The 117,981-nt window shown below is 40.5% G+C and overlaps 5 protein-coding genes across 5 annotated transcripts; 2 read left to right on the top strand and 3 right to left on the bottom strand.

Annotated features, from left to right (window-relative positions):
- Window positions 1-3,268: 3,268 nt before the first annotated feature.
- snrpa1 (small nuclear ribonucleoprotein polypeptide A') lies at window positions 3,269-8,776 on the bottom strand. Its single transcript, XM_032560031.1, has 9 exons — window positions 8,395-8,776; window positions 7,889-8,036; window positions 7,353-7,431; window positions 6,044-6,090; window positions 5,841-5,943; window positions 5,685-5,764; window positions 5,439-5,511; window positions 4,113-4,206; window positions 3,269-3,521 (listed from the first exon to the last, which is right to left on the bottom strand). Exons 1-9 carry the CDS (start codon window positions 8,474-8,476, stop codon window positions 3,373-3,375), a joined length of 855 nt encoding a protein of 284 aa, XP_032415922.1. The 5' UTR covers window positions 8,477-8,776; the 3' UTR covers window positions 3,269-3,372.
- Window positions 8,777-10,043: 1,267 nt separating this feature from the next.
- Window positions 10,044-14,160, top strand: selenos (selenoprotein S). Its single transcript, XM_032560032.1, has 6 exons — window positions 10,044-10,384; window positions 10,581-10,712; window positions 11,583-11,689; window positions 11,760-11,846; window positions 12,000-12,072; window positions 12,892-14,160. Exons 1-6 carry the CDS (start codon window positions 10,288-10,290, stop codon window positions 12,966-12,968), a joined length of 573 nt encoding a protein of 190 aa, XP_032415923.1. The 5' UTR covers window positions 10,044-10,287; the 3' UTR covers window positions 12,969-14,160.
- A 458-nt stretch (window positions 14,161-14,618) lies between these two features.
- chsy1 (chondroitin sulfate synthase 1) lies at window positions 14,619-46,815 on the top strand. The gene is made up of 3 exons (XM_032560030.1): window positions 14,619-16,086; window positions 20,745-21,240; window positions 44,243-46,815. Exons 1-3 carry the CDS (start codon window positions 15,776-15,778, stop codon window positions 45,833-45,835), a joined length of 2,400 nt encoding a protein of 799 aa, XP_032415921.1. The 5' UTR covers window positions 14,619-15,775; the 3' UTR covers window positions 45,836-46,815.
- Window positions 46,816-53,764: 6,949 nt separating this feature from the next.
- On the bottom strand, window positions 53,765-106,237 carry lrrk1 (leucine-rich repeat kinase 1). Its single transcript, XM_032560282.1, has 38 exons — window positions 106,043-106,237; window positions 102,602-102,728; window positions 97,826-98,013; window positions 94,740-94,911; window positions 92,330-92,509; window positions 91,441-91,577; window positions 89,607-89,833; window positions 89,211-89,338; window positions 87,860-88,023; window positions 86,625-86,762; window positions 85,142-85,254; window positions 82,967-83,037; window positions 82,081-82,210; window positions 81,126-81,238; window positions 80,487-80,701; window positions 80,225-80,389; window positions 79,378-79,550; window positions 78,391-78,520; window positions 77,852-78,011; window positions 77,518-77,696; window positions 77,338-77,435; window positions 75,793-75,964; window positions 75,553-75,719; window positions 74,177-74,316; window positions 73,233-73,491; window positions 71,717-71,886; window positions 70,010-70,207; window positions 69,786-69,925; window positions 69,571-69,708; window positions 68,545-68,739; window positions 66,482-66,633; window positions 64,027-64,144; window positions 63,821-63,937; window positions 60,974-61,171; window positions 60,659-60,873; window positions 59,049-59,474; window positions 58,378-58,479; window positions 53,765-56,409 (listed from the first exon to the last, which is right to left on the bottom strand). Exons 2-38 carry the CDS (start codon window positions 102,669-102,671, stop codon window positions 56,229-56,231), a joined length of 6,039 nt encoding a protein of 2,012 aa, XP_032416173.1. The 5' UTR covers window positions 102,672-102,728; window positions 106,043-106,237; the 3' UTR covers window positions 53,765-56,228.
- A 613-nt stretch (window positions 106,238-106,850) lies between these two features.
- Window positions 106,851-117,775, bottom strand: aldh1a3 (aldehyde dehydrogenase 1 family, member A3). Its single transcript, XM_032560284.1, has 13 exons — window positions 117,635-117,775; window positions 117,459-117,563; window positions 116,589-116,729; window positions 115,895-116,024; window positions 115,012-115,073; window positions 113,561-113,689; window positions 112,140-112,253; window positions 110,968-111,070; window positions 110,158-110,342; window positions 109,663-109,827; window positions 109,199-109,356; window positions 107,353-107,427; window positions 106,851-107,265 (listed from the first exon to the last, which is right to left on the bottom strand). Exons 1-13 carry the CDS (start codon window positions 117,731-117,733, stop codon window positions 107,196-107,198), a joined length of 1,536 nt encoding a protein of 511 aa, XP_032416175.1. The 5' UTR covers window positions 117,734-117,775; the 3' UTR covers window positions 106,851-107,195.
- Between the last annotated feature and the right edge of the window lie 206 nt (window positions 117,776-117,981).

Below are 117,981 nucleotides of genomic sequence, written 5' to 3'. Positions count from 1 at the left end.
CAGTTAAATTTTCAAAAACACGGGGAATGAAACAAAATCAAAGATACTGCACAGCTTCTGTCTTTTAGGTCTATGATCTGACATAAATTTGTTTTCCTCATGAGTGCGTAGAAATTAAGGAATAAATAGGATGCACAATATTTCAGCAGTAATATCAATATTGTCCATGTTGTCTGTGGTGGACTGCTGACGTGGACATGGTGTACCTTTCCTTCTGCTTATGTCATTAATCCATGTTCAACCATTGTGAGGGAACAACGATTACTTCTGTTTTGAACCTTTTCCTTGATTCAGAAACTATGTTGGGATGCAAGCTTTCATCAGTGTTTGCACTGTTCCATTGCTTGTTCTCTCTGATGGTCCTCTCTGGGTACTCTGGCTTCCAGTCCAGAGATATACCTGCAGAGTATGAGTGTGTGTCTGCATGGCTGACCTTCTGTGTTGTCCTAACCCCAACCCCTAACCTCTAACCTTTAACCTCTCCAGGGTGAACACTGACTCTTACCCGATGACCTCTGGAACCCTGCAGGTATAACCAGGTACAGATAATAGTTTTAAGTTATTTGCTAGAATTTCCCAGATATTGTATCGTGGTCTACACTTGTCATGTTGGAAACTGAACTCAACTTGGCCTATGGGAGCCTGCGTCAGTGAGTGACTCAGCTCCCTCAGTGCAGGATATCCATCCTGTGGCGCACATTTAATCACCTAGCCTTGTTAACCTGTAGGGATTACATGTATCAATATGTGATATTTGACTTATATTGTTTCTAACATTTTGACTTCTCTCTTTTAATGCATGGTGGAGTTGGACTTAGCCCTAGAAGTTCTCATTTAAGAGTAATTATTTTTTGAATATGCTTTCTAGCTGATTTTACAAAGTACATTAGGTGCATTCAATGTGTCTGCGGCTGTTTCGATCCATTAGAAAGGTTCTGTACTCCTATCTGCATCATCAGTCTTGAATATATCATATCATGCGTTAAGCTGTCAGGTCACATCCTTTTCTCTCCTTTGGGGTTTCATATAAATGATATAAATAAAGCATCAACTTTAATGTTTTACAGCTGTACCTCATAACTTACTGTCTCCACACAGCAGAGTAATTCTTCTGCTGAGGGAAAAGCTCCAACATTAACTAACCTTTGAGACGAGCAGTTCGGAGATGGCTTTGGACTGTTTTAGAGCCTCTAATTCTCCTCATTTCAATAAATATTAATAATATAGACACTTTATTAAGGACTTTTTCTCTTTCTATTTCTTTCTGAGAGACGTAGATCACAAAACATTTCCTAACATATCAGATTGGATTAAATCTGAATTGTAAACATCCTTGTTTAACAGGGATTTCATGGATCCCTTTTCTCTCCACCCTTTAGTGATTATGAAAGATCTGACTTGGGGATGTTTGCTGTGTGGTACCGCCTTGCCCAAAGGTACTGTGTTCTGTTCAGCGCCATGTTGTGTTTGGTTTCTTAGCAGTGCCCTGCTGTTTCTTTGAGAGCTTTATCTCTAAAGTCTTGGGCAAATACTGAGGGTTAGGAGATCAACTGAGAGCAGGATGTGGCTGGAGCCACTGAGTAAAGACGCAGCGGGTGTCCAGGGGAAATGTTTGACTGATGGGATTCAGCTTGATGTCAAGAACCTCCTCAAACCAAGCTGAGAGAATCGGACACAGAAACAGATTCCTGCACAAAAGTCTCATACTTTGGACGGTTGGCATTTGAACAACATTCCCTTTACTAAAAGAAACTTATTGGAGACACTTTGACAGTTTGCTTATGATTTTAATGTGATCTCACATTCTGGAAACAACATAAAATTCTGACAACCATTCTGTTCCACTGCTTGCGATTTTCAAATATCCAGAAAAAGGAGTTTTGATCAGATGGAGATTTAAAGAGGAACAGCAAAAGCAAAAGAGGTGGATTAGCAGAGTTGCAAACAAATGACTGTATCATCAGGACATGTTACTGTGGATGGTACAAGGGATTGAACTAGACTCTTTTGTTGTCTGTCATTTTGACCGGTCATGATAATAATGACATATTCAATTGTGTAATTTTTGTTCAAACAAGCTTTGTGGACCAAAGTGAAACTTTTTGGCTGAAAACACTTTACATCTCACTGATCATACTGAACATCCCCACTATCATGGTGGTGGCAGCATGGTGCTGCAGGGATGCTTTCCTTCAGCAGTGATGGAAGACTAGAAGAAGCACAAGATGAGATGATGAAGGCTCACCCTCCAGGAGGACCACAGCCCTGTACATTCAGCCTCAGGATGGGTTAGATCAGAGAAGATGGTCCAGTCAAAGTCCAGATGTAAATCCAGTTGAGCATCTCTAGTAGGACTTGAAGATTTCTGTTTTCAGATGCTTTTCGTCTAACCCGATTGAGTTTCAGTCATTTTGATCTAAAGAGTGCGTAAAGCTGGTAAACAAATAACTCAAAATACTTGGAGTACAAACACGTGGTTCTGAAGTACTGAGGAATAGAAATGGGTGCTAAACCATTCTGAAGCCAGAAGGTGGCGTCTATCAGAGCCTCACATTCAGGGAACAGCCTAGCAGCATCAGAGGAAATGGAAGCTACAGAAACTCAAGCATTGGTCGACAGCTAACCAGTGAATCTCATTCCTGTCTTCCACTGCTCATAGTGGAGGGTTTGTATCCGGTTTTTATGTTTCTGCTCTTTATAAAACAACTACATGTTCTGTCCTGTGAATTGTTTAGTGAGGTGTTTTGTTTTGTGTTTACTTGTCTTATTACATTGTTCTAATTCCTGCATATTTACACTGCCAAAAATTGACAAAGTTGATTAATGTGAACTATCCCAGTCAAATAAATTAAATGCAAAGAAATATACAAATAAATAAGCACAAACTTCAGTACTTTACTCCTGATTCAGAATGATGCCACTTCATACTGATCAATCGTGTACAAATCAAGCACAGCTTGTGGTGGTAAAGTGAAAAAGTTCATAGGGTTTGATTACTTTCACACTCTATTTTAGAAAAAAAAGAATAAACAAAATATATAAAAACCAAGCCCTATGATCTATTCCTCCACTGTCTGAACCAACTAGAGCTCTGCCTGGTAGCCAAACCACTAAACTGCTCTGCTTCAGCTTCTGAACCCTCCTGTCAGGAGGCTGGACCTCAACTACTTGAAAGGTTCTGATGTTGCAGAAATGTGACAGAATGCAGCAAAGGTTGCAGAAAAAAAACAAAGTGAGATTTTATTTGACAAAAGAATGTGATCACAGAGAGTACAAGAAATCTCTTTAATGAGTCAATATACAAAATGAAAACAGCACACTGCAGTGCGACACCAGAAATCTGAGAAAGAAAAAAAAATAAATCTAGCAGGTTCAGGAGCCGTTTTCATGCGGCTCATCCTCCATGTCTTCATCCTCTGCTTGGTCCCCGTTGTTTATGCCGTCTCCATAACCTTCCTCCATATGCGCCTCTGCACCATTATAGTCTTCCTCTTCTTCTTCCTCCTCCATCCCACTGGGATCTGGTTCAACAAATGAAGAGAAATGAGTTTCTGTCTCATCATCACTAACAGACTTTATGTCAAACTGCTGTGATGTTGAGACCTCATTGGGTTCATTGTGATGGAGAAATGTGAAACTTCAGGTCTTTAGTCCAGTGACAACAGAATGCAGCTCCACATTCTGTCATTGATGGGTTGTGTAAACAGCTGAGTTCTTTATATTATATCATATTTGGAATAATTTGGCAGTAAATGGAAACCTTAATGTAAAAAAACCAGAAAAAAACCTTTCCTAGCAGGTTTACTCATCAGACCGTTAACTCCTTCTAAGACTTCAGAAGTGTGTTAAGCAACAAAACCTCATTTTGAAAAGAAAAAATAATTCCATGTTGTTTGAGGGAAAGAGTCCTGGAGACCAAAGCTACTAAACCAGGACAGACTTGGTTTGTTGTCTTTGGAAGCAGATTATTTGCTCAAATTGACCTTTCAGTCACTGGTTTGGTGGTTCTGAAACAGTGCAGGGAACAATCCTGCCTCTCCAGAACCTCCACACATCCTCCTGACCCGGCCTTTCAGTAGAAGCACACAGGACAGCAGCAGGTTGGAACCCACCTTGTCTGAGATCTCGTCCTGGGATCTGTCCGGCCTGCAGCATGCCTTTCAACCTCTCCACCTCTGCCAGCGACGTAGCGTTGGAGATGGCATTCTGAAACACACATTTACACAACCTCAGCACCATCCAACTGACAGTTCCTGGCAGAGTCAGTATTGCAGTATTTGCAAGTGGATCCAGGGCGATGATCAGCATGTTTTGGTTTGGCTCTTGGAATGCAGAGTAGGTTTAATTCAAATCATGTTAAAGTCTTCATAGCAGATGAAGATCCGGAATGTAGTCTGGGCTTTTACTACTAAGTGGTTTGTTAACAGATTTTAAAACTCTATTCTGTGAGCAATACGCAGAAAGTGTGAAGACCTCAAAACTGGACTGAAATGCTGATCCTTCTGTGCTGCAATTATTGAGTCTGCTAAAACCAAAAGTATGAACTCATTTTTCAGAGTCCTGTTGGAACACGAGTCATCTAATTTTGGAAATATTTTTTAGGTGGTCATGCATCTAATTTCTGTCTTTTTCTGTCAAAGCTTTTTAAACCAACAGACAGAAGGAGGGGGCTGGTTTTTGGTCGATGCTTGTTTGGTTCAAAGACTAAGGCTTCAGATGAATCTTTTTTTAGCTGAAGAACATTTTGACACATTAAATTGTTTTAATCTGTTCACTTTATTTAGTGAGTATTTACACCAGACTTTAAAGTGCTGGTGAAAGTCTAAAGTACAATTGTGTGTCATCACCATACTTATGATACTCTGTCTTATTGTTGCACAGAATTTCAATGAAGCTTGTACGTGTTGAAGAGGAGAGGATGAGGATGGATCCTTGGGAAACTCCACAGATAATTTCATTCACGTTGGAAGGTAGCTGAGCACTATGCCAGAAATACCAACCCAATTTTCTAATGAGGACATTAAACTGTCATATCAATTGTGTCTGATGCTGCACTGGGATCAGATAAAACTACTGTTGAAATGTCATTACAATCTGGGCTGGAGTCGATGCAGATTATTAACAACACATTGAAAGGAAGCCAAAGCACAACCTGTGTTCGTCTCAAATGAATCAGAATCTCATGCTGGCTGTACAGTTGCAGTATATTTTTTAAAAAGTGAACACAAACTATGACCCTGATTACAGATATGTCTGCAGTGCTCCAAATGGAGCCTACTATAGCTAGATAATGACCCACAGTCTGTCAGTCTAGATAGTCATTACTGATAGATAATGTAGTCCTTATCAGTCCTTTTATAAAAGGACGAAGGGGAAAAGTGAGAAAAACATTATCTTTGTGTGACTGGAAGGGGTCAGATCCCACTTGACAAACTGACCTTGATGGCCTCCACATCAGCTTGAGACGGCCCCGTCCTTCTCTTCTCTGGCTGAACAACCCCAGGAGTAAACCTGGAAGGGACACGGCTCATTTAGACAACTTTCTCCTCATCTGTGAGACTGGAACGAAATCAACTGCTGTCCTCTTCACTACATGTATTTAAATTGTATAATGGTAGTTCAGGTTTGCTGAAAGGAAGCAGTTCATCAGGGATCCTGAGACGTTGGTGTTGAAGCAGACTCACGTTTTTGTTCGCCTGCCCATGTCCTTGGCGAGCTGAACGCCTCGTTTGCCTCGGAACATTTTCTCTGCCTCCTGTCGTTCCTGGAACAACACAGTCAGAGGAACATGTTCATCTTTATTAACATACAAGCTATATTGTGGGTTTGCCAGACCTTACCTTGAGCTTCACTTTCTGAAAATCGAGCACACGGATCTGTGGGATTTTGTTGATGACGTAAAGCCTGTAGTGCTTCTTGTTTGTCACAGGATTCTTCAACAAGCTGCAAGCAGAGAGGACAGTGCTGCATGTCTGGAGGTGATGACCAAGAGGGGTCCAACACTCAGCCCCATTAGAGCTGAACATGTGTGTGAGAGCTTTACCTGAGGAGGGTTAACGTCTTCACCGAGGCCAGCGGATCCAAGTCTCCCTGAGACGAAAGGAGAGCAGAAAGAGATCTGAGTTCTGATAGAGATGAATATGGACAAGTTTTAACTTTACCTAAATTAGGCCCCAAATTGCCCAGATGTGTGAGCAGCATCAGATCAGTCTTTTAACAGGCTGTACTTCTAAACAGTAAGGAGAAGGGTAAAGGCCGCTCTGGCTTCAATCTCATACAGCTACCTGACCAGCTCTGAGTCCAAGCAGCTTTTCTTAATAGCTGCCTGAATGTGGCCTTTGAAGGCAGGATGGAAACAAAATAAGCATCGACTTTTTAACTTGACGCTTCCATAATGATGGAAGAAAAGAAACCAGAACAATCCGACAACGACAATGTATTGATGAGCTCAAACTGTGATGTTCCTGAATGATCTTTCAGGAACGTTACAACTCAGGAGATCAGACCTGAAGGTTCAGTAACTGATTAGAACTGGAGGGCTCGGTTTAAATCAGTCCTGGACCACTGAGCAGCAGTTCAGTTCTGAAAATAACAAAGGCTTGAAATATTTCACTTTGTATGTTATGATTATGTATAATATGAGTTTCATTTTCTGGAATGACGGATCGGAAAATACTGTATTTTTTCAGGATGTTTTAATTTCCTGAGTACAGAATCCAAAGTGATCCTTGGATCCAAGGATCTGTGGGTCTGTCCTCTGCTCCCTCCCAGCTGAACTCCCTACGCTGCAAATGACCCAAACAGCAATGACCTTTGATCCTCCAATTTAGCCTGATAAGCTGCTGATCTACTGAGGTCTCATCTGTCTGTTCTGATGCACCAGCAAACCGGCCTTGATATCCTTTCCTAATTTTGGGAGATCGGTGATCGGCTGACACTTACATGTGAAGCTGATCTTATCCACTGATTTTATCTTTCTCAGCAAAGTTCTAAAAATCAGCCACTGTCCTCTATTGTTCTGCTGTGAGAGGTTTGACTGACAGCCAGGCCCTCCAGGTCATGTCTGCAATGTTTGCAATTAACAATAGTGATCCCACTGTTGCTAACTCAGAAACCTTATTGTTGTATTTAGAAACATTTCAGACAAAGAAGAAAAAAAAAACAGTCAGTATCGGCTAGAAATGGAACCAGCAGGTTAGGCCTTTAAAGATCATAATCTGTGATCGGCTAGAAACTGCAGCCCTAGTTCTGGTCATAATACTCATTCAACAGTCTCTCGTGTTTGCTCTGATTTTATACCCTTCATGTATTCCCAACAGCAGGAACTGGGGCTCCATGGTAACGTTACTCACCAGCTCCTGGATGTTGTTGTTGGTGAGCACCAGCTCTCTGAGATCTGGCAGGGACTGCTCCAGGTTCTCCCCGATCCGACTGGAGGAACAGCAGCAACATGAGAGACAACAGCCACATTAACACCTCACATGATGGAGGCCTGTCACAATAGCAACTTACACTGGACAGCAAGTTGTCTCACTAATTATTATGATGACAATAATGTTTTTTGAGACTATTTTTCAAGTAATTCATAGATGATGACATAATAATGCACCCTGTCAAAAAACAGGAAACTTTAACTTTGTAAAGAACATTTATCACTGGAACTGGAAGACGTTTTAAATATCCAGAATTAAAACACAACAATAAATAAAACCCTTCTAGTCATATGAGATTTAAACTGTTTTTTTTTGGTCGGGATTTTCATTGCGTTTTGGCTGGAAACGCTGACCACAGCCTCGGATCACTGGCACCACCTGTCGGGTCTAACACTGACCAGGCAGGATCCAGTTTCTTCCAATCAGCATCTGTTCACTTCGATCTGACATCTTACCAGATTCTGTTGTTGTTCATCAGCAACGTTTTAAGTCTTTTGAGCAAAGGGAAGCCGTCCAGTTTCCTCACTTCATTATCAGAGAAATCAATGGTATCAAACTGGTCCAGAGTCGCTCCCAGGTTCTCCAGAACCGGGATCTTATAACCTTTAGGGTAAAATACAGGAAAGGTTCAAGTTAAGTATTTGAATAGTTTCTATGCAAACACGCCGGGTCCTCAGCTGCTTTTTCAATTAGCATTCAGAGCCGTTTTGGAAACTCCAGAAAGTCTCCAGCTTGTAGTTTGACTCTAACTTCCTACCATGCTAGCAGTTAGCAGCCTAGCTTCTCCGGGTCAGCCAGCAGAATTAAAAAGGAAACAAGTGAAGCAGCTGTTCTAAACGCCTTACAAAGCCTGGTACTGCAGTCCGCAGACACAGCTACTTCCTACCCTGGTGTTCTCCGACTGAATGAAGTCAAAAGCAACGAGGCCTGATGCCGCCGTGAGGGAGGCGCTCAGACTTACCTCGTAGGTCCAACTCTCGGTCTCTCACCGGGTTGGTGTACTGAGCAGCCTGCTCTATGAGCTCCGCAGATAACTTCACCATGTCGACAACAGAACCAGGATTTAGGCGGAACGAGTTTTCTTCACCAAACTAATCAAAACGTGTCACACACTGCCGCCAGAACAAAGATTTCTTCTTCGTGTTTTTATTGTCTTCTTCGGAGGTAAGTAAGTGGAGGTTGGCAAACAGTCCTAAAGCACTATTACCGCCACCTACTGGTCTGAGGTGTGTCTTTATTCAGGGGCGGAGCTAGAGGGGGTCCGTGGAGCTCTGCTTAAGTGTCTGTCTGCCTGGGCTTATATTCACGGGGCTCGGCCGGGCTCAGCTCAAAGAGGAAACATGGGTCCCCTTCACATGTTTCCCATGTAGGAGGGGCCGAAAGTGTCGGGTGCCAAAGTCAGAAGCTCTGTCATCTGGGAGGGAGTCAAAGTAGAGCTGCTGCTCCTCCACATTAGTAGCAGGTGTCAGCTGAAGTGACTGGCATTTTGTTAGGATGGAGAGAAGAAAAACATAAACAGCATTCATACATCAACAGAAATGTGCAGCTGAGTGAGTTATTAAAAATGTACAGAATTTGCATTTTGCATGTGTACATAAAAAACAACTGACTATTTAGAAGAAATTAAAAAAGGTAAATAACATCTGTACTCTGAAGATCTAGAGAACAGAGCAGATAGTGAAAAATCACAGAAGCTCTGCTCCAGAGGTTCCTTCTTTTGAAAGAAAATCTGACTATAGATTATATCCAACCTTTCTCTCACATAAAACATTTTAAAGCATATGTATTAATTGTACATATGAGTCATATTCTATGAATAATAGAGTTAAAGACTGATTTAGCCTCCATCTTACTGAAATATATACTTGGAGTGTTTGCTTGGCCTGACAGCATCAGCTGGAGTTATCATGTAAAACAAATTATACTATACAACTATAAGCAAACTTGACAAGAACTGAACCTGTTAAAATCTATTCCTGCACGCTAGAGTTTGCACTACTGCCATCTTGTGGAGCAACTCAACACCTACACTGTCCAATCAGTCAGATTGTTTTGAGCAGGCAGGTTCTATGAAGCCAGAACACGGGAAACCTTCCACTTCCATTTTGTAATTTCAGCTCAACAGCATTTGTTCCTTCTGACAAAATAGGATTAAAAATTGTCCACTTTGATTTTGAAAATCATATTTCTTTGCTAAATTGAAACTGGTTTGTGGTACAATTTGAAGAGTTTGATAAACTTATAAAGACGAATAAAGAAAATCTACCAGAACTGGGTTTCATTGTATCTGATTCTTAGAACATTACAGAAACTAGCTATTTTTGTTATAGTATGAATTATATCAGGGGGATCTGTGAAGTTGCTAGTGGATATAATAAATATTGATTAAATCAAGATATATTTGTGTTTGTATCAAAAATACAAGTGTGAATCTTGTTCTGTGCATTTGTAACTATTGCTTTGTGCACAAACAAAGTATCCTGTGCAGGTGTGAATCGTTATGTGTATTTATAAATCGTGTCCAGTGCATTTGTGAATAATGAGACTGTTTTAGCTCCATACCAAGCAGTCAAGCGTCATCATTGAGCCTCCGCGCCAGGAGGCGGCGCCGGTACAGAAGTAACTCTCCAAATGAAGAAGAGATTGCTGCGAAGATAAACACGTCATCGTGAATGTCCTGGATTAAGAGTATCTAGTTTTTGGTTTTGTGTCAGTTAGTTGGGATTCCGCTAAAATGGAGCTGATATAAGGAAGTTTGCGCCGCAGCAGCAGGAAGCTTAAAACAGACTCGCTGTGTGATTTGTGCCTTTAAGAACACGGTGTGTGTGTGTGTGTGTGTGTACCGGTGGGTAAAATGGATGATGATGTGGAAATATTAGACGTCGACGATGACAACTCTCCCCGCCAGGTTCCTCTGAAGAACCAGGACCTGAGTCAGCTGAGCTTCACAGGTAACTAGCAACAACACTTCCGGTCTCGACTTCATGACGTGTAAAGTATGAAAGCGGCTAAGAAGGGCTGTTTAACAGTGTTGAGTCTTTCTACTTGAAACACACGTCAGGAAATCAGACACTAATAAGTTGAGTGGATTGTTGTTGGGAAACACACGGCATAGTTGAAGCACTTCCTCCCTGTCCCCCCCGGCAGTAGGGGAGTTCCTGTCCCTGTACGGGTGGTACCTGCTGGCTGCCACCGTCACAGTGCTGCTGCTCATCCAGCATCTGAGGAAGAGGAGGACCGGCCAGAGCCGTCAGGACTCAGTCCCACACAACCTGCAAGGTCAGCATCAGCACCGTAACAAGGTTCAAGTGGAGCCACTTTTCTAACAGCATTTCTTCTTCCAATTTCTTAGAATTTAACAACAAAAAATAATAATAACGGAGCCATTCTGGCTGTACGTCACGGTGATCAACCTCAGTAATAATTACTATGTAATTATGTCACTAATTGCTATGTTTTTGTTTGCTAATATTTAACACTTTGGATGGGAGTAGTTTATCAACAAATAAGTTATTTTCCCATGGATAAATAAAGTACATTCTAATTCTTAACATTTTCACAATAAAACCGCATTTTATATTAATATTGCGAAGAACTCCAACAGATATTAGCTCATTTAGCATGTATCCATGCTCTGGATGCCAAATATTAGGTGATATTTTGGTTCCATGCAGCATAAATGTTGAGGGAGGACCAGCATGTTATTGTCAGATGCTGTCCTGATTTCATTTTCTTCCTGTAGCTGATGTAATTGGACCTGTAGAACGGCAGCATGTAGGAACAATTCTGTATAGTTGCTTTGGTTTTAATGCACAAAGACAGAAACTATGTCTGTAAGCAGCTGTTGTACAAGATATTCCTCCCTTAGCTGTTTTGCTCTTTATGGAATTATGAAAGTATAAAAAGCTAATGTTAGCTGCTACTCCTTTGAATTTCACTCAAGGTTACTTCAATTTCTCTCTACTAAAAATACTTTTTAAAGCTAAATTTGGCCAACTTTCAGCCAACTGGCCATCAGTGCACAGCAACAGGTGGAGGGGCTGGGGGAAGTACAACATTGCTGTGACTCCAGCTCTTTATCTGGCTTGTCAGTGAAAAATATGAAGTGAATTTGTCGCAAACATGATTTTCCTTTTTTTATTCCTGAAGATGTATCTCTAGTAACAAAGAGACAGGAGGCCATGGAGGCAGCTCGGCAGAGGATGCAGGCGGAGCTGGACGCCAAAGCTGCTGCCTTTAAGGAGAAGCAGAGAGAGGTGTAGTGGGGGCTGCATGGTGGGCCACCTGAACCGGGGTAGACTTTTACTCACAGTTTTTTATCAACAGCAAGAAGAAGAGAAGAGAAGACAGAAGATCGAGGAATGGGAGAGCATGAAGCAGGGGAAGAGCTCCAAAGGACACAAGCTATCTGAGGTGAGCTGACCTTGTCTCCTCAGGACAGAATATTAGGCTAACGATTGAGGTCAGGAACCCTGCTCTCTGCTGTGAGAGAACAAGTGAGCAGTAAATGATAGAACCAGCTGCATTCATGTCGCTGTGGTTTCACTGTGTGTCTGATTCCTGCAGAACACAGAGGAGGCGAGTGCAGCAGCAGCTGGGGTCAAACCAAAGACGGATAAGAAGCCGCTGCGCTCCAACGGTAAGAACCTCACCGCCTGCAGGATTCACCATCAGGCTGTGTGTGCTGCAACAACAGCACAGCATGGATTATTAGGTTTAGAATATGTAAGCAAATGATGTTCAAACTGCCAAGGATTGCATTGCTACAGTATTTTGTGTTTGTGTGTGTATTTGTGTGTGTGAGCCAGTTTCTTCCCAAGCAGGAAGGAAAATGATCCATGGTAATAAAATTAATTAACAAATCATAGTTTAAAAGTGTGCCCCCTTTACTCAAATACCCTCAAAACAAGTTAGCTCAATTAAATGCAGTCAGAAGGCAGCTAATAGTAAACCATTAAATTTAATCTCAGTATGAATCCAGATGTTCTGGTTCTCTGACCTCAGAGGTTCCTTAGAGAACAGCCATCACCATGGAGACCAAGGAGCCCAGCAGCAGGTCAGGGAGGAGGTTCTGGTTCGGTTTAAAGCTGGGTTAGGTTCTACAGAAACATCCTAACAATAACAATAACAATCTTTATTGTCATTATAGAACCATGCAATAATGACAATAAAGATTGTTATTGTTAACAACAATAACAATAAGCTTTAACGTCTCCCAGAGCTCAGACATATTGAGACGTGACGGTCCATCTGAACCCGGTCCAGAATCCACGCCTGAACCTGATTGAGTAGCTAGACTTTGGTGCTGAGTCTCTAGAAGCACTAAGTGTGTAGAGACAGAAGCTGCAGCTGAAGTGCAGTGAACGTTGGTTCTACTTGATAGATAAAAATACACATTTCACTCTTCTGTATCTGTAAAATAAACTCAGAATAATTTTTTTTTGTCTCTGTGTTTCAGACTACAATCCCCTGATGGGACAAGGAGGCTCCTGCACCTGGAGGCCAGGGAGGAGGGGGCCCTCAGCGGGTGGATGAGGTTAAAGGGTGGAGGTGCTCTGACCGCCTCCAGACTAACCTGCACCCTGAGTGCTGGGACCAAGCTGGCAATGAAACAGAGCTCCTGCTTTCAGATCACTGCTTAAACATCAGTACTGGAGAAGTTGGTACACCCATTTAGAAAATCACACTAGAGACTGTTGAGAAACATAACCATCAACATGATTTCACTGCACGATCAAAAATCTAACGAAAATACAAATAATATTTTTGTCTTGCAGTAAAAATGTTCCAATTATCACAATTCCTTCTTCCTTTGGGTCCAAATTTTTAACATAGTACATAAGCTTTACAGCTGCAGTATATAACTTTTATAAAAAATATGTATTTACAAATTTGCTAAAACTATCTTAGTGTTGTGTAGTTTGTGACAGATTGTGTAAAGCTTGATCTCCTTCATCTCCTCCCTGAGCTATTATTACCATCTGAAGAAATGCATCACTCCAAACTAAAGACAACCAAGGAGGGTCTCAGTGCTGTCAGTCATCCTTCATGTACTTGCTGCTAAATGTGCTTTTGGCGGAGAAACAACTTAACTGTTACAGGAAAACCCTTTATCTGCCGTCATCTGTGACCATGCTAACTAGCATGAGCATTTACAACATGCTATGCTAGCTGCAGCATAACAGAAAGCAAGGAGGGGAAAAGGAGGGTGGGTAGTTCCACACAAAATTGTGATTGACAGCACGAATATTGTTCCTGGCTCTGATTGGTTGTTTCTAGTTTGCACTGGGAGATCAGAATAGCTCCTTTTTTCATCTGTCTCATATCATACTGTCATGAAATGGTGACAGTTTCAACAAATATTAAAACATTTTTTTTGTAAAAGTTACATACTGCAGCTTTAATTATTTCAGAAGGAACATTATAAAAGTGCATTTTAATGGGTGTACTAGACTTTTCCTTTCCTCAGTAGCTCTTTTGCTAAGATGACAGCAGATCATGGACTCAGCTCTTGGTGTCATTGGAAGCTTGACATGAAGCCGTTCCTTGAAATGGTCTCTAACCAGAAGGTCTGGCTGATCTGTCCCAGTCAGGGTGCTTTTTCATGGTTGTTGTGTATTTCTGGAAGATTTGAGAAAAAATCATAGCAGCAGTTGTATCTAGTAGATATTATTTACATTCTGTCTGACTGTGTGATTCTAAACAAATTAAAGTGTAAGAAATCTTTGTCCAACTCCATTGATTGAAGACAGTTGCTGGGAGAGCTGGGTTTGACCAGCAGGTAAACTGTTCATCTTTATTTGAACTAACATGGGGAATTGTATTTATTTTGAACTCTGATGTTAAGTTGTATATTTTTATTCCTTTCCTTCTTTAGAATGGCCCAGTCAAAGTCATGTATAAAAGAATGCACCACTTTCCCCCTGCATGTTGGCAGTGACAAATTTGGTAAAATACAGCACCCCCCCCCCCCCCCCCCCCCCCCCCCCAAAGAAATCAGATGCTTTTGAACTTTTTATTACAAAGAACTTTATTGACTAAAGGGGTTTAGTTTATGTAGAACAAAAACACTTTGTCTTTTTTTGCCCCAAACTTCTTTTGTGTCACATCAGCACAGATGAAACTCTTAAACAAAAAATTACCCATTATTTTAACCAGAAGACCGATTATGATGAAATGGGCAAATGTGCTTGAAGTGTTTGTCTGTTTCATATTATGAATATAAAATATGGTTAAAATTTAATATTGAGGTTTGGAGCTGTGGCCCCAATTTGAACCACATTTAAAACTTGTGGTGAGTTTTTAAGAAGCAGAAGGAAAATCAGAAGGAGGAATGGGTCACAGTCAGGATTTGATGTAAATGTTAGTTTCCACAAAGACCGGTAGAAGTTAAGAACTTCTCAAACAAAGTTAAATAATGAAAAACATCTGAAATATTTACATTTTTATTCCGTGTTATCATTGAGACATGGACTATTATCTAAAAATACAGAAGACGCGAAACAAGATTGTTTCAGTTCCCTCAATGCAAAACCAAAGCGTGATTCACAAATTTAGCCGCTAGGTGGCGCACGAGATAAGCTATGCTACTCTTTATTCTTTTTAGTTTTATGTCCCGACTTAAACGACGACGTAAAAATAAAAATAGATACATAAATTTTAACCTACCAATCACATCTTAATAAAAGGGTTGGAACTAAATATTAAAGCGGTAGTTTTCGGTCTTAGTTGGAACCCGCAGCACATTAACCACAGATTTAAGCAATCCTGTGGGGTTCTGCTCACATTTTAATAATCATCGACACAGTTAAAACCCCACATTAGATGTACTGCACATAACTCCGGTGGTTAAGAAGGGATTTCCGGTAAAACGTGGTACGCTGCGTCGGAACATTTCTACGGAAACGCACTTGGGTCAAACCAGTGTTAAATCCTTCGCGATCAGCGATCTGGATTGTCAGACATTCCAGCTACCGTGCGGGGGACAAACCAGACAGGATCCGCTGCTCTGAGCTGCAATGCAAGCCGCTACCTGCGTCGCTCGGCGGTGATTCCCCTGCGGTGGACGGTGGAGGGCTGCTGGCTGGTCGGGGCGGGCAGCGGCGGGGCTCGGAGCTTCAGGTAGCGGCTTCGAGGAGTCTGCTGCGATGCTACGTGGGCATCTGGAAGAAAAGCGCTTTTCTGCTCCTAGACTGTGTGTGTGAGCCACTGGAACCCCACCGAGCCGCTTTTAGCTGCCGTCTTTTACTGCCTGGGTTTTATTTCCTAGACATTTTTCTTCGAGAACCGCTGTTTTCGAACCAGACAGCATTTTCCGACGAGCTGGTTAAGTTTTTGGGGGAATGGCAGGTCGAAGCCGAAGAGCATGGTTTAGTGTTCTGCTGGGACTGGTGGTCGGCTTCACGCTGGCTTCCAGGCTCATCTTACCCAAGGCGACCGAGCTGAAAAGAGCCGGGCAGAAGCGCAAAGTCAATACCGCCGCCTGCGGGCTCCACGCGGGGCTCAGGAACGAACACGGAGGAGTCCTGTGGGCACCGCAGGCGGACGGCTCCCCCACGACCGTGAAGCCGGATTCCAGCTCCAAGAGTTTCCTATTCGTGGGTGTGATGACGGCTCAGAAGTACCTGAACAGCCGGGCCGTGGCAGCACACAGGTACGGAGAGGGCTGATGAGCCAGCACTCTGGCTGGCTGACAGGCTTAAACAGAGGATGAAAATGGTTCACATGCTGGTCATTCTTATTCTTAAGCTTACATGGAATATTTAAACTTTTTCCAAACAGGAGCGACCCTAGGTTGTAGGGACCCCAAACCATTAGACTTAGTGGACCCCCTCTGGTTAAACACACCACTTAAAGCACCATCATATTTGCTGCATTTTAGTTATTTATTTTGGTCATTTGTTATAAAAAAGAATAAATCCAAGCATTGAAATCAAACTCAAAAGTTGTTAAACCTGCAATTTCTCACCAGAATCTAAACACTTACAGAATAAAGAATATCAAAATTATTATTATTTTCTTTTTCACAATTTGTAGAGCAGTGGTCTCACACTAAAATCCTTCAGGGTCGGTGTCTGGAGTTCTGTGTGCTTCAGCACACCTGGCTCCAATATCAGCTCATTAGCAGAGCTCTGTAGCTCCTGACATCGTGCTGGTGAGGCAGTTTTACCATTTAATTCCAGTGTGTTGAACAAGAGACAGTCTAAAAGTTGTATTCTGGCTCTCTGGGAAAGCAGTTTGAGATCACTCAACTGGTGGAGTCTCCATCTCTAGCGAGGTTCATGACTGCTGAGGCACTGACTCCTCCTGTCTGGAGTTGGACGTTCAAATGTGTAATCTAAAATAGATGCTTATATATTTTGATTTTAACCAAATTAAATAAGAACTCTGAATTATGCTTTAATCAATTCTCAATATGGAACATTTTCTGTTGTTTAATTGGTCATCCAAGAAGCTACTAATCCTGAAGCCTTCCAGCTGATTTCATGAGTTGTTACTGGAACACAATGCTCTGTTTTTTTAATCATTTTTATTCCTCTTTTTACGTAAAGTAAATTAGATGGGATTGTTTTGTATCTGTTAACTCAAACTCCTGATTCTGTAGAACATACTGAACTACAGGCATTTGACACAATGTGCAGAAGGAACTTATATTTCTGATGATTTCATGTCATTGCAACATAAACTCAACAGCATTTTTGCTGTTGCATAATTTGCATATGGTTTCTTGTGCAATTTCAAGTCAGTTATCAATGGCTGATTGGCAGTTAGTGTTACTGGGTTGTACTAGAATAAAGCAGCTGATAAACTCCACAGCATCACTGTAGAAAAGAATGTGAAGGACTTGATGATCTCAGCTGACAGAATTCTCTGCAACATCCTCAAAAGCAAGTGGTGCTTTTTATTTGCTAAAAACTAGTTTTATTGTCGAGATGAAATATTTAGCTTTTTGAAACAGAGGTGCACAGATGGCTGAACAGAGGAGGGGATGATTAAATAAAATGGGTAATAATAAAATGGATCCACCATTTGCTGGCTTGCAGAACATTTCAAATCATTCATGGGTTATTAATAATGTTTGGTTGTTAAAGGTCCACTGTTATGCTTCCTTGAACAAGCTGGAATAGATCAGTGGACTGTACAAAACATGTTCATTACATCTAATACACAGAATTATTCTCAGATATTGAGAATGCGCTGGTTTAGCACTACCTCACGATTATGCAAATGAGCTGCTGCTGGCCACGCCCTCCCAACTCAGCGTTTAGGGGTCTCAAACTCCAGTCCTTGAGGGCCACAAACCTACAGTTTTTAGATGTGCCACAGGTACAAAGCACTGGAATGAAATGACTTAATTACCTCCTCCTTGTGTAGATCAGTTGTCCCAGCCTTGCTAATGACCTAATTATTCTATTCAGATGTGGTGCAGCAGAGGCACATCTAAAAGTTGCAGGACTGTGGCCCTCGAGGACTGGAGTTTGAGACCCCATCGCCTCAGGCCCAAAAGCTCAAAAATTCAGCACAAAAAACTTTGTTTTTCCCACAATACATATACTGTAGCGAGGTTAGAGGACAAGCACTTCTCTCAACATTTGAAAAACAATGTTAGCTTATGCTAACTGACAAATAATGTTCATGCTGAACAACAATACAAAACACACAACACTTCAATATGTACTTCCATCACCAAGTCTTTTGGTAAATCCTGTCATGTTCTGTTGGTAGTTTTGATAAGACTCCTGCTAGGTAACAAATTGTGACACAACAGTTTAGAGGTTTTTGAAACTGGCTGTTTTGCAAACAACAGCAGGACATTTACTTATTCCTGTCTATGGGGTGTTTATTTAATTTTTATTTTTTTCTGCTCTTGGAGTGTTTCTAGAAGCAGGAGATACCAAAATGGAAGTACAGATACATGCAAAAAGTGATTTTTTTGCATAATAGTGGCCCTTTAAGACCTTAACTGTTTTTCCAATGTCTTCTTGCACAAAGCATTAAGGCCCAGAACACATCGACTCACTCTCTCTACCAGCTCACATGCCGGGCTCCATTTAAACTCGAATGTTGGAATTTTTAAGATCTGAGTTGGAAATTCTTCCTAAAAATGGGATGATATTTATAGGAAGGCTGGGAGTTGACAAGACAGCAACAATGAGCTTAGAACCAGGTCTGTAACTAAATGATATTAAATTATTCTGTTGATTTATCTGGTGATCAATCAATAAATCAGATTTTAAAAAATTGGCACATTCTGCAGATTTCATTTAACCACTTAAGACTTTTCAATATACTGTTATAAATACATTAAAATATGCAAATAGACAAATTTAGACCCTTTTTTAAATAGAGCAAACCTTTTTTTTCCTAACAAGCAGCAACAGCATTCCTTTAGTGAACATCTGATCATTTGTAGGGAGCATCTTCAGCTAAAAACATTCTTCTAACTTCAAATCAGGCCTTGCTGCTGGACTGAACATCAGTATAGTGTGGCTGATCTGCTGAGTGTTTTTTGGATTAACAGATTAATAATTGGATAGCAAAATGTGCTTTTTTTAGCAGAATGTGAACCAAGTGAAGCTGAAACTCCAACTTGAGGTGTTCTGTTCTGGGTGAAACATATTTTTCAACTTAAATACAAAAAGTATATTTTGTACAGTTTTGGATTAATTACTGCTGTTCTTTTAGCTAATGCCCCTTTATTGAGTCTGTGTGCACCAGTTGATGATTAATCGATTTACTAAATACTAAATTAGTTGATGATTTTTTTCAATAACTGACTTATCGAGATAAATTGTTTCAGCCCTACTCAGGTCCAGAGATGAAGCTTTTACTTGAACTTCTAATGGTTTGTAGTGTGTGTAATGAAACATACGCCACTGTACATCTGTTATGACCATGTTTATTGTTTGTTACGTGTATTTATTAGAAGTGAACTGAATTCCCAGTCATTGTTCAGTTTGCATATTTAATGCAGTGAGGTTGTTGGAGGACCATGGAAGCCCTCATTGGTAAAATGTGAATGAGGATGAGTCATCTTTGTTGGTCTCCTTTGTGTTGCTGGTGGGAGTGTGGTCTCTGCCATTCAGATGGAGGTGAGTTTTCTTTGCTGCAGAGTCACCAGAACTAGACTGATCTACTGTTGTGGACAAACCAGAGTTGTAGAAAGTGATGAGTGTGAGCTACAGTTTGTCTCACAGGAACAAAAGCAGTTCCTGATTCCAGCTTCTGAAGTCTATCTGATATGTGAATGCCTGCAGCACCTGGCTGCTTGATAAAGAATTAATAGGCTAATTAAAGTTTGATAAAAAGGAGGCCAGTCGGTCACCACATCTCAACTGAATGAGAACTGAATGAACCTGCTGGTGAAATGTGGATAGCATGAGCCTGTAGATGAACTCTTTCTCTCCTGAAGAGGCAAGACTTTAGAATAGGGGTCTCCAGCTCTGGCCTTCAGAGGCTCGTCCTGCTAATTTTTGCCCACCCTTTGAAAAACCTCGGTTTAGGCCATTCTAACTGAAACAGGAGGAGTTTGGAGTGATTGAACTTCAGATGGTGAGAAAAAAGGAGGTTGTGTTTTTTCATGGAAGTTATTATCTTTGGACATACAGAGGGACGATCCAGAGTCATCGCAGAGTAGAGTTCAACTAGTTTCCACAGTTGAAACTAGTTTAAACTAGCTTGTAGTTGAAACTAGAGATCAGGCCTGAAATCTGACCTGAACATTTAGAGCCACATAAATATTGTTACAAAATCGGCCTTCTATCACCTGAAGAACATTTCTAGGATTAAAGGACTAATGTCCCAGCAAGCTCTAGAGAAACTCATCCATGTATTTATCTTTAGTCACATTGATTACTGAAACAATGTCTTCATATGTCTGTCTAAAAAAACACTAAAACCAGAAAGATGGAAAACATCACCCAGTTCTACAAGTCCTTCACTGAGAGAATAGATTTTAAAATACGGTTAGTTTATAAATCACAGAACGGTTTAGCACCACAATACAATAAAGATCTGCTGTTGTATCAACCTTCCAGACCTTCCTGGTCTGGTCTTTTATGATGAAGACTTTATGATGTTTTTATGACGTAAAGGAATTTAAATTGCCTTGTTGCTGAAATGTGCGATGCAACTGAACTTGAAGGTTCTAGGTAACCATTGACGTTTACGTATAACCTTCATTTGTTATGTGTAAACTTCTAGTTTCAGCTGTAGACTCTGTCACCCCCACATGAAGCCAAACATCTTAATGTTAGCTCTTGCTCTCTGAGCTCTGTCTCACTTTGTGTTTGTGTTTGTCATTGTTTCCAGAACTTGGGCCCAGACCATCCCAGGTAGGGTGGAGTTCTTCTCCAGCGAGGGCTCTGACACTTCTATCCCCATCCCGATTGTGGCTTTGAGGAATGTGGACGATTCCTACCCACCTCAGAAGAAGTCCTTTATGATGCTAAAGTACATGCACGACCACTACCTGGACAAGTACGAGTGGTTCATGAGGGCCGACGACGACGTGTACATCAAGAGCGAGCGGCTGGAGAGCTTTCTGCGAAGCCTCAACAGCAGTGAGGCCATCTTCCTGGGCCAGACTGGGATGGGAGCCCGGGATGAGCTCGGAAAGCTGGCTCTAGAACCTGGAGAGAACTTCTGCATGGGAGGTCCGGGTGTCATCATGAGCCGTGAGGTTTTGAGGAGGATGGTGCCACACATCCGGGAATGCTTGCAGGAGATGTACACCACCCATGAGGATGTGGAGGTGGGCCGGTGTGTGAGGAGGTTCGCCAAAGTCCAGTGTGTTTGGTCCTATGAGGTAGGAATACTTTTACGTAACGTAAAAGTAAGACGTAACGTAAGACGTAACCTGGCTTCTCTTTGTCTGAAATTAAAATTGAATTGATCTCAAACATTTAGGAGTGATGATGGAAAAAGTGAAGGAGGTGAATACTTCTTCCTAGGGCTGTAACTCTGTCCTGAAGGATCTGGAGGTTTTGTATCTCGGATGTTGGACCTTTTAACTCAACTGCTCATCCCTCACTGTTCACTCTCTCCATCCTTATCTTCTAAGCTAATATTTACAGTTGTTCATTTCCAGTGAAGTAGTTTAGTTTGTAAAAAGTATTAATGGCCCGACACATGAGCTAATGACTGGGGAACAGAGCTGCAGTGTGTGAGTGATGACTGCTCTCCAGGAAAAACTCAGTTTCTGCCACGCTGCAGCGCCACTGCTTAGCCCCCGCTGCTTTCACGTCATTAACAGTATTTACCATTTTGTTTCCATGGAGATAATGCTGACATTACAACACAGGGTCTTGGAGCTCTGCCATAAGTACTCAGTTGAGGCTCAGCACACGTCATCTGCCTGACGTCAGAGATTGTTGTGGAAACTTGACTCCCTACTGAACATCACCAGAGCATCCAGAGAGGAAGTTCACACCAGAGGCTGGGAACGCTCTGCTGGGAACCAATCAAAACCTTTCACTCACACTTCTGGGCTAAAGCTGCAGGAAGCATCTTTTATACATAATATGTTTTTAAAATTTTTATTTTATTTTATTTTTTTTACATATTTGTTAAAATATGTAAAAAATACATATTTTTGCTCTCATTTCATAAAACAAATAATTTGTGATAAAAATCCAGTTCCTCTGCCTTCTCCCAGTTCTCCTATTGCAGTCTGCAGAAATACACCGCTCGCTCAGAAACAACTAATCAGAGGCAGGAGGTGGGGCTTAGCGCTCCTCACGTCCTCCACCTTTCTCTCTGATAAGCTGCAGCTGTTTTACAACAGCACAGGCAGGCTAGTTAGCATAGCCACCGACATGGCGGACACACTGATGAGCGATGCCTCGACACGCTCTTATCTCTGGGTTCATCCTGCTGATTCCATCCCTTGCTCTCCTCGCCTCTGTCTCCGTGGGAGACCAAAGTCTCAGCTTTCATTTCTCATGTTGATGATGAATTTTCTCATGAACTGAGTCTAGAAATCCTGACTAACTTTTTCTCCTTGGTTAAGCACCCAGGCACTTTGTAAATAATTACTGTCGTGTATCAGAGGAGTGGGCTGCAGATGAGACTGTTAGCTCTAGTTACCTCAAAAGAGAAATGAAATGTCACAATCCATATCATACATGTATATTCAAAAACTTCTGAATGGTGATGCTGTGGGGACGAGGTTCCAGTACCAGTCAGTGTAGCAGTGAATCTGAAGAGAGCTCTGACTGAAGCCTATGCTGAAAAGTGTAGCTGTAGAGAGAGACTTTGCTGGCAGGAAGAGAGGAGCTCCTCTCATCTCTGTGGTTTTCACATGCTTGTCTAAGTGAGATTTTCTTAGGTTTGTTGTTACAAATATAATGAAGGGAAGATGCAGTTTAATTTCTATAGGTTTTTAGCATACACTACTAGGGCTGCAGCTAACGATCATTTTAGTAAACAATTATTCTGAAGATTAATTGGGTAAAAAAATGTAGCAGTTTCTGCAGATTCTTTATTATAGAGTGTTAGAAATACATTTAAAAATGCAAATAAACATTTACTTCCTAGAAGTCACTAACAGCATTTCTTTAGTGAACTCTTGATCATTTGTAGCAAAGCGTCTGCAGCTGAACAATCCTTCTAACACCAACATGAAAAGCTCAGGCCTTTCTGTTGGACTGAACATCAGTACAAAGCAGGGATGATCTGGTGACTACCTTGGTATTCCATTTAATAATGGAATAAATAGCAATAGGTTCTCAGTAAAACTTTCTTTTATGGAATCTGAACCAGATGATGCTAAAAAAGCCATTTGAATTCTGGGTAGAACATATTTACAGACATTGAAGATTCTTTTCATGTTAAATGCAAGATGTAAATATTTTTGTACAGTTTTGGCTTAATTGCCTCCATGTGTTGATCTTTCAGCAAATTACCTTTTTTGAGTTAGCATACTGTAGTTGGCGATTAATCTATTAATAAATTAGTTGACAATTATTTCAACAATCAATCACAATTAATCAAATTAATTGACTAGAAGTTCCATGCTCGTTTTTTGTATGTGAATTATATCCTCACTCTGCTCTGCCTTCAGCACGTCATTTAGATGGTATCTATGATCAAATATCAGGATATTAGTTATTAAAGGTCTAAATTATTGAGATAGAAGGTTTTAGAGTTTAGCATCATTTCCTCCCACTGGTGTGGGAGGATCAGGGTTAGACCGACGTCTCTCTCCACATTCCTGCTGGGAGAGCTCATTTCTATCAGGAAATCTCCAGCTATGAAGCTTATTGTCTGGGAATCAGTGACTGAAGCGTCCGCAGCAGATCATCAGCACACCCTCCTCATCGTCTCCAGTGTTCATGTGTGGAAATGACTTCAGGGATTTCAGCAGGCGGTGCAGGAACCGTTTCCACCCAAGATGTTGAAGGCCGGTGTTTGTTTGCTCCCCTAAAATCCCAACTGGTGACAGTTTCTGCGATTGTCGGAGAACAGCTGTGCTAGTTCTCTGCGGCTGGGAAAACATGCTGCCATGGCCGCTGAATCCACCCCAGACTTTCCAGGAAGGCCAAAGCCTGAAGGTTGAGCAGCAGTGGAGGTTGTAGAGGCCTTTCAGAGAGCTCAGTATGTGGTCAGCCTCGGCTATTTTCAGACATCCTGTGGCAACCACGTCCAAAACCCGTGTCCTGTCACTTTACGGCTGTGAAACGGCTCGCCAATGAATGTTTCTGCTCACAGTTCAAAAATAAACAAAGTGGAGGCGAGAGTGGTGAATTAGTGGGAATTATAGCTCTGCAGCATGAAGAACAGACAGCTTGTGTCTCTGCTAGCAGGTCACTTGGATACAGAATGTGCAGAATGCTCATTTTTTCCTCCTTCTTGACTTGAACTGGAAAAGGAAATGGTGGTTTGTCTCCTGACTCTGTCTGGGATGATTCAGCAGAGAGACCTGAGGGCTTGGAGCAGCAACTGATACATGCACATCTCAATACTTTGGGATATCACTGAAAAAGTACCCATGTAGATGGCATCTACGATCAAATATCAGAATATGAGTTATTAAAGGTCTGAATTATTGAGATAGAAGGTTTTAGAATTTAGCATCATTTCCTCCCACCGGTGTGGGAAGATCAGGGTTAGATACAAACTTCATAAGTACACTTATGAAGTTTGTATACTAAACAGATCCAGGACACAGGGCTGTATATGTCAAGATTTTATTTCTGTTCATGTAGGGTGCCTTCACACCAGTCCTATATAGTCCGCTTTAATCAAACCGTCTAGAAAATCCGGTTTGGGGAGGAGTGAATGTGAGTCAAACTATGATGCCGATCATAAAAGCTAACTCACGTTCACCTACAAACTCCAGCCTGGGTTTGGTTGAAGTGAACTCTGGTTTGGTTCAAATGCAGTGTGAATGAAAGAAGACCAGACACCGCTCTAAAAGCAGAAATCAGACTTGAGTGCAGGGCATTCTGGGTAAATATAACCAAAAAGAAACACACAAGTGTAATGATAGCAGGAGAAATGGATCATGGTCTTTTACCAAAGATAAAAGCGAAATTCTACAACCGCTACGATCTGACGTCACTCCATATGGTTTTGTGAAGAAAGTTGTGTTCAGTGTCTTCTTCAGAGGTTGTTTCTTTCAGTGGTTCTTGGTGCAGCGCCACCACAGGCAAAAGGGGGAACAGGTTGCTCAAAAGGTTTGATTGATTTGACTCAGTGCAATGTGAAAGAGAACCACAGCAGCTGGAAAATACTTTTACCCCAATCAAACCAAGTTTACCGAACTGTCAGGTGTTAAAACACCTTTAGATATAAATAGGATTTATAACAAGAAATGTTTTTTCCTACAAAATGTGGGCTTACTGATGAGCTTTTCCATCTACTGTAGAGTATCTGAACTTGGTCTGGGATCCTTTGACAAAGCTTCTCTTTTAAAATGCTTGGATACACCAGTCTATAACCAGAACCATCTTGTTGTATCAGTGACCTTTGTTGCTCATCCTCCTTGTTGAGGGTGTCCGTGATTGTTCACTGGAGAACTGTTGACCATCACAGTCAGCTGGCTTCCCCGTCAGTGGTATAGATCATAAATGAGTCAAACTTTATTCTATTACCTATCATTTTTATTGGCTCTCTATGATCATGGCACACATGACATTAACAGTGCTTTAATGTGGTCTCCACACTCTTTGCAGTTTAATATCCAGAGGGGTGGAGGGTAAGGGGGGGTTAACAATAGCCTTTTATTTTAAGGATCACTGAAAGAGTGCCAGCTCCAATCTGCAGCTCTAACTCGGTTAATGGGAATCACAAGGCTGCATTGCTGAGTCAACATCCTAATCCTGAAGTCTCCTCAGTGGCGTGCAGAGTAGCTGGAGCAGCCAGAGCAGCCGGGCCTTTCAGAGCTCTCTAAGCTTTCCTGCGCCTGGCAACCGCTCTCTGCTTCATTTGCATTCTCTTTTAGGTCCTCTGATTCTGAGCAGTCCACCACTGAGAAACTGCTTTTTGGATAATTCTGTTGAATGGTCTATTTTATTAGAAGTGTGATTCTGAATACTGGTTTGAAACGGACCAGTGTGCTGTGTGCTGCTCCGTGTGGAACCTGCCACAAACCAGACTGCTTCAGAGCAGCTGTTTAACTCAGCTGGCTGGGGCGACACGGAGTGTTTCTGGATTCTTTTTACAGCTAAAAACGCTTTGACTTCACCATTTGATTTGCTGGAGGGTAACCACAGGTATAGCAGTGACTGGAAGTGTCGTTGGTTTCAGTTGATGTGCAATAAAGGGTCAGAGGAATGACTCGGTGTTCAGCAGACCGGACGGGGCCTCCTGGACCTGCTGCTAGCTTACATTTAGTAATAGTGGTAGGAAATGTGTTAGCAGCTATGTAGTGTAAGGAGACAGAAAGAGAACATTTGATGAACCATAACTTTTCAGGGTCTAACATGAAGAATTACGGTACCTGAGCCCAGTCTTTAGAAACCCGTCTGACCAAAGGATTACTCCTGCTAACCTGTCTCTGACGTCAGCAGTCAGGGTTTGTGCTGCTCAGGGGTGTCTGTGTGAGGCAGCAGCAGAAATAGGATGACTTGCATGTCAAACTTCTACTGCCTCCAGTCTGCCTCCATGTTTGTTTGAATCTAGAAACAAACATGTGGGCGACCCAGAGTGTACCATGTGGAGTCATGCTGAGCCTGTGTGTTTTCCCTGTCATTAACTCCCAGTAGGCCTGTTACAGTGGCAAATTTTACTGAGCAATAAATTATCCCAGAAGTTATTGCAATAAATTACAATATTTTCAGCTAATATAATGGTAATAGTATAATAATGTAAGAACACAATCTCAAAGATCAAGAAACTTTAAATTCTAACCAACATTTAACACTAGAACTGGGAGACTTTTTAAATATCCAAAATAAATAAAACAGAAACAACAAATAAAATGAAAAATTAATCTCTGGGAACAATTATCCTGAAATAAAAAAAGGCTAGATGAGACCAAAGCACCAGACTGAAGACTTTTATCATCTGGTTTTGGTAGAAAGAGAGAGAGAAAAAGAGAAAAAGAATAAATAATGGAAATTATTAAAATTATTTAATTTATCATGTGATTTATTGAGTTAATGCTTATTGTGACAGCTCTAACTCCAGACATGTTCCACTGCCGGTGCTCATCTAGGGGTGGACAGTAAAAAACTAATTTGTATTGTGATAAATCAATATCAGTAGAGAATGAAATGTTGATCATTTCACTGAACTTCGATCCAGAAACACACAGCATTCTGGGTCTGGATTGAATTGAGCCGTTTTCATAAAATTATTATTTATATATTGTATATGATTAAACTGAACTGAATCTTCTTGCCAAAGGTGTATAATGTGTTTCTATTCAGTAATGTAGTCATACCAGACTGTTTGTCCATGATTTGTATGTGGGATAAGAAAAGTAGTGAGGTCCTCAGGCAGCGCCATTCACTGTGCACTATAATGATGCTCATCACAATCAGTCACAGCACCGATGCTAAGCCTTCACTATCCAATTAAAGGAGATTAGTTTCTAAGAGTCTTACAATGACCATACAGGTTGTCACCATGTGTTTCCTCTTTATAGATGAAGCCCTGAGGAGCCGCCATTGATTTATTTGAACACTTCTTATGTCTGCTAAATAATTTGTTCATTCTGGTGGATTGAAACTCTGATATGGTGCAAAATTCAGTGGTTCAGTCCAGTTGAACATCTTAACCCAACTACTTTTATGTAAGACTACATGTTCTCATGTTGGAGGAATCCTCAGGCATTTGTTTCCCATCACATCTACAGCTGCTCTTATAAGGGAAATATCTAGTACACCTAACAGCCGTCCTATTCAGGTGTACTTTATTGATCCTAAAGGAAAATTAAATGTCATAACTCACATCATCCAAATATGTTCAGAGTCATTGTGGATGGTGATGATGTAGTCAGGAAGGATCTCATGTCTAATGACTGTCATGCCATGATCATTATCTTGGCAGCAGAGATGATGTTCCACAATATTATGTCCTGGATATAATATTGTTGTTGGCGGCTCGGCTAATCCATGTCTTTTGCTTTTGCTGCTGCTCTGTAAATCTCTGTCTGATTGTATGGTTAGAAAGCGGGAGAGAGAGTCTGGGAAATGATCCTTGATCGTTACGATAAATGGAAGAGGGTACAGGCTTTTCTGTATCCACAAAGCCCCCATTTGACCTCCTGGGATTTGGGGTCATAGTTCAGGTAAGATTTGAGCTGCCCCCGGTGGTAAAAACAATACCTTGTTGCCATGGTTATGTATCATAACAACTGGCCGAAAGTAAAAGAGTAACAGCAAAAGGTCCTAACAGCAATGATTCAAGCAAGAAATTCTGAATAAAAGTTTAGAAAAAAGAACCAATCAGAACCAACAAAACAGAGCCACTTCAACATGCTGTCACCAGGAGGGGCGCTGTTCTAAAATCATCATCATCATCATCCAGTGCCCTTATGATCTGGGATATGATGATCAGCAGAATCGGATGCAGTCAGTCACTTGCTGACGTTGCAACTCAACAACTTTACTTGTATTTAAAGCTCTGAATACATTAGGACATCCAGTCTGTATAAGAAACTAGACAGAGCTCTGCTTTATGCCTGTTTGGTTCTACAGCTACAGCTTCATGTTCTGAAAGCTCACATAGCCAATGATCTCAGTGGATTCACTTGTATGATGTGACTCTGGTGCATAATGGGGGGTTGGTGGTCGATTTGCTGTGGACACTTGACCTTTAAGAGGTTTGAGGCTGATATCCAACCACACTCACCAGGACCTTCCACACTAAACACATTGGTATTATTAGTGGCATGAAATGCAAAGAATGTTGTTACGGTTGTTTCATTACACACGTGTTGTAAATGTGGTTTACATCTAGAAAGTGAAGTGTAAAGGTTTCATACCATCAGAATCTCATAGCTGCCCTTGGCTAATAGAGATTACATAACTAGTTTCCTCACTTTGTGGGGCTTAATAACTGCACACAAAATCTAAGCCATTTATTTTTTCATGGACAGAATTTCATATGCTGTAATGTTGGGTTGAGGTTCCTGGAAGTAGACTAAAATAAAACCTACTTGGCTCCAATCTTCCATAAAATGGAATCTATTTCAGCTGAAGGGCCTGAAGCTCTTACATTTAAGAGACATGGATTCATCTGAGTGAGGGACTGTACATTATTCATATGCAGATGGAATAACATCTTCATACATTTAAACCTTTTCTCATTGTCATTCTGTTCTGGTAGTCAATTTTTGAAATCCCAATATAAAGACCTACTTCTCAGTCCAGCTCATTAGTCAGAAGGTGTGGAGCAGCACTTTGAACAGCTTTCATTCCTCTGAACTGAGGATTTATTGAGTTCAACATACAGAGTCCAGTAATCCAACCAAGATGCAGTTAAAACATGAGTTACTTTATAAAAGGCCTTTGGTGAAACAATCTGCTAAAAAAACTTACGTGACGTTCACAAATGATCCCATTATTTTGAATGGCTCTTTACCTTGAACAATATAGTCTGTTGGTGAGAACTGTTTGTTTTTTTACAACTTTGCTTGCTAATAATGCACTGCAACAGACATTTTTATTAAATTTAAAAATATATTTAATTTGTGAATAAATGTAATACAAGAAAGGAGTGGAGGTAAAGTCACACAGAGTACATGCTCATTGCTCATAGTTTGTTTTCATCACGTGTCATGTGTGCAGCACAGTGTGTGACCTGGCTGCGACGCCGATGCAGGCCTCATGCAGCAGGAGAAAGGAGAAGTCATGGTGTGGTTAATGTTTAGAGTTAAGTGTTGTTTAGTCCGTTGTATTAATTGTTATATTTAATGGTGCAGAAGAGGATTTTCCTGGTCAGTTACAAATGTTTTCATTTTTATCAAGAATCTGCACCGCCCTGTGTAGGTATTATTTCTAGGTAAAGGAAGTCTGTGTTGCAAAAGCCTGTCCAGTTGCTCTGTCACCATGACTGTTGGTAGAAAAAAACTCAACTGTCAGAAGCCCTAAACATGAAGCTGAGTCTTCTAAAAATGTGTCCCTGAATTTATGCACAGGCTTTAATTTTGTAGGACAATAAAAAGTAGCTCTTAAGTTGTTTTAAGCAGGTAGAGTTGATTAATAAGAATTGATAGGAAAACTGATTCACTCCACTGGGCTTAAAAAGCATTAAACAGTAGACTGGGGCAGTTGGTAACAAGGAAATGTTGGCTTAAGTAAGAAATTGATTTGAATGATTTTTATCCACTGGGACACAATAAAACATTCATATGCATTGGAGCTTCCTCTTGGTGCTAAAGTAAAGGGGTGTTTCAAGGTTCTAAATCTAAAATACCTTGAAGTATAAGATTGTATTGTTTACAGCATCTTTAAAATCCAGTTGGAATGGTGCATCATTTACACTCATGGTGGCAGCATCTTAGTGTGGCTCTGTTGTGTTGCTTCTGATTTCTAATTTTTGTAGACTTTTGAGCACAAAGAGAAAGTTCCAGTCAACTCTTCCACCCATCATGATGATCAAGGATCATAGCTTCTACTCCAACATCTCTCTGCTCGGTCTTTTTACTATACAGACAGAGGTTTATAGGACTCTAAATCTCTTGGTTGCTCTGCTAACCCAGAGAGACATTTGGTGTCACCCAGGACACCAACAGTGTGTCCTCAGGGATATCGTCTCTGCTGCCCAGAAATTGATAAGTTAGCATGTCATGACTATCATAAGACTGTCATACAGGAAGACACTTCAGTCACAAGATTTATTACAAGACCGACTGCCAGTAGAAACCCTTCCTGCCCACAGCATCACCGTCCACAATAACTCTTTGAAGATGATTTGAATTAAAACATTTATTTATTTTATATTATTATTGTGACCTAAATATCTTGAATCATCTTGTCTCATGACCTGAATATGTGTTGCTGCCCACTCTGTGCTTTTCTCTGTGATAAACACACCAAGGAATGCAGAACGGGGAAACATGATTTTCTCTGGATCAGCCTCCTGACAAACAGTTCCTCTGTTTCCTCTTCCACACCTGAAGCTCCCTGCTTAGAAGGAAAGCAAGGACCTTCTGATGGTTCATGTGGAGCTTGCTCTGAAACAGTTGCTCAAATGGCTAAATAAAATTAAAGCTTGAGATTTTGTTGATGGCCACCTACTGACATTCTTCTACACAAAATCAGCTGTGAGAAAAATGCAAAACATACAAAGCCTTTCATATTATCAATTTATAAAGAATACTGTTTTTTATCATTTACATCTGAATATTGTTCTGAAGCTAAAGGTATAATATTCTTTATGTCTCACAAAAACTGCAGCAAATATTACAATTAGTTGGGGTTAATTTTTGATTCTTTCAGTGTTTTCATCTTTAAGGGACAATTATGAGGGGCTTCACAGCTGTCTTTGGGTTTTCTGTATAAATGCCCATTTATACAGAAAATGGGCATTTATATATTGTATATTAGAGTTGAGTGACAGAAGCATAATGATCCTGTATGTCCAGAAACACTCCTTGGTCTTTGTGTGTCCTCACTTCTTAAATATGAGCGAGAAGCTGAACGCGCAGGATGAACAGGATAAAGAAGGAATCCTTTGTGTGTGGTAGAGGGTTCTGAGTGTGGATTTGGGTTGTAGAAAGCAGCCTTTGTTAGAGAGCCTTAGCAGGTTCCACCGTCGTGTTGGGCTCATGTTGCTGAGCAGAGGCTAGAGGAGATATAGCAGTCACTAAGGTTTACTTTATACTTGCTGGTGATCACTGAATCACAAAAATGCAGACACCAAGTAAATTGTTTACAGTGTGAGATCTCTTCCTGTGAAGTCATCAGCCATAAGCTGAACTTCAAAAACATTCTGTACTCTGGAAAAAGTCAACGAGTCAACCTCTGTGGAGGAAACGTGTCAATAACACTGAGGCAACTGTAGCACTTCCTCCTTCTCACGATCCAATCTGATTGGCTCAGGGGGAATTAGCCTGCAAGGCCAGGTCAGAACTGGAGACTCACCCTTCATATTGGCACAGAGTGGTATGCAAAATATATATAAAATATATTGGATATTCTCAATATCAAATCTATCGATCTATCGATCGACAGTAGATAGCCACTGGTGGGCCGATCACAGTAGGGTCGATAGATAGATAGATAGATAGATAGATAGATAGATAGATAGATAGATAGTCCCTTAGGAAGATGACACTCCTAGTCTGTGTTACAGTCGCAGCAAATACTGGACAACCATTACACACAATCCACATCCCTGATTGGTATGAAACATGTGAGTGAACCAGAACCAGAACCAAATATGGAGAAGCAGCATTCAGTTTCTATACACAACAAATCTGGGGCAAACTTCCAGAAAACTGCAAAACTACTGAAACACTGAGTTCCTTTAAATCAAGACTAAAACCCAGCTGTTTAGAGTTGCTTTTGATTCCGTGTAACTGATCAACATATTTGATGTATATTGGTGATTTTAACAATGGCACTTGGTTTAAAGCCCCTGGATGGAAATTGTACATTGCGGTTCACAGAGGAGGCTTTCTGCTGAAAAGTGTGGCCTTAGCTCTGGAACCGTCTCATAAATGCAAAACTGAGGATGCAGGGAGGGAGAACCCCGGTGGGCAGTGGCGTGATGTGTACTGAGGTGGGAGGGATGCTCCATCCTATGAAAGGTGTGGGTGAATACAAACGTCCGGCAACCACATGACTGGGTCTTGACTGTTCAGCTTCCGATAAAGTATGTTGGAGCTCTGAGACTTTGCTGTTTGCTAGCATGGAGCCTGCTGTAGGATCCGTAGTGGCAGTAGAAAGAGTTTTGATTACCCTGAACATTAGAAGCACCTGCTGAGATTTAGGACCATGCAGGACTTGACTTGCTGCACCAGGATGGGTTGGGTTTATGTCGGGAAGCTTGTTCTAGCATTTCCTACAGATTCTGTCTAGAATTCTGTCTAGAATCTGTCCAGCCTGCAGGCCGTGGGGGGCCTTATTGCTGTCTTTGTGCTGTTACTTAGCAAGTTTCACAGAGTGGCAGAGCACATTGTCCTGGTGAGAGAGACGACGGCTGTTGGAGAGAGTGGTTGCCATAGTGAGATGTGCTTTGTCTGCAGCAATGTTTAGGTGGGTGGTACATGTCGAGGTATTGTAGGATTCATGGCTTCCCAACAGAATTGGGCTCTTAACAAGGGAATCACTGTTTTTCACTTCAGATTGTGCAAACACTAACAAATCAAACTATATGTTGTCATTAGTAGGGTTATTAATGCTAATAATGATACTCAATAATAAATAGTTGCCAATAGTTGCCTGATTATTTCAGCTGAACTGTTGTCTGTTTGAGGTTCCTCCACTGTAACTTCATCAGACCTTACAGGAAATAGCCATGTTGCCAGTTGCTGGGAATTACACTGAAATATTTGGTGGTTTTTAAGTGTATTCATACTTATATGAACATAGATTTGCATCAGTAACTAATTGAAAACATATAGGCTTCCATCCAATCAGGAAAGGTTAAAGTTTTTTCAGTCAGCCTTTCTTGCTTTTAATGTTAAACCTTGACCTCCATTAACTCTCAGCTCGTTGTTCCCCATCCACCTCCTTATTACATATAAAACTTTGTTGACCCACTACGGCTCCCTCACCAGGACAAACTTTGTTTAATGGGTGGTTGAGTATTAGCTGCTGCTTTCTGAAGGTTCTGGGATGCAGTTTTGGAGAACTGTTGGCTCACTGAGGTTTAAATCAATTAACCCGTAATTTTTTTCTGTTGGTTCGTGTTCTCTTTACTGAGAGAAAACTCCAAGCGAAACCAAAACCTCTCACTACACACCGTGTGACAATGTTCAGTCTGTTTATTGGTCAGATATGTCCAGGGCAGGAGTACCAACTTCTGGGTTCTAAAGAAGTAGAAAACATAGTTTAATCAAATCATTAGTGGGATTCTGGGGCCTATTTCAAGCAAAAGAACAGAATACCAAAAGAATTTGAGAATATGTTTTGAAAGTTTCTCTACTCTACCGCATCCCATAAAGCAACACAAACTTTTCTATAAGAAGAACTGTGGAGTGTTAGTGAGAGCATTTGGAGGTGGTCTCTGTAGACTTTGGTCTCAGCTTGGTGTGATTTCTGTGTTCATATCTACACCATCCAGTAGAATCTGTTTTCTGCATTGTGTGTAAACTGTTGAAGTTCTGCTTGGTAAATAAAAGGCAGGGAAGGTTTATTTGTGTAGCACAACAAGTCAATTCAAGTACTTTACATACACCACATTAAAGGTTATGCAAATCCTTTGTTGACCTCAGGACAGTTTGTTTCTGAACAGGCTCCTCCAGCTCCGTCTTACCTTTGAAACATTAGATTTGAGTAATCGGCCAGTCAGTCCCTCCAGGAGGTGATGATGTTTTTTGTGATAATTGCAGCTTTTTCAGAGCGATGTGGTCAAAGTCGCAAATTCTTTACATCTTTTTTGTTGTTGTTGCTGCCATAGCATGATCTTACAAAAAAGTTGGAATTGCTGCACAGAACTTTCCCAATATAGACAGGATTTTAACATCGTTAGTATTTAAAATCCAAATAACATTTTAGTACCTTGTTGAAATGGCAGCCTCAATGCAAATGGAATCATGTCCAGAGAAGTTGTCAAAGTGCAAAAGAAGAATTCCATATTGGTCATTCAAGTTAACGTGAACTGTTTACACTGGGGGGAAAAAAGACAAATGGAAGAGTGTAGTGTCACAAGCTTTTATCTTTCATAAAACACAAAGTTAAATAAGAAGGAGCTTGTGACTGGTCAAAGTTCAGTGTTGAACGAATGAAATATATAAAGCATTCAGGTGATTAGTCAGATTTGCAGAACAGTTGCGATGATTGGTGAAAATTGTAAGTCTATGCAAAATTTGCGAATTATGAGTGAATTTGCATGAATAGTTGTGATTGCAGCATTGCAACTTCCTGGAAGGATTCATTTGTGTGCAAACAAGGATACTTTATAAAATCAAGAAGACTGCAGACGACCCTGAGCTTCTGCTTCCTCACATTGATACAACAGTGGCTTCAGTTAGTGGCTGCTTCAGATCTGCTGTAACTCAGACTGCTACTGGAGGTCCTTTCTGCTCACAGCCATCATCATCCACAACAACTCTTTGAAGAACTTTGGATGATATGAGTTACAACAACGTTCAAATTCCCTTTGGATCAATAAAGTATTCTTGAATTCAATTGTTAGCCAGTGATCACATCCTGACTGTCTGAATGTGGTTTTCCATCACTAAGGTTGTTTGGTCCTGCTGGGTTTATTCTGGGCACAAACCATAACACAAAGTTTATAGACTGATGGAGAACAGAAGGAGTGTTGTTCACCCAGCAGTTCCAGCTGCATTAGACAGAGGGAAGCAGCTGATGTTCTCTGCGGTACCATGTGGGTTTGTGTGTGTGTTGGTATTAGACTCTCTTTCTGGACGGCGCTGTCAAGATAGTACAAAGCTGTGTAAATCCAGTTAGCACCCTCCGCCTCTCCCCCCACTCCAGCCTAGTTGAACTTCAGGACACCTGCTGCCCGTCACTAGGCCCTGACGTAAAGCTCCGCCCAGGGTTCCTTTAAAGCCCATCAGAACCAGAAGACTCAGTAGATGGCTTTGGTTCTGGAGGAAGACTTCCAGAACTTTGCTGGATGGGACCTTCAACTGGCATCATCTATCCCCTCCCCCAGTTTAGATGCTATCTGCTGTCCATCAACACCGTCCCCCCTCCACCTAAACCAGCCATGACAGGAACAGTTTGATCAGATGAAGATGTTTGCAGAAGCAGCTGTGCTCCAGCTCTCCACCAAACAAGACGATGAGATCTTTCATCTTTTTGGGGTTAGAAGATATTTCTTTCCAATCGGTGGCTGTCACATGGCTGCTGGAAGGAGGCTGCAGATAATTCCCCAGGCCAGCTGCAGGTCACATCTGGAGCAGTAGCTTTAACCCCAGCACACAGCTGGAGCTGTGCTAACCTGGGGCCTGGGTGGATGTGAGGTCGGTGGGATCAAACGGGGACAGGGTTGTAATTAGAGTCCCACACCCAACATGTCCTCTGGCAGGCTGCTGCTGCTGCTGCTGCTTTAGGCGTGGAACTGATTACTACATGCACCAGCTCTGAGGTTCAGCATTCAGTTTGCGTGCTGCACCAACAAAAAGCTGATAGCTGCAGAAATGATTTGAGATTTAATAAATCAGAGGCACAAAACTTGTCAATGCCTCTTAGGCTTGTCGTGATAATACATTTTGCTAGATGATCAATTGTCCCAGAAATTATTGCAATAATATTGTCATTTTGAGACCATTTTCAGCTAACTTAATAATAATAATGCCATATTAATGTAAGTACACTATCTCAAAGATAAAAAAGCATTACCTTCTAAAGACCATTTAACAGAGACCAGAAAACAATTTAAATGTCCAAAATGTATAAACAAAACAACATTAATTAAAATGGATTATGAAGTCTCTGAAACCAAAATTGCGTTTAATAAAATATTCATCATTCAGCTTAGAAAGGTAAGACAGGAGTTAATAATAATAATGAAACAAGTGTCTGTCTCATAACAAACTGTCTCAGCATGGTGACAGTTTTAACAAATATGTAAAAAACATTTTTTTTATATAAAAGTTACATGCTATGGCTTTAAAGGGGAGCATCTGTTTAACAAATGCTGTCCAAATGGAAATTGTCAACCTTATTTTAATTTATTATGCAATTATAAATTAATTGCATAATAAATGCAATTAAGCTTTAATTAAGCTACAGTAAGCTTTAATTAATTAAAGCTGACAGGCTTACTGGGTGGTTAGTGGAAAACTAGCTTACATGGTGAAGTGGTCCACTTGTATTGCTATTATTAGCTGGTCTGATAAGCAAGAGCAACACAGAGCAAACCTGCTGGTCTCATGGCCTTATAAAGCAAAGGCCTCGCTAAACACACCTCTCTGCATCCTTCAACACACTCACACACTGAACAGACGAGTCTCATCGGTGTGTCCTCCCTGACAGACAGGCAGATAAAATGTTGCTGTTGGATCAATACAATTATAGCAGGGATCATTTTCCTGAACTCGGCTCAAGCTGAGTGAAGAACAGGTTTACACCTACTGACCCTTTCTGAAGGAATACTACAACATTCTTCTCAACCAGAGCAAAACACTAGACCACCCATCAATAAAACACATATTTTAAATAAAACCAGTTTGTTGAAGAGCGTGGAGGCCCCGGATCCACAGCAGAGGGCCGAGTGTGTACCAGAGCCTGGGGGCTACCACTGCAAAATCAAGCCCCTGATGGAGACATGTGGATGCCTGACTAATTCACTGACAGTTTAAAACGTTTAATAAGAAAATCAGTTTTTCTCCAGTGGAACGCTGTGTTTTGGAATAAAGAAGTGAGGGTGATAATGTTGTGAAATGTTCACAGTAAAATGTAAAAAGGGAAATTAAATGCCATATTATATCATCTAAGTATCTAAAAGAATCATTGCGGTCAGGGAGGGTCTCTGGTAGCAGTCAGTCTTGCAGCTAATCTGAAGAAGCCTCTGACTGAAGTCTGTTGCTGTATGACAGACATGACCTTCATGTCATGTTAACAGACCAGAAACCATGTTTCACAGAAACATGTTCTGGATGACATCAATTATAGATTTTTGTCTGATATTTCTTAAGATCTGTTTTTATATTGAAACGTTTTATGAAGCCGACTTTTTGGCATTACAACAACAGCAGTCTGACAGAAGTGGGGCTGTCATGCACCAACCACCACCAGCAGGCAACATGGGTGGAGTGTCTTGCCCAAGGACACTATGTCAGAGGCGGACAGAGCGGGAATTGAACCAATTGATAAACTTCCACCGTCTCCACCATCGGCGGGTTCTGGAACAGTCGGATCGGTAACATCTGAACCAGGCTTCTACATACCAGTGAGGTTGTGAGGGCTGGAGGCTGTGTTTTACCTGCTTCACACACCCTGCACCTGTTTACACACACTCTGGCTCCAGCTCTGTAACTGCATGCTGAAATGAAAGAGTGGACCTCAGAAAGAGCTGATTTTTAATTATTTTTTTGCAGTGGAGGGGCAATGCTAGGCGGGGCCTCGGCTCCAGATTGTAGGCTTTGACTCATTGATCTTTGTGTACATGTGTGGAAAGAGTTGTCACCAAATGTTGCTACACCATGTATTTACCTCCCTTGGCAACTCTCACTATCTGGTTGCTCTCTTGGCTGCAGCAGCTCCACAAACCTGGTGCAAACTGCTGCTGCAGCTGCTGTTGCTGCAGTTACGCAGCAGTTGCACCAGGCTTGACTAATTCACAAACTTGAGGTTTCCCCCTTTTTTTTCTTTTTAACATTTTTCTGGAATATTTTAATTGGATAATGAAAGAACATGCTCTGACATGTTACTTCATTATTTTGGACAATATCACAATATAAGGGGTTTCATATCAGTCAATATCAATAAGAAGTTTTTTTTTTCTTTTAAATATCCAAAATTCTGCCAAGCTTGTGACAGGGCATTTCCTGTTTCATCCTCAGCTTCCTCTCCAGCTGCTGTTTTCATTTTCTCCTTTCACTCCACGCTGTTCTTTTTTTTTTTTTAAGCAATTTTGAGCCACAGAATCAAAACCTTTAACTGCTGCTGCACAAGTTATTCAACGGTAACAGTCAGGTTGTTGCTAGGTAACCAAAGAGAGAGTGAGTTAGTTGATGCCATCTACTCTTTTTGGCTAGCTGTGAGAGGCTGACCAGCTACAGTCTTTCCTCTGCCTACATCCCCCAAGAGGCTTTGTGGTTCTGGATTGGAGATCAGTAAAATTATTGAAAATTCTATCAGATTATGATGATGTCTGTTATTATTGATTTATTGCCCATCTCTAGGGTCTAACTGTATGCATGCTGCAGCAGTGAGGCCTCTGCTCTGTCCAGCCTGATCTCAGTGCTGCAGACTTTGCCAGAGTTTTGGGTGGTAATGTGAGAGAGGCTTTTATTCTTGCAGGCATTGCTCTCTTTGGTTCTTGAGTCCATTAATGGAGCTTATCTCCCATTTCTCCCTGGGAACATGAGCAGATAAAACCAGGTGGCTTTAAGGAACAAAGGCTCTTTTCTGCCATCAAGACTATTTTAATATTTACACAACACACAAACCCAAAGAGCCTGCTTTTATTAATCCTGGGGTAATAAGATATCCAGTGCAACACTGAGTAATAATGACATAAATCAAGATAATGAGCCTTGTATTGTGGGATGAAACAGATGAATAGAGAGCTTCTTCCTCTATGATTTAGGGTTTAGGTTTCAGCTATGACGGGAACTCTGACAAACACGATTCTGTTACTTTACTGTTGTGTTTTTCTTTAAAAGGTTTTATTGGCTCTAGTAGCCTTTATTTGAAAGTGAATTGACAGGAAAATGAGAGAAGGGGGAAGACATGTGGCAAAGGTTGTCAGGTCGGGAATCGAACCTGCGACAGCCGCGTAGAGGACTAAGGCCTCCATATGTGGGTTGTGCTTAACCCCTGCACCACCTCAGAAGCCCACTGTTGTGTTTTTCATTGAGTTGTTCAGATTTGTTTTGAATAAACTATGAACTAAGCAAAGCATTACGTTTGCTTAGTTCATAGCAAACTGAGCTATAATCTGTATTTCTAGGACTGGTTTGTTGAGTTAGATGGTTCTGATCAGAGAGCACGTTTCTAACTTCCTGTCTTCTTCTCTGTTCTACCTGGAGTTGGTCAAAATCTGAATCCCAGTAAATCATTAATGGGCTAAACCTGTCCTCCATTGGTCTCTGGTTTGTAAAGGTACCAGGCAGATCTCTCCTGCTGAGCCCACTATAACAAGCTGTTTTCCCACAATAACACATTTTGCTGGATGATAAATTGTCCCAGAAGTTATTGCTATGAATGATAATATTGTCATTTTGAGACAATTTTCAAGTAATATGATGGCAAAGACATAACAATGCAACAACGCATTCTCAAAGATCAATAAACTTTAAATTCTAATTAACATTTAACACTGGAACTGGAATATATTCTAAATATCCTAAATACATAAACAAAACAACAAATAAAATGAATTATGTAGTGAAGTCTCTGTAAACAAAATTGTCCTTTAACAAAAGAACTGATTGAGACCAAAGCACCAGACTGAAGACTTTTATCATCCAGTGTTTAGTAGAAAGAGAGAAAGAAACACAATAACTCATAAATAGAAATGATTGAGGTTGTTTTAATTTGTCGTGTGATGAATTGATTTATTGATTTATTGCTACATGCCTGACAGGAACATGTTGGGACCTGTGGAATATTTCTTCCTGAGGACGTGAAGCTTTGCTTCCTCAGTTTGTCCTTTGGGGAACATCCACCAACTGCTTTTTTACTTGTTTTTTTCAGCTTACTAGAAGTAAAATATAAGAAAATGTTCAAACATTTAATGCCTTTTCATTTCTGACCTCTTCACATGACACTGCTGATGCTGATCTCTGGCCTTGTGGCCAGATTGTCATGCTGATGTGAACCTGTGTGGCAGCTGTAGCTCCTCCACCTGCCACTGCAGCATCGCCTGGATTTAGTCTCATTCTTTCTATAAAAACATCTTTTATCATTTGAACTTGTTCAGCTTTTCTCTCTGAGCTGTTGACACCTGCAGCCTCTAAAAGCTGCAGATATGCACTTGGAATTGTATTGCGATATTTTGTGGTGCTATAGCAATAATAAAAATTAGGATTAAAAAAATAATTTATTACTACATTTTCAGGTAACTGTCAGGCTGTGACTGTATGGCACAGCATTCATGTCGCCACAAACACAAATTGTTCCCTGGAGAAGCGTTCCCGTTTGAAACAGGCTTCTTCAGGACGCCTCTTATTTAAAGATTTATATCACTAAACTGCATATAGAAACTTCATTTATTCATATTTTAAAGTTTATTGATATTTATTGGTGCTCTTGTGGAACAGTAGAGAAAATAGTAAAACCAACTTTTCCGAAAATACTATTTAGTTTTTTATTCAGTGTCATTAATCAAATTTTTATCACAATAAGAACTTTTTTTATAATAAATAATAAATTATATGAAACATGCCCACCTGTGTTTTTTGCTGTGTTGACATAGTAACTGTTGATAGGTGGCAACTGTGGAAGCTGCCACCTATTGAGCTCAGTGGGAAAAGTTGTTTTTCAATCCAGGTTGGGGGTTTGAGTCCAGATCTCTCCTGCCACATGTCCATGTGCCCCTGGGCAAGGCACTTTACCCAGGTTGTCTACTGCTCTGTGTGTGTATGTGTGGTTCTGGTGTGAGGTGCTCAGAGTGGTCAGTATGCACATCTATTTCTCATCAGCAGACTTATCTACTTCCTGTTTTCTGTAGCTGTGGATGTAGATGAGCTGCTGCTTTTGTGGAATGAAATGATGCATCTGTGTGTTATGAATCATTTGACCCTATAAGCCTTTTATAAGGCAATCAAAGATCCCATCTGTCCTGTTGGTCCGCTGGGTGTCACAGTCACAGGGTGTCTGTCTGAATTAGCTCTAGTCACATGCTGTCCTGCTGCCCGCCAAGCGGATCAATCCCAGTCCCACTGTGGAGCTGTCCTGCTGGGAGAAACTTTTCCTGGAGCGGAAAATGAATTTGGACACATCACCAGCGTTTACTAGACGACCAGTCTCCAATTAGGTTTGGATGGTGGAGGGGTGTTGGGTGTTGGGTGGGTGGGTGGGTGGGTGGGGGGGGGGGGGGACTGCTTTTTGTCCTGCAGATTAAACCCAGCCATAGAGTGTGTGAGGCCTCTGACCCAGCTGGTGGAGCTGCAACCCCAGAGTTAGTTTATTTTTACTTTTAGCACCAAAATATTATTCAACTCACACCTAGAACACAGAATTGGCGTTTTCCCACAAGATAGTGGACCCCTCAGTTCAACTGGGACCAAAGCTTCATCATTTGGTCCATTTCCAGCTGCTGTGGGGGGTTTTTTCGCAATAAAAGGGTTTGGTCAAAACCAACCAAACCCTTTGAGCAAAATGTGCCACTCCTCACCTGTAGTGGTGCTGCACCAAGAACTACTGAAGGAAACACTGAACACAACTTCCTTTTTTATGAGACGTAAACAGTGAAGTGACGTCAGATTTTAGCGGTTGGAGGATTTCTTTTTTGTCTTTGATAAAAGTCCCAAAGCCATTTCTCCCACTAGTGCCAGACTTGTGTGTTTTGGTTGTATTTACCCAGAATGCCCTGCAGAATTGTCCACTTTCTACTTTTGGAGTGGTTTCGGTGTTGACATGTGCATTCAAACCGCACTAGAGTTCACTTCTCTAGTGTACACCAAGGTGTCGAACCCACACCAAGGTTTGTTGGTGGACCAGAGTCACTTTTTTGGTCCACATCAGAGTTTGATTTCACATTCACATCTCCCCAAACCAACTAGAGTTGGATTAAAGCGGACCAAACAGGTCTGGTGTGAAGGCACCCTTAAATCTGATTAGAGTTCCATGACCCCAATCAGGAGGTTTGTGCTTGAAAACCCTCCAGTGCGTCTGAATTAAACCAAAGCAGTGATGTAAAGAGCTTTCTCAGTCCGGGGAACCTGGGAGGAATTTTCATTTGGGTGGTGGGGAGGTGTTAGCACCCACTGCTCAGAAGCCTATTTCTGCTCAACATTGGCCTAATAAACAGAAATCTTCAAACATTATAAACGACTCACACTGAATGACATGAAGCTTTATTTCTGTTTCCTCACTGAAGTGTCTTTGTTGTTGCACTAGCCGTGTCTGCTGAGGTTGTGTTGAGTCTGCTGGCTTCTATATATATATACTGTATATATATATATATATATATATATAAGATATTTTCTACTATCATCTACTCCACACAAGCCCACATAAAATAAACAAGCTAAGCCTTTAAGGCATTTCTCTTTAATATCTGGAATAAAAAGTTCAACCTTCAGCTTCCTGGAACAGTTTTTCCTCAGATTAGGAAAGCTCGTTGGTAGGAAGAAATGACGGGAGATTAGTGAGTGTGAAGAAATGAAACTAATGACTGCAGCAGTGAAGAGTCAGCCTCATGACTAAAGCTATGGGGGGTTGTGACCAGCTGGCTGCCAGCTGATGACCCTGCTGGGTGCTGTCTGGGCTTTCATCCAGCATCACTATCAACTCAGATTTATCAGGAAAAACATGGCATTGTAAAAATTTCATGCAAACATTGGCAACATGGAGCTTGTGCCTAGTCTGTGAGTCTACAGTGTTGTCCCCGGACAAGGTCACGGCTGTGACCTCAGCCTGGACCGCAGCTGGAAGCTGCTTGGAGCTTTCATGCAACCATGGCAACATGTCTAGAGGAGAGCTTCTCTCTGCGGAGGCTGTGATTGGCCAATCTGCTGCTGTGGCCGTCTGTAACCATCCATCATCTCTGACTTGTTGTTGACGACGGCGTTTAGAGTGCAGCTTCTACTGTCACCTGCACATTTGTCAGCTCACTGTAAGAAACCACACACAGCTGGAGCACCAATGGTCTGGTTTTAACATCAGATCCTTGCATTTTTTTCCACACAAATTAATAATTTTCAGTTTATTGCAAATTTTCCCCAAAAATGGTCAGAAACATTGGGTTTGAGTGATGCGAACTCTCACCTGCAGTGTTTCTCACTTCTACTGCACTGCTGCCTCGGCCTGTCTTGTTAAGTTACATTCTGTGATCAATTCGATAAATGTAACAAAGTCATACCAGCGCAAATATTATAAAATTAAAAAATGTAGATATTGGTTGCAAAAATTCACAAAAACAATCATGAAATCCTGGAAGGAGTAATCAACGTGAAAAGAAGAATTTATTTAATGAAGAGGCAGCTATTTAACGGTTGAATAGGTTTTGTTGATACATTTTGGATCTGGATTTGGTGCAAAATTCCAAAAGTATTGACACCCCTTATTTAAGCAGTTAAATCTGTTTTCAACACTTTAGTCCCTGCTGGTGTTGGGACTAAACACCAGCAGGTTCTCCTATTGAAGTGTATTTCCAGTGTGTGTTTGTACTTGCCCTGGTTTCCTTAGGTTCATTTTTCATGTTCCACTGCCAGCTGCATTATTCATGTCTGAATAATGCAGACATGAATACTGGTCTGGAGACAGTAAGGAGAGAATTGGTACTCTTATCTCCTCATGTTCAGTGGTCTTATGTGGACAGATGGATGCAATGTGACCTGAATTTGAACCTGAAGTGTTCTGACAGCAAACTGTCTCCTGTCTTTACAGATGCAGCAACTCTTCTATGAGAACTATGAACCAAATAAGAAAGGCTACATACGAGATCTCCACAACAGCAAGATCCATCGAGCCATCACTCTGCACCCCAACAAGAACCCGCCCTACCAGTACCGCCTGCACAGCTACCTGCTCAGCCGCAAGATCGCAGACCTGCGCCACAGAACCATTCAATTGCACCGAGAGATTGTCCAGATGGGGCGCTATGGAGCGGCCGAGCCCAGCCGAGAGGACCTCCAGCTGGGCATTCCTCCATCCTTCATGCGCTTTCATCCCCATCAACGAGAGGAAGTCCTAGAATGGGAGTTCCTGACGGGAAAGTACCTGTTCTCCTCCTCGGACAGTCAGCCGCCTCGCCGTGGGATGGACTCCTCTCAGAGGCAGGCTCTGGACGACATCATCATGCAGGTGATGGAGATGATCAATGCCAACGCCAAAACGCGAGGTCGGGTCATCGATTTCAAAGAAATCCAGTATGGCTACCGACGGGTCAACCCGCTGTACGGGGCGGAATACGTGCTGGATCTGCTTTTGCTGTACAAGAAGCACAAAGGGAAGACCATGACGGTTCCCGTGAGGAGACACGCTTACCTTCAGCAGACCTTCAGCCAGATCCAGTTCAGGGAAGAGGACGAGATGGATGCCAGGGCTCTCGCTAGCCACATCAACCAGGAGTCCGACTCCCTGTCCTTCCTGTCCAACTCTCTGAAAATGCTGGTGCCTTTCAAGCTCACTAGTTCAGGACAGGACCAGAGGGAGCCCAAAGAAAGCAAAGTTAACATCCTGGTGCCATTGTCGGGCCGCTACGACATCTTTGTGCGCTTCATGGCTAACTTTGAGAAAGTTTGCTTGATCCCCAACCTGAATGTAAAGCTGCTGATTCTGCTGTTCAGCACGGACAATAACACTGAGCGGGTCAAGCAGGTAGAGCTGATGAGGGAGTACCACCTGAAGTACCCCAGAGCTGACATGGAGATAAAGCCCGTCGCCGGCTCCTTCTCCAGGGCTCTGGCTCTGGAAGTGGGCTCCCTGCATTTCTCCAACGATTCCTTGCTCTTCTACTGTGACGTAGATCTGCTCTTCTCCAGCGACTTCCTGAAGCGCTGCCGGACCAACACCGCCTTGGGGGAGCAGGCCTACTTTCCCATCATCTTCAGCCAGTATGACCCCAAAGTGGTGTACTCTGGGAAGGTCCCCAGTAACAACCACTACGTCTTCACCTCCAAGACGGGGCTATGGAGGACCTACGGCTTTGGGATCGTCTGCGTCTATAAGGGGGACTTGGTCCGAGCCGGGGGCTTCGACACCTCCATACAGGGGTGGGGGCTAGAGGACGTCGACCTTTATAATAAATTTGTCCAGTCGGGGATCAAGCTGTTCAGAAGTATGGACACGGGGATCGTGCACGTCCACCACCCGGTCATATGTGACCCCAACCTGGAGGCGAAGCAGTACAAGATGTGCCTGGGCTCCAAGGCCTCGTCGTACGGCTCCACCCAACAGCTGTCCGAACTCTGGCTGGAGAAGAACGACCACGGCTTCAGGAGGCTGGCCAGCAGCAACGCCTCGGTCAGGACAGCATGATGAAAACACTCCATGGCCGTTCACTTCCGCTTTATAACTCACTTTTCATCTATTTATTTTTACTACAGTGAAAGACTTTCCGTCCGGCGTTGTTTGACTGTTTTTCACGTAGGCAGCCTGGACTCATGTTGTTGATCATAGGAGGAACGTTGGTGGGTGCTAACCAGAACCTGAGGCTCTTCTCCACTGACAGGTTCCATCAGTGCTGAGGACGCAGCAGTTGGTTGTGTGTACCTCAGGAAGTACACAGTCATACTTGTAACGCATTGTGTTTGTCTGGTGTGTGTACTTTACCAACCAAGAGTACTCGGAGCAGAATTCCCCTCCTGATTGGGAATGTTTACACAAGGCCGAGCCTGAACATGATCCCAGCCAAACGTCCAATCAGAGCTGTTCTTTTAGACTTCCAGTGTCTTTTTTACCTTGTTTTTTTTGGTTAGATGTTGTTACACTGTTACCATTTTTTCCTTTTTTTTATATATATTTCAGTTTTTTATGATTTTTTAAAACTCTACTGCTGGATTTGATATCTGCAATTCACTTTGTTTTCTAATTTATTGAATTTGCAGGCTCTATTTTCTACCTTCTGATTTTTGAACAATGTGTATTGAAAAGATTGTATAACCGCATCAGTAGTCATGACATAGCCCTTTGTTTCTTCTTTTTTTGCAAACCTATTTTTAAACTTCTCACCAAAGATAGATCTGCAGTCTGCTTTAGATGTTCCCCTTGTTCTGTGTGTGTGCGAGAGAGAGAGAAGAGTGTGTGTGGGGGTGTGTGTGTGTGTGTGGGTGGCGTCCTTCAGGTGTGTGATGGTGTAAAGGCCGTGTGTTTCAGGCCTTTCTAACAGACTGAAGCCGCTCAGGTCGTCGTAGCAGCGTAATAAAATGGGAGCAGCTCTCTTGTCGGCCATCTTAAGTCACATGTTGCTGTTCCTTTTTCTAAATGACTTTGTTGAATAAAGTGTTGTGGCTCAGTGATGTGGGTGTGTCTGCAGTTTTTCTAGTGTTGCAATCGGAAATAAGTCCTGTTTGATCTTGTCTCCCAGGTTTTCATGACTCTGTCATCAGACTCATTGCTCCATGAATGCCTAATGAAGCTGGTAGTGTGGGAAAACCATGCCCACAATGATCCAGCTGCAGTCCCTGCAGCTCCTGCTGAGGAATCCAGCCTTGGGGACATTCCTGGGCTCTTCCATCATTATTAGTCTGGAATTATTTCACAACAAGGTCTAGATGCAGATACTCCCAAGCATTTGTTTCCTTGTGCCCTTAATGAAAATGTAAATCATGTCTGGCTGTGGCTTAAGGGAGGGCTGGTCCAGAGCGGCTTCTTTCCTCTACAGAAAAAGAGCAGCAATGTTGGGATTTCCACCAGCCTCATCCAGCCACCCGGGGCTGGAAGGAGGGCGAGACGGAGCAGGACAACAACCAGCTCAGCTTTATACAGCACTGCTCAAAAAATAAATACAAACACTAGAGTGTCTCATGATTAATAGTTGGGTAAAGCCATTTATTGTAAATCATGACCCAAACTAAAACTGACATACTCGTGTTCTTAAATCATAGTATTGTCCCCTACAACACCCTGAAGTCTTGTGTGGGTGAAGGATTTATTTCTCGATTCTGACACTTCTAACTCTTCCTGACAAACAGCCTCCACTATCTGAACGTTTTCACCTCGTCTGTCTGCTTTCGGCTCTGAGCTGTATGGTAACAGCACAGCGCCTCCCATCACTGGCCTAGTTGACCCTTAAAGTTTGATTTTGCTCTCACCAGGTTTCTGGCTACTCTCTGCTGGTTGGTGTTGTCCAAGCAGGCGCCTTTCTTCTGCTGGCTCCAGCATCAACCTCACTTTTCTTCATGTTCCTCCTTACTGTATGGCTTTAAAAAAAAAAAAGAGTTTTTCATGGAGTTCTGTATCAAGTGAAGATACTTGATTCTGATAGATGTGGTTGGAATTTTGGATCTTTATTTCTTCTTTGCGTCCAAATTCAGTGCTATGTCCTTCAAAGAGCCTGTTGCCATGGGCCACGTCCTTTAATGACCTCTAAAAGGAAGCAACAAAAACCACTTCAAGCCTTTAATTTCCTTTCCATCACATTCCAATATAGTAATATTTAAAACTGTCTCCTCTCCCACTGTATCTCTGTGAAAGGTACACCAGACCCCTCCTTCGAATCCAGGGAAACGAAGGAAGTAGCTGTGAACCGCGTTTGGAGGAGCCTTGTAATTTAGAAAGCCTTCGTTGCATCGCAGTGATCAAAGGCAGCCTCCGAAGGATGCAGACCCTGAACTTGAACACGCCCTTGCTTTCAACAGGATCCCTAATTTCCTTCTTCTTGATTAAAGTCTGATGGATGGTTAGAGTTAGCAGACATTTTAACCCCATGTTGCAGCCTTTGTGTAAGTTATCAGGTAAAACTTATGTCAGATCATGTTCCATGTTATTGTTCAATTTTCTTTGAATATGCTAAAATGTTAGAAAGTCTCCCTGGCTTTGAAAACCTTTAAGCACAGCTGAAAATTATTTGGACAAGATGGCATCAGCCTGAAGTAAGTTTAAATAAAGAAAACGGAAAGAGACGACCTCCTCTCAGCATAGAGGGGATTCCACCTTTAAACTGAAACTAAACTTTTCACACCTCTGTGACTGTGTGCTAACAATGTCTTTCAAAAGGTATGCAGTAGTTTTAGTAGCATTTCATGTCATTAAATAAAGTAAATCGAATATAATTATATTATGACTTGAATCACTTCACAAATGTTTTGCACAAGGTTCTATTGAGACATGGACTTGTAGCATTCATTCCTCCTGATCAGCAGGGGGCGACAGAGGAGAGGAAAAACGCACCTTTAACAGGGAGAAACCTCCTGCAGAACCAGAACCTGGATCAGTACAAACCAGCAGTCGTCTGCCAAGACCGACTGGAGGGTTGAGAAGAAAGAGCAAAAACAGATGAACATGTGGGATTAGTTTCTGTATTTATGAAAGTAAAAAGTTGATAGGAGAGAGAAAAATATTTAGCTGATGGCAGCATTAACTCAGATAACTAGGATCAACTGAGATGACCTGTTGAGAATTGGTGCTATAAAAATAAACAGAATTGTATTGAAATTCACCTAGTTAATGTTTTTTACTGAGTGAATTAAGCTTGACAGCTTTTCCAATGTGGCTCCACCTTTAATGATGACAGTGTATAATCTACGTATATGACTTTAAAAACTTTATCAACTGAGTTATTCCTGGTCTGTGCAGTGATAACAAAAGGGGGAAATAAAAGTGGAGTGATGGGTAGTTTAACCTTGTCGCTGATGGTCTCAAAGACAAACTCAGGAACAGAAACTGACCACAGGATTCTTTGTAGTTCTCTTTAAAAAAAAAAAAGAGGAACAGGCAGCATGACAGCATTCAGCAGTCCGTCTGATGGCAGCTGAACGTAGCTGAGGCTCTTCAGGTAACAGGACCAACACACTGATGCTACCAGCACAGCTGCTGCTAGGATTCAGACCAGCCTGATTAGAAATGTGCATTTAAATCAGCAGAACACCTTCAGTATGTAAATGTCTGTTCTGGTAGATTCACTGCTGCTTTTTAAAGCCCAGGCCCTGACACTGCAGAGAATTGCTTCCTGAATATGGAAGCCAAATGTTCTAAAGAGATAAAGCAGTCCTCCTGTGACCCGTTACAGAAGAGCATAAATCAGGTGGCTGGATGCGTAACATCCACACAGCTGAAGGAGAAAAGGCCGGCGGAGCTTCAAGCTGAGGCAGAGAGACATTGTTCCTCACCAGCAGGGATCAGAGAGGATTTCTGCTCTGCAGGAAGTCCACTTCTGTGACCCTCAAACAGGGACACAGAGATCATGTGGTTGTTTTACTGGCAGTAGGTTCCGGCTGAATACATCTGCATTATATTGTTGTAGAACCACATTCAGCTGCTGAACAGCCGATTTGCAGAGCTGAGCTTCGTCTGGGGGTTCAGTTACCGTCAGGTCAGGTTCTTCATGCTGAGTCCCACAAGCCTTCAATTCACTCAGACTGTATCAGTGATCCTCTCCAGGCAATCTGAGTGAATTTATCAGCTTATGGATTTGAAAACTGATATTCGGTTGTGCATCTCTGTGGTCTGCAGAACAGATGCAGAGCCTGCTGAGCATGATGGCGTCCAAAGAGAAGAACACTGAGAGGCTCTGATGAAATGTTTTCCTCTCTCTGTGGCTCAAACACATTCAGATGTTCCCACCGCCACATCCTGTTCTGTACTGTTCAAAAAAATCATGAATAAACCCACATGTTTTTTAAAGTAGCCATTAATACAGTATTATTCTCTTATCTGAGGAAATCCTAAGATTTGCTACAGCTGTTAAACTGAACAAGGAACAAGTTTGTCCAACAGTGATGTTGGTCAGCAGACGAGGTGATGAGAATGTGGAAGTGAATGTGAAGTATGGGGGTGGCAGTGTCATGCTGTGGGATTGTTTTACTGCATGAGGAACTGGTCCACTTTATTAAATATATGGCGTCATGAGGAAAGAACATTATGTGTAAAATATTGAAGCAACATCTAAAGACGTCAACCAGAAAGTTCAAACCAGTCCAGAAGGACGATGTCCGTCAGGAGCCAGAGAGGCTACAGGTCAACAGGTCAACGTTCTGGTATGGCCGTCACAAAGCCGTGATCTCTGTCCTACAGAGAAATTGTGTGTGTGTGTGTGTGGTGTGTGGGGGGGGGGAGACTGGTGACCTGTCTCAGGTATTCCCCTCTAACCCAGTGATAATAGCTGGAGAATGTTATGGGCATCAGGTGGAGGTTCTATTCTGCTAAAAGATGATTCATCCATGAAAGATGTGGATTAATGAAATGCGTCTTTGTTGAAATGACCAAATGTTGGTTTGAAGCTTTCAGCTAAAAAGAGTTCAGGTACATTTGGACCGGAACATTTTGTCTTCCTGGAACTCATCTTCCCAGAATATTAACTGGACATGTTTCCACTGTGAACCCAGAGGACTGAGGGGCGGCAGAGACAGAAACTCTCTTTATTAGAAGTCAGGAACATCAGACCGTACCTCTGTTCCCATTGATCCCAGTTATTAATCCTCCAAGTTCAGATTATTAATCAAATTATTTTAAAAAGTTTTCTATAGTCATTAACTTGCAGCCTCCACTCCTAAATGAGCATAAAGTGACAATTGCTTACATTGTCGTTGACTGTACAGCAATGCCTCATTCAGAGTGTGCATGTAGCGACAGTGGAGAGGAAAAACTCCCCTTTAACAGGAAGAGACCTCCAGCAGAACCAGAACCTGGATCAGTACCAGCGGTAGGTTAGAGAAGACAGAGCAGAAACAAACAAACAAGCAAAAAAAAAACAACTAAAGAATACAGCAGTGATCCAGAGGAGTGAAGAAGTATCAGCTGCAGTCGCTTCTATTGTGGCTTCATGTAGGAAACAACAAAGCAGAAGCTCAGAGTTAGTTTTCATGAACTCAGGATGAATCAGAGCCTTTACACTAGTAGCTAAACCTCAGTCAGGGGCCTTTTATTTTGCCAGGTAGATCATCTCTACCATCTCATCTCTAAATTTAGATTTAGAAGAAGTTATTAACACTGACAAATATTTCATAAAGTCTGAGAGCCTTAACATGAGCAGAATCAGCTGTGTTTCTTAATCTTAACAATAATGATCCACATGGATTGTAACTGTTTTGTGGCAAAGAAAAGAAAAACAAATATACTAATTTAAAGATTTGCTCCCTCCTTTGTTTTGTTTTGTCCCTCTGCAAAACCCTCTTTAAAAGTTCCAGCTGAAATTTCAGGTAAATGAAAAGTTGCAACGTTTTTATCGGGGTGTTGCAGTGCAGCAGAGTTCACCTTCTTTATATGAAAGAAACAGTTTCATATAAAGTTTCATATTTGGCCATAATTCAATTATTTTTTATATTAGTTTTGAAAAGACCGCAAAAATAAATCATCCAAATAAACTTTGGACTGAATCTCAGCAAAACTGTTCAATGTGAGGCTGATGGCAGCTTAGAGATAAAATATCATTTGGTGCCATAATATTTTTATATAAATCAGAGCTGATTAAAGTGGTAGAAATCTGACTCTCCTGATCCAAAGGTTAGAGACAACAACTTGTTCTCATCTCATCTCATCAGTTCTAGCTATTCTAAAAGTTTTACCTCCCAGGAAACAAAGCAAACAGGAAGTAAATAGATATGATGTCACACACATCTTACTTCCTCTTATCTTAAAATGCCTTTAATAAGAAGTCAAACACAGGAGCAGTGTCCCTGAGCAGAAAACACCAACACTTCTTCACTGATGTTCAGTGGAAAATATATTCACACATTCTGACAACCTGGAAAAGACTTCTATGACACAGAGCAGCTGAAACCAGAAGCTTACACACACACACACCCACACCCACACACCCCTACACACACACACACACACACACACACACACACACACACACACACACACACACACACACGCACCCCACACACCCACACACGCACGCACACAGGAGCAATTTTAGGGACCAATTAATAGCCATATGAAGAAAGTCCACAGGCCAGGATGTGAACCAATTAGGCTACCTTTTTGTTGCTTAGCACCCATGCTAACCAATGGGCTGGAGTATGTTTTAGGAACTAAAACAAAGTAAAAGTCACAGACATAATGTGACCCTGATGTTATTCAGTCTAGCAATGAGTTCTACATGGAGTCACTTCAACACACTGCAGTCTCCTGCTTCAGAAAGTGATGCATCACAAAACTGAATGAAATCCATGAATATTAGTTCTGACTTTCCTAAGACAGAAATCCATTTTAAACAAATTCAAGAGAAGCCTGAACCGTCCCTTTAAAAACGTCTTGCTTTTTTTAGTTTTATTGGCACTAGTGGCCTTTATTTATTAGTAGCTGGATGAGAGGAAAGGCAGAGAGAACCCCGACTGGAGTCTGTATGTGGCGCCCCCTACAGGAACATGTTTGCAAAGAAAAATCTATTGCAGAATCACATTAGGAGCAGCGTTATCTAGAAACAGGAAGTAATCTATCAAATAAAAATAATCAATACAGGTCGGCGTGAAGTAGTTCTTATTAAAGCTGTATCTCTACTGCCCTCTAGTGTTTGATGAGAGACTGACTAAAAACAAGCTTCAACTGCATCCACCTGTCGGGGGTCATGTGACCCCTGGGCTCCACTCCATACACACCCATCCACCCTGCGCTTCAGGCAGCGAGGTCAGAATGTTCTGACCTGAACAGCTCAGTCAGCGGTAGAATTTACTCACATCAGTCACATACAGAGAACATCAGAACTATCTGAAAGTGATAAGAGCATTACTGATGAAGTGTGCAGGGCCCTGCAGCCTTCAGCCTGCAGCCTTCAGCCTGCAGCCTGCAGCCAGCAGCCAGCAGCCAGCAGCCAGCAGCCTGCAGCCTGCAGCCTTCAGCCTGCAGCCAGCAGCCAGCAGCCTGCTTAGTTCCCATCTGGAGTCCATGGAGGACTTCATGGAGACACGCTGGCTCATTTTTACACAGGAAAACAAAATACCGCCATTATTTATTACAGCAGATTGTTTACTGGGCAGCTGGGAATCCCAGACATTCCTAACACGGCTCCATGGATCATCTCTGCTTCTGCCATATTAAAATGACACTTGAAGCCTTTAGGATAAGAAACAACATAAAGTCATCTTACTCCTTCACTCAAAGCTGAAAGTGCGGATTCTACAATCCGTCCATCTGTCTGTCCGTCTCCAAAGGTGCAGTGTTCTTCTTCCTCAGCTGCTGTGTTCGGTGCATTAAGGTCCTTTAAAAAATTATTAAAGTTTGTGACGCAACAAAATATAAAAAAGATCACTGTGAGTGAATGTCGTTCTAAGGTTCCTGTCTCACCAAGTGATTAAAACCAAGTCTGAGAAAAACACTGAACCTTTATTTACAAAAAATGTATTGAACATAATTTCATACAATAACAGTGTTGAGCATCTGCATATTTTACATTATACAGTTCTAGTAAATGAATAACTCCTGGCTCCTTTGGTGAATAATTCAAGCTGTATGAGTGTCAGGATGTTTGGAGATGCTGCAGCGTCTCACAGCTTGTTTTTCTGTTGCTGCACCTCGTTGTTTATTTCTGCGTAATATCTGGGAGTGAGCTGCAGTCGGCCTCCAGATGTGTTTACAGAGCAGCAGCTGGACGGGGAGCAGCTCCTGTCCTTGGCCTCAGGTCCAGATGAGTCTGCATCTGGCAGCGCTCAGGTCCAAAGAGGATCCTGGATCCTGTTCCCAGCGTCAGAGGGATCCACCCACCAGCAGGACAGAGCTCAGTCTGTGTTCGAACCGGAATGTTCCTGTGAAGCTCCACCGTCTCAGTTTGGACGGATTCTAGTGGACAGAAATATGTGAGGAGTAAACAGAGGGAGCTGAGCAGCTGGAGGCGGACCGGGGGCCCGGGGTCTGCTCCAGGGCCTCTAATGTGCTTTGGGTCAGGTCACATACACACATTAAAACACACACACGTTTTTATTCTGCACCGTCAGATATGGAATCAGATGAAACATTTCTTGTTTACCAAACATATCTACATTTGCTAAATGTCAAAATAATGAGATTTTCTTGAGCTTTCAGAGTGTCGGGTAGGATGTGCTTCAGGTCTGGATCAGTTCGCCTCGCTGTCACATCAGGCTGCATGACGCTCACTGAAACATGGCAGCTGCTCCGCTGAGGGACCAGAGGACGCTGTCCCACAATGTCCACCAGTCCCTCCTGCAGAAAATCACCCACACAGCATGATGCTGCCATGTATCACAGTCAGGAGGGTGTTCAGGTATCTTCCCTTTCATTTTGCTGATCCATGGTTGTATTTTAGTGTCGTCAGGGCAGACCTCCAGACGTTCAGGTCTCTGTTCCTGTGTGCATGTGCAGACTGTAATCTGCCTTTACTGTCTCTTTAAGAGTCATGGCTTCTTCCTCCCTGAGTGACCTTTAACTCCATGTTTGGACAGAACATGTTTCACTGGGAAAGTTAGACTTCACACAGTCAGCAGGTCTTTTGCTTTGGTTCTGATTCAGTGACGGTGAGACAGAGAGCACCAGTAGGCCGATGGGCTAAAGGCAGATTTGGTGATGGATGGCAAAATTACAGTATATTAATAAATAGTTTCATATATCAGTGTGTACAAACTGATGCATGGTGGGTTTAATATGTCCCCCAGCCAGGAGCTCCATGTTGTTCCCAAAGAAATCTACTAGAACCTCAGAATTTTAAGATAATTAAATATTATATACTATATATAATGGAGTGTTATATAAAATATAATGTTTGTTAAACATGCATTTGTTAAAGAAAAGTAGAAAAGAAATATTTTTGGCCCTGAGTTGCTGCCCCTGTCAGTCCGTTCTAAAGTCTGGCCCAGACTACAGTCTCACCAATAGGAGGCAGTGTGGAGCCCCACAGACAGAGGGCGGCTGTCTTCTTCTGCACATTGAAAAGAAAAGAAATCAGGAATAAATATAATAACTTAGTGGGAATAGTCCTGGTCGTCGTCTCTGTTAAAGCTGTCAGATTTTTAGAAATGAAGAAAAACTTTTTACAGCAGAGTTACAGATGTTTGTGGAGGTTATGCAAACTGATGATTAGATCATATATGATCTTCAATTTTAATAAAAAAAAGCCAAAGATTTAAATCTTAAATAAATCTAATCTGACCTCATATGAAATTACTTTGTACTTTTCTTGCTGTAGAATTATATGGACTTGATTAAAACAGAATTAAAAATTTTAATCAGTTAAGGTCAAAACTGAAAATTAGCTTCTTTATTGGAGCTCAGATTCATTCATGTGACTCTGGAGGAGTCGGCGCCTCACCATGAACCTCAGCGCGCGCTGGGCTGAGACCGCAGGGCCTACTTCCTGTCTGCTGTCATGGTGGACGTTCCCTCCATTCCCTTCACGACTCCGTCAGGAATCAGGAAGGCTCACCATGTCTTCCTGGATCTTGGCTCATGTTTTCTGATTCTCCCATGATGCCTCACATGGAGGCAGAGAGTTCGACTTTATAATAATCCATATCAGATATGAAGAACTAACCAACAGGAAGCTTCTGAAGCCATCAAAATGAGGGCTTTCCCAAATTGTTAAAGGAGTAGTGATGATGCTGTATGTAACCATCTGAATGCAACAAATGATATTTCTCATTATTCTGACATTTAGCAAAAAGAAATAATTTTAGTAATTTATCTGACTAGCTTAAAATAGCAAAACGATGAATGTTCTGTAATGACAGACAGAAATGTTCGAAGTCTTTTTTCAGTTATATGGAGGGAGGGGGGTAGCCTACGGTGTCCGTCCCGCTCAGCACCCCATGCTGAGCAGCTACCTCCTCCTCCTGCTGCTGCTCTCAGAGCGGTACAGCTCCTCCCAGGACTGGTAGAAAACCTCCAGCTCCTGGTGGCCCCAGGCCCTCCAGACTACCAGGCACCACTCCATGTTTTCCTTCTGCTGGAAGCCACACACAACCGTGTCCTTAGCCACCAGCGCTGCCTCCTCCAGGGTCCTGCGGTGGGGGCAGAAGAGAGAGGGGTGAGGAGCCAGTGGAACGTGTCTGTTTGTCATTTGCCTTTCCTAGAAACTCACAAGCAGCTCATTTAAAAGCCATCAGTGCACTAGATTTACAGCCTGTGGTAGCCAAGTGCTTGTACAGGATGAAGATCTTGTGCTTCTCTGGGTTTAAAGGCACTAAAAGATGAGCAGAGAAGAATATCAGGACTGATCTGTCTTCTGAAACTCAACTGAGCAAAGTGCAACCTGAGGAAGAGAGAAGGCAGTCTGGATTAGCTCCTTCCAGACTGAGGAGCGTCATTAACCTGCTCCTCTGAGGGATTCACTTCAATGAACTTCTGATCCTTCTTCACTGTAAAGACTCAGAGCTTTACTACAGCAGAACTAGGCTAGCCTGGGCCACTGAACACAACCTGTGTTCTGTATGAAGACGAGCAGAACTAGACCTTTACTACAGTCCTGGTCTCTGTCATGTCAGACAGTAAAGTCCAGGCTGCCTGCGGTTACAAACAGGTCAGAGTGCTGTCAGAGGGAATCATTCATCATTCCAGTTATCTGGCTTTGGAGTCAGACCCGATGTAACAGTGTTCTAGTTAAGAAATCGCAGTTCAACATGACGACGCAAATAAACAATGTCTGTAGCAGCTCTTATGAACATCATTTTAGTCTAAACTTTACATCAGGAAACACTGCTTTTAATTTCAGAGTAGTGTTGCAGGGGCTACATGAAACATTGATTTTAGGCAGATTCTTACATGTCTGTCTTGTAAAATAAATGTTTCCACCTCAGCTTATATAAGTGTGATGATGTGCAAAAAAAAAAAAAGAAATCATTATGATGGTGGAAAACTGTTTATCCGCCATCATCTGTGGCTAGGCTAACTAGCCTGAGGTCTGCTGTGGGGAACTAGCGGAGAGCAAGGGGCAGGGTGTGAGCAGCACATTCATAAGCATGACTGACACCATTTAGCCCCTCCTCCTGGCTCTTATTGGTTGTACTGCAGATGACAGTAGGACCACAGTAAGGAGGTAGAGGAGTTTGATTTTTTCACAGATTATCTGCCATGACATGGTGACAGTTTAAACAAATACATAGAAAACATATTGTTCAAAACGTTACATACTACAGCTTTAATACAGAAAAGTTCCTTTCTGCTTTTTTATGTGTATTGTTGAGCCAAAGAGAAGCCCAACAGATTTACAACATAAAACAGCCATGAAACTGATTAACACCAGATGTATTTAGCTCAGCATAGAGTGCATCTGTAAACACCTGTGGGTGTGTGTGCGTGCGTGTGTGTGTTAGTTAATAGAAGGTTTCTTTATATGAATGTTCAATAGCGGCTGTGAGGAGCTACAGACATCCAACCCCAATTCCTCCTAACCCCCACACCCTCAGACCATGGGAACCCCAGGGAGGATCACTGCAGAGGAGGGGGACTGGGGGGGGGGGGGGGGCAGCAGGCTGCAGCAAAAAAACTTTCAAAAGTTCACACAACATGCTGCATGGGACTAAAAGTTCTGAAATGAACTGAGCTTCAGTTCTAATGGGTGTAATTTCAGCTCTATTATGGAAATTCTTATAGTTTCTAAACATGTAATTAAATTCATTTTTTGATGCTATGTGATTCAAAATGCAGATCTGCTCCTAAACTAACTGGAGCCTGCAGTGAGCTGTCCTCTGAGCTAACTGAAGCTGCAAAAATAAGGAGCGGAGATTATCCTGAAATAACAAAGGAAAAAAAAAGTGAAAATAAATTTCTAGGAAAAGTCAAACATTCAGAGATTTCAGCTTGTTCCTTCAGTGCCACCACCAACCCCACCCTGCAGGCCCAGAGGACTCTGAGGTGCTGGCCGTTCACCAGGCCTGGTTACTGCTGCAGAGTTTGTGTCCACAGTGATGGAACCGACCCACCAGAACACCCTGATTCCTGCAGGAAGGGACAATAGCTGAATAACTTACCCCAGAGAGGACAGTCCCGGTGGACTGAGGACAGCAGAGACACGTCCCCTGAGTTGATTTCCACAGGACTGGATTTCAATGATTATCAAATCACCTCCACGCCTGTCAAACACACACATTCAGCATCAGTTTCTACAAAGATTGCAGAACAATTCAGTTTCTTTCCAAAGTTGAATGTTGAAATTTTCTGCTTCTTTCATTGAAGCACCAACTGTCTCCCTGCAGCAGACAGTCACTAGCAAGACAGGAAGAAAGGGAGAAACCAAAGACAATTTTTTCCATATTTTGAAGAACTACTTGTTCCATTGGCAAATTATTATTAACATTATTATTATACTTATAACACCTTATTATAAGTGAATTAATCTGCCAATGGAACTAGTACTTTTTCATAAATTATTTACTTAAAACAAGTCTATATCTTGCTGAAAAGTTACTCGTAAGTCAGTTTGTCTTATTTGAAGTTTACTAAGATATTTGCACTAGAAACTAGAACAAAATAATTGGCAAGATTTAGTTTTTTTGCAGTGTAACTAATAGTGGAAAGATCCATACTATGCGTTGTTTAATTTTGTATTTAACGTTTAGAAAAGTGAAGGCCATAGAAACAGTTTTCCTCTCAGCTGGATCAGACGCATCACAAGGCCTCCAGGTGGGTGAACCGTTCTTACCTGGGGATCCACACTGTCCCATTCACCGGCAGCAGATTAAAGGCCTGCAGTTCAGGGACGGCAGGGTTTATTTCCTCAGCAGAGTCCAGGTTAGTAGTTCTGGGTTCCTGTTGGGCCTGCAGATTCAGGGCCAACGGCGAACAGCTTCTACTCTTCAGTGAGCTGCAGTCTGTGGCGCTCAGACAGTTTGACTGTGGCGGTTCCAGAGAGCAGGGAGATGACAGGGAGCAGTAGTCTGTCACAGAATCCTGGTGCTGGATGATTTGTGTGCCCGCCTCCTCACTAAAAATCAGCGTCACATCTCCGTTACTCCATTCCAGCTTCCCGTTCTGGTCCGTAGTGTTGATGTCATCACCTGCCGCCGCGGCCATCCCAGCAGGACGCTGCACGGCGAACACGTCCCGTAAAGGGTTTCTGTCCCCACAGCTCAAATTGGGGAAAAAAAAAGCTATCAAAACAAAACTCTATTATGTTTCAACATACAGATGAGTGCTACATTCCTGATCAATAATTCCCCTGCTAAACCTGAGGCTCCACACTTCCACTGGAGAATAAATCTGACAGTGGAACATGTTTCCACTGTCATTTCCTGTATAATTCAGCAGACAGTTTTTAGCTTTAAACATGTTAACTGTCTTTAAATGGATCTTTTAATCCAAAGGAGAGCAGAACTTTGTTACATTCATAACTTCAACTAATCAGTAGTTCCACAGAGAATTACCACAACGAAGACAAACATTTTTAACACAGCTTTACTCTTCTGGTAATTGTCAATTCAAGAAGCAGACAACGATACTCATTTTCAATAGTAGCAGGCGTTCCATGATATATCGACACCAACATCAGTATTAGTCTGAAATTAGTCATTTTTTAACATATCATTATCAATCTGATAAAAATGGGCCAATATTAACAACCGATATTTATTTCCATCTTGTTGCTGTTGGTTTCTGGAGGAGGTTGGTCATGTAACGTTTGGTCATGTGACAATGATGCAGCACAGGATTGTGGGAGTTTAACTGAAGCAGGGAAGCGGTGGTGAGGTCAGCGGTGTGGTTGTTTTTCTTTTGAAGATGTTGAAATGGTAGTGTAATATCTATCATGTCTATAATATCAATAAATATCGGTTATCAGCATTATTAATGTTGCATATCGAAATGGACCCAGATTTCCATATGGACACAGCTCTAGCATGTAGTTTCTGGGCTTATCTGGCAGTAAATGTATCAGTACAGAATCCTGTGATTTATTGACATGTGAACCATTAGAGCCTTAACTCATTTAAAATTACTTAGAATTTCTGAAGAGGTTATTTTACGTAATTATATTTCATTTTAGCACAATTTCAGATGATTACGGATGCGCTGCATGGTTACAATATTTCTCTTTCAGTGGCAACCCATTATTGTAAATGAAAAATTAAAAACGCAACACAGTCTGATTTCACAAAAAGCAGAACTCCAAAGTAAATCCCAATAGTCTATTTCAGCAAGAAATGACCATCAAAAGCTGACCGTCTGCTTAGATTAATGTAGCTTAAAAGGACATTTTGTTGACCACTGGTTTCTGCCTCTGTATCGCAAATGGAACATGGGTTGACAAACACCTACCAGTAGGTGGCACACAGCTCGTATGAGGCGGCGTAGTACAGCTTGAGCGTGTTGCTGTGGTCGTCCAGCGTCCACACGGCTTCCTCTCCACACAGACTGAAGCTGGTGGTCATGCTCACTATGGACGATGGAGCCTTGTACGGTTCTAGCCTTCGCACTGCCTGGAGACTGCTGGTGTCAATGACCAGCAGGCCCGGTCCGTTAGAGAACCAGAGCTGGAAAACACACACAACAAACTAACACTTTAACTCCAGGAGTGGAAAACACAAACTATATGATGAGCTCTGGGATCTGAAAATGTGGCTTCATGGTCACCTGAGAGCCGCTGCTGAGCAGAGCCATGCTCCGGACCGGGTAGGGCCTCTGCCTCGGGTCAGAGTCCTTCAGGCCAAACACGGTCTTGTTTAAGGTGTGTGAACACAGGTACATCTCTCCGTCCAGAGGAAGGTCGTCCACCAAGGTGTAGACAGCCACCAAACCATCAGACATCCCAGCAAACACCTTGGCCAGGCTCTGGGTAGAGAAGGAAAACACCTCTGTTTACCATCTTAGGGAAAGTATTCATGCACATTGTCTAGTACCTTTAGGGAAGTATGTCATTTTTAAATTTGTTATTCCTTTGTTATCTTCTTGTTTTGTTTTTGACCGTCTTGTTGAAATAAGTCAGTCAGCTTAAAGGTGTGGATATTTATGGAATCACATAGTGTATGTTAAATATTTTGATTTAATTCTCATTATTTTGCAGAAATCAGCTTCTTTGCTTCCCTTTCCTTTATTTATTTAACCAGCAAGACACAACAACCTGGTTACACAAAAGTAAGATAAACTTAAAACAAATGCATGAGTTTGAAACAAATTGCAAAACAGTTTAAAAGCAATGACACTAATTAATAGAATCACGTTGAGCGCTTTTAAGAACCGTCAAAAAAATTCCAATGAAATAAGATCCAACACTTCTAGTTCAGACTGGAGCTGGTTCCATGCTGTAGGAGTCACAGAACTGAATGATTGCTTCCCTTTTTCTGTATGAACACGTGGAACATGCAAGGGAAAAATGTTGCTGAGCATAAACAACGGGCAGTAATCGATTGTTGTCGGAGAGAATTTAAGTAAGTCCCAGCAAAACCAAGTAGAGTTAAATCTGTATCATCAAGTTTCTATTTAACATTAAAGGTTTGTTGTTTTTTTTACGGTAATTGTCAAAAAGCCACATTTTGGTCATTAACGTTTATTTGTAAAAGCAACAAAAGGGTAAAACATCCAAGGAGGTGAATACTGCTCTGCATAGCCAGCACACATACAGGATAATTAGGCAGACCGCCATATTAGAGTTTGGAAGAGTGCAGGTTGCTTTGGTGAATATTTAGCAATAGGAAAAAGCAGATTTGTTCGCAATTTTAAAGCAATACGTTTCTTATTCTGACGTCATAATAAGGTTTTAAAAGTCTCACTGAATAGTCTAAAAAAATAAATCGGGATCAGAAACTTTGCTGTTTGGTTTCAGATCTGTTGTGTCAGATGAATGAGCCTGGGCCAAACCAGAATCCAACTCATAAAGGCATGAGAAGGAGGTGGTGGTGGTGTGTGTGTGTGTGTGTGTGTGTAGGGGTGTGGGTGTGTGACATTACTCTGACCCTTTAAGGAAGGTGGGAGGGGCTGAGGTATTCTGATCAGTTGGGTATTTAGAGCATTCACTTCAATCTCCAGTAGAAATATTTTTTTTATTTATGTCAGACAGGAACATATAGCAAAGTGCACACAACATTCAACCTCAAGCACTCATGATGAACAACAGATTGTTTCACTTTGGTTACATTCTGATCCAAAGTCAGCAGTAAAGTGTAACCAACTCATTCTTCATAAATAGTGGGTTTATGTTTACCCACTATTAAGGGGTAAGGCATTCAGGGGTAAACGTTTGGCAGCAAAGCTCTCCTTCCTGTCCTTTGGAGCTCTAACTCATTAATGTCAGAAAGTCTTATATATAAAAATAAGGAGCATTTTTCATGAACAGAGCTTCTGCATGAGTAATGCAGCAGTTTCTTTTCTTTTGCCATTTAAACTGTTTTGCCACAAGGAGTGTTTCCATCAACTGTTTTTAATGTGCGTTTTGAAGTATTGCATTAGAAAAGTTTGATGGAAATGATGAAGTTCAAAATAAAATTCAAACATTCTAGATTTCACAAAAACATTTTTATGCTAGCTGAGGTAGTTTTTGGTTATTCCAATAAAGAGTTAATGGGCCAAAGAAGAGATGAAAACACATCAGCCAAATAAGTTCTGCTGCAGCAAACCTTCACACTGGGTCTGCTGGGTCTGTGCTTTACCAGAGGCACGGATCTCTGAGAATGTCTGGCTGTGAACCTCTGGTTTGGAGGACAAGACTCTTTCTGTTGTTTTCAAGCTTTCTCAACCTCTACTTCCTGTTTGTTGCAGATTACAAATTATGATTTGCCTGTCCTGGTTGATTCTGTTCAAACCCGTAGATGATAACATGGCTAATTTGCGTTTTCTTAGTTTTTCCTTTTTTGTTGTCTTACAAACCAAGCAGGTTGTACAGTAATGGTTTATTGGCTAAAAATACAGCCAGGTGGCCAATGTTCAATTCTGGTCTCTTCAGAGAGCAAACCTCCAGCTTGGAAAGATTTTACTACTTCTAGAGTCTCATGTTAATATTTTATGGCAGTAAGAAGCTTCGAAGCTTTCTCTCCTTATGCAGGGAAAGAAAGAAAAACATAATTTTTGTTTATTTGTTTTTTTTGCAAAAGTAGGATGGATATATTTTCTTCCATGGTATTTTGATATTTGTGGAGAAAAAAACCTCGTCTGTTTCCAAAAACAAGAAAACTTGCTCTTAGAAAGATTTCCAGGAAAACCAAATGAAACTGAAGAACTACTTAAACTGTCATTTTTTTATGATATCTATATATAAAATATGTCAGAAACGGGTTCTTTATCATTTTTAGCCAAGGTCATCTGAGTCCAAAGACCCACTTGTGGCTCCAGAGCCTCAGGTTGGAGACCACTGGGTTATTATGGGCCATTTGGCCAACGTGTTGGTTTGAGCCAGCTAAGAGGAACACAGATGATCTGTGTATTTGCATGTGTTTGTGTGTATTTGCGTGTTTGTGTGTGTTTGTGTCTGCTGCCATTGGAACTGACCTGCTCTGCAGCTGGAACGTGGAACAGACAGGTGACCACAGCTGGACAGGACAGGCGTTTCTGAGGCTGACTGAGGGGACACATGTCCTTCAGGCTGTAGACAAACACCTCCTGCTCCTTTCAGATAATCACAGAAAGAGTGATTATCTGAAACCCTTCACTGATTATACCCCAAAAATAAATATTAGTGTTATTATTGTTCATACCTCAGTAGATATCCATAGAGAATTTGGCATTTTCATCTGGCAGCTGATCCTGTTGCCAGGACAACACATCCTCTTTACTTCCACCTGGCCCTTCTCTACATTCACCACACTGTAGTTTCTGCACAATGCATGGGAAACCATCAAGAATGGAAGACCAAACAATCAGAAGCACCAAATATAATCCAGAGTTTGGTCCATTCTATACGTTGGGACCAGCTGTGTGTTTTGGTGCACACACACTCCTAGAGCTAGCCAAACAGTGCAGCTTATTGAGAGACCCAAAAAGTTTTCTGCCCCAAAATAAAGACTTGCCATGTCACATTGAGTCTGTAGTGACGAACCACTGATCACACTGTGGAGTTCCAGCAGCTCAGAATGAACCTACTTTAGATCACAGATAGTAGACAACAATCTAGTTTTTACTCCTTTCTTTATCCAGGATGATGATAGTGATGGAACAGTGGACGACGATGAGAGTCCAAGAAAGAGCCAGGATACAGCTCTATCTCTAAATAAAGTCTTAACTACTAGTAAAGACTGCACTAATGGCTGCCATTAGCTATAGCCAGAAGGGTGTGTCTTTAGGATATGAAAAGGTATGTTATAGAATGTGCAGCATAGCTTGGGGCTACTACCTCTAAAGCAGGGGTCTCAAACTCCAGTCCTGGAGGGCCGCAGTCCTGCAACTTTTAGATGTGCCTCTGCTGCACCACACATGAATAGAATAATTAGGTCATTAGCAAGGCTGGGAGAACTGATCTACACAAGCAGGAGGTAATCAAGCCATTTCATTCCAGTGCTTTGTACCTGTGGCACATCTAAAAACTGCAGGCCCTCGAGGACTGGAGTTTGAGACCCCTGCTCTAAAGAATCAGACTGACTGGCTTTTCCCTTTCCAATTGATTTGTCTTCATTTACAAAACCAAATGATGAAAGTGTCTTCCATAGAGGAAATCTGTAAAAAAAAAAACAACCCAAGAGAGCCCAGCAATCTAAAATAGCAAATAAAACAGAAAAAGAAATGTGTACATTTCAAACTGATTTTTTTCCTTCCTTTTCTAACCAGTCAGACTTTGTTGTAAAGTTATCAATTAGAAACTTGCCAACATTTTTATCTGAACTTTTCTTTGGACTCATTTCTTTAAACAAAGAGACTAAAAAGTTCAAGCTGTAGAGTGGGCAACACAAATAAAAAACAGTCAATGTCAACACATTGTGGTTCAAAAGTTCCTGATGTGAACAACATAAGGTGCAGAAGCAGACATGAGTTGATTGGGCAGCAAATGGTGATACAACTTTTACAAAATTACAGGAGTGGGAGGGGTGAGAGGGAGAGGTTAAAGCAGAGAAACCCTGCAGGAGTCCATACTTATAATTAACACCACCTGCATGTGGGCATAAAGCTGCTTTCATTGAACATTTTAAATTCTCAATAGCAGCCAAGAAAAAAAGTTTTTCACAAAGAATATCATCAGTCAGGATTTGAATTATAGAGACAAAAAAAAGTTCTGATGAAAAACAGTCATTATGGGAAATGTTCCCTCTTTACAGGAATTTCATGTATTTTAAGCTTATTGAATGTTCTTCAGTGTAAATTGTATTAAAAATCTTCTGGCTTGCCAAACTTTAAAAGCCTGACCTGCAGATGTTGTCAAACCTGAGCAACACCTGTGTGTGAGGTGGTGCTCTCTAACATAAAGAAAAAGTTTAGAACATTGCTCTCCAATAACACAGAAAGACGTTGTTAGATTTGTCGCTAGTTGCTATTTTGAAAATAAAAAAGTTGCTAGAGAGGTCTGAAAAGTTGCTAAAAAAAAGCAACAAAATTGCTAAATTAGCAATTGAGAGGACTTTTCTTAGCCACATACGTTCAGACGTGACCTGGAGGGCGTTTCTGTCAGGCGGCCCTGTATAAGGCAGAACAGGAGGGGACAGCGGCTGACTGTCGGAGCTGTTTAGAGGAAGATAAGATCGGTTTCTCATCGAAGTATCGGTTGATCTCTGATCTCCCAAAACTACGGAAATGTGCCGACCAATCCGGGAACCCCTACTAGAAGCCAAAAAAGTTTGTTCTGCAGCCAAAACCTTTGAACACATATGTACATGGACACACTTTTCAATGTAGTCGATAGAAAGATGAATTTCTTGGTAAATCTCATCATGTTGCTGTCTCTACCTGTTAAATGAGGGAATAAAATGTAATGAGTGTTTGGCTTCAGCCATGACATGCTCACTGTTGGGTCAGTATTTAAAATCTAAGGATTAAATTAAAATAACAGTCATTTCATGATAATATTGTTGTCAGGTTAGCAGTCTCAGTACAATGCCAATATTTTTGAGAGTTTGGCATCACGATGCTTTCCTTTAACGATTTAATCCTTTGCCTGATTAAAAGCACAGACTGAACATTTGATTTACAGAGCAGTGAAGAGGAGACATCTAAACAGAGACAAACCTGTCCTCGTTGTCTCCGTGCCAGAAGACAGCGCTGCATCCCTGCAGCTGGGACAGGAAGAGCTGCGACTGGCTGTCGCAGGACAACAGATACTTGAGGCAGGGGAAACTGGGCTCCTCCATCTGTCTCACACACCACAGTGCCACTGGCCTCTAAACACACACATGCAATATGGTTGAGCATATTAATTTATGCATTTTATCTGTTGGTCCTTACAGAACACCCATGAATGCTTTACAAAATAAAAACAAAATAAATTAGAGATATGAGATATTTCCAGGAACCTCTGTTTTCAAAATAGTTTGCACAATTACTGTACTGTACATCCCTGATACAGTCCACACATGGACCAAACGGTTTTGTTTTACATCCAAGCTCATTCATGCATTCTCACAGCTACAGTAGACGAAAGAAACAACAACAACGCTAAGCTGTTTGAAATCCTTTGATATGTTCAAGAAAAATGATTCTCAAATACTGGACTTCTAGGAACTGTCCTAAAGTAGAGGGTTGGTACACTGAACTTCTCAAGATACTCCCCTAGACAAAACTGACTACATACTGTATATATGTGGCTCTATGCTTACTAAAAATTACAGTTCTCATGATTAATAACTTTTATAGTTTTTCAGTTAAAAATAAAAGCAGCTCCTAATTAGCAGGGAGTGACATTAAGTGTTAGTTCCTCAGTAGTATTGCACTTCATGCTTTACTTCCTCATTTATGCATGCACCACATGTACAGTACAGACCAAAAGTTTGGACACACTTTCTCATTGAATTCAATGAGAAGGTGTGTCCAAACTTTTGGTCTGAACTGAGTATAGACCAAAAGTTTGGACACACAGTTGTGTCCAAACTTTTGGTCTGTACTGTATATATTTTAGTTTACATAATTACACCGCAGTTTAGTGCTGGACAGTAAATGCCTTAATAGTGACATCTTATATTTTGAAGAAAAACGGTATAATAAAGTTCTTCAGGACGGCCGGTCCTGATCATGGTCAGCTCCTCTCTAGTCTCATGATCTGACAGGCAACCAGAGGGGTCCTACTCTGTTATGGTCTACCAAGTCTGCTGTGGGCTAGAGTTGGAATTTGTGTTTCAGAATAAGTGGGGCTGAGAGTTCAACACATAAAACTGAAGAGAGAAAGAGTGAGAAGAAAATCTGTAACAGAGAGTCTGCTTTGTATGATGCAAAAGTCAAACGCCAGAAAATGGGGATAAAAATAAAAGTGATACTTTAAAATTAAAAAAAATAAAACATGGCATGATCCTTAAAGCTGCAATAGGTAACTTTTCTGAAAATATATATATATATATTTTACATATTTAAACATGTAAAATTTGCTAAAAATGTCACTATGTTGTGACAGTATGAGACAGATCATCTGTGAATAAATGAGGCTCCTCTGCTTTCTCCCTGTGGTCCTGCTGCCAGATGCTCAGTCCAAAGCAACCAATCAGAGCCAGGAGGAGGGGCTTAGTGTTGTCAATCAACCTCATGTACTTGCTGCTCAATGTGCTCATGGCAGAGAAACAATTTACCATTCCAGGAAAACCGCTTTTCTGCCATCATCACTGACCATGCTAACTAGCATTAGCATTTGTGGGAAGCTCCAGTTGTGGAGAACCAGCTGCAGCGTAGCAGAGAGCAAGGGGGAGGATGTGAGCAGTGTGTATATGAGGAAGATTGACAGCGCTAAGACCCGCCTCCTGGCTCTGATTGGTTGTTTCTGACTCAGCAGTGTATTTCTGCAGATGGCAGTAGGAGCTAAATTTGCTTGATTTTTTTTTTCATAGATTTTCTCATATCAAACCGCCACATCATAGTGACAGTTTTAACAAATATGTATAAAACACATTATTTTTTAATCAAAGTTACAAACTGCAGCATTACGTAACAAATTCAGAAACTGTTTAGATATGAAACCCAACCTTAGTATTTATTATATAAACAGCCTGTTGTGTTGATGAAATGACATGTCAGTAATATGATGTGACATCACAGGATCCATGAAGACAACAAGACAAAAAGCTTCAGCGTTTTGCTGATGGACTCACCTTCTCAGGCTTGGTGTCCCAGCACTCAGTCATCAGGGTGTGGAGGCTGTAGAACTGGACCTGCTCCAGGCTGCCCAGCACCGGCCGGACGCCTCTGGAGAGCTTCTTGGCTATCTGGAGCTGGTGGTTCCCCAGAGCCGGCCTCCGCCCAGACAGCAGCTCATACAGAACCATTCCATAGGAGAACATGTCCACCTGGATGGACGGGGGAGGGCAGAAAGCATTCAGCAGCGTTACAGTGGGCCCTAAGCTGGAAATGTCCAAACACAGGAACAACTGCAGCTGCTCTAGGAACACAATATCACAACTCCACCCAAAAATGATCCAAACTTCTGGCAGATTCAGATTTAAAATCACCATTCCATTCAACCAAAAAGAGGAACAAATATTTTACCCTTGTTCATTTACTTTTATTAAACAATGCAATGCAGATTTATCAATAATCAGCAGATAAAATATTATTGGTTTATCCAAATTCATTCATTAATCTTTGATGATGAGCTCCAAGTTGAAATGCCTCCTTACCATCACCCTAATGTTTAGCTCCCTCCACAGATTCTGCATGAGCTTTAAGTCTGGGCTCCAAAACAATAATCAGAAGAAACAATTTGCTAAACGTTTTGCTAAACGTTCATACCTGCTACAGGTATGAAAAATATGTGAATATCATTATGTGTTGTTCAGGGATTTCTTGTGATAGACCAACATAATGTTTTCCATATCTGTGAAATAATGCTTGATTCCATCTTTTAAAATTATTTTCATGCAAATAAAAATCTGAACAGTGTGTGGTGCATGTACAGACCCCCCCAACCCCCCTTTTATAATTCATGTTTAATAAAGCCTCTTTAACAGAATTTCATTGCAGTTTGTTTCTACCGGCTATAGAGACTGAAAGTCTCAACGATTTGTTCATTCAAGTACTACAGAACAACAAGACCAGCACCTTGGCATAACTACATTATGAGCTGTAAAGATCAAAACCACAGTATTTGCAGAGTTAAGTAATAAAGAGAAGCTTGATACCTTCTCGTCGTACACAATGCCCGGTCGGACCTCGGGAGCCTGGTATCCTGGGGTTCCCTCCACTCCCAGCGCCCCCTCATGGAAGGATTGCCGAGAGATTCCATAATCGGACAGCTTAACGTTGATGGGATCCTGAACCTGGAGCAGCACAGTTTAATGAGCAGCAGCCCTCAGGCCTCCAGACGTGGCGCTGGTGCAGGAAGCCGCATACACACCTCCAGGGACCACACCAGGATGTTGTCCGACTTCAGGTCACAGAAGATGATGTTCTTTCTGTGGAGGTAGGCCAGTCCTGCTGCAACCTGATACGCTACCTTAAAGGTTAGCATGTGACCAAGAGGCATGTACTCTGAGCCTAGGCAAGAGACACAAAGTGTTCAAGTAAATGTTGGAGGCATTCGGAGGAAATGAGCAGACAGACGGTTGTAGGAGTGTTTGCCTTTGTGCCTCTCCTCCAGCACCGTGTTGAGGCTGCCCAGAGGCGCTAGCTGCAGCGCGAAGCACAGGGGATGAATGCTGATGCCCACCAGAGCCACGATGCAGGGATGCTGCAGAGAATGCAACATGCTGGCCTCCTGACGGAACTCAGAGAAGCTGCGACACGCGTTGACAAACTGCAGGTGCTTCACCATGGTGTCTGAGAGCCAAACAAGAGCTTATTACTGTCATGGTTTTAATAAACTACAGAATATTATAAAAGATAGCAGCAGCAGGTAACACGTTTTATCCATATTTTCACTATATAAAAAAGGTTAACACTAAAAGGGTTAACTCTCATTGTTAGACTCAACTTAGACTTCCTTTACCCACATCTTTGCAGAAATATATTTAAGCTGTTAGCATGTCATGACAGGTTGTCATACACCAACAGCCTTCAGTCAGAGGCATCTTCAGATTCAACTGACTGCTACTGCAGATCCTTTCTGCTCACAGCTCTACTAGCTCTACTAGCTCTACTAGCTCTACTAGCTCTACTAGCTCTACTAGCTCAATGGCCTCTACAGCTAAGTTTACATTAACCCGTTTAATAAAAATTTTTTTCCTGCAAAATAAGTGCATGCATTTCAATCCTTGGACCTCCCTAACACATGATACTTATGAATTATTACATTTTATGTTGGTTATGTTAGTGAAAATGTAGGTTTTATACTCAGCAATAATTGCTGCATAGTCTGAATTACACAAATCTGGCCTATTTATGCATATAAAAAATAAGAAAAATCATAACATGCATAACTTATTATAACAAACAATGGTTACAAGAGTGTTCAGAAATATTTTAGATACATAAAGATTCAGTGCTACATGCTGCAGATGTCATTGTCTCTATGTGCCGAGTGACGTTCTACCAGACCAAGAACTACACCTTAACCCTGTCCTAAACCAGATTCAGGTGTGGCGTCATCTTGTAGTGGTCATTCAGTGCATAGGCCACATGTTGTGGATAGGATCACCTTTTGGAATAGGGGAGGGATAGGGGAGGGATTCAACTGTGGGAATGACAATGATGTAGAAGACATCACTTTGAGGTTCCTTCAGGTCTGGAAGATCTAAAATATCTGATGGTTTTAAGCTGTGGGAACAGCAGGGCATTTAGAATAAACAACAAAGCTATGGACACCTAGCATAGTGCTGTCTATGTATTATGCTAGTGGCAACAATTGTTGCCATGCCTACATTCACTCTTCTTATGATCAAAATATGGATGAAGGGATACAATTTTCTTCATGTATCAGTAGAAGACACTTGAAAGAACATATGTTCAAAATATTTTATTTATATTTGTTTATTAAAGTATTTTCCTGACTTTCTCTTGTAGAGGTTTGTGACTGACATTTACCTCCAGCGTCACAGGCAGGAAGTAAAGAGGTCTGGTCATGTGACCTTTCACTCTAGATACATGAAATTGATATTGCTTAGAGAGACATAATATTATTTTATTTTAAAACTTCAATTAGCTGCCAAAAGTCAAAACAATTATTTTAGAGCTTCTAGAAGTTAGAAAAAATCTCTGGCAACAATTGTTGCCGGTGGGATTAAATCATGGGTTAATCATGTAAATTTGCCATTTTCATGTAAAATTATTCTCCAAACCAATGGTTTCTTTCATAAACAAAGCAATCACATATATAGAAAGCTATTGCACCTCTATCGCTGGTGGCTGACAGCTGTCGACATCTCTTAAAGTGGAAGAGCTTCACAGCAACCGGCTGGTCTCTGTATCTGGCTCTGTAGATGATGGTCCCACTGCCACCCTGACCGAGAATGTTCTGTTCCTCCTCACACAGCTCCAGCTGAGCCTTCTCCAGAAACAGCCTAACACACACACACACACCCACACACACACACACACACGTAAGTATGCCAGTTACTAAGCTTCACGCCTAAGCTGTAGACATCGCTTGGGAAATTCTTTTTCAGTGTTTAGTTCTGTATTATAATATTATGCAAAATGTGCAAGTGACCACCTGTTGCACAAATAGAACCAGAAACCCTCCTTTACACACAACTGTGTTATATCCATAGTACATATCCATCTGGGCAGATTACAGGACTCTGCATTAGGGGTGATATGATTAATCGGATTAATCATGATGGATCAATTATTGAAATAATTATCAATCAATTTAATAATTGATTAACTGCTAAGACTTAAAACAATTGTTACTGAAAGAATCACACACACAGGGCAGTAATTAAGCCAAACTTTACAAAAAAACCCATATGTTTTTTATTTTAAAAAAAACTTTGGAAATATGACCTAACTAGAATTTTTCAAGTGTCAATTTTGGCTTAAAAAAATCCTATAAAGCATCTTTTGTGGTCCAGTTAATAACTGGTGGATCCAAAAACTACTCAACATGTCAGCCCTGCTCTGTACTGATGTTCAGTCCAGAAACACCTGAGCTTCATTGGTTGATTTTAGAAGGATGTTTAAGCAGCAGATGCTTCCTTTGCTACAAGTGTTTACTAAAGAAATGCTGTTATTATATTTTAGGCAATAAAATATTTATTTTCTTAAGTAAGAAAGAAATTGAAGTATTTGTTTATTAGCATTTTATGTATGCAATGTATTTTTTACATTTTTTTAATCCAACTTATTGATTAATTGTCAGAATCATGACTTACTAAGTAATGCTTAGCTGCAGACCTGATGTGTATGCTTTCACAACATGCTGCAGTGACTGCAGAACCAGGCATTTCCCATTTTCCCATTAACACCTGGCTGAGCTGTGAGTCATGATGTTCATCAAGCCAACATTAATGGTACCTTTAGTTCCAACTAAACTTTGACATGATTCAGGTTGCGACAGTCAGGGATGATGTTTATGTTATGGATGAGGCCATAACTACTCAGTCAGTATTGTGCTGTTTAAAGTAAACAAATATCAAAAGTGTTAATCTACTACCAGCCTGTAAAAAGCACCAGGAGAACAGAAGGAATACAAGTTATTCCGGACAACTTTTATAGATCATAGAACCTATCATTGCAACAACCTATCTTCCACTGAAAATCCATAAAATCATTTAATGTTCCTAATAACAGTGTTTATTTTTAACTCATTTAAAGTCCTGATTCTGTTTTTAGTGACTTCCCTCTACGTGGGATCAACAGTCCACAAGTCTGCAGTGTAAGGCATTGTTTAATGAGAGCGGTTTACCGTGCCGGAAAGTCAGTCATGAACAGTTCTGGGACCAGCTCCTGCAGAGGGATCGGCTGCTCCGGATGCTGAGGACAGACGATGTGTTCCTGTTCCACAGCCGCCAGCACACAGTCCTCTATGTTGAAGTAATGAACCTCTGCTTCTCCTCTTCTGCCGTCCTCTGCCTGCTCCTGCTGCTGGTCCCTCGGGGCACACAGGGAGCAGGGCACATACTGCTCAATGAGGAGACTCCCATCACTCTGGGTGCCTGTCAAAGCTAGAGCAGGGACAGGAAGACAAAGTGATATTTACTTGTTTTAATGGATGCAAAAGCAACACTAAGCTAAATAACCAGGAGCAGCGCCCCTCCTGGTGGCAGCATGTTGGAGCAGTTCTGTTACGTTGTTTCTGACTGGTTCCTGTTTGGTCAGTTATTGCCTTTGGTTATGGATGCTGAGCAGCTGGGAAGATGTTTGCTCTTACTTTTTTAAGGTAAGGCTTTTACTACTGGAAGGAGCTGATTAGCATCAAGAAAGCTAAAAAAAAAATATGTAAAAACAGAACAAGGTCTTGCATGTAATGGATTGCTGCCAGGCAGTTCTTCACACCAGGTTTAGGTGAATCCTACTAGTCAGTGGCATCTGCACACCTGCAGCACTGGCTGGAGTACACACAGGCTGGGATCAACACTACAGTTCAGTGAACATCAACATAGAGGGGAGACCAGAGAGTGAGCCAATCACTGGACATTTCACTCATGGCTCTCAGACAGAAGCAGAACGGTTCAGTGTGAGAAGCATTAAGTCTGAGAGCAAGAAGTGTTTCATTACGAAACATCACATGTGTAAGCAGCATTAATTTTCTTTCTGTGTAAATTTTAAATAAGAGCAGGACAGCATCCTAAAGTGAAAAGAAGTTGTTCTCCTCTTCAACTACAAATATGAGAGGAAAGGAGCGCTGACCAGGAAACCACTGTTCCATCAGAGAGTTGACGTGGTCAGTGATGAAGGCCATGGCAGAGAAGTCTCTGATGTCTGACTGACAGAGGATCTTTATGCCTCCACTCTTCATCTTCTTCCAGTTAACATCCGATGACTCCACACTGCAAACATGAACACATGGCCTCCGTCAGCCAAAGTCTTAGAAATTCAATCAGTCTTTTTAATACATTTTCAATAAATGAGCTCCAGTAGAGTAGCTGAAAGTGCTGTTTTTGGTGTGTATTTTTTAAATTTTATTTATATTAGTCCAGTAGAATATGCTGAAAAATAAGAACACCTTATTTTATATTTAGTTCTCTAACAAATAATATTAACATGTCAATGACTAAGCTTGTTATTTACAGCTGGAATAAGAAAGTGGTTTAAATTAAGCATAAATATTATTTTGCTTTACTCAAACAAACAAAAATAATCTGTATTCTAACATATAAAAAGTTAGGACACCCTGTCCTCTTGTAAATAGCAGAAAGAATCTGATATTCTCTGAGGAAAGTTTGCCCCACTCGTCACTTTCAGCTGTGAGCTGTTTGCAGTTTTCCAGTTAGTCCACAGAATCCCACTGAGAACAACATCTGGGATTGGACTCCAAATATATCAAATACATGGCTGTATTTTTTTGTTTGTTTGTGCATTTTATGATATTCTTTTCTGCTGTATGAGATCCTGTCTCATGTTTTGATGTTTCCGGAACAGGTTATTTTTGTTGAAAATGAGAATTGGTTCCATACCAAATACCAAATCAATAAAAACACGACAGACAGCTCTAGCAGTCTGCCTTCAGTCCAACAGACAGGAGCACAGCAGGCTAAATGGTTCTAAACAGGACAAACCTCTTTCACAGTGCTGGGTAATGTTCTCATCAGACACTTGTGGATTGTTTTTCAGTGGAAATAAATGTGTGACTCAGGTAATGTATTCTATAAGATGCTATTTTACATTAAGTGTGAAACGGTTTAAGTTTAAATAAAGTCTTATTACTTGAATCTCAGTTTTGTTGAATTATTATTAAATATCCATATATCCACATGCTTTCATGCAGTGTTGTAAGTTTTCCATTTGACTGTAAACAGCTGATGTTTGACAGCTGATGCTCTCATGATGCACGAATCTTTAAGAAGTTCCAGGTTTTGGCTGAGGATGAGGTTAAAGGTCGCTATGTGGATTGAGGAAACAGTTGTTTAATGAGATTAGCGAAAAATTTCTTCTTTTGCCACAAAATTCTTTTGACAAATGTTAACATCTCTTTCTGAATTCTGATGAACAACTTTGTCCTTCTGACCAGCTGTGCTCTATCATTCCTCAGTAAATGTCAGCGTTCATGGATCCCCCATTCTGACCTGAGGTAACCTCCATCAAAAGTGACCAGAAGCCCCTCCTTCCAGTAGATAGTCTGGCTGCGTCGGACCCTGAAGGTGCTGCAACGGTTCCTCTGCTGGCTGCCAGCGAAGCTGTAGATCAGGGAACTCCTGCGGTTCAGGCTCCTGTTTTTGGCTGAATCAAACGACTGTAGGAACAGCAAAATATATGTCAATCATGAAGAAGTCTCTACAGTAACATGGTGGTTACTGAGCATTCACCTGAAGGTCCATCTCTGTGAGGCTGATGAGCATCCTGGCAATGAAGCGCTCCCAGAAGCCAACGGGAACGAAGCTCATCTTAAAGAGTCGCTGCAGCGTGTTGTTGGTGTGCCGGTGGAAGCTGTGGATGTCCATGGCTGGCTTTGGAGGAAGGAGATGTGGCAGCAAATATCTAGAGGAGGAGACACAGCAAGAATAAAGATGAACAGAAAAACTTAGATTTATTCACTTCATTATCAGGTGCCGCTCTTCTTCCAGATGATTCAGTTTATAATGGTAAGAATATTGGATGTTGACTCCAACTTTTAAACTATTGTTATTGTTTGGTTCAGTCGAGGCAGATGGATCAGATTGATGTTTACTTCCTGTTTAAATTGAGCTGTTCCTCTCTGCTGCTCAGGATGGAGGACTGGAATACGCAGATTACAGAATTTACTGACTGAACCTGAAAATACAACAAAACTGCATCAAACTGAACTATATGTAACTACCGGTAAACTTTAGTCTGATTGCTGTGGCTGCATTGAATTAATGTGAACTGATTAAGATGACATGTAAGTGGAAATGAATCATCTTGGATAAAGTGTGTAGCTGCTGAGGTGGGGAAGCTGTTGATGGTAACTGTTTACATGAAGGACAGTCAGGGGAAAGAATTAGGACACCCTACAGCAGCTTGTGTTATTCACATACATTTGGATATATGATTATCAAACAGCGAATTTAACTATATGGATATAAAATAAAAACATTTTTAATTAGGTTTGGGACTTTAATGCGTTAATTTCAAGAAATTCATTACATCAATTTTAATGAGGACAACTGGAGCACCACTCCCGACCCAATGGGATAAGGTAAATAAATGGATGGATGAATTTTAATGCGTTAAATGTTTTTTTAACACTATTAATCTTAATTGTCCCAAGCCAGAACCTTTGTGTTGTGCTTCTGATACCCAAGTAAATCTGATGCTCAAGTGACATCAGCAAATAACATCGATGGACGACGAGGCCGTTTCTCTGGGAACACTTGGCGTTCATTTTTTGCTTAAAAAAACAATTTGATGAAACGTTGGACAAAACCTGTTGTGTGCAAGTTGCGCTAAAAGTAGTTAGCCTATCAGCGAAGTTATTCAAGCCTAAAATATTATCTTAATGCTAAACATGTAGTAGCACAGACTTCACCAATGCTAATGTCAGCATCTACAGCTCACATTTCTACAGACGTTCCATGAACAATCAGGGGTTCCTGAAACTCTGGAAAGATGAATGGGTAGAAAATAACTTTGCACCAACCTGATGGTTGAAGAACCTGAATAACATATTAAACTATAAATATCTGTTGTTGACTTCATGTGTCTGTTTATTAAATAATTTAGCAGCAAAAATGAATTGAAAATGTTGCTTATTTTGGTTATGTTTTGTTTTTGATTAAAATGTGATGGAAAAAATTACAAACTCTGGAATAAAAGTCCCATCACTACTTTTTATATTGTCATGTAAAATATATGATCAAAATTATTTTTCCAATAAATTTGCTCAGTTTTACCTGTCATTGGCAACAGGCAGAGCTATCTCAAACTTTGCCAGAAACTGGAAGTACTGCTCCTCTGTCTCCTGGGTGAATCCTGTTCCAGCCAGCAGCTTCTGCACAGCAGAGATCACAGCAGAAGAGTCTGCAGAAGCTTCAAATCACCATTAAACACAACAGCGGACACTGAAGGCTCACCCTGAGGTCTTCCACTTTGATCACTCCATTCCTGGGGACAGGACGACAAGAGTTCAGATGTACAATCCTCTCTAAGCAGTCTGACAGCCACACAGGACACAGGAAGTACAGAGTACACAGGCCATGGCTGGTGTCAGGGAAGTGCAGCAAGGTTCCAGTTTCAATCAGGAAACTGATGGCTAGATGAAGTACAAAGAAGAGAAAGGCAGAGAGTCATAGCCAGGTCTTTTCCCTGTAAATGGGATAAATACTCTGGTCTACTGAAAACATTTATGAGTTGAGCCATTATTAAAGTGTTAGAACATGAAATGGGTTTCCATTCCAGTCTGCGTACCAGTTTGCAGGTCCTCATAATCTCTGATGTCACTCTCTGGGTTCTGTTCAATGATGCTGAGTAACTGAGCTTCAGTCAGGTACTGGACCTCTCCTTCAGCATGTCTCCTCTTCTTCTCTGCTATCACTGCCTCCTGTAGGATCAAATAGCTCCTGGGAATCTGACAGACAACATACAGAAAAACAAACGTAAAAAATGCAGCACTTTTCCATTTCACATAAGCAACATGATCTTTGGTTATTTGGTGAGCCAAAAATACAGTTGAAACCACAGGTTTACATACACATACGTAGCAAACATCATCAGAAGAACATGGGACACAGTTTAAAGCAAAGTTAGGATGAGCAAGAGCCTAAAAAATCTCCAGATGAGCAGAAGAAAATGGGACCAATCAGAGAACATGACTTTGATTTTCAGATTATCAAGCAAAACATCCACTCACACACAGAAAGTGTTTGTGTGGGAGAGGCGATCATAAGGAATAAACCCAGTAAACGGGGAGTCCACATATTAGATGATCAGATCAGAGTAGAACTCACCAGTCTGGCCAGCAGCTTGCTCCCACAGCCTGAGCTGCTGCTGCTGCTACTGTCCTTCATAGAGAGAGACACATTGTAGAGCAGCATCTTCAGGCCATCGAAACCCTCCAGAGTCTTACACGACACCTCACTGAGCGCCAGGAGAAACACAAACAGATGAGTGCAGCAGGTTTCATTCATGTTCTGGAAACACTTTGGATGTCTGACGAATAGCAAATTCCTCTGGTAGATTACAGAGAAACTCGCTTCTGGCAGCTGGGAAATAATGCCAAGGTAACATAAAATATTCTATACTGTAGGTATATTTATGATGTAGATAAAGTACAGCAACACAGTCATTCAAATTTACAAGTTACAGTCATCTTTTAATTTGATCAAAATTGTCTGGGAGGCAACGCAAGAAAAAAGAAAACAGAAACTTCTGTGTCCAAAAACACAGTTCTGTTGTTTACTTATGAGACCTGTCAATAAGGAAGTGAAAACGTGTTTTTATTCATCCTAACTTCTCAAAGTATTTCAGACTTCTTGTCACATTCCCTCATCCACACTCTCAGGCTACCACATCCATTCACCACCAGACATGATTGGTAGACAACAACTACATGTTCAAGGTCTAGTCAAAGGACACATCAACACATGTATACACCTGATGAACAGGAAGACGGTGTGTGCTTGGTTGTGTTTGGGGGTCAAAAGGTTTTCATGTAAGAACTGCTACAACTTTTATCAGGAAGCATTTCTTAACTTGTAGGCACCGGACAGAACTGATGGCATCCCTCTGTTGCTGACCAAAAAGCCCACAATTCTCACTGACATAACATAAAACTGATTAAAGTAAAAATGAATAAAAATTTCTTAGAAATTAACCAATGAAAATCAGACTTTCCTTTTGAAATGTGACTCAACAGTGTTGTGCCACAAGGATTTCATCAATGTTAGGCTTATGCAGCTATTAATAATTGTGATTACAGATAAACTGCGTCTTACTGCAGCTGTTTGACGGTGACATCGGGGTAACCAGCGGCCCGCGATCCAGACGGCGATCGGCACAGTGCAAGAACATAAGCTCGCAGTGTTGCCAGCCTCTCTGTGCGGAACTTAGTATCAATGAGGTCCAAATGGGTTCCTACAACTACCACAGAAGAGTTGGGCGCTCGTGCCTAGAGGACACAAAACACTGGAAGTTATTATACATGTAGGAGAAAGTTAAGACATAGAAACGCTGTGGAAAACACTGACTGCTGGTATTTCTCACTAAGTTAGAGACATTTTTTTACAGTGCAGTTCTAATGCAGGGGAAGCCCTTTTTAAGGTGAAGGTTAGATTTGGAGGGATGGTGTGATTTAAGTTTTGGTTAAGGTTAGAATTATGAGTATAATGGTAATGAGTAACGTAAGAGTTTGGGGCTTCCATAAATGCAGTTGCTAATATCAACATAAGTTAATACAAAGTGCAAATGTGGGTAAAAATACAAACTTTTGTGTGTGTATATGTGTGTGTCCTTGTATTAAATTGTAAGGCACATTTTTGCAACAAATACAATGTTGTGGAGACTGGCTGCTCCTTATAGGGCTCAAAGTCTGGGTCACATAGGAAGAGGTGCTGTTTTAGGGTTATGGGTCGGGTTTAGGACTAAAGTGTGAGTGGAGTTTATGTTAGGTTTAGGATTAGGTATAAACTGGTAATGGTTAGGGTTAGGGTAAAGGTCAAGGTTACACTATAGTAATTGAATGAAAAATGAATGAAAGGCAATGAAAAGGGTCAATATAGGGAGAAATAAAAACGTGTGTGTGCCTGTGTGTGTATATATAAAAGTGTGATAGAGAAAAGTCACCTCTATGTTGAGAAGCCATGTCTGCAGGTTGGCCACAGCCTCCTCTCCCAGAGCCAGGTTCCAGATAACCACATACAGGGACTTATCAGTGAAGAAACACTGGTTGACTGTGGTCATGCTGGCCGGACCACCAATATCCCACACATGGAACACGACTGACTCCTTCTGTGATGGACGCATGGAGAAATGTTCCAGCGTTGAGTCTGTGTGCATGCTGAGTTGACAGTAAGCACATGTTATGGGTTCCCTGCATTTTCCTCACATTATTTTTGCCTGCATTGGGTTTTTCCAGCTCCAAGCTGAAGGTGGAGATACTGCATTCTGAGGGGGTGAAGGGAGACGCCTTGCCCGTCAGTAGAGCCTCCACCAGGGCCGACTTCCCCTGCCTGGGCGGACCGACCACCAGCATCTTCAGCAGTCTGCAGGGCTCTGCTTTTCGAAGCTGCGCCCGGAGGAACGCCAGGACAGAGTTGGTGCCTGTTTCCCAACACACCACACATATTTTATTCCTGAATCTGTAGCACAAGTGCTTACCATGTTTTATTGGATTCATCAGTACTTTACGGTATTGTTCACAGGATCCCATTGCCACTGTGTGTACTGTGTCTAAAATGACCCAATATCAATATCAAGAGCTAAATGGAGTCATTAGTGCATACATTAGGAGGAGATTGTCAACAACAGCTGGAAAAAATGATAGAACCAGCAATCTAAGAGGATGCACAGCTGACCACTCAATACTGAGCTGGCAGTAAGACATTCTGTTTTTATAAAACATTCCTTAAAAATGGAAGTTATAGTTTTTCAGTCACACAACTACACAGTCAGACAATCAGTTAAAACCTTATCAGTTAGATCTATCTGTGAGAAGAATCAGAGTGTTTTTGTGGTGAAGTAGTACCTTCATCTTTTACTGCCTGTGGAATATTGTTGATGTTGAGGTTTTCAATGTCCAGCTGCCACAGGTTGGAAAGTTGTCCCAGTTCTGCTGGTAGTTCTCGGATTCCAGGATTACTATCAGCAGGAAACGTAACATCAATCAGAGAGTCACAGCAAGGGGAATTCACAGCTATCACACTGTCTGGATGTCCAAGCTGTGGTACTTGGATGAGTGTCTTCTTTTTAGAAGAATATATTAAATAACACCAATCTTAGTTAAAGGGTGGGTATTACACACAATCAATTTTTTAAGCTTTCTCTGATGTTATAATGTTATTCTCTCACAAAAAACATACCTGGTGTGTTACTATGATTCTTCCAAGCAAGTTTGAGGAATCTTTGAATCTCCCGTGGCAACCATTCATGGGTGCCAAATGCGTGTTCATACAAAGCGATGCCTATTAACCCAAAGCTCTACCTTGGAGCTGCAGTTTCCAAAGTGAGATTCTGCCTCACAGAGCAGAATGTCTGCTCCACTCAGCTCCTTCAGACTAGCAGCAGCAACAATTAGCAAGCACCTGGTGGGCCTGTACTTCTGCAGAGCTCATAATACAAACTATCATGCTCATAAGAGCAGTTCCAAACAACATAACTATAAACCAATGTTGTGATGACGTGCTGAAGGCAGAGTGTTGGAAAGGATAGGAGCTTATTGAAGAGCTGGAAGCCTATTTTAAGGCGTCAGATGCAGCTATGACGTGAAGTCAAATTCACATATTCATATATATTATATTTGATATATACAGCCTTTTTATAACTGAAGGTGACATAGTTACTTGATTGTGCTATAAGATTTCACTATGTGCCTGGAAAATACATAATACCGATCCTTTACTAAAGGAAATTACTGTATTTATTTTTAATCCTAAATATGACTTTCACTGTGACAGATGCACAAGACACACAGAGAGACTCACTTAGAGAGATACAGCTCAGTAAGGTTGTGTAGAGCACACAGTGACTGGGGAACACACTCCAGTTGGTTATCATTCAGGATCAACACTTCCAGGGAATCTCGCAGAACACTGGGGAACTCAATGGGACACACTGTGGAACAGAGAACACAAAGAGTTAAAGCTCACAGCTCAGACACACTGGACAATACACATCTCTGCTGCATATGAATGGATAAATATGTTGGAGTGAAACATTTTATAATGAGACTGTAAGTGTTTACAGCACAGGGTGGCATTCAAAAGCTTTTGAGTAAATTATCTTTACAGACACAAAAAATGGACAATAGCAGGTGTGTGATCACAGATGCCTGAAGAGAAGATTGAGTAACTTCATAATAGACTAATTTGACCTTAAATTTTAATAATATCTCCTTTCAGGCTGTTTTCCTAAATAAAGAAAAATACCTCACACATAAATTTGTATGTTTATTTCAAAGGGATGTTTACAACATATGCAGATCAAATTGTAATTTGAGAGGCAAATTTTGATAAACTAAATAAAAATGTATATGAAAATTGAAAGGAAACATCTGGGGGATATTTTGGCACCTTTTGCTTGGACAAAAGAAATGCACATCAAACTTAATTTGTGTGTCTATTTCATTTTCAAAACTTTTTCAAGGGCAGTTTTGCTGTAAAATGTTGCTGCCAAGAAAGTCTTTCTCTAGTTCTGCAATTTTAGTAACTATGCAGATATTTAAGACTAAATCCAGCCATATTTACATAGATTAAAACCAGGATAAAATGTTTAAAACGATTCTCAAAGACCAGTGCTGTTTGTAACACACAGTGACTTTAAGATATTTGCAGACTTATGAAACTGACTAACTGACTGAGCGACCGTTACCTGGGTCTGGATCTCTTCTGTTCCATGTTGTCAGGAAAGCTAGTCTCCTGGATTTGGGCCCCTCTTCGGTTCTAAAAGACAGAATTTGGAATGAAGTCAGAAGTACACTTCAACTTCAGCAGCCTTACATACAATTAGGAACATCCTAATTATTCACACTACGCATGTCTCTTAGCTCAAAATATCAGCTCAGCTGACTCAAAAGATGACAGATTTTTCACCCAATGTAACAAGGTAAATGATAATCAGCAAAAAAAAAAAAAAAGGACAGACATTTTCACATTTAACAATAATGTCAAATAGCATGTATAAGTCAGAAATTAGGTTGAGGAATATTTTAAAAAGTCAGTAATGTTCCAGAGTGGCACCCCCATTGTGGCAGCAGGTTGGAGCAGCTCTGTTACGCTGCTTCTGATTGGTTTTCCAGACTTTTGTTTGTCATGTTTCTGGTTAAATCATTGCATATTTGGAAAATTATTCCCTCTGGTTCTGGATGCCGAGCAGCTGGAAGGATTTTTGCTCTTACTTTTGGACAGTTGTTATGGTGCATAACTGTGGCAACAAGGTGCTATTTTTACAACTGGTAGCAGCTCATTAGCATTTCGAAAGCTGAGATACGGTAATACCTGAACTATGACTCCAAACTCCAGAGGAGTGGAAACAAGACTTTATGGATCCAGAGCAAAACCAGAGAGCAAAGAGAAAGAGGAAGCTTAAGTCATCTATTCCATCTATTGTAATAGGAAAGAATCATATCCAGACTAATGCTCTCTAACCGTACGGCCAGACAGGAACTAAAAGAGGAGCAACAAAAGCAAAACTGATGGATTAGAAAAGCTGCCAACAACTGATGGTATCAGCCAGGAGATGATACTGTGGAATATCATCTGCTGTCTGGATGTTGAGCTGTTAGCATAGCATGAAGGTCATGAGACTAAGGTACAGCAACAGTCTTAAGTGAGAGGTCTCTTCAGATTAGTTGCAAGACTGACTGCTATTGGACATCCTTCCTAACACCATTATCACCATCCACAACCATTCTTTGATATTTGCCTCATAAGATTTACAACAACATTTAATTTCCATTCAGATAAATACAATATTTTTGAATTAAATTGTATTTTTTTCCCCAGAGGAAATTTTTAGCATTCAATCGCCTTTATTTTAAAAAGAACTGCAATTATAATTATTCTGGACATCATATGACATTTTTTAATGGATAATATTTTTGTAAAAATAATGATTTTGAGCTTTATCTCAAACATTTAGCATGTTAAATATTATGTTATGTCAATGTTATAGTAGATTTTATTTATAAGGCCCTCACATCTTTTGATGATAGTACAGTTAGAATGAAGGCTGAATAAATATAACATAAAATATAAAATCACAAGTTTGCCTAGATGAGCACACTTGCCTGTAAACAAAACCACACAGAACCTTTAGAACAATCACTGTCGTCGCTGAGTTAACCAAGAACTCCATGGAATGGAAAATGACACGGTGCAAAGAAGAAGTGATCACTCTTGCTCCATATAAAAGTGGAACTTGTCTGTTTTTAGGTGTTATAATGACCCGTTGCAGAAATTCAATAACTCATAGTAACAGTTGTTGTGAACTACTGAATCACTGAAAAGCTTCCGAGGCCTTTCAATGGTTATAGAAGAGGCTGCGAAACAGCCCAGGTTACCAGGAAATGGTGGCTACAAAGTGTCTGGGGAGGAAAAGAAAAGAAAGAAATACAAGAAAACAGCTCTATTTTGTCAATTAAAAAAATAATAATGTAGATGTGGTGTTGTGTGGCGTGGTGACGGAGCCGGCGCCGCATGTGCGGAGGCGGAAGTTCAGATTTCAGGTCTCGTCCTCAGTTCCTTTGCCACATGTCCCCCCTTCTTCTCGAAGCTGCACAGTAAACCTAGCAGCTGGATTGGGCTTGTGTATGTACTAAAAGGAGGGCTGAAGAAAATGTTTTTTTAAAAGTGTCATTATTATAACTAAACCCATCACAATATAAAATTTTATATAGCCTTACTATCCAGATGGAGCAAAACAAAACCACAGAGGCATTGCGTTTCAGTTTCACATCAGCTGACATCCACAGTTATTCCCGCCAGACTAATTTTAGCCGCCTGCCTGTGAACCAGGAAGTGTTTCCGGATGAGCGTGTGGACCGACCTGCCGAGCTGGTTCCTGGACAGATCCAGAGTCTTGAGCTTCGAGCACTTCCATTTATTAGCAGAAGGGAGCATTTCAATCAGATTCCCACACAGCTTTAATGAGACGATGGCCTGAAGGGAAGAGCAGATGGAGGCAGGAGGCATTAGGACAGTGGTGCCCAAAGTGGGTCCTCAAGGACCGGCATCTTGCATGTTTTAGTTCTCTCCCTGGTTTAATGCACCTGGATCCAATGATGGCTCATTAGAAGGCCTAAGAAGAACATTGACAAGCTAAAAAGGTTGTTGCTACCAGGGAGAGAACTGAAACAATGCAGGATGCCGGCCCTCCAGGACCCACTCTGGGCACCCCTGCATTAGAACATTGATGCTGACAGAGTTCCTGCTACACATAAAGTTTCTGAATGCAAACAAACTGAAACCACCTCATGTTCTGTAGTGTATTCAAAGTAAAGCAAGCAACAACAAACTAAGATTTTATATAGCATATCAAAGTTGGAGATCCACCTATCTGGTAGTAAGGTCAGTAAGTCAACCCAAAACATCGGACTCAAAAGAGTTTATTTGTTGTTTTATTTAATATTTTTTTCATTCCTTTTTGTTAAATAAAGAATAATGTGTAAAGTAAGGTGGATAAAAGAAAGGAAGCAGTCTGACGGTGTGACAGGACAAGCCCCCTTCCTCCCTGCACCTCCACGGTTCCCCCGCCATCTGACCGTTCCATGAGCCATAACAAGCTATAAAATTATTGGTTATAGCCGATTTATGATTTGAGTCATTTTTAAATAATTTCTAGGTGAATGTGGATCTGAACAGGAATGTACAGACAGTAAGAGGCAGGTCAGAATACTAGCCCATACAGCCTCATCTGATATCAAAACAAGTATCAAGAAAATTTGTCACAATTCATTGATATTTAAATAAAATAAAGGAATTACCTAGTTCCTAATTTTTCAATAATTAACAGGAACACACTGTACCACAATCAGATTGTGCTTCAGGTAACATGAGGATCAGTTTCTCTCATGAAGTTGCTTCTTACAGATATTCAGCATAAACCAGGGAAATAAAATTCATGAAGAACATTACAGAGAACCAGTAACATCCTCTTCATCAGACTGTCACATAGCAACTGAAGACTTTCTGTCAGAACCTTCTCCTGTTCCGCTGTGATACAGACTGCTACGTGAGATCCTCCCGGTCCACTCTCATCAGCATCCACAACAACTCTTTGAAGTCACTTGGAAAATATGATTTACAACATTTCATGTCCTTTTAGGATTAATATTGGATTAATAGAACTGAAATGATAAAGTCTCATTTTAATGTGGGTAGATAGACGCTCTGGTTGTTCAGGTTGCAGTAGTCATGACTCAGATGACTGACGTACACAGTCATGTTTGTCATAGAAAATTCGCTTTAGATTTGTAATTAATCTTAAACGCACAGAAATGTCTAGTAACAATCCACATGATGGTCCATACCTCCAGTTCAAAGATGTAGGAAGGAAGCTCTTTGAGGTAGTTGTCAGAGAAGTCCACCTCCTGCAGCTGAGTCCTCCAGAAGATGGATATGGTGTTTGGAAGATTCTCGATCCGATTGGACGAAGCTTTGCATTGATTCTACATGAAAGGGTCAGATAAGTGGACAGGCTGTTACTATTACCATAACAGAAAAACTGTGTATTGTAGTTTTTCTGTCTGTGACTGTACTTTGATTACAGCGTGAGCGATGGAAACCAAAGTCGAATGAATTGTTTCAATCCATAAAATTTACGATTATAAGTTAATTTTGATTTTTACCAATGATTCTGATAATTAATTTTTATCGAATAAAAACTTGGCACATTCTGCACATCAGGAGTGCTGTAGTGGCGCAGGGGTTAAGCACAACCCACATATGGAGGCCTTAGTCCTCAACACGGCTGTCACAGGTTCGATTCCAGGCCTGGTGACCTTTGCTGAATGGCTTCCTACTTTTCTCATTACCCACTTTCTTGTCAATTCACTATCAAATAAAAGCCACTAAAGCCAATAAAACCTTAAAAAATAATATTTTATTGCCTAAAACTTGTCAAGTGGGACAGTTTCATCTTCACTTGGTTCAGATTCTGTAGTAAAAAAAAACACCTATTCAGCACCTTTTGCTGTTAATGTTAGAAGAACTGCAGAACCATACATTGCTACAAATGATCTTGCATTCACTAAAGGAATGCTGTCATTGCATTTCAGGCTATAAAATGTTTATTTTAAAAAAAGGAATTTATTCACATATTTGTATGTATATCTAATACTGTAGAGGCATAAGTGTTGAAATGAAAAATCTGCAGAATGAAATTTTTAAAATCCGATTTATCGTCAGAATAATGGATAGAATAACTAATTGATAAAATGATCATTAGTTGCAGCCCTACACAATATTGGCATGCCTAATTATAAAAACTGCACGCATACTCTTCAAAATGTAATAATAATAATAATAATGTTAACAGTCAGTCTCCTAAAATGGAATTAAATGTCATCTGGTTAACTGAAAGTTTAAGCACTAAACCTTCAGCAACGTGGATAAAGACTTAAGCTCCAAGAGTCAGACCCTTTGACATTTTCCTCTTAGTCATGATAACATATCACGAAAAACCACAACCAGTAATAATTAATGTTTATCCAAACTCTTAATAGAATGAATCAGACAGTTGTTCTTAAGCTGCATGACTTCTTACCAGTGGGCAGGCCCAGGGGTCAGGGAAAGCGTTCAGTTTGTTTCTGCTCACATCAAGGCAGCGCAGGGACTTTAAACAGTGCATGACTGAAGTGAGCAGGCTGGTTAGACAGTTACCAGACACATCCAGTCCCTCCAGCTTACGCAGACCGATCCAGTTCACAGCTGGAAGAGCAAAAACAAGATTTAATCAAATAGGGGAAGAAAACTATCTAAACTAAATTAAAGAGTAATATTATTTGTAAATTGTAATGTATTGCTGACATATAGTTGAATGATACTTGACTAATTTACTGAATGGTGTTATGGTTGGCGAGTTTGGGTTGTGATTTCTGTAGTTCGCTAGTTGAAAGCAGATCAAAATTGTCACAAACAAAATGAAGCAGTTTGTTTTTCTTCAAAAATATTAAAAGCTGGGAGGAAACATTATGTGGCCAGTAGAATATGAATTGCTTCATGATAAATGCAAAGTATTTGGATAAACTTTATCTTTCTTGTTATTTCCTTTAAATTCTCTATGCCTGTAAGCCCAGGTTCTAGTAAAGCTGCTCCTCAGAAAATATTAACATGACATTTTAATTTAAAAAACAAACATACCAGTTTTTCAGCAAAATATAGGATCTTGTTTTATGCCAATAATTTCTTAATATTGATGAAAACATACTGGTTCCACTGGCAGATTATTTCACTTCTAACGTTGGAAAAATGCATCGTTTGTTATGACAAAATTTGGTTTTATTTCGATCAACCAAGCAATCAATGAATTTTCTCTATAAAGCATCCTTCATGTTGGAGGCAGCTTCCTGGAAACATAATAAATGGTATTTCTGACCTGGGTTTGAAGCATCCAGTCTGCAGGTGCAAATACCAGAGTTGTGAAGTAAACTGAACCTGGTGGGATGCTTCCTTTTTCTCCCCTCTTTGTAAGAGGGCTGGTGGACATTAAAAGTCTTCTCTTCCCTGGACTAGTCAGGGGAGTCATTGCTCATATTCTTTGCTTAATATCTCAATAAAATAATAATCAAAATGCATTTTGATTAATTCTTGATTGATTGACTCAGTGTTTCATCTCATGTAAGACTTATTTCTTTCTTTAACATGTTGTAACTGAAATAATATGCCAGTGGAAATAGTAGTTTTTATCAATATTAAATATGTAAGGAGACAGAGGAACTTGTTTTTCCACAGATTATTTGTCTCCTTTTATGCAATCATGACATAGTGACAGTATAAAGAAACATGTAAAAAACATATTGATTATAAAAGTTACCTACTGCAGTTTTAGACATGGCAACATTCATAACATGCATTGAGCCATCAACGTGTGCCACATAATCAGATATGGAACATACTGTCAGGGATGTCAAACAGTGTGCTGAGCTGGTTATCAGCAACACAAAGTTTCTGCAGGTGGACCAGATGGAGAAGTCCAGTTGGTAAACTCTTCAGCTGGTTCTGAGAAATATTCACCATCTGTAACCTGAACCATAGAAAAAAATAAGTTTGCTATAGAATATTTATCCTGTTGAATTTAAAAACTGTTTTGATACTTTCAGTTCTATAGAAAAGTAGCTTCTAATCTTTGCGTTACGGCAAAACCAAATATCAACAATCTCGTGAGAAATGTTCTTATTTGCTCAAATAAAACAACTTGATGTCTGGTCTGCTAATTAACTAAATAACAGAAAGACAAAGGTAAACCTTTAAACTACACATTTCTGTCTGTCTTGACGTATCTGGTCCCATACCTGGAGCAGATGACATCCTGGGAGTTCTGAGCAAACGGCAGCTCTTTAAGAGCGTTGTTAGACAGATCCAGAGTTCTGAGATGGATGAGGCCCCAGGGGACCACCGAGGGCAGAGCACCCAGGCTGTTGGAGGACAGGTCCAGGTGGGTGATTTGGGAGCAGACGTCCATGAACCAGTCCAGATCCAAATATGGTAACTGCAAGCCGCTCCAGTACACACGGACACTCTGCAGACACCAACAGACAGACACACTCATCCCCACAAAGAATGATTTCAGAGATATGGCCAATGATAAGACATCTTAGAACTGCTTGCCATAAAAAATGTCCTGCTAACATTAATCTGATGGATCTGATGTTGGTGCAGCTCTGTTGTGTTAGTTCTGATTGTTTTTTTCTAGACTTTGGTTCATAACTTTATTTTATTGTTTTTAGATGAAGGGTTGCATGCCACTTTTAAACAGTTGGTATGATGTGTAACTATGGCAACAAGATATGTTTTTACAACTGGGGCAGCTAATTAGCACCACAAAAGCTCAAATAAATCCTTAACTATGACCCCAAATCCCAGAGGAGCTGAAAAAAGAAGTTTCATGAAGAGAGAGAAGGAGGAAGTTCAAACCATCTCTTCCATCCACCAAAAGTAAGAAAGGATCATATCCCCAACTCCAACGTCTTTATGCTCATCTCTCACCATACAGACATTTAAAGAGATGGTCAGTTGAGCTCAGGGTTCTGTGGTGCATTTTTAATAAGCCTACACTGCACATATCTACATTCTAAATGAGAATGTACAATATAAAGTTGTGTTCTTCTACTTAATATAGTCTAAATAGAGGAGTACATAGTTTACCCTGATGATGCAAGAAAGAAATAAGGTGCAGACATTTAATAGACTCTAACAAGTGCACAACTAATGTATATGTGACTCAGAACTGCTCTGCTCCTATCAATCACACATCCCAGGTGATTTCCACTTGATACCTCCAGCTACAAGCGCCACAATGAAGCTGGAAGGTGTTAAACAAAAGCTAATAACACCAAAAATTCCACTGCTAACCCTGCAGATGGCAAAGTCAAAGGTCTGGAAGTATTTTAAACTGGTAGTTGACAACAACACCTGCGTTGGCTTCATGGACTGCAGCAAACATGCTGCTTTTCTCTCTGATATCAGGGTTACTTTGGGCTCAAGCCTCTTACTAGAATTAATGAGTCGTTCTGAATCAGGCTGGACACAGTGTCAATGGGCTCAGGCCCGGTTGGGATTTTTTAGGCCCGATCTGAACTCTAGTTACTGTGAAACAGAGTCTCTGCTGCCTGGATACTGAACTGTTAGCATGTCATGACAGACATGAGACTGTTCTACAGCAACAGTCTTCAGTCAGAGGCTCTTCAGATTCACTTGCAAGACTGACTGCTACAGGTGATCCTCTCTGCCCACAGCATCACCATCCACAACAACTCTTTGAAGATACTTGGATGAGATGAGTTATGACATTTCATTTCCCTTAGGGATAAATAAAGTATTTTTGAATTTAATTGGAATTTGCAAGATTGTAATGGAAGCTTTGGGTCGATAAATAAAGCTGTGATGATTTTCTTAGGTATAAAATGAAATCAGAAGTGTTTTCAGAATATTTGAATAATGCTAACCCATAATCTAAATATGCATTAAAATGACTTTAGGTGAATCTACTCTTTACATGGACACCCTTCATTTATTAGCCATTCATTCATTCTGAAACACTGCCTATGGGAAGGTGTGATTATCTAAAAACCTAGATTATACATTTAAACTAATGTTATTTTCACATATACTAGTTAAGACTCAGACCTCCACTCCATTTGCACCAGATGTTTTGTCAAGTTTCTGTCTCAGGAGGAGTTTGCTGAAATCTGGATAGTCCATCAGGGTGTAGGATGAAAATTCAGCACCATTTTCAAGCAGGAAGTGAGCGATCTCCTCATTACCTAAAACACAAAACATTCAGTTTATCCTATCTACAAGAAAAGCCAGAGCTAAACTTTTCAGGAAAAACTTCAGGGAATCTTTTCCCTGAACTCTTTTGAAACATTTGTACGGACATACCTTATGCCTCATTGTGGTTCTGAATGTTCACAGTTCCGCAGGCTATGAAGCTGATGTAAACTGTGCCAAAGTCTGTAGTGACTTAAGTTGCTACCGTTGGTTTTTCTCTTACAATGCAGGTCTGGTAAACTAAACTATTTGAAAATGAGCTGAAGGGTAAACGTTAAAGGGATTTGAAGCTAAAATAAATATTAATTTTACTCTAAGCTAATGTTAAAGTATCAAACTATCTGTAAAATGACTATTCAAATCCCAGCTGTTCAAACTGGTCTAGGCCCCTCAGTAACAATCTCAATTTGAAGCTGTTCATGTTGCCTATGTTTTCCTTTCCTTGTAAAACATCTGCATAATAATGCAGCAAAACAAGTTTGCTGCATTATTATCATTATTATTAACTCTCCAGTTTTTCTTACATGCTATTTTCAGAAAGCATACAGATAAAGCACAACCAGGGACAGCTGGAAAAATGAACATGTTGGTGTCTTAATGCCATAGCTGAAGCAGTAGGATGCTTTTTGAACTGAGTGGGATGTCAAATGTAATTACGCACAAAACAAAGCAGGAACTGAAAATCACACTCTTCATGTTTTGCTATCAGAGCAGAATGTGCCCTGGAATAGTTCTGTCTTCTTACTGGCTTGTGCAGCTGCATACAGCGGAAGTCCACAGAGGACAGCGAACTCATTGCTGTGGATGGCAAAGTCCTTCACATCTGCATTGTAGCTGTGGACCAGCAGACGCACCACATCCAGATGACCCTGCTGACAGGCTGTGGCCAGCAGGCAGTTCACCAGATCTCTCTTCAGACTCACACCTAATTGATGGACAACAAGAAATATTATAGTTACTAATCACTTATATACATATTTAAAAAAACAACATAACTGTTAACTCAGTTATGTCGGCAACACAGCAAATTTTCATCCAACCAAAACTCATTCAGCTGTTTCTAGGCAGAAAAAGAGCTACATTAGCTCAGAGATTGGTATGCCTTGTGGGGTTTTACAGCAGGCCATGTAATGTAAACGCTTCAGGAGATTTTGTCAAGAATGACAGTAAAGCTGACCAATCATATCTGTTCTCTACATTGAGCTTTGTAATCACAAGCTGAACCAAGAGGCTACCAGCTGGTGTGGAGGTTTCAGCTGATCATTCTAATATTAACTTTAAGCATAAAGTTGGACTACACAGCTCAAATACCATCCACCACACAGCTGAATTTAGAGCAGAGAAAACAGGCCTTTCCAGGCTTTATACACCTGCTGGAGGAATAAAGGTGTAAAATTTGCACTAAAACTTTAATTTAGGGATGTTATACTTTTTGGTACAGATTAGTTCTCTGCAGGCGATTTGCTGGTTTAAAATGTTTCTTCAAATCAGAACATGCTCATCAAAATTCCTGCAGTTACACATATCCTGGTAATTTTAGAGAGCAGTCTGTGTTATTGCTTTAAACCACACTGTCCTACAAAATGAAAGTAGACATCATGCTACAGAGCAGGAATGGGCAATATGGACTTAGCGTTAAATCACTATATTTAGTGGTAAAAATGACGATAAGAACTATTTATAACTTCTTTTTTAAGTAACTGTCTGGCTGTGGCTGCATGACACACCAGTCTTTACCACACCAGTCACATAACAAAGTGTGATTTGTATCACTAAACTACACAGTAACTGTATCTAATCAGATTTTAAAATTTGTTGGTATACAAGGAACATTGAACAAATATTAAAGCAAATGAGAAAACTAACAATCTTGACAAAGTTTTTTTGGGGGGCAATTTTTTAACACCATTAACTTGAACTTATAATGACAATGATAAATCAAACGTCTTATGATAGAAAATTTATAGTGTAAAATGATAATTAACACAATAAGTCCCCACTTCTAATCCAAAGTAGCATACTTGTCCTTGTGCTATAGAATACTGTACTCTACACCTTGCATTTCAATACACATGTACTACACAAAGGCATAGGAGGATAGTGACTAGTTACATTTACTAGAGTATCTTTTTGGAAACAAAACCATACTTTTAGGAGTAGTTCCACTGCACTGTACTTTTTACTTTTATATGAGTAACATTATTATAAAGTATGTCTACTGTTACTTTAGTAAAGTTAAGATGAGATGAGAAAAGATAAGATTAGATGAGATCATTTATTTGTCTCCCATGGCAGAAATTTGTCTTAGAAGAGTGGATGAGGCTCCAGCAATACAGAACAATACATCAAACAAAGTCAGTAACAATAAATACATAAAAATATCACAAATAATTATATTAACATACATTGATTTTTGTGCAAAGAAGCACAACTATACACAATGTTAATGTGAATACCAAACGTGGACCTCAGATGGGCTTTACAGCTACATAAACATACAAGTAGCTGGATACTGAACGAAGAACAAACATGTTTCGTATCGGACACAGACACACACCAGCAGTTTATGTCAGAGTGAGACCTCTTGTTTATACACAAGCTTTGTTGTTCTAATGTTATTTTCTATCCATTAAGTCTGTTGCGCCATTTGGTGGTCAGATGAATATGCAATAAACACCATGCATCATCAAAAACATTCCTATTTGTCAGATTATGTTAATATATGGAGCTGCAGATGGTAATAAATTAAGAACTGCTTGGGAGCCGAAATTCCCATGTACATTATCTACTGTTTGTCCGTCTAATGACATTATTGTAAAATATTATTATAATCAGTTACTCAGTACTTAAGTAGTGTTTTCACAGAATACTTTCTCACTTGAGTAATTTCTTGGATAGCTACATTTTTGAAGTAATTACTCTTACTTGAGTATATTTTTTGGCACTGTCCTCTGTCCTGTACAAATGGCAGCAAATCACAACAGATCGATCAAACGCATGAGAGGACTTCATGTTCAAATCCATTTCGTTTGCTTACACCCATGCAGTTTTGGATACACCAACATATGGGTAACATTAGCTGAATTTTGCCATTCAAAATGAGAGGAGTAAAATATAAAATATGTGATGATTGTTGAACTGTTTCTTCTCCGTACCAGGTATTGAATCCAGCAGTTCCTTGAGCAGGTTGGTGTAGCCGCCATGTGCTGCCAGGACGGCTGGATTGGACAGCGATAGCTCCTGGGGCACAGTGATACGGGCTTCCTCCAGAAGGTAACACACACTCACTAGATCACAGTGCTGAGTGGCCACAGACAGGAGGCGGACCTGAAAGACAGCCAACAGGAACACCCTGACAATGCAGAAACTTCTCACCTTTGAGTTCTGCATATCCCATACAACATCCCAGTTTGCCCAATAGGTATTTATAGAAATATTTTACAGTTTCAATAACATCACTAATAAAATTCAGAAAATTTCCCATTTCACACCAAAGTAGGTAATTTTTAATATTCTTATTTATTTATTCATTGTGCTAAAGTACAGTACATTGAAATATGAGCACTTTATTAATTAAATATATGTTTTGATATAGAATTATAACATAAACATATTAAACGTCTGATTTGGTCCATGTAATATTTGGGTAGGGGGCTTCACTTGAACTTTTTAAAAAGTGGAAAAACTGTCCACATCAAACAATAATAATGACAAGCTGATTTTCAGTGGTGTCTTTATATAAAGAAGCTAGACTGCTAGGCTGGGAAACACCTCCACTAGGTCAGGTTCACTGAATCATAATATTGAAACTTTAGAAAAAAGTTATCTGGTTCAGCAGAAGGTAAACCTTTATTACTATGAAGTAAATAGCCTGAGCTGAATTTCCTTATCAACAACTGTATAATAACTGTAAAAAAAACAGTGTAATGTGTGTTGCAGCAGTAGAATGTGAGTTCCTCATATAGAGATATTAACAAGGTGTCCACACAACCTTAAAAAGTCTTAAATTCATGCATCTAAAATTAAGGCCTTAAAATGTCTTAAAATCACTTGAAAAATGTAAGTTGGCTTTAAATATGTTAATTACTGCTCTTAAATTTTGTTTAATCATGTGAGACTTTTCTATCAGGCAAATGTTTGAGTGGTGTGCAGACATCTCCCCTGTGTTCAGTGACTCGAGTTGGTTGAGGCTACCGGTGACTAGCTGCTAATATACCTTTGCAAGCTAGCTAGCTTTTTTACCTCTATTACGACAGGCAAATTTATCGCCAGTCGGCTAGACAAAATTTATTGTCGCCACAAGTTCACTTCTCTTGTAAACACATATGAGGTCAGGCGCATTCTCTGCCAAAAACACATTTAACCCTGGCCCTATGTGGGTTAAGGCTGTAGAGGGCCATCTGTTGAGCGAAAAACACAAAGCTGCTGCAGCAACCCACAAACAGACTGCAGAAATTTCACAGCTTTTTCTTCCTTGATTGTAATGTAGCATGATGCAACAACCATCCCCAATATTTATAGTTTTTATTTATGGATTTTGTTGCATTTATCATGTGTAAGTGCAAATTTATTGCCAGTTGACTTGACAGCATTTATTGTCGCTGACCATATGAGGTCAGAAGTTGACCTTCAATCTTAGCACTGTGTGGGTTAAGGCTGTAGAGTGTGCAGTAAGAAAAACACAAAGCTGTTGTCAAGAGTCACAAACAAACCTCAGAAATTTCAGTTTTTTCTATGCTTCATTGTAATACACCAGGATCCTGCAGCCATCTTACTGTCTTAAATTTCATTCAAAGTGACACTAAAGTGTTCTTAAGTTTAACGTGCTGAAATCTGCAGGCACCATGTAGAAATACCTCATATGTTTACTGCGTGTTTTCCCCCTTTCTCTCCCCACTTTCTGTCTGGTGATTGTCAATAAAAGCCACCTGTACTAAAACAATTTTTAAAATTCTGTATTTCCAATGTAGTGTTGCTGCATAGTGCACTTATGTCACCTCAATATCACAGGCTGACAGCAGTTTGCCAAAATTATTGGAAACAAAAAGGGCCACATAAAGAGTACATTTCATGTTAACTTGGTGGCTTTAGCAAAAACAGTGTTAGATTAGCATCTTTAGACAGATTCACACATGGATTCTGATGCTGTTTCATCTAGTCAGACACATCGCTTCCTACAGGAAAAAAGCTCCGACAACGGAAACGCTCCTATTCCCTCTTTACAGTTCATAGGTTTGTGAGTAACCTTTCAATTGTAGATCATGTTGTGTTTGCTTCCTGCCAACAACTGAGCTGAGTAGTGTCACCCTCAACTACCAAAATAACAGATATTAGCATTTCCACTGTAACAGAGACACCTCTTTACACCAACACGCCCACCATTACAGCGTCTGCTGCCAAGAAGCCCTGCACTTCCTCGTTCTCTGCTCTGCACACTGACTGCATGCTCCAGATCAGTGTTTCCCAACCCTGGTCCTCAAGGCACACTGCCCTGCATGTTTTAGGTATTTCCTTGCTTCAGTCCAGCTGATTTCAATTGACGACTGATTAACAGGCGTTTGTTGAACTGCAATCAGTTGAATCAGTTAGAGGGAAACCTCTAAACATGTTGGACAGTGTGCCTTGAGGACCAGGGTTGGGAAACACTGCTCTAGATTTAAAACCAAATTCAGAGTCATTGCGAAGTGATTGTGTTGAAGTTTTTATATTCACTATTTGTCTTTGTTAGCACTTTTATCTTGCTTGTCAATCATTTGATTTTCTCAGTCACAAGTAAGGAAGAAAAGCTCACTTGTGTGAGAGCTTCCTGCTCTCTGTTGGGCTCGCCGTGGAAGGTGTTAGCAGCACCACAAGCAAGACCTCTTAGACATTTTCCATTAAAGGGCAAACCTGACAAGAACTTAAATTTTTTCTGAGTACATTTATTCCTGCAGTCACTACCAACTCTACCTACTTTTTCACCTTTCAGATCTGATAGGCTTGAAATGATCAGATACATCTAAAGGGCAAAAAATGGGAAAATCAATATTCTTTCCTATTGTTTCCAGATTTCTTATTACCTGTGAAAAAGAGAAACAAAACAAACAAACAAAAAACAATCCCCAAGACATGGAACAACAAATTTGTTTAAGCACACCATGCTATCAATGCTATTTAGATCATAGAAGAGTTAGGACTTCAACAACAATGTTTTATATGAAGCCCTCCACACACTCTTAACTTTGTAATGGTAATGACTCACTCCATCAGGATGGATCCCCCCTGAACACTCCACACAACAGGCCTGCTGAATCAGCTCCCTGGCAGTCTCCTTATCCCCGCCTTCATATGCTGCCTTGATGTTCTCCAGGGTTGAAGGAGGAGCCGTCCTGGAGTTGGGACCAGTGGCCTCCACCAGAGAAGCCTTGGCTCCCATTTCCTCGTCCCTGCCTGAAAAAAAAAACGAAACAAAGAGGAGTTAAAAACTAGATCAAATAATCTATAAACCTGGAACTGTATGATGTTCAGTTCAGTAGAAACTACACATTAAAGTATTGTTCACATTCAGAACTAAACGAAATCAAACAATATATGAAATGCATAATCTCAAAAAGGCTTCATTGCATTTTCTGGAAGGTACAGAACTCTTCCTCTGCTGATGTGGCTGTGAGATGATGAAGGTCTCTTCAGCTCTGACCAATCTCCAGACCTCAGCTCAGAAACAGTTTACTGGAATGTGTAAAGAGGATTAGGATCACCGAAAACAATGTTCACTCAGAAAACCTTTTCAGTCTAAAGGTTTTTACCAAATGATTTCCAAAGTAAAGCCACTGTGTATGGGACAACAAAGGAGGTTGGGTAACCTGTAACCAGTGGGTTGCTGGTGCAAACCCCGCTCTGAGTCAATTCGCCGTTGGGTCCTTGAGCGCTTCACCAGCTTTGCCTACTAGTGGTGCCAAAAGGGTGACACCAATAGAACAGCACCCTCACTTCTATCAGACTGCCTCAGGGCAGCCTTGGCTATAATGTGCCTCACTACCATCAGTGTGTGAATATGTGTTATATATTAGTGAATGACTGAATGAGAGTAAGATGCTTTGAAGTCCTCAGACTTGATTAGATACTACACAAATACCATTTACCATTTTACATGACCGTGATTGAGACAAAATGGGGGTTTTTTCTCCCCAAACATTTTACAGAGAAGGGTTTTTTTTTCAAAAGTTTTTGATGTTAACTTCAATTCAATTCAGTTTATTTATATAGAGCCAATTCACAACAAATGTCTCAATGTCTTAGATAAGGAACAGGGATTTTTTTGTTTCAGTAGGTAACTTCTCATCAACACGGACAGAAGTCACATGTGGGGTACCCCAAGGTTCACTTCTGGAATATCTATATGCTCCCACTAGCTCAGGAAGTGAAGATTAGCTTTCATAACTACACAGATGACACACAGTTCTACAGTACAATGTCACCAGGTGACTCCAAAACATCCAATCACTGAACGGATGTAGATATATGTGTAGATGTGCCATAACTTTCTCCAGCTGAAAAGAAACAAAACTGAAGTAATCCTTTCACCCAAAGAATCGGTACACAGCTTCAGTTATTACATCTAGAAACTGTACAGCTAGAAATGTAATGCGTGCAATCAGGTACAAACCCTGGGTGTGGTGATGGACTTTGACCTGAACCTTCAGTGCCAGTTACAAAGTTGGCCCCCTGTCAACTGAAGAACATTTCCAGGATTAAAGGACTAATGTCCCAGCAAGATCTATAGAAACTCATCCATGTGTTTATCTTTAGTCGCATTGATCACTGTAACAGTGTCTTCACTGTTACAGTGAAACTGAAACAGTGTCTTCACTGTTACAGTGATCACTGGATCCAGCATTTTTCCAGAATGCTGGATACAGAACACTTCAAAACAGTTGAACACTGAGTTCCTTTAAATCAAGGTTAAAACCCCAGCTAATTAGAGTTGCTTTTGAACCATAACAAATAAAACATTGACCAACTTATTTGATGTGTAACAATAATTTTGATGTTGGCATTTATCAAAATCTAAAGCTTGTTACTGGTTTTCTCAATTGTTGACTGTATGGTGTTTTTTATGACTTTGTATTTTTCTGTTTTTATTATGTAATGAACTTACAACTGCCTTGTTGCTGAAATGTGAATTGAAATAAACTTGACTGAATGACCAAGGAACATTAAAAAAAAAAAATCATTCCAATCGATAGTTACTGCCTGCGATGGACTGGCGACCAGAGTGATGTTGCCTCTCGCCCGCTGACTACTGGACATAGGCACCAGGAGCCCTGGTGACCCCGTAGGGATAAGCGTATCTGAATTACTTGCACTTTTTTTCTTTTGAGAATCACACAGATAAAGTGTTTTGATAAAATGCTAGAAACTGAGTTGAAAAATTAAACTTGGAAACTGTTTTAAGACTTAGAACAATAAAATAAACTACAACAACTTATGATTAGTTGTCACAGCTCATTCTATCATCTGTTTTGATAACCAGCTGATTGAGAACAGAAGAGGAGGGCCTTTTGTAGAAGAATGTGATGTGAATGTGTGAAGAATGTGGGGGTATCATGCATGAGCCCGATACCCCCAACAAATACAATATTATTGGTGAAATAAAGACAAGGAAGATGCAGCACTTTGTCTTGTAGTTCACATTCTTCAACACTGGATTGCTTAAATGAAACAAAGTTTGTACAAATGAGTTTGCTGAGTGTGTTGGAAGTCCTTAGAGCACATCTGTATATTCTTTTATTTCTATTGGCTCTATTTGAGCAAGTGGATCAAATTTAACAACAGTGGCTCTTAAATGAATAATACAGAAAGATGTTAAGTCAAACTGCTGTGCTGATGCTATTTGAGAAACCCTGAGGGAGTGAAACCATTTGACTCACATTAGAGGCTCACACTTCCAATGTGGCATCGTTCTTCTCTTCATGGGAAAGCTGGAAGAGACGTTGATGCTAAAGATTAAAATGCTCCCCTCCCCCCACTCCACTCAACTTCTCTGATCAACCCACTACTACTAATAGATCTGTGGGAGTGTCCCACTTGACAACACAACATTGATGGTAAAATGGTGTCTGTATGTGAGAACTCCACCACAGGTTTACAAAGGAAATAAATACAAAGGTTATGGTGGACCAGATGCATTCAAGCTTTCATAAGCGACTCAGAACCAGAAAGCAATGCAACCCACTCACAACGACCTCCAGGGTCATACAACCTACACACACAGATGAGGTCATATTGTGTGTGTTGTTTTAGCGGACAGTGCAGCGATTACTTGAGCACAATCAGACTTTCTTAACTTCAAAGTTTTTGATGTCTGAAAACAATCCAAGTAGACATCTACAATAGCCATTTTGATAGAAAATATACCTTAGGTATATTAGGTGTAGGTAAAAATATTGATTCATCAATGCAAAAAACAAACCTAAATCAGCCGATCACAAACAAAATCAGCTGTTCAGACGCACAGATGTTTCCCCCAAAGCACACTAAGTAATAACACCATTAGAGAGTAATAACACTCGTCTCTGAAACAGAATCCTCAGTGATCTGTGTTTGTTGTTGCCATTTTTAATTGCTGTTGAGTTGATTTGACTTGTACTACTCGTTCACTACACAGGCTTACTGCTCTTGTTTGTTTGAAACTAAAATGGCCGCAGTGTGCTGTTCCAAATTTGGTAGTTTGACATAATTTGTGATCAGTGAAATCAAGTTGTTGCCCTCAGGTATCCTGCAACCTGTTAGCATACAAGCCAGAAGAACCTTAGTTGCTATATGAGAGGGTGTATAATGAAGGGTTTATACAGAGATGCAGGTTGTGTCTCTAAGACCACACCTTAAGAGATGAACGTCAGCAGAGAAGAATAGAAAGGGCTACAAAGGCCTGAACATACTCTGCAAGAACTGAGAAGTTTGTTCTTTAATTCAAGGTGGCAAGAGCAAAAAATAATTATTTCTGGTTGACTCATTTCATAATGACAAGAATTCAGGTGCAGAATGGGTTAGAGTTCCGTTTTGCAGGTATGGCAGAGAAAAGAAAATTCTCTGTTCTTGCAGAATATTTGTTGGGATTGAGTTAATGTCTCTAAAGCAGCAAATCCTGAGGAAAGTCAAAGTAACATGTTGTCTTTCTCCATTAGCTATAGCTCCATTTATTCTCCTTTAAACAGCAAGTTAAAGAGGATTGGTCAAAAATCAGCACTGTGATCATTCTACTTTTGGCCCCATTTAGAAGCTTCCGGCTTCATTTTGTTTTTTTATCACAGAAATTGTCTTGTAGATACTTAAAGCATGCTAGAATTTTGATGTAGTATCGTAAAATTGGTATCTTATCCTTAAATTGTTTTTTATTTGTTGTATTCTTGTATTCTATTTTTCTCTATTCTCAAGACACTATAATAATGTTATTTGTGTGTTTTGTTTTATGGGACTGCGGATGGAAATGAGCATTTTGCTAAATTGTGTGTTCCTTAATATGAATTGTCCCATTCTAGTAAAATAAACTCAAATTTAAACTTTTCCAATTAAAATCAGATTTATTGCCTGTTTACACAACCAGTGGATTTGTCCTGGTCACCTGGTGCACCAAGGTTAGGATGAACACAGTGTAAATGACAAAATTACTATAATGCACATTTTAATAATTACTTACAGAGTTGTAACTTATATGCAAATACTTGAAACGGCCTGATCTCCGATCAGTTAGAACCAGAGGGTCTGTCAGAGCTCAGTGAGCGCAGTGTAGGCCATGAAACAGGCACTCTGCAACAGTTCAGGATTCTCACTCTGATGGTTTCACTTCTGTTTATGCTAAATTTGAGCAGCTCTACAGTCGCTCCACACACAGACACGTTTCAGTTTAGAGGTGCTTGTTTTCTCGCCGTCCCTCATTAATCTGGTGCCGCGGTATTAAAGCTAGGTCTATGGTTTTCATCCTGTAGCCAAGTGTAAGAACTTTGTGAGAATAATGAAAAGATGGAAAATGACTCACTGTTTCTTTGCTCCATGTTGCTGGGAGGCCCTCCAGTTTCTTGGGAAACGCCAACAGACCAGTAGGACATTCCTACTAGAGTCAGTGGTAAAGCTAACCACAATTAGAGCTCAGGTCCTTCAGAGACCTGCATGAAGAAAGCAGCATGAAGAGACAGACTGATGCAGAGCAAAAGACAACAGATGTCAACAGAAAGAGGGTTAGGCCAAACCCTATTTACATCATTGGAGAGGAAAAGGAGGTTGTTGAGAATAATATTAGAGTTTATCTGGAGAACTGACTGAACTGGAGACTCAATAGTGATGCTGTCTACAAGTAAGGACAGAACAGACTGTGCTACTTGAGAAAGCTAAGACCCTTCAAGGTTTGCAGCAAGATGCTGCAGATCTTCTATCAGTCTGTTGTAGAGAGTTTTGTCTATTCTGCTGTCATCTGTTGGAGCAGCAGAATCAGAACCAGAGACATAAAAAGGCTTAACAACCTGATAGAGAAGACTAGTTCTGTTCTGGTTCTGTTCTGGTGTGTGTTGGTGTGTGTTGGTGTGATGTGTGTTGTGTTGACGTTCAGATCAGTCGTTCAGATCAGAACGACTGGGGACAACTTTGTAGATGATGATGCAAAGAAGGATTTTAGATAAAAATCAACATATATATGGACAACCCTGACCACCCTCTACATGAGACTGTCTTAGAAAACCTGAATGTCTTCAGTCAGAGGCTTCTTGAGATTTGCTGTAATACTGACAGCTACAGGTGATGCCTCCAAAGTGTCTCTTTGAAGAAACTTATATAAGTTACAACAACATCTAATTTCCCTCTGTGATTAATATAGATTTTTGAATTTAATTTAATTGAATGAGGGAGGAGTACCTGGACACAAGTACTTTACAAAGACAACCTGAAGCTGAGGAAAATTTCATATTGATATTTATGAAACACGTTTTCATTGTTGAAAGTGAAGTTACATGAATGTGGAGATGAGCTCAACTGTCTCTTGTTTTAATATAAACAATCTTTATATTTTTTAATTTATTTCTATGTACTTGATAGTTCATGACATGCAACAGTCAACAGGAACAAACTTTAGCAGCTTCTGCTTAAGATGCAAACAGTTGCTCTGAAAAAAAAACAAAAGCTTTTCACATTTTGTCATGTTGCAACCACAACCATCTGTGTACAGTATATTCTTAGTATTTCATGTCAAAGCCCAACACAAAGTAGTGCACAACCGCCATATGGTTGAAAGAGGACATATGGTTTTCACTTTTTTAAAATCAGAATCTAAAAGCTATAGTGTGTATTTGTATTCAGCCTTTCTGAATCAGAACATTGTAGAAAAACATTTCATTGCAGTTACACCTGCTGGTCTCTGGACCAGACTTCAGCTGAAGTTCTGATCTGTAAAACATTTATTTATAATCAGAAAAACATAGCAAGCAATATAAGTTCAGTAATAATAAATAATGTTCAAACTGTATAATAATGGGCTGAGAGTGTTTGGTAACTGTGTAGTAACCCAGCTGCAGGGTGGCAACCATTCTGATAGATAGAGCTTTGGAGCAGAAGAGTGACACAGCAAACACAGCGGTTGATCTACATCAAATTGACTGAAAAACAGAAAAATGTGGCCTAGTTAAAGCCAAAATTGCAACCTGACTGAAATAACTAGTTTGATCTTAAGACAGCTGTTCAGAAACGGATACCAGCAGAGTTCAACAAACTCAAGCAAATGTGTGAATGGTGGTCAGCTTGGAGAACAGCTATAAACTGATTCTTACCAGGATGTGAGAGACTTTTAAAGACAATTGATGACTTTAAAAATATTTCAGCTACAGCTTCTACAAAGTTCTTCATCAAAGAGTGTACAGAGGACCCCCACCTATTCGCAGATCAGCATCTGCAGATTTAACAATAAAAATATTTTTCTGCGAAATGCCACTTCAAATTATTTGCCAAAACTGTACCTAGTTGCAGATATTTTTGTAGCACATATAAAAAATATTCAAAACAAAATGCATCTTGGGAAGTTCAACCTGACATGCTACTGGCTGCTGTTTGCAAAGCAGCCAATCCAGGAGCCCTATTGGCTGATTGGTTGTACTGCCAAGAGCAGAAATAATGAAGACTGTAGATTCACAGTCTGTCAGCTTCTGCACTAGTGATTAAGAGTCTTAATGCATATTGAGGCACATTTAGTGTTGTGAACTATTAAACCTGGTGGCTATCAAAGCATTTCCTCTGTAATTCCACTCAATTCTCATCTCCCATGTGTGCTCCGTCTGGGATTTCTCCAGCTGAATTCCAACTGGGCCAATGAGCAAACAGAAGGAGAAGTTATGAATGACGTCGTCAATTTTCTGGGCTGTTTTAGAGCATAAGAGGCAACAGGCAAAGCTGTTGTGGCTCTACTTCCCACTGGGTTGTTTACAATACACACAATTTCCGGTAAGCTTCATTGAGCTGGTGCATTATTTATGTTTCGGCTAAACATTAGCGACTGGGTAAAATCAGATCTAATCGTTCAAAACTTCAACAGAGTCTACGCCTCCAGCAAGCACTAGTTTCTTAATAGCCGAGGGTGAGCAGCATGATTAACAGCGCTAAGAGCCTCCTCTTGGCTCTGATTGATTGTTTCTGACCCGGAGCTATTTCTGCAGGTGGCAACAGGAACACTGGGAGAAGAAAGAGGTACATTTTTTCACAGAGTATCTGTCTCCTATACCATTCTGTCAGGACATAGTGACAGGTTTAACAAATGTGTAAAGAACATATTTTTTAATAAAAGTTACGCACTGCAGCTTTAAGAGTTTAATAAAAAATGTTTCATTGGGAAGATACTGTCAGTAGACTACTATGTTACAGCTCACTCGTGTATGTTCCACCTGACCCGGACTATGGGGTTAATTGTACCTTTTCGTTCTGTATTGAGACCAGACTATTACTACAGCACAGTAAATATCGGCACCAATTAATAGCAGAGTCACGTAAATACTTTGCATCACATTTTGAATGTTTAAAAAGAGCTCCAAACTACAAACAGACAGAGAGTAATTCCACTGCTCCGTTACTACAGGTTTAAAAAGATTTTTCCACTTCACTGATGTATTTACAGGAGTGGGTGTCTGCCCGACGCGTTCGTGTTGATGCGCAAATTAACTGCGACACTTTTCCAGCTCTACAAATGGTTACTGCGCCATCTTATCAAGATAGTTGTCTCGAATACTGAAGGAAATCTGAATAACTAAGTTTCTGGGGCAGTAATTCCGGAAGTTTGGATCTGTTATTTGCTTCTATTTTGTATAAATCTTTAAGTATTTCCATGACGCGTCAACTAAATCCAGCCTCAGAGTCTGGAACTCTCGGCGAAGACCCAGCAGCCACCTCTTCTTGGCTGCTGTCCCAGACCACAGCGCATTTCCTCAGTCAGAAACATCCGGCTTACCTCCAGGCTGACACGTCCAGCGTTCCTCCCGACAGGACAGCATTATTCCCGCAGTGCTGCGCAGCGTCAGGCGGTAACCTGGACCTTTCCTGGCCCGGCTCTGAACTTCCAGTCCACTTCCTAAATCTCAGATCCGAACTCTCCAACCCGGACACACGCCGCTGTTACACATGCGTACGGAGGAGCAGTTGGGCTTCAAAACAACATGTAGTTCCGCTATTCATTCCTAAAATAACACCACGCCCACAGTTACAACCAGCAGACCCGGAGACATCTTCAAAATGAGACATAATAATAATAAACCAGCACTTTTAATCAATAAACGTCTTGTTAAATAAATAGATAAACCCTATTTCATTGTTTACAGTGATTCTCACAAAAAATTTTAGTGAGTTATAACAAATAGTGAATTATTTTATCCTGGTCAGTTTACATTGAGACACAGCTTATTTCATTAACAGCTGAAATCAGCTGTGACTGCTGGATAATCCCGTTTCTGCTGATCCTGGCATTCACACACACACTGGAAGAAAAGAGACCAGAGACCAGTTTCTGAGTAACTGGTGTCAGAAATCTAACTTCCATACTTTTCTTACACTCAACATTAATTACATTAATTAATAATTTCTTATTAATGTATCTTTATCTTAGTGAATGCCAACTGGTTTTTTTGCACTTCGTGTCCCTGTGCACAGATGCGCTGTTACATTTACTCACTACCAGAGTAATTTCACTCTCAATAGCATCTCCCCAGCAAAGCCTGGCAGCATGCTGCAGTCATGTAGAAAATTGATCCACAACAGTAAAATGTTCTGAAAAACTTTCAGGAAATTCAGGAGATAAACATAATCTCACACTTTATTTAATCTTCAGCTTTAAAATTCTCATTGTGAATAAATCATTTTTGCCATTGTCTACAAACATGTTAATATATGTTAATTAAATTATACAAAGTGTAAAAATGTGAAAAAAATGCTAAAAGAGATTAATGCTTTCTGAAGGCATAGAATTTCTAACCCAAATATTTTCTATTAGTGTTCACAACCTGGAGATTTAACTATCTAAATCAAGCATTCTGATGTTCTATAGTTTTAAAACAGGATGACATAAGGATCAGGACAGTGCAGGGGGGCATGGACCTTCCCAGCTCCGCTCACATGGAGTCATTCATCTTGAAGGTTACAGTTTTTACCTCAGAGTACTCTGCAAGGGCGTATTCCCCTCTGGAGAGATCAGACAGAACAGAGAAAGATGTTCAGGCAGCGCGGGACAAAGGAAATAAAACATGATGAAAGGCTGATGTTTCTTACAGCTCTCTTCCATTTCCTGACATCTTGTATCCTCCAAACGGAGTCTGGACATGCATGGCGTTATAGCAGTTTATCCTTGAGACAGACAGAGAAGGATAAGCCTCAATGATTTTATAATAATAATAATTGCTATTATTATTATTATTATTAGTAGTAGTAGTATTTCAATATTTCATTGTGTTACACAATAGCTGCAACAGACCAGAGAACTGAAATGTACAGAATGGAAAATAAAAGCAGAAATAAATACATGGCCCAATAAATAAAATTCACCAATTTATTTAAAAAAGGATACCTAAGGATAACTTTTTAAAGTTTATTGAACTTCAAATTTTTCAGTTAAGTTCCAACTAATTATATATTTAACCACATAATATAAATTTACTGTTTAAAAACAAAATTTTCCTTTATGCCTTTAAGATTATGCACATGGCGTCATAATCTTCAGATGGTGTTTGACTCAAAACAGGCATCACTTCCTGTAAAGCTTATCGAAAACCATACAGTTGGTAACCTAACAATGCTTTTAATAAGTGGATTTCACTGTAAAAATGGTCACATGGTGTTGTGTGGTCGGCTGGACAAACAGACAAGGATGCAAACTAAACTTGTTATTTTATTGTAAACCTTTTAATGAGATGGAGATGGATAGTAGCTGTCAATACTAAGGAATAGCTGAAGGGCAATTCTCTGTGTATTCGTGGATTTGCAGAAAATACTTTTTTACAAGGTAAGATTAAAGTTCACTGAAACACACATTCTGCCACATCATGCATTTGGTTGCATTAGTAAGATGCAACCAAATGTTGCATTATGGAGAAGGTGCGCAACAAATCATTAGCAACCATGGAGAAGATGCCCCACCATCATGTAGCCTACAACGTACGAAAAAACTATTAGGCATCTAGACTTTTGTATGCAGTGTAACAGGAAACACATAACTACATAGCAAATCATGCAAATAATCATGTGAATTCAGGCAAAGTCAGCGATCTGATGAAATCAACAAAGAAGAAGGTATGGGTCAGTCTCTAAGTTAGATGTTTCCAACTTTTGTAAATGCCACCGTTTAAGAGGCCCAGCTAGGTGTGCTACTATCACAGACAAATTCAATCAATCTGAACAAGTAGAAGCCATGGCTGTACTGGCAAAGACAACATGGAAAATCAATCTGAGATTCCTTTCAATACTTCCTTTGTTCACTTCTGATGTCTGACATGGCGCCTCGCATGATAGGTGACATAGTTGCAAAGAGTCAATAGTCTCTTTAATTTCCCCTTTAATTTTTTTTCACAAGTAATTTCACTACCATGTGGTATTTTTAAATTTTTCTGTCCCCTATTTTTACTTCACCAAAATAATCTCTCTCTTATTATGCAAATGAGGAGTATCTTCACTCTTTAACTTCTGCCTATTATTTGGTTCACATTACACTGCATACTTCAAATCTACAAGCCACTGGCCATAACAAAGATAGCGACCTACAATCAGTTTATCAGTGAGCTGAAGATTAGCAACTTTATTTAAAAAACTAAAAAACAGCAAAAAAAAAACATTGTAACTCCTGACTTAATTATTTTTTGAGTGGGTGATGTGTCAGAACGTGTGTTTCAGTTTGCAGCTCTCATGGAAGCAGATGTTGATTGTCTGGTTTTTCATAACTTGGTGAAGTTTCCTCCAGAACTGAAAAAGACTCCTGGATAGGTGTTGAAACATCTTCAGGGAAAACTGAGTGAATATCTAACTGCATTCAATGAAACCTTTTGAGTCTTTTGTTCAGAAATGTGCTTCAGTTAATACATAGGAATTCAGAAGCTTGTAATTGTCCACTAGAAGAAAAGGTTACCAGACAGTTCCAGTCTCCAGGGCTCCAGACACAGACAGAGCTCTGTCCATACTTGTTGTGAACACAGCAGACACCAGGCCATACTGAGAGTTGTTGGCCCTCTCTATGACTTCCTGTTTGCTCTTAAAGCTGAATATACAGAGCACAGGCCCAAAGATCTGAAAGCACAGATATATAAATGAAGCTTTATAAATGAAGAGAAAAAAAAACTGCATTGTACAATGCTAAATGGGATTTCTTTATAAGGTCGACATTTTGACAATTAATTTTTCGGGTACCACTAGACCTGGGATGGCTGACACTCTGTCACTCAAATGTTTGTGTCTTAGGTAGTTTGGCTTGTTTCACTGCAAACTATCAGATAATCAGCCTGCTTTTCTCTTCTGGGTGCTTTATTACAGTGTGTCTCATGTGGCTTTTTCTTTTCCCATTTTCCTCCATGACACAGTGCATCGTGCTGTTACCTCTTCCTTGGCGATCCTCATGCTGTCTTTGACCTCGGAGAAGATGGTGGGTTGAATAAAGAGACTTTTTTCTCCCACAGCTCCTCCTCCGTATTCCAGTTTGGCTCCTTCTTTTTTCCCACTTTCTATCAGGTCAATTATTTTTTCAAACTGTTGTTGGTCTATCTAGTAATAGAGAAGGTAAACAAACAATGAATGAATAAAAATGTTTTTTATTTTGTATTTGCAAGTGATTACACAAAATTCCCGATTTAATAATATACATATACTGTATTTAACAATATAAAAATAAATATGTAGGACTGACCAGGTGGAGAGTTTAAAAGTTGAAGAGAAAGGTAGAAATGAATGAATAGATGGATGGATGGATGGATGGATGCTCATTCAATCTTAGTTATCACACGGTGAAAGTCAGTCATGTATTTTACAGTGCCAATTCATAAATGTGTTTTCATAATTTTTTTAATGATACTTTAAAATCTGAAGCTCTGACACCTGTGGCCCGTGGGTCGTCTGGGGGTCCAGTGGGTCTCCTATGACAATCTTCTTGGCATTTTCTATGCTACGGCGCACAAACTCCTCATAAATCCTGTCCTGCACAAAGACACGTGATGCAGCTGTGCAGCACTGGCCTTGGTTGTAAAAAGCTCCTTTTTGAATTTCCTCCACAGCCAGCTGCACTGCACACACACACACACACACACACCCCCGCACCCCCCCACACACACGCACACCACACACACACACACACACACACACACACACACAGACAGAAACAAATGCAAATTTAAGAAGAAATGGCACCATCTCTAGGTCAGAGTTCAGTCATTCAGTGATCTGCATGGTTCTACAAAAACAAAAACTCTTCCACAAATCAAAATATGTTCATCTCAGAGCTGTCAGGCAGTTATTTCATAAAGTCTAAGACCCCTCTGCTAATTTGAAGTCAAAGACAAAAGTTTAAATTAGACAAAGATGTTCTGAGAAAATATAAGTGTAATTTTAAAATGATTATTTCATTTAAAACAAAAAAATATATACAAATCATCTTGGCTATATGTGAAAAAGTAATTACCCACTGAAGCTAATAACTTGGTGGCAACAACTTCCAACAAGGAAGGGCCAGCGATCTTCAGAAGGTTAGTAACTATGCCAGAAATGATCCCTAATGGTTTAAGTATACACACACACATGCATAAGCCCACACACACACACCTGCACCCCCCCACACACCCCCACACACACACGCATGCATACCTTAGGGCATGACAAGCAGCATAAAAAAGCAAGGATCATTTTACTTACAGTCACAGTCAGCAAACACAATACAAGGGTTCTTCCCTCCCAGCTCCAAAGTGACTCTCTTCAGATTACTTTTGGCTGCAGCCTCTTTGATCAGTTGGCCCACCTGGAAGAAAATGGTAAAACTGCCTTCAGATTGTAAACACATATATAGGTAGAAATATGTGAATCCATGTGCAAGAACCAGTTTTTATATAATAAAGATGAAAAAAACAACATTCAATTACTGTAGAATGTTTCATATCAACTGATGCAGATCACTGCAATGCAAAAGTATTAAGTATTAAGTATACTCTTGTAGTTCTAAGTAGTTCTTTGGTATTCGGCTGTAAAGTCAAAGTAATGCATAACTGTATGGATTGGAGGAAAATTATAGATGTTTTTTAAAAGCGTTTTATTGATAAAACGCTTTAAAAGGTGTGGTGTGCATACTGTATGTCCCCCCTAGATTTGGAAACAGCTAAACAGTATCCAGTGTAGTCAGTTGTATTCAAAAGATGTTCAAATCTGGTTATCCATAAGTGGCAAAGAAAACCATAAAAGAAGAAAAGTAGTCTGTCTTCATTTTACCACAAGCCTGGACACAGTGGTCATATGAAAGAAGACGCTGGAGTCAGGTGAGACCAAAACCTATTAGCATACACAGGCAACCACCATGATGCTGCTATTGGCGGTGGCAGCATCATGTTGTGGGGATGCTTTCCTTCAGCAGAACAAGGAAGCAGGTAAAAGTGCGTGGAAAAATGGATGATGCTTAATTGAGGAACAATCGTGGAAAAAATCTGTTAGAGGCAATAAAAGACTGAGGTGGGGGTTCAACTTCCAGAAGAACAACGAGCCTAAACACGGATTAGTTCTGTGTTTAGGGTCTAATCCATGAACTAAATATAAGTGAAAATCTGTGACGAATTGAAAATGTATTTTAATAGAGACAGCCCAGGCAAGTTCACTAAACGTGAACTTTTGTGCAGAGTAATTGGCTAAATTTCAAGTCTTTAAATGAGTAAAGCTGGTGGAGACTTGCCTGTAGCTGTGAGCTCTGGGTCTATAAAGTTCTAATACAAGGGAGATTAGTACAAAGGGACGTCCCATTTTTCAGTTTTGATCAGTTCATTAAATTCACAAAAGCGTAATTACTGTGTGCAGCAGAAACATTTTGCCATGCAGTCACAGACCTCTGTGGAGCCGGTGAAGGCCACTTTATCAATGCCTTCATGGCTGGCAATCGCTGCTCCGGCTGTGGATCCAAACCCTGGAACGATGTTCACCACTCCAGCAGGGAAGCCTGCCTGAAATGGAGATCCAGAGAGCATGCTAATGTAAGACACCAGAACCTATCTGCCCAAACCAGACGCACTACTAAAAGATTTTAATCTTCATCTCACATTCAGAATATTTAAGCCAGGGAGAGATGAGGTAAAAATGGTCTTGGACCAGAAAGCAAACAATGGCTAATTGTGGTTGATGCGAAAATCCTTTTTAAAGGATTTTCCTTTAAAAACTGAGTTTCTGTATGTGCAAGATTACAAAGTATATTCTATTCTATTGTGGTTAAAAAGGTTTTTATGGATTCAATCTGTGTGCATGGCTCAGAAGGATTCAACGGGGCTCGACTGGGATTTGAACCCAGGCAGTAGGAGGAGTTCTTAGACTAGTAGGCTAGATGAAAGTTTGTCCTACTCCCATACACTTACACAATTACTCTCACACCCTAGACCAGGGGTGGGCACTCCTGGTCCTCGAGGGCCGGTGTCCTGCAACTTTTAGATGCATCTCTACTTCAACACACCTGAGTCAAATAATGAGGTCGTTAGCAGGACTCTGGAGAACTTGACTGCACTTAGGAGGTGATTCAGCTGTTGGATTCAGGTGTGTTGGACCAGGGAGACATCTAAGAGTTGCAGGACACCGGCCCTCGAGGACCAGGATTGCCCACCCCTGCCCTAGACCAATGAGAGGGAGACTCATTGGTCTATGGGTATGATTCTTTCTTAGGGTGTGAGAGGTCTTGGGTTCAAATCCCAGAAGAGCCCGACTAAGAAGTTCAAAGTAAAACTCACCCCCAAATCAACTTTTTTTTGCTGATAAGCTGTCTGATCAAGTTAATTAGGGTTCTATCTTTATTTTCTGTTTAATGTATTTTCACAATATTTCCAGTGAAAAAGACTCAACTTCTAATCAATGTCTGACCATCCTGAAGGAACCAGTATCATATTCTGCTTAAGGCCCCAGACAACCTTGGGCCAGGTTTGTTTCTGTCCAAACCTGGCCCAAGGTTTGGACAGAAACAAATGTCTGACCAGAACAATATGTTAGGAATAAAAGATTTTAAAAATTCTGTTTAAGAAGTCATTCAGTTAATATGGTCTTGTCTTAATGTTTCAAGCACATCAATAATTTTAGGTCAAGAACACTTAGGAATTCCACAGGACCTCTCCAGAAGCCGTGAGGTGAGAGCAAGGTGCTCTCTTTGGCTATGAAAGAAACCTAATAAAGCTGCAAGCATTTTCCATGAGAATCTGGGCACCAACTATTATTTTCCTTAAACATTTTTGTTCAAACAGAAGATAATATTCTCTCAGTTTTGGAATCAGACCTCTTTGATCAGTGATCCAATGTGCAGCGCAGTGAGTGGGGTCTGCTCTGCCGGTTTGATGACCACGGTGTTTCCACAACTCAAGGCCGGTGCTAACTTCCACATGAGCATCAGCAGAGGGAAGTTCCACTAGTGGAGACCAAAAAACAAAATAAAAGACAGTGAGAGAATTTACAGCAGTGAAAATATGTAGCAGACATGTCAACTTGTAAACACAATGTTCTCTGTGTTTAATGCACTTATGGACATGAAATTCTTACCAGATGCTGTAATAACTGAAGTGATTCACAAACCCAAAATCATGAACATAAGTTAAATTAATCCATGAATTGAGCCATGTATAAGAAAATGGAACATGTGTTGAACTCTGAAATACATTTGTTGTTTTGATTGGTAATGACAATTTTTTTAAAACATTTTCTAAATGAATCCATTTGTCATGTTTATTGCTCTGGGGTGATTTTGATTCATTCTTTCACCACCTTCAATGTTCTGTCTATTCTGATCTTCATTCCATCCATACTTTTCTAGCTGGTTGGTTGTAAAGTGATCTTCTGCACTATCCTAGTAGCTGCATTTCATTCTCTGATGGTATAGAGGCCCTTCAACCACAAAGACTTGGACTCATCACCAAAGTTAAAAAGATCAAAATACCATTGGAGACATGCAAATCACAAGCTTAGAATGTAGTACTGCCAATTAAGATCTTTCAATTAATTATTGAAAATGGCACAAATTATTTTCAATATGTTCATTTTTTTGGGAAAAAAATAAAATAAAACTGAATAAAACCAGAATATTTTATTTTTATATAACCTTACACTCCTTTATCTTTATCTAGAAATGTACTGTGTATAATTTCTCATTAAAACAAACTTCTTGGTCGAATGGAATTAGTTTTAAAATTAAATCTGCCAGAGTGAATAACTTGGGATGAACCTGTTTCTTCTGTGTTGGTAATATCATCCCAAACATGTTCCTAAATTTGAAGGTTCCATAACATAAAACTCTCTATGAATTGTCCATCAAACTGTTAGGTTCTGGGGTTGTTTGGTTTTTGTTGTTTTTTTCATGTTCCTTCTTTTTTTCTACTAGTTCTGCCTTGTTTCCATTTCCACTTTCTAAAGTGGAAATGGAAATGACTCACTAGTTTAGAAATAAAGTAGTGAGTCTAGTTTATTTCTTGTTTTCAGTTATTCTTTGTCTCTGTAGTTTCTTTATGTTTCTTTAGTTTAGTTATTCTTTTATGTTGGATTCATTTCCTAGTCCCTTGTGAATTCTATTGTTTTTGATTTCTTTGGTGTACTCTTTCTTTATTTTTTCTTCATTAATTCTACAACTGAACTTAACGTCTCTCGTCTGCCTCAATCAGGTTCACTTTAAAACACACCATAACTCGTTGTTTCTGACATCTAATGACTATGTTCTGACCTTTTTCTTCAAATACTTACTGGGATAATGGCTCCACAAATGCCAATAGGTTCATGTCTGGTTAAACACACAAAGGTTTCATCTGTAAAATAAAAAAAAAGAAAAAAAAGTTATTGACATTTCATGAATACCTCTGCTCTTGTGCTTGACCAAAATCATATTTCACATTTAAGCTGTAGTGGTTGTCATTAGCATGCTGTGATCTATAGTTCTCTACATATAGAACTCAGATATCGTCGTCCATAAAGTCTGAAACCAAGTCAGTGTTACAAATGTTTTAAGCATTTGTAGTACAAATGTTAAAGCTGTTTACCCGGCAGTAAGTTGGGTAAACATTTGTAGTACACAAATGTTTACTTATAGTACATTTACTTCCAGTTTTTCTGTTACTATGGTATTAAGTTTCACAGCCACATGCAGGCTTTCTACTTTGACTCATTCTTGAATTGGGTTATCTAAAGTGATCAATTAGATTTCTGGCTACTGTGTTAGTTCTCATTAAGCCATTCATCCCATTTGTTTTCCTCAGCTGTGTTGGACTGCATGTCCCATCATCTACAGTGATGGAAGGCTTACTTAGACTAAAGAATAATGTATTGACTGAGCTTACATTATATTGTGGATTTCTGTTCATTTTGACCTCTCTAAGCACACAAATACATTCATACACAGACTGGTAGGGAACAAGGCCAAGAGGGCACTGACTTGGCAGGGAGGGAAACTGGAATCAAACCCATTGATTTACCAATTGCAGGAAGAATATCCTCCCTACTTATCCACTGCTGCCCTGTGTGGGGATTTGTTTGTACAGTTTGTTTATTTGGACAAATTGATACTGTTTTTTTCTTTAAAGCTTTGGAACTACAAGCTGACAACTAGAGGAAAGATTCCACACACACTCACCCACAGGCAAACTTTTGCCATGAATCTTATCAGCCCAGCCTCCGTAGTAATGCAGCGTTTTGATGCTACCTTCCAGATCAGTGAAGAAAGCTTGGAGAAATGGCTTCCCTGTGTCCAGTGACTCCAAGGTCTGAGGAATGAAGAAAAGATGCAGTTGCGCTTATTACATTTAATTTTATTGTAAGATTTTTCTAAACAGTAATCACTACTTTATAGTGCTTTTTAAATCCCATGTTCTGACAGGCAGTATGGTACTCAGGACTGTCATCTGGTTGCAAAGGAGAAGCCCAACAGATTTATTTTCACAAGTGGAGCATTATATATATATATATAGTATACTCTATATATTTATCTATATCTATATATATATATTTATATATATATATATCCTCCTCAATCCCATTCCACAATTCAGTATGTACTGATGAATTGTTGACATATGAGTTTCATAGGGAGAGATTGAGGAAAATAGTAAGAATAGGAGTTTTGAAGGAGGATACATATACATTAGTATCATCCTAGTACATTAGTACATTCATTGTACTGTAATGAAAGTACTGAAACCACCCCTCCTGAAATGGTAGCTTGCTAAGGCATACTTAAACAAGATGTTTACAGGGCTTACATTAAAAGATCATGCATGCCCCACATATTTTTGTCTACTGTCACATGTATCTTTGTGATGGTGTTTTACCGCCAGCAGTTTACGGTCCCTCTCCACCAGGTCTGCTAGTTTGTGCAGCAACCTCCCCCTGCGGGGGGGCTCCATCTTCCGCCAAGCAGAGTCCAGCTGCATGGCCGCTTTGGCTGCTGCAACCGCCTTATCAATATCCTCCTGCACCCGGGAGGGCCGGGAGGAATACGCACATCAGTCAGGATCCACTTAGGTTGCAAGCTGTTCCTCAGTTTTTCAGAAGGTTTTAGTATCAGAGTTGTGACTTTAACCATAGATGCTTATAATCTAACCAACTAAAATTCACTTCACACTTTAGTTCTAAACCTAACCTGTAACCCAAAAACAGCACCTCTTCTTTTGGGCCCCATAAGTAACAGTCAGTACACACAATGTAGCATGTGTTTTTAAAATGGTCCTGACGCTAAAACAAATACAAGCACCCCCCCCCCCCCCATCCTCTAATCTGAAACAAACTTTCAGAAAATTGCAAAACAACTGAAACAAATCACTGCTTTAAATCAGTGCTTTAGAGTTGCCTTTGATTTGTAGAAAGTGAAACATTGATCAACATATTTGATGGTTATTTGATTATTTTTGTGATTGCATTTTACAAAGCATGTTTATTGCTTGTTTCACAATTGGTTACTGTACGACATTTTTATAATACAAAGCACTTTAAACTACCTTGTTTCTGAAATGTGCTATACAAATAAACTTCACTTGACTTTAGATGGTTTTATAATCTTTTCAGTGATGTCTGTCTCATTTTCTATGATAAACAAACTTCCTGATTGAATTAAAACAATTTTAAATCTAAATCTACCAGGGGTGTTTTTGAATTTGAATTGGATAATTTTATGCTTCTCAGTGATTCTTCAGAGTTCTTACTTTGTCTGCTTCTTGGACCTCACAGATTGTATCCCCAGTTGCCGGGTTCAGAGTTGGGAACGTCCTTCCACTAACGGACATGTGCCACTCATTGTTGATGAAAATCTGTGGAGAAGCCACATGTGCTTGAGACGCTTTCTTTCCAGGCTTAAATGTGTGTGTGTGCAGCTGCGTACCTTGGTGTAAATGACTCGCTGGATTTTGGCAGGCTGAGGTAGATCTGAAGCTGGGATCTTGTCTGCCACTCCGTTCCTTGTTGTCCCCCTCTGTGCCATGCTTAGGTCCCAGTGCGGTGCAGGCTGGAGTCTGGCTGCTCGTTCTCCAGTTCACTGCCTTTAAAGTGTCCCCCCTCCTCACAGACCAGCTCCTGGCAGCTCAACTCCGCCCCTGCAAATCAAGCAGGAACCTTGTTCCTGCAAAATCTGGGGTAGAGCCAGGCCTCTTCTGTTATTTTTGTTCATAACTCAAATAAAACCTGAACTACAACAATACTGGTTAAATTATGGACTTACATACAGTAGTG

The sequence above is a fragment of the Xiphophorus hellerii genome, chromosome 4, assembly GCF_003331165.1.
Source record: "Xiphophorus hellerii strain 12219 chromosome 4, Xiphophorus_hellerii-4.1, whole genome shotgun sequence".
Taxonomy (NCBI): Eukaryota; Metazoa; Chordata; class Actinopteri; order Cyprinodontiformes; family Poeciliidae; genus Xiphophorus; species Xiphophorus hellerii.
This window is presented reverse-complemented; position numbering and strand designations above follow the sequence as displayed.

What these genes read in the sequence shown, in the direction of transcription:
- aldh1a3 (XM_032560284.1), bottom strand. Translation starts at nt 117,733, where the DNA reads ATGGCACAGAGGGGGACAACAAGGAACGGAGTGGCAGACAAGATCCCA. An exon ending in AGACGACCCACGGGCCACAG is followed by an intron (nt 109,828 to 110,157) that starts GTGTCAGAGCTT and finishes CTCTATTACTAG; the next exon opens with ATAGACCAACAACAGTTTGA. An exon ending in TCAGGAAATGGAAGAGAGCT is followed by an intron (nt 107,266 to 107,352) that starts GTAAGAAACATC and finishes TGATCTCTCCAG; the next exon opens with AGGGGAATACGCCCTTGCAG.
- chsy1 (XM_032560030.1), top strand. Translation starts at nt 15,776, where the DNA reads ATGGCAGGTCGAAGCCGAAGAGCATGGTTTAGTGTTCTGCTGGGACTG. An exon ending in CGGGCCGTGGCAGCACACAG is followed by an intron (nt 16,087 to 20,744) that starts GTACGGAGAGGG and finishes CATTGTTTCCAG; the next exon opens with AACTTGGGCCCAGACCATCC. An exon ending in AGTGTGTTTGGTCCTATGAG is followed by an intron (nt 21,241 to 44,242) that starts GTAGGAATACTT and finishes CTGTCTTTACAG; the next exon opens with ATGCAGCAACTCTTCTATGA.
- lrrk1 (XM_032560282.1), bottom strand. Translation starts at nt 102,671, where the DNA reads ATGTCCTACTGGTCTGTTGGCGTTTCCCAAGAAACTGGAGGGCCTCCC. An exon ending in CAGGATGTCATCTGCTCCAG is followed by an intron (nt 89,339 to 89,606) that starts GTATGGGACCAG and finishes TCTATGGTTCAG; the next exon opens with GTTACAGATGGTGAATATTT. An exon ending in ATGACTGACTTTCCGGCACG is followed by an intron (nt 71,887 to 73,232) that starts GTAAACCGCTCT and finishes TGTGTGTGTTAG; the next exon opens with GCTGTTTCTGGAGAAGGCTC.
- selenos (XM_032560032.1), top strand. Translation starts at nt 10,288, where the DNA reads ATGGATGATGATGTGGAAATATTAGACGTCGACGATGACAACTCTCCC. An exon ending in TTAAGGAGAAGCAGAGAGAG is followed by an intron (nt 11,690 to 11,759) that starts GTGTAGTGGGGG and finishes TTTTATCAACAG; the next exon opens with CAAGAAGAAGAGAAGAGAAG. An exon ending in GAAGCCGCTGCGCTCCAACG is followed by an intron (nt 12,073 to 12,891) that starts GTAAGAACCTCA and finishes TCTGTGTTTCAG; the next exon opens with ACTACAATCCCCTGATGGGA.
- snrpa1 (XM_032560031.1), bottom strand. Translation starts at nt 8,476, where the DNA reads ATGGTGAAGTTATCTGCGGAGCTCATAGAGCAGGCTGCTCAGTACACC. An exon ending in CTGATGTGGAGGCCATCAAG is followed by an intron (nt 4,207 to 5,438) that starts GTCAGTTTGTCA and finishes TGTGTGTTTCAG; the next exon opens with AATGCCATCTCCAACGCTAC. An exon ending in AGGACGAGATCTCAGACAAG is followed by an intron (nt 3,522 to 4,112) that starts GTGGGTTCCAAC and finishes TTGTTGAACCAG; the next exon opens with ATCCCAGTGGGATGGAGGAG.